Source organism: Diceros bicornis, chromosome 7 (assembly GCF_020826845.1).
Source record: "Diceros bicornis minor isolate mBicDic1 chromosome 7, mDicBic1.mat.cur, whole genome shotgun sequence".
In the NCBI taxonomy this organism is placed as follows: Eukaryota; Metazoa; Chordata; class Mammalia; order Perissodactyla; family Rhinocerotidae; genus Diceros; species Diceros bicornis.
In genome coordinates this window covers 5,792,526-5,897,462 of record NC_080746.1, presented here as the reverse complement: position 1 = coordinate 5,897,462, position 104,937 = coordinate 5,792,526, and the positions used below count along the sequence as shown (strand labels likewise).

General features: G+C 39.4%; 1 protein-coding gene across 5 annotated transcripts; it reads right to left on the bottom strand.

The window, feature by feature from the left end:
- Positions 1-19,290: 19,290 nt before the first annotated feature.
- On the bottom strand, positions 19,291-104,091 carry ZBTB44 (zinc finger and BTB domain containing 44). Of its 5 annotated transcripts, none has more exons than XM_058544799.1 (6): positions 103,876-104,091; positions 44,859-45,932; positions 28,566-28,650; positions 25,709-25,872; positions 23,761-24,061; positions 19,291-21,079 (listed from the first exon to the last, which is right to left on the bottom strand). In XM_058544799.1, exons 2-6 carry the CDS (start codon positions 45,874-45,876, stop codon positions 20,797-20,799), a joined length of 1,851 nt encoding a protein of 616 aa, XP_058400782.1. In that variant the 5' UTR covers positions 45,877-45,932; positions 103,876-104,091; the 3' UTR covers positions 19,291-20,796. The 5 variants fall into 5 exon arrangements, with proteins under 5 accessions (XP_058400782.1, XP_058400781.1, XP_058400783.1 ...); XM_058544798.1 differs by lacking the exon at positions 103,876-104,091 and adding an exon at positions 101,532-101,602; XM_058544800.1 differs by lacking the exon at positions 103,876-104,091 and adding an exon at positions 75,757-75,892.
- Positions 104,092-104,937: the final 846 nt, after the last annotated feature.

Below are 104,937 nucleotides of genomic sequence, written 5' to 3'. Positions count from 1 at the left end.
GCTCTAGCTCGCCACCCTGAGGCTCGGCACTGACAGCGCTAATGAAGACAGAGGCGCTGGCACAGTCTGAGTTGACAGTGGGAGTGACGCCCAGCCTGTGTCCACTCCTCCCTGCTGAGGACAGCAGCACAGGCCTGCAGTGGTGGCACAGGCACAGCCACTGCCCTGGCTCCCCCAGCTGCTGGCATGCCTTTCCTTCACCCAGGGGACGGCTGGTGGGGGGCTAATGACCAAAATGGTTTTGCATGTATTTGCATTTTCAGTTCAAGATCTCCAGCTCCAAGTGTGTGACAGGAAATTCAGTTTAATGAGTGCAGGATGCTGTGGGTGTAGCCCAGTCCACAGTGCAGGGCATCAGATGAGCAATGCGTTCCATTCATGGAGTTGCACCCTGGAGTAAAGGAGCTGAGTGCAAGGTGGTACCCCTCATCCCACCCCAGAAGCTGCTCAGGGCTGTCACCTGGGCAGTCGCACAGGGTCCTGCTCAGAAGGGCCCTGCACTTGGTTTCATGCTCTGTGTTGCCTTCTTTAAATTCTTTTTTTCCTCCTTTATTTTCTAGGTAATATTGGTTTGTAACATTATATAAATTTCAGGTGTACGTCATTAAGTTCTTAATAATTTTTTAACAAGAGGCCCTGCATTTTCATTTCGTACTGGGCCCCACAAATTATGTAGCTAGTCCTGTAGCCTTTTGTGCATGGCCATTCTTGGGCATCACAGGTAGTTACGGGGTGTGAACTGGGTGGGGAGCAGGGGCTGAGGAGGCTCTGAGGTGGGTGGAGCGAGGCGTGGAGTCTGCCTGCAGGTGGAATGCCAACCCCCTAGCTGCTGCCCTGTTGTGTGGGCTCTGGGGGTCTGCAGGCCTCTTCAGCAAACCTGGTGAGGGGGACCCTATGATCCTCTGCAGGTGTGGGACCCCACTGCAACTCAGGTGTAGCTGAGGTCTGCAGAGTGAGAGGAGGAGGTGGCAGGGCGAGGCTGAGGGGGTGGGATTCCTGTTCACACCAGCGCCCATATCCCGTGCACCGCGACTCCAGGCTTCCAGGGGAAGGGCCCAGTGCTCTAGGTTGGGTCCCCCTACTGCTCAATGAAACACCCTGGGTTCTTTTCCTGACTGACTAGCCTTGTTTCTTTAGCTTTGTTTCTGTTCTGTTGTTTCTGTTGCTAGGATCTCAAAACGATCTATATCTTTTTAGTCCCCCCAAACTACCTTCTATGTCATTTGTTTTAGCCACCGATCAGAAATATTTAAATTAAAGTTTAGTGAATGTTTAATCCTATTGCGTGGACAGGGAGTCTAACCCAGACTAGATTCTGCAGAAGTAACAGTGAAATTTGGATTAGTTAGGATGGACTTTATAGACAAGGCAAGAGCCCAGTTTGGAAGTCTCCAGAGACCCAGAGCCAGAGAACCCGAAGGGCTGGGAGGCAAGTTGTTCAACCACTGTGGGGCGTCACAGGATTTCCCTTCCAGACTGCCAGCCATGTGGTGGTGATGCTGCCCTCTCACAGGGGAGAGGGGCTGCTCACTGCCTTCTGGGTGTGGGCTGTGGGTAGGGTGGTGAGCTGGGATGGAGAAGCAGCCCAGTTCCAACCGTTCTCGGGAGGCTGGCTTCTGCTGCTTTTCAGCCACTTGTTGTGCAGTAAAACTGGTGCCCTCTCTCAGGGTGGGCATGCCAGACGCCCCAGCACGAAGCCCATCCTGGTCAGTCCTTCGGCGCCTTTAGTGCCCCCCACCCCCCAGCCTCCAGTCTGCAGTCAGGACCTGCTGGCCCTCAGACACTGGGGCCTGGAGAACACACATCCCCAGGTCAGGGTCAAAAGATGGCTTTTGAGGTTGAAGAGAACAGAGAGGTGACCTGTGGGCAGGAGGTGGGTGTGATCTCTGAGTGTAGCAAGTGTGAAACGTCATCCCATTAAACACAGTTGGCAGACAGCTGCAGCACACAGGCATGTGTGTTCTTACACACACCTGCACAGACAGACACTGGGGTGGGGGAGCGGGGGGTGTGTTTTAGGGATGACTCCTGGTCCTGGGCATAAACTGATGGGAACATGCCACAGGAACATGACCTGGCTGTTACCCAGGGCACCTCTCCCTCCCCAGGGGACCTGAGGTACCTACAGAGTCTAATTCAGGGAGACTCAACCCTTTGTGATGAAATGATGCTTTTCCAGGCTTGGAATCATGGGTGTGTGTGGGGGGGTGTGTTTTGCATACCTGCAACCAAATGTAAGGGAAATTGGACCTTTAAGCCAGTGGTTCTCAGACAGTTGAATTTCTTGGAGCTGTGAAATTATAAGAGAACGTGGGTCCAACATATCTAACATTTAATGAAGACACCTCCCAAGTGTTCTAAGTGCTTTACATGTCTTATTTTATTTCAATCCCTCAGCAGCTCTATGGTCATTGCCATTTACAGAGAGAAAACCGAGGCACCAAGAGTTGATGCAACTGCCCAAGGTCCCTCATTTAGGAATACCGGATCTAGGATTCGAGTGCTGGTCGTCTGGCTCCAGAGCCAGCACTCTTCGGCACTGTCCCACCCTACACTATATATTATTCATATACCATCGTCTCAGAGAGAAAGGAACTGTAACACGTAGAATGAAGGTGAGCCAGGTTCTTAGAAAACGTGTGGACCAGCGTTTGGGAGCTGTTCTCTAAGCACGGGTCCCACTTTCTTTTGGGACTTCTGAGAAACCTTCTGGCCACAAGACCTTCCTGCCATGAGACCCATCATCCAGGCTGTGGGGGTGCCCTAGGCTGGTAACGCACTTGTCTTCCATCTGCTTTGCCAGCCTGGGTGGAATGTCTGCTCATTGAGCCCGTGACCTGAGGTGCACCCGGCCAGAGGGAGGGTGATTTCCGTGAGGCCATTTCAGTTTGCCTAGCGAGGATGGTTGGTTGATGGAGGGGCAGGAGGAGAAGAGTGTTTGTTGGAAGGAGGTGGGGATAACCACTATCTCAGGTCAGGTCCCTGGGCTGGGATTCCTGAGGGTGACAATCAGGAAGGGAGTTTAGAAAGCCACCAAATAAGACAGAGAATGATGAGACCAAACTCCAAAGCAGGAGTGTGAATATTTATACCTGCCTTATATTTGGGGATTACCTAGAAGATGGTTCACACTGTTCTTCCACAAGATGACAGACAGGTATTGACAACAGGGAGGGAAGGTGTTGGAGAGGTTTTGAGCAGGTGGCCATTTCCTCTGGGCCTATGGGTGGCACAGGCTCCCAGAATCCAGCTGGCGGCCTTGGGGGCCTGGCCTGGTCTCTTCTGGGATGAGCCCTTCTGAGCTCGGGGCAGAGACGGAGAGGGGGGGAGCTGCACCGCATGTCAGGAAAAGCAGGAGTGAGCAGGACCTGGGCGAGGGCTGAACATAAAGGGGAAGCCTGTGTCTGTCTTTATGTTCGGGCTGTTCCCTGCCCCCCGAAGAGAGAACAGCTTTGATTCTCAGGTCAGTGCTGGCGTGTCGCACAGATTGCTTTTGTGGTCTGATATGCCTACGTATTTTGAAGAAATCCTAACTGTTAGGATTTCGCTTAGTTTATTACTCTTTTCCTGGTTGCCTCCTTTTTTCTCGTGGGGTGTATCCTCCCAGGTTCTGTCACCCCGTGTCTGCAGCTTGGAGACCGTGTGTTTATTCTGTGCTTTCCCCGCACCTCCAATTGTTTCCTAAAGGGCACTGTCCAGCCTTGTTCCAGGCGGAGGTGGAATCAATCCCATTGTCTGTCTGTTCCATTGTCTCAGAATCTTCCAGCGAGAGGGATGTGTGTATTTTCCTGGGATGTAAACCTAACTTTCCCTTCGCCTTGGCTCTCTGCTCTCTCTCCACCGCCCGCTTCCTTCACCTGGGAGGTTATCAGAGTTTCCCTTGCCCACACCCCTGTGATCAGGATAACTCGGTCTCTGCCAGACCTCTCCTCTGGAACTTCATATGGACTTGCTTAACTCGAAAAGGAAATTCTTCCATCCTGAGCCTGTGTGCTTTTTCCAAAGAGCCACAAGGACATGGGGTGTGTGTAGGGAGGGGGCGGGGAGAGGGAGGCTGGGGGACACCAGGTCCGGTAGAGAAGGGTAGAGAAGCCTCTCTCAGTCTTGCTCTCCTTCATCTCCACGCAGAAGTACGTTCGGAGAACATTTCCCTAAATAAATAGGGCATCGGATACCTCTTTGAATTTCATAATCTAAGTACTGTCCAAATATCTAATCGGCCAGGAAAAATGTATACAAACAGACTAGAAAAAATTGAAGGGTATGTTTGAAACATATATATGACTGTTGCAAAAAATGGTAACAAGCTTATAGATTATAAGCCAGAGGAAAAGATGAGGAAAGAAGTCATTCGTTAATTCAACAAGCTTTTGTGTCATCTGTGTCATTTGTGATTGGGGAAAAGGGCGGTTGATATAAGATGTGGGGCTGCGATGCAGATGTAGGCTGATGTAAGATGTAGGCTCCTCAGGCCCTGGCCTAGGCGGACACTTAGGAAGCGGGTCCTGAGCATATCCAGGGCCCGGCGGAGTAGGCGTGAGGTCAGGGTCTGGCTACCTGGCTGGGCCCGTGCAGGGGAAAGGTGCCTATGCCTGGAGCCTTTTCAGGTTCTGCCGGACTTTTCCATGATCCTCCAGTTGCTCAGTGGGAAGTATTTCCTGGGATAACAAGTGCCTGAGGGACCCTTTTAGAACTAGAAAGAATACCACCATCAGCATAGTTGGAGAGAACCTGAAAGGTCATGTAAGCCAGCCCATAGGCGAAGACTCTGCATCCCCTCCTTCATGGTGTGAGAGCACAGACAGGCTCCTGGTGACGAGGACCTCGCTGCACCTCCACGCATCTATGTACACCCGCCCTGCTGAGTGGTATTACAGTTACCTTGACATCTGTGTCTCTCCTACTGGATGTCTGCACTGGATGGGATCTGCCAGATCATCTGCTCCAGTAATTAAAAGAAGTGTCAGTAACAACCAGCAGCATGTGCTAATGCCTTATTTACATCATCTCATTGTATCTTCATCAATTTTATCATTCCCATTTACATGAGAGAAGCTGAGGCCTGAGATGGTGCTGTGTTTTGCTCAGGGTTCCTCAGTAAGAGAAGAGGGAAGATGCAAACCCAGCTGCTGGGCTCCAAAGCCTGTGCAGCTGGTCCTGTACTGACTTCTGGGAGCAAGGTGCTCTCCACCTGAAGCTTTGAGGTGCTGGATCCAGGACCTCTCTTGCCAGGTAATAAACTCACTGGCTTAGTGGAAATGGCCATGTGTGGAAAAGGCCAAAAGGAACTTTGATGAGCTGGGCTCTGAAATGGCTCCTTCAGCATTTCAAAACCTTTCCTAGTCCCATTTCCTTGGCTACCCCCAGCAGCCCCTGGGCATTTCCCTCTCTTGGGGGCCAAACCATCTGCTTCCTCTTATTCCTCTGCCCTGGGCCAGTGTGGAGTGGAGGGAGAAAATGTTTCCTTGAGGTCTTGGCTGTGGGCAGCAGAACAATGTGTTCTGACTTGTGATTGAGAAGGATCAAGCTCTGCCCCTCGTCTTTCTCCCCTGAGCCATTCATTTCTGCTGAATGCTGTTTGGCCTTGGGAGAAGCTTAAGCAAAGGGAACAGGCCAAAAGTGTTGGGGGTACCGCAGCCTGGAGCGCTGACTGGAAGAGGAGGATTGATAACCATTCTGCTGGGACCATGGAGCGTGTACTGGGTCCTGATGACCCCAAGGAAACCCCCGTTGCTCAGATTTTCCAGTCTCAAAGAAGACCCACAAATTGAGCCTGTGTGGGGCACAGAAATACTTCTGGGTCACCACTGACAAAGATTTTCACTGGGACCAGGGAGAAGGCAGCAACCAGAGCTGAAAAGACAATTCCATTTTGTTCTAGTTTCAATGGCTTTTGAAAAATAAATGGATGGTTAACAGTTTGAACTGTTTCCTTGGTATTTATTTTAGACAAAAGCCTTTTAATTTGGTTTAAAAAAATATTTTGTAAGTTTGGGTTAAGAGCAAAGAAAGATGATTTTGAGTCCTTGCCCTGGGGCTCATGCTAGGTGAGAGCAGTAGGGGGCGCTCACACACTGTTTCATCAGTCCCATGGCTCAGTCCAGAAGGAAGTTTTGGGCAGCTGACTTCTCTCCACAGCCCCTTCCTATCCAATTTATGGGGGGTCTTGGCGAAGCATAGCTGTAGAGCCCCTGTGTTCCCATGTGGGGCAACACTAGGTCTGGCTGCATTGTGAAGGCGGCTTGCCAGTGGCTGTGCTGCCTTACCTCTTCCTAACCCTCACCCCAAGGTGTGAATACTCTAGGCAATGGCAGGTTGCCAGTTGTTTTCGGCACACCATGGGAGAACTCGCTGTACTGTGGAGAAGCTGGCAGGCACTTTTAAGTCCCACAAGTATTTCCTGAGCTCCTGAACCGGATGGCTGATCTCGGTACGTGGAGTAGGCCACATTTACGTGACCGTGGAGTGTGTTAAGGGTTGGAATCATGCAGGAGTCCTTGGCAGATTCCTAGGCTGGAGCAGGTTTATGGGGGGCCAAGGGAATGTGGGATCATGGTCACTGCCATTGGGAACTGAGCATTTTCTCTCTCTTCTTAGGGGTTTAGAGGGCCCCAAGAAGCGCTTCACATCACCTTTTCCAGAGCTGGGATTTCGTCCCGTTTATTGTCTCTGGAAACATTTTGCATCTCTAAGGCTTCTTCCCCAAGGTTAAATCATGTTCGCCCCATTAGGCTTTCTTCACCGCTGCGACGTTCTAGCTTTTCAGTCATGTTCACATTGAGTATGAGGGAAGCTGATGAACAGCTGGCCTTCTCCACTAACAGCTCAGCGTTAGGTGTCTCTTTGTTATTGAGAGGGAGCATGACAGAGGTAGGAAGTGTGTTGAGGCTTATATTATATTTGTTGTTTTTTTAATTAACTGTAACCTGATAGACTGCCATTACTCTGGACCCGTCTCCAGTGTGTACACTCACCCCTCGTTTATCCACTCGAAGGATACAGACTGACTTCTTACTATGTGCCGGGCCTGTCCTAGGCACTAGGGGTACAGTGATGATCCCAAACAACTCAGGAGGAAAGCCAGGGTTGGCAGGGGGCGGGGCGGGTGGCACAACTCACTCACATGCCGGACTCCGAGTTTCCTGACTACACACAGTGCTCTCCCGGCCCGGGCCGTCTACCACGGGAGGGAAGAAAAGAACCTTAAAAAGGCAGGGAGCACAACTGTTGCATAAGAACTTCACCAATGCCCAGCTACTAAAAGATGAGTATTGGCTCTGGAAACAAGTCTGTTACCACACGTACCTGTCATCTGAGATCAGTGTTCTCTTAGACTGAGTCTGAACTACAGTCAGCCTTGACTTCCCCAGACACTTTGATTCTCCTTAGGATCAGTGAACCTCTTCTACTTTGTACTTACTCATGGGACTGCATTATAGATAACTTCTGGGAAGTGAGAACCAAACTTTCCTGTCTACACTGAAAGCAGGTTATACAACTTCTTAACACAGAGATGGCCTCTTGGAATGATGTGTGGGGAGAAGCGGGGAGGAGGCCCACGTGCCAAGGTTTAGGAACTCAGGTGCTGAGCGTTGTGCTGTTGGCTGGGCCCAGATGAGGCATCTGGTTCTCATTGGAGACTGGGGGTTGCCGGGCAAGACTGAGCTGCTCGGTTTTTCCTTTGCTCTTGGCTCTGCTCATCCCCTCCACCCTGACTCCCAACCTACACTTCATGGTGAGAGAGGACCTGGAAAGTCCACTGATGCACATAAAAGCTGGGATAAACCAATGACTGCGAGTGAAAGGGTCCCGGTGGGAAGGGTATCAGCAAATTGGGAAAAAACCTTCCACACCTGGTGCCTGTAAATAGAGGCAAATACGGGGCTAGAATTTTTGTTTGGCTCTGGAATGGTGCTTGCTGCTGACAGCAAGGAGTGTGAGAAGGGGAGTGTCAGGCTCAGCTGGGAGCACACTCATTTTCACTGAACAGGAAAGGGCTTTTGGTCCCATGTGCTTCAGCTGTGGACGCTCTGGGCCCCACAGCCCCACGAGAGAGGGTCTGGGACAGTCCTGGGAAGTGGGCACTTGGGCAGGCATGACCAATGGTTACAGTAGCACTCCAATGACATGGGGACGAGTGGAGCTATAAATGTACCCTCTAATTGAAATAGGCCCTCCTTTCATCAGTTATTCCTACTTGTCATTGAGAGAGGTTATATATATACATATATGCGTGTGTGTGTGTGTGTGTGTGTGTGTGTGTGTGTGTCTGTATGTTCTGGGGCACTTACAATATGCAAGGCAAAATTAGGACTAAGTTTTCCCTGAAGCTGATCTGTGCCAATCTCTTTCTCCTAGGACCATATGGAAATCCCTGCCATGTCTGACAGTAGATTTGAATTCTCATGGGTATCACACATTGGTACGTGGGAGGCCTGGGATGCTGTGGACCCCAGCTCTGGATAGAAATTATGCACAAATGTACGTGGCACATCTTGGGGACCGTTGGATGAGTCAGTGCTTCGTTTTTCCATGTACACACACATTTTCCCATTTAAATCTCACCCTTTTCACAGGCCTTCCTTGCTGCACCTCTTTAAAAGGCACATCATACCGTATTCCAGGGCAGTTATACATATCTCCTCACCTGTCAGGAAGTTCCTGGGGGAAGAGGAGTTGTCTTACAGAAACCACTTCGTGTTTCCTGGCGACTGCAGAGTACCTGCTCTCAGAGGTCGCCTGCCTGTGCACGCACTTCTAGGCTTTGTCTGTCTGGAGCATGTGTGGTCAGTCCCCCGTGTAGAAAAGGAGGTGTCCGGGCATTTGACACAGGCAGAGATCTGTAAATGGCATCTTAAATTCATACAGAAGCTGAAAATGAGAATGAGCTCAGCTATATAAAAAATGTCAGACCTACGACTGCTGCCAGTGCCTGGCCCTTAAGCTGTTTCTAACTCAGAGCAACCTGCTCCTTGGCCTGTGTTGGGTAAATAGACTTCCTCTGAGTTTGTCCAGGAAAAGACAGATATTACACCTGGAAACAAACCTCCTCCATGCTCAGTTTCTCTGTTTCCGTTTTTTTTTTCCACAGGGAAATATTTGCCCTGAGTTAATATCTATTGCCAGTCTTCCTCTCTCTCTCTTTTTCCCCCCTCCCCAAAGCCCCAGTACAGGGTTATATAGTCTAGTTCTTTCTAATTCTTCTATGTGAGCCGCTGCCACAGCATGGCTACTGACAGACGCATGGTATGGTTCCACACCCGGGAACCAAATCTGGGCCACCAAAGCAGAGCACACCGAACTTGAACCATTAGGCCATCAGGGATGGCTCATCGGTTTCACTTTTAAATCTCTCTGGCATTGCCTGTTCTGCTTTGTCTTCTTCCCACAGAGACCTCAAAACAAAATACTTCTGGGTGGGGGTCCTGGCTCCTGACTGTTGAACACGCCAGGCAGGCATAGCCTCCTCAGGGCCCTTGCACTTGCTGTGCCCTCTGTGGACAGCACTCTTCTCACCTCCTTGGGACCTTTGTCATTCTCTCACTTTGGCCATCCTACCTACAATCACTCATCTGCCCACTAACACTCTATTTATCTTGCTTATTGTTGGTCATACCCCTGCCCTAATTAGGACATGAGAAATGTCTTTGGAATTTTCAACCCCACCAATCTGGTTTAGTAGAAGCTCAGTTCTGCTAGAAAGGGCCACCCAGCTAAATAGTTTCATTTGCATGACTATTCCTAGGGGAAAAAACTCTCTCCTCAGCCTAAATCTGAGCTCAACTCTGAAACCTGGCTCAGAACTTTGGCTAATTCTTACCCTATTTTCTGTAGAACACAGAATTCCCCCTCAAAAACAAAGGGAGGTTGCCTAAGAATCTTGAGGAGGTCAAACAAGTAGTACCCCTAGGCCTTGGAATAGAGCAGATGGCGCCCACTGTTCAGAGATGAGCCGTGGTCTTCAGATCACATGCCCGCCTCTCACCAAGTCCCCTCCCCAACCCCCACACAGGCCCCTCCTGTGTCCCCACTCCCGTTACCTGCTTTTGGGCTCTTCCCTGAACTATTGAAGTAATTCCTGAGTGATCTAAGTCTGTATGCCTTCCCTCTCATCTACTTTATGCTTGTTCTTAATCTTTCTAGAGCAAGTTCTGATTAAGTTGTTCAGCTACCTGAAAATGTGTGATGGTTCTCTATTCCTTACCAAATTCAGATCATATTCTTAAGGTCTCTGATCTGGTCCACTTTATAACATTTTCTTCCATTCTTCTCCTTCAGGGATCCTGTAATGCGCAGCAAATTAAACTACTTTCGTCTCCTGGACCTACCTCTTAGTGTCAGTGTTGTTTCCTGGGTTGGTCTCCCTCTGTCTCATTTCTGCCTGTACAAATCCTAGACCTCTTTTCCAGGAAGATCCAGCTCAAATGTTGCCTCCTCCAGGTACCTTACCTGTTCCCTCCAGCCAGGTCTCTCCCTCCTTTAAATTTCCAAGGCACATTATTTGGTGTTTCTCTCGTGGCAATCAGTTATTTCCATATTAGTTTTATTTCTATAATTCTTTTTTACTTCAAAAACCATAATCTCCTAAGGTCAGAGACTTCATTCATTCAACCAACCCTGGGCCTGGGACACCTTGGTGCAAGAGACAGATGTGGTCTTTGTCCTAATGGAACTTAATCCAACGGAGTTTAGTCCAACTGACTGTAAATAATCAATTACCACTGTCATAAAAGTATAGGATGTTATGTGAGCATAACAGAAGTCCCAACCCAGTGTGGGAGGCTCTAGGAAAGCATCTTTAAGAAGTGATACTTAAGTATGGACTTGATGGAAGAGTAAACCAGACGAAGACAGGAAAATGGCAAAACCAGTGTTCTAGAAAACAATTTGGGGAAATTTTGGCCAGGCTGATGGCAGTTGTTCTGAGGATTAGATTTAAAGTTAATCCTCATAATCCCATATAGCCTTACATTTCAGACCCTAAATTAAAAATGAGTAAGATTCTGATATTTATGGTGAAGTAAGAGTTGAGGCAAATCATAAGGTCACATGATGAAAATAATTCTAGGTGTTCTGCCCAGAACTTCCGTGATAAGTACCTCTGAGCATTCTGGTAAAGAGAGCTTATGACCATCTCTCGGCAACACTCATTTACTCGTTCAACATTTTTTGAGTTCTATTATGTGTCAGGCACTATAGGGGATACACAAATAAAAGACACAGTCCCTGACGTCAAGAACTCAGTCAGGTAAGGGAGACACACTAGTAATAAGACTTATCAAGTGGTTACTATACACTAGGTTAACCTCTGACTCTCCTTTAAGAGAACTAGGTCCTGGCATAAAAGACAAAAACACTCATGTGCATAATTTAATTCACATGTCCCATCAGCATTACCCTCCCTTAAGGGTGTCCCAAAATGCTGGTGCCCACCCAAAAAGAATCATAATTGCTAGAACTGGCAGGATAAAAGTTCCTGGCTTCTCTTACAGTCTGTGTACAGAGGCCACACAGATATAGGCTCTACCCATTCAAGACCTCTGAGGTTGCAGCCCTGTTAGTGGTCTGGAGATTTCAGAGTAGATCTAACGCCTTCCTGTAATTGGTAGGAAGGGCACTATCTATCTACGGGGACTATAGATTTATTACTTTCCCTGCTTATCTCACTGGGTTCTTAAAGACCAAATCACTAAAAGTACTAGCATTTTCAAATATACTGAAAAGGAATTTTTACTAATCTTGTAGACTCATTTGCATTCAATAAAGAATTCTGTTCCTGGACAAAAGTTATCATGTACAGGTCCTACCATATGTACTATTGATGCCTGGATTGCCAAAGAGAACATATCTGCCTCAGCCCCTAATTTAAAATGGACTACAGGAATTTTGTTTGGTTGTGATCTTTTTTTCTTATGTTCTAACTCAACTTTCCCCACAGAGGGTCTCTAGACAGCAAGAATCATCAGAGGCAATTCATTAGAGGCTGGCCCTTTACCGGGGGTGTGTGTGTATGTGGTGCTAAGCCTGTCTAACTTTTCAGGTCTCTGTTCAATGAGACTTACTCATTCATTAAATGACTTTCATCCAAGGCAGGCAGAAATGTCAGCTGTGGAAAAAATTAGGCAGGGATAGAAGGAAGGGTGTGGGGATTACGTATGGAAGTCCTGCAAAGTGATTCTAATGCCAGCTCTGCCCATAGCCTCTGCAATGACCTGTCTACTTGTCTATTAAGTGGGTAATACAGAAATTTCAAATTTTTTGTAGGAAAATTCAAGTAAACCAATCAGAGTTTACAAAAACAACAAACAGCTTTCCCTTTGTCTCCAAGGCTGTTCAAACTCTAGTTCTAAATCAGTTTGCTGATGAGGAATTTCTTTCTAGACTGAATATGCCCTACTTTATCAGTTTTTCCATCTGTATAAACGTTTACCCATATAAAAAATAATTTACATTAAAACTTTGGGAATTGATGTTTACGAGCAAGTTTCCCCCACTTAAACTCTTGGTATGTTTGTGGATTTTGTTAACTTTCTCAGTTTAGTGCTTAGAGCAAACATTCCTGTTCAAAAGGGAACGCCCAAACTACTCATTTCAACTGTCAGTTGAGGAGATACACACCTTTGGTTAATAACTCTAGTATCATTTTTCTGAAAGGATTTTTTCTGGTATGTAGTTCACATACAGATCAAACTGTAGGATATAATTATCTTAAATTCTATATTCTGCATTTATATATATCATCTGTGGCTGAGGCTACTAAGGACCCAACCCAGTTTGCTGACTTTGAATGGTTTGGTAAACCATTGTTAAATCCACTCAACACACTCACTGAATGAAAGAGGATGCTTCTTAAAATTTACTGTCTTCCTCTCTGAACTTAATTCTAGTGATCCTGGTAGCTTGGGGTCAATGAAATAATTTTCTTTGCCTGTTACTCTCATTCTACAGACTAGTTATTGTTAAAATCCACATCAAGATGAATCTAAAGTTAGAAAGCCCTTCCTTTAGGTTCTCACAGGCTCATTACCTATGCAATAAGCTGCTTTCCCCCAGTATGTATCTATTTTCTACTCCCTGGTTGTAAGATATTATTGAAATGTGACCAATAGCTCTCTAATCAATAAAGTATAACTTCAGGAAGATTCAGAGCAACTTCTAAGGATGCAACTCACCACTCAGGAAGTAGCTTTGCACAGGAACCTGGTTCAACAGCTCTAGGATTTGACTTGCTCTAACCAGCCTCCTTTAGATCCCTTTCAATCTTAGGGATGGCGTTTGTGGAATCTTTGCACTCTCAGCTCTCTTTGTACTTGCCCAGGAAGCTCACACATGCTGTCTAATGTAACACTCTCTAGTTTGGACACACTCAATGGAGGTTTACTTAAGTAATGCGTTATTCTGATGACTTTTCTTATCCACTTGACCTCAACCAATATCACTAATTTTTCCTTCCAGCCAACAATAAATAACAACAGCAGGAAGTTTTATTCCACAAAGCATTAATAAGATATTTTAATGAGGAAAAAAACCCAAATCTTAGTCTTAGTTTCTATTCAAAGACACTCAAAACTAGTTTTTCCCTGCCCATCCCTTCTAACTGCAACTTTATTTGTGACCATGTAATGAAGGCCAGTGTAAAGATTTTTTTTAAAAAAGTTTAAACCTTTTTTAAAAAGATTAAACAACCAGGCTAGCAAAAAGGTACTCAATACATACTTTCCTTATATCAAACAAGCTAATATTTCAGTACAATGTAACTATACAGAATATATACAATACACATATGTTCACAAAGCAAACACTATAGGCTCAGAACAGATTTGAAAAACCATGATATTCACATTGATTACAATAACTCTAAAAATGATTGTAACGTTGAAACGGCACTTAGTTTACAAAAAAGTCACAAAAATATATAGATATATATATATGTAGTCACCAAGAACTATGGTTCCTGTAAAATACTAATAGCCAGATACTAGTATATAAAATCTGAAGTTCTGACATTGTATAACATTTTTAGGAAATAAAACAAAATCCAAAACCATTTTTGTTATTGTTGAAAGTCAAACATGCCAAGTAACTTAGCTATGGCCACTGTCACCAGGTAAAGCCATACTTGAATGAGACGACAACTGGATACAAAGCTGGTGAACTGGTGGCTGGCACGGTTAAGAGTTGTACTGGTTCCAGGAGAGGGGCAGAGGACACAGAAACACTCATCTACAAATTTAATTCACATTTCTTCCCCAGCATTACCCTCCCACAAGGGTTTCACAAAATGCCAGTGCCCACAAAGAATCATCAAGCTATAACTAGTAAGTTAAAAAAGTTGCCCCCAAACTTCCTTGATGTTGGGCTATAGGCAAATAGTACAGCATGCATCAGCTAAACAAAGCAGTCATTACCCATCTGGAGGACTGTGCTGCACAGCTTCCTCCTAGGCTGGTGGTGTTAGAAAATACTCCAGTTTTTAAATGGAGCCTGATTTGTATGTTAGCTCTGTAAAATACTGAGCTACTGTAGCAGCAAATATGAAATAACAGAAACAAAAACATTTAAAAATTCATTGCTGTTACATCAAAACAATTTTTTTCCTTCACAGATATCTGTCTCCTTTAACCAGACATCAATTTCTTCTATTAATGAAATATGGTCTGTTATCTCAATCTGACTTTCTCATTATGCTGCTGTGGAAAAAGACAAGTCCTAATCCTGGAAAGTTTAAATTTACTCTTAAAAATGGGAATATAGGAATTTTAAAGTAAAAAAAAAAAAGTCTGTTCTAAAAGTATCTCTCACAAATATATATATTTAAATATTAAAATAGGCTACCTAGGATTTTTATAAAATGGCTTTTGAAAAGATAGTAGAGGCACAAAGAAGCCAGATACTATCCTCCAATTAGACATAAGGTGCCACAGGGGTGCCCTACAAAGAGGCAGGGAATCTCTATCTGATGCAATAGGAGGCATCAGCAACAACAGAAAAATCAAATATATTATTGGGACATGGATCAAAACCAAATTTTATTCTATTAGGGATTGTTATTTTTTAAAAAATATCTTGAAATATAAGCATTAGAAGCCATCACTTTGTAGAAGGAAGAAAATGAATAAAGTTTATGATCTTATTCCTTCCAAATACCTGATAGCATTCATTTCAGGCACCTGAAAGATGAAAAGCAGTGCAACTTGCAATAATTTAATGGACTTCTCTCAGTATGAGAGACTTGACATAGCATCTTGTCAACTTGAAAATTAAATTGATAACTGAAATAAAAGAAAGCTTTTAGGGGAAAAAAAAAAAAAACCACTTATCACCTAATCAAAGAAAAGGTTCTCTCTAGAAAATATGAGTGTCTAGGAACTGCATGAAAGGCTTCCCATCTTTAAATGAACACAGTGTCCACTAACACCAAGAGAAAACCAAGAGAAACGCCGTGTGTTACGAGGAGATGACCCGCTTCCTCCTAACTGGAAGGGAAGACTTATGCTTCCTCAGCAGGAGATGTACTTTGGTAACCTGAACGTTCATTTACAGGATGATCTTTTAACTTATTTAATTGAATAATGAAATCTGGATATGGTTAGACCAGCATTTGAAAACAAGGACAATTTAATAAAAGTCATGACACTGTAGCCCCTCAAACCATCAAGCATCGATTTTATCAAAAAATCATCACAATTGAGCCCAGGGCTTTAAGCTTAATCAGCAAACTAGTCAATTTAATAGAGAAAGGCAATAATCACAGAATTTTGATTGTATAAACCAGGCACTTCAAACTGAAATAAAAAATTAAGTTTTTTTTTTTTATTTTTAAAAAAATGTTTTGTTTTCAATCAATGGTCTGAACTCTTAAATTCTTTGTAAACTTGTATGTACACAGGAACCTTGGCATTGGTTGGAACTGGCCTGGGTCCTACACAGAGGGAGCTTACTTAACTGAAGTAGCACTAACACTTTAAGGCAGTTTCATTTTTGGATACTGCCACACTGAGATTCCAATAACACTGCCTGACGTCTCTGCAGAGACTACTTGTAAAGACATGGAACTATTTTTTTTGGTCATAGAAATATAATCACTACAATGTAGTAGAAACATCTAACTGTATTAGTTTAGTATGAATTTCAACTCTGATGTCACTAATAGTCTTCACCCATAATCTGACATAGGCTTAACTCCTTATTAATAAATCTCAACATATTTATAATCTAAGAATGAAATATCCACAGAGTGTCTGTCCCTTAGTTGAACCTGGAAATTGGTTCAATTCCACTTCACTGTTTAACCTGAACCATTATTGCTTTTGGCAAATTTGTGTTGCTGAGGACTTCCCAAATAAAAATACCCTAGGTCACCATATAACCATCAAGCAAAAATGACACTGAAAGATAAAAACGGGTATAGGCAAAATAAAGAATAACAATTTAAATTTTGACGATTTTAGCTTAAAGCCTGTAGGAGTATGCTTAACTAAATATTCCTCATAGATGTGTTTACTATAATAGAGCTTCCCTCTCAATTTTGTTCCACTGACTCAGAAAAGGAAATCTAGTTTCTATACATTCTTCTCTCAGTAACTTTTAAAATAGAAACATAAGTGTCCTATGTCAATAACTTACAGTGAAAACCACATTTATTACCTTTTAGCAACTTTGAGTCGCTTCCAAACGCGAACTTGACTAATTTTTTTCCCTCCAATGAATATTACTATCTAGAAAACTATTCTTCCTCACTTGGATGTATATTTCAGAGTTATAACTTCACATTTTGCAGACGAGTGAAAATAGAGTATGTGCCACATGCAAGTTTCTAATTCTCTTCTTCATGAATTCTCTAACTCCTTTCAGTTAAAATATCACTTTAGGATTATTTATTCATCAAGTAATAAGAATAATTCTCTCCATGTGGTATACTCATACAGTATTGCCACTACATTATACAGTAATGTATTTTTCAGGGACTACAAAGCTGGGACTAAAACATGATCTGAGAATCTTCAAAATCAAAGCTACTAAAATAGATAATTGGCCTCCATTTAGATTAAGATAAAGACAGAATAAAATAATAAGAAGAGCGAGCCTGAAAGAGTTAATACAGCTTCCAAAGGCTCCCAGGGAACCACTTATACACAGGAGAGTCTGGCTCAGTAGTTAGAAGGTAACCGAGTCATCAACAATAAGTATATGAGATGTGCTGACTAGTCCATTTCATTCAGTAAAATATTTTAACAAAATGGAAGTTTTTTTTTTTTTTTTTTTTTAAACCAAAGGGCATGTGTCATAACACGGAACCAAATTACTGTAAGCCAGAATGATTGCTGAAATGTTAGAATGTAAGACTGAATGAGGCTATTGAAACATTTTGGTATACTTTGTCTCACTGGAATTGAGAACTTTAAAAACTGGCAATGTAACTAAATGTGTAACTAATTATATGAAATAAAAATTAAAAAGATTACTTGAAATTCAAATTAAGAAAAATCCATTCAAATATATTTGTGAGTGATAACCTCCATCCACATCCATTTATAGAAAACTTAAAATGCAAAAAAGTAAAAACCAATATTAATCCCTTTGTTTCTGAAATAGTATAATCATTGACATGCTAGATACTTCCACCATTAGACTACACCTGTAAAAATGGAGAAATGACTGCAGGAGCTGTACCATCCAGTACCATGGCGAACATCTTTGCTCATTTCTAAAGTATGTCCCACCTGTTTGGTAGCTTAAAAACTGAAAATAAATGCTTTTCTTGTATAAAATACTTGGTTTTAAAAGGCAATTTATCCTTCATCCTAAAATTTAAGCCCTTTAAATATCATAAAGTTACCCTCTTGGGCCTTAAGAAAGACAGCTATACTTAAGTATTCTAAACTGGCAATTTTTATGTTCAGTTATACTGGTAATTTCTAATGGATGGGATACTGTAACTGGCTTTCATCTCTTTGCAATGTTTTCCATATACTCTGGTAAAAATTATATATCCAGGCATCCTTCTCTTAAATCAATTTTAAATAAACCTAAATAACACTATATACAATTATCTCTTGCAGCTCAGTTTCCTAAAGCAGATCCATAAGCTAAATATCCTTAAACTGTGTATCAACAAAAATGTAGAGCCTCACTGAAAGAGAAAAAGAAGGCCTTTGTTTATATCATTTTATGTTAAATACTAGTTACCTGTATTGATCAGATTTGGGGAACAGATAAGTAACCAACTATGCATTTTCACAGTACATTCCAATTTTTCATAAAACTCGCAAAACTTTCAAAAACTTGTAATTACCAATGAAAATCTAAAGTTTCCATTTCAAACAATAGCCAGTGGTGGTAATTCTACATTCTGAGAACACAGAATACCTTAGAGCTGCCAAAACTGTGCAGGCTCTCTTCACGTCGAGTTCTCAAGACAGGGGATATGCTAAAACACTTTCAACCAACAAATCCCCAAATGATTCTTATACATTTCTTTTCTTTAACCCTATTTCTTTCCTTCTTTTCTTCCTTCCTTTTTAAAAAATAACTCTTAGGGGGCCGGCCTGGTGGCGCAAGCGGTTAAGTGCGCGCGCTCCGCTGCGGCGGCCCGGGGTTCGCTGGTTCGGATCCCGGGCGCGCACCGACGCACTGCTTGGTGAGCCATGCTGTGGCGGCGTCCCATATAAAGTGGAGGAAGATAGGCACAGATGTTAGCCCAGGGCCGTCTTCCTCAGCGAAAAAAGAGGAGGATTGGCGGATGTTAGCTCAGGGCTGATCTCCTCACAAAAAAAAAAAAAAAAAAAAAAAAATAACTCTTAGAACTGAGGGCAACAATGATTTCTGGTTGTAATTTTACCTATTCTTTGTCTTGCTCATATAAGATTTTAACATTAACTTTGACATTTATCTACCGGTAGGCATAACAGTTTTCAAAGAACATATATATGACATCAAAAATAAAATTTTCTCATCTTTCCAGTTGAGACACAGAAGTACTGTTACTAATAAGAATCAGTCTGTTGCAGAAAGTAATTCAACCCTATTAGTAAGGAAGCATAAACAATGGAAGCCCATCATAACCTGGATATGTTGATTTTTCTGAAGGTAATACACCTATGTTTGAGAGCAAAGGGGGAAAAACAGGTTCATGAGTGAGACAGGAGATGGAAACAAGTTCAAGACAGAAAGAACTTTAGCCTAAAAAAAATCTTCAGTGAGTTTACTTTCCCTTCTCTGGTGGGTTGGGGGAGCAGGAATCAATTATAGAATTAGCCAATTAAAAAAAAAATGAAACAATTAAATCACTACAATTTAAAAATTATTTTATTATTAAGATCTAGCACCCAGACAAAATTCAGATCTGTGTTTTGAATAAGAGATCGCACTTCGTTTCTTTTTTCTAATCTAATCAGGTGCTTTCATAATTACTAAACTTTGGGTATATACATATAAAGTAAGTTACTCAAAAGTTCATTGTTCATGGACTCATGAATATTTAAGATCAAGGTCGGTGATGCTTTAATGGCACCAGATGAAAAGTATACTCCAGTTTAGAGTATCATGTAAATTTCAACTTATACATAAACGAGGAAGTTTCATTTTTTTAGCAGCAAAAGAGGTGATATTCATTAATTTAAGATTTTTAGCTTTTTTGTCTTTTTTTCCAAAACAAATTTGAGTCATAGATCATCATTTTATAGCCTCTTCTTAGCTTTTAAATTATTGCTTCCATTGTGTAAAAACTATACTAACTTAGCAATGTCTAAAAATATTTTGGAACATGGACAACTCCAATGTCATATGGAATCTTGTAAACAATCTTAGTTGGGTTAAGAACGTAGCCTTAACAGAGAATTCTTTATTTTGTCCAAAACAGTACAATAAAAACATCCCCAACAATACATAAACCTATATATAAAATATATAATATCTCCAATATTTTTCCTTTATATGGTATCACGCAGTATATGCAAGAGAAAGACTGCTGATGGGGCAAGAGGAAAACTGATTTCTACAATGACCTAATTAGCCAGGCATTAACATTCAAAGACCAGGTAAACAATTTTACTCAGAAAAGCAGTATTATAGAGTTTCTATGAAGCTGGGATTTACATACTACACTCTCTATTCCTGGTCATTTCATGCACAGCTTGACTATTCTCAATCATAGTTCTTTGTCTTCTTTCATAGAAGACAGAAAGATTATTTGGAGGAGCGGTATTATAAAGGTACAGGGAACGCCTATCCCAATAACAAATTTTCACCATGAAAAATCATAATAGAAATGACAAAGCTTAAAAATAAAGAGTATGTTGGATTTCAGAAGTATTTACCCAATAAATTTTAAGAAAGCTTACCATAAATACTTCCAAAAACAACAGGCTTTACAAAATATTGTACACTGTCCTGTGTATAGGAGTAAACATCTATTCAGGCCATTTGTCAAATTCTGCTTAATAATTTGTCTCTGGTGTACCCTTTCACCTCAGGAAGGTCAATAATCATCTGATTTCTTTTTTACCTAATGATGTGCTGTTAGCCTATTTTCAACAGTGGAAGAAGAAACTGATCCATGTTTTAAGTCAACTGGTTCTCCTTAAGTCTCATAGTTTCTATAGTATTTCAGCATCATGTTATTGTGCACTTACAGAAGCAACCTCTCAGTCATGAAAAAATAAAACAGTTGCAGGGCTTACAAAGTAAAAAGAGAAATTCTTTCCCAAACTCTTTTTTGTTTAAAAAATTAAATTAAATGTACAAGACCAAGCACAGGCACTTTCCAAAAACCAAAAATGAAGCCAAACCACAAAATTACTCAATAGTTATAGAAGACAGCTCTGATTTTGGGGGGTCATCTCGGGTTGGCTCAGCACAAGTACTGGTCTTTGGCTGCTCTGGCATGTCTTCCTCTTTTTCTGCCAGCCCACCAAGAGACCCCAAAGGAAAGGAGCTTTCGCAATTCTGGGTCGAGGAGACCTGTGAAATTACAGGCATTTGAACAGAGGAGTTGCTTTCAAAACTGTGTTCTCCAAGATCATACTGAACAAGGGTCTCTTCTTGCTCCTGGTTTAAGTAGTCCGGTACTAGGAAATCACTAGATAAGAGGCAAAGGATGAAAAAGGGAGTTAATTTTCAAACGAGTAATAAATAAGACATAATAAAACAACATGATTTGTAAAATAAGATCGGGATTTTTCGTTTCTCTAATTCTTGAATGAAGACTTTTGAATGAAGAGTATAAAAGGAATTTTCAACTTCTAAACTTTCCTAAAAATGAACCAAAGGCATCCATCAGAACCAAAGTATATCAACTCTCCCTACCACTAACTGATAAGATTATCACCTTCAGTGTCACTTTGGATACCTAAACAGCCTTTCTCGTTCTATGTAGAAGAGTTTCTGTATACAAAACAAATGCAATTGGCATGCCCACTTAAGGAAAGATCATTTGAATAACTTATGCTTAACCTTTCTTGGATTATACACTAATTAAGAGGTATATAAACCTAGCTTTTTATTACTTCTTGAATATAAGAAAATAAATCCTTATGCATAAATGACCTTATACAGAATCTACTACACAGAGGAATGTAAAAAAATAATTTGTGCGTATCCTATTAGACTTGGTATTCGAAAACAGTTAATAAATTACCTTGAATCAGAATTTGGAAATGAATGCCATGAGATTGGTTACATGTTAGTTCCTCAGAAAGTATTTAATTTATTGATATTGGAAGTATTTATTATTCTATTGATACAATAATAAAGTATTTAATTATTGGACGTGGACAATAAAATACACCAAAATTTTAACAACAGTGGATATTATCTCTGAGTGGTGAGATCAAGAAAGATTTTTAATTTCTTACATTTTATACTTTTCTATATTTACTAAATTTTAAACTATAAGCATTTTTTGTAGTTAAAACAATAAGCATTACGAAATAAGTCTTAGATGCTTTAACTCATCGTCTTTTTTTTTTTTTTGTGAGGAAGATTGGCCCTGAGCTAACAACTGACAATCCTCCTCTTTTTGCTGAGGAAGATTGGCCCTGGGTTGACATCCATGCCCATCTTCCTCCGCTTTATATGGGACGCTGCCACAGCATGGCTTGACAAGGGGTGCGTCAGTGCCCGCCCAGGATCCGAACCAGCGAACCCTGGGCTGCCGCAGTGGAGCGCGTGCACTTAACCGCTTGTGCCACCGGGCTGGCCCCGTAGATGCTTTAACTCTTGATTGCTAAACTAAAAAAGTTCATTACACTAGGAAATGTCAATAACTAATACACTTAATATGGTTATTTTTTAATTTGATTGTCCAGTATTAATAAAAAAAATGAAAATCTGCCCATCTGCAAGCAATTTAAAATGTCCTATGTTATATTTTCTAAAGTCTTCAGGTGTTAGACAAGAGGAGTGGAGGATAGAGGGCTCCATACAGGGAAGATACAGACAACAGGAGTGGTTAACTGGGACACTTTTTTAGTCTGGAACAATGTTTGATGTGATGTGTATAATCTAGGTTTAGTGATATGACAACCAGACACTCAGAGCTAGAAATGATTAAACAAAACGAATGTCTGGTCTGAAGAGAAAAACAAAATATATGCAGAGATAATTTGAATTTTTTTTTTGGGGGCAGGGAAAGATTTGCCCTGAGCTAACTAACATCTGTTGCCAATCATCCTCGTTTTTTTTTTCCTCCCCAAAGCCCCAGTGCATGGTTGTATATCCTAGTTGTAAGTCCTTCTAGTTCTTCTCTGTGAGCCACTGCCACAGCATGGCAACTGACAGATGGGTGGTGTGGTTCTGCGACCACGAAATGAACCCAGGCTGCCAAAGCGGTGAGAGCGCTGAACTTTAACCATTAGGCCATCAGGGGTGGCTCAGGAATGATTTGAAATTTATTGAAAAATAAGATTTTAAAAATAAAGGTGGTTTAGAATGCAAAAGTTTAGAAAGACTTCATTTTATAAGAAACTAAGGATTCCTACACATGTACAATTCTGATCAAGTATTAAAAAAAGACAAGAGAATTTTTTTATCTAGAGGAGACCTTAGAAATCATCTTTAAAGCTTACATTTGATCTATCTCTAAGTTTTAAGCTTCTTCATCTGTAAAGTGACATGTGCAATCATAATAGCAGTTACTGGCTGAGCTAGAACTAGAACCTGATTTCTCTGGATATCCTATAAATCAGAAAGGTAACTCTATTACAAATCACTAATATTAAAAGCATTGAGCTCTAAACTGAAAGAAAAAAAGAAAACCTCATTTGATCTAAATAATCATATCCATAATAGTTGCTACTGAAGTTTCTCTCTTATTGGTAAATGTGTATTTCTTTATATAGAATTAAAAAAAAGAGAGAGAGAAGTGGTCAAGAATTTTATTAATATCCAAAGAGTCTGAAGTAATCTAATATCACTAAGTATCATCTGGTATGGTAAACTTTCCAAAAAGGTCTATTTAAGATCCACTACAGAATTAATTTAACCTTATATTATTAAAATAAACAAACAAGAGGATAAATAGTCTACTTCTGTAGAAAAAGATTACTAATACCAATTATAAAAATATTTATAATTGTATATACTTAGAAGATTCAACAAAATTTTATTAGATCAGGAAATCAGAGTATGGATAGTGGGAATTTAAAACGAATGTGATTGATTAGCTGGCAACCTGATAAAAAACACAGCAGGTGCCCTAAAAGCAGGAAAAGAGAGTTTAGAAAGCAGTTTTCCTGGTTTGGTTTTCGTTGTGCACCTCACCTGCTCTGGAAGTAGTTTGCTAGCTCTGACGCTTCATGGTTCAGACTCCTCAGGTGCACGATTAAATTCCCAGAGTTGGTGAACATGGCGCCACATGTTTTGCACTCGTAAATCCGAGGCTTGCGGATAATGTGCCGGGAAACCCTCATGTGGTGTTTATATTCCCCGAAGGAAGTGAAAGTGGCACTACATATCTGGCACCGGAAACAGCGTTTACCTTCGTGCTTTAGGCGATGCATCTTTAGCGAGTAAGCCCTGGTGAACTTTTTCCCACAGCGGTCACACTGAAATGGTTTAATTCCTGTAAAATAAAGCAAAAAAAAAATATTATCTAAAAACAAAATAAACTAAAAGGTCATAAACTACACACATTTCTGAACTATAATTTTGTAGCGATAGATAATTTGAAAAGATAAAAATCACCAGCAAAAATGAATTCCAATTCAATCTCAGAAAAGGTACAGAACATCTGAAAAGTCACTAGTGCCTTAAAAAAAGAAAGGCATGAGGGGGAGGGGCAAACTAGGTTATATATACATAAGTTGATTTTTGAATACTCTTCTAAATCATCTATTTTACAGACTTCAAAACACAATTAATCACAGTATTTAAACAGAACCCAAATCCCCATATAACAAAACTTATTGGGGGCCAGCCTGGTGGCGCAAGCGGTTAAGTGCGCACGATCTGCTGCGGTGCCTGAGGTTCGCCAGTTCGGATCCTGGGCGCACACCAATGCACCGCTTGGCAAGCCATGCTGTGGCGGTGTCCCATATAAAGTGGAGGAAGATGGGCAGGGAAGATGTTAGCCCAGGGCCAGTCTTCCTCGGCAAAAAGAGGAGGATTGTGAGATGTTAGCTCAGGGCCCATCTTCCTCACAAAAAACAAAAAACTTATTATTTCATTTCATTAAAGCAGTGAGGTTTATATTAAAAAGATGTGAAAATGATTAGTACCTATTCTTCATTCCCTATCTCAGAGAGAAATGAGAAGAAACAAGGAAAACACTAACATTTCTAAACATAATTAATGATCATGATAGAATTAGTACTTTATGGATTGATTGGGTTTTTGGGTATTTAATGTAGTAGTGATAGAAAAAAATATGTAGAAAGTAATATGTGAATTATAAAGTATATTACTGGTTTCCTCCAATTCATTATCATAGCTTTGGTAAAAAAAAAAATTAAAAACCTTTAAAACACAATCTGTTGATTTAACAAAGTCGCAGGGAACTGGTGTTTAGTAGCACAGGGACTCTCAGACCTATCTACAGAAGAGGAAAGGGAGATGATTACAGCTGAGAACAGTAGCAAAGACTTCCTATTCATCAGAGGTCAGTGTTTTACCTGCAAGAATTTTGTTGTCTTTATGTGATCACTGAACTTAAGTTTCAAATCTGTTTTACACATCATTTACCCTAAATCTCTTTTATACTAAAAAAAATACTACAAAGCTGACTAATCAGGGCACAGAGAAATTTAGGATTGCAGAATTAAAATTAACTTATTGCTATTAAGTTTTTAAAAGTACTTGTTATTCAGAAATAATTTCAAACTTACAGAGAAGTTACAAGAATAGTAGAAAGACCACCAATATATGCCCTTTTAACCCCAATTGCTTTACCATCTGTATTCATGCTTTTCTACCTCACATATATACACACACCTAATATAGCCAATATCTTCTTAATTTCCATATTTTACACACACACTCCCCTCTAATTTTTAATCAGAATACTTATGCCAGTGGCAAATGTACTAAGCAAATAGCTTTCTGCTACTGCACCATTTCAGCAACAGATCTAGGCTTAGCTGTTCGCATTTGACTTCCCAGAGATACTTTTTCTTTTAAACTCAAAAACACCTGTTTACTATTTTTAACTGGGATTCCAAAATAAAATGTTTTAGAGTACTCATTTATGCAGCAATAGGAAAGACGACATTACCTGAGTGGATGAGCATGTGCTGTTTTAGGTTCTGAATACGGGTGAATCGCACCCCACAAGTTGGACACTGAAAAGGTCTATCTGGACCATTTGGACTTGGTCGTTCTGTACTGCTGGTAGAAGGAGCAATGTAGAGTTGATAGGGATACTGAACATTTTCCAATCTAAAAAACAGATCAAAGAAGGCAACCAGGCTCTGATTTTTAAGTTGAATAAACATTTCTGCACAACTTGAAACAAACAAGAAAAAACACTTAAAGACTTCTTGCAACAGTTTAACTGTTATATTACAAGTTTCATATATAGCTGTACGAAAAATAATGTTACTGCCCAGAATGGCTAGCATCTTAAGTTAAGAAAGGACATATGGCCACAGAACATATAAACGATTTTACATCAGGTCTCCTTAATCTCTCTAACCCTTTCCTTCCTACCACTGCTTTAATTTAGGCCCTCATCAATACAAGGCTGAATTAATAACTCCCTGTTTAGCCCCACATCCTTCCAATCCATCCTTCTCACGGTTTCACAGTGATCTCTCTGATTAAATCAGCCTGCGGTTTAAAATCCTGCAACAGTTCACTGTTATCTTTATAGAATAAAGTCTAAACCCCTTTGCAAGGCGTACAAGACTCCTCGTGATCTGGGTTCTATGTACTTCACTGCCTCATTTCTTGTCATACTCCCCAAACATATCCTATACCAAGGAGTTCCTAATAGTTCTCTCTCAATGCTATGCTTTTGCACATTTAACTCGGCTACCTTCTTTGCCTAGATAATGCCTACTCATTTTATGAAATGTAGCTAAGAAGTCACCTCCTCCTCCTGGAAGCCTTCTTTGATTTATCAGTGGCTTAGGTAGGTAGCCTCCTATGCAGAGCAACAGAACCCTCTGCAGATCACTCACAATTATCTGTTTACGAGTCTGTGTTCAACCTCTCTCCCTCCCCCCAAATTGGTTTGATCTCTCTGAGGGCAAGAGCTACACATTTCATCTCTATATCCCCAACATTTAGCACAGTATCAATGTTTGAAATTAAGGAATCTAGGCACATTTCTGTTTGTTTATACCTTCATTAACTTATTTTTAAATGACTCTGGTTCATAACCTGCTCTACCAGGTTTAGCTATTCAAGAACAATAAAGTTTAAGTTCTCTGAATCCTTCAAGTTTTCAATAAACATAGTGTGTTTTTTTGTGTGTGTGTGTGAGGAAGATCGGCCCTGAGCTAACATCCGATGCCAATCCTCCTCTTTTTGCTGAGGAAGATTGGCCCTGGACTAACATCCGTGCCCATCTTCCTCTACTTTATATGGGACGCCGCCACAGCATGGCTTGATGAGCAGTGCATCAGTGCGTGCCCGGGATCTGAAACTGCGAACCCCAGGCTGCCAAAGCAGAGCATGCGCACTTAACTGCTTGCGCCACCGGGCAGGCCCCTCAACAAACATAGTTTTTAAGTCTGTCCTGGACACTCTATGAGGAGGAGTTCATTCAGTGGAGTCTATATTCAACGTTCAGAGATAGAAAATAAATACTCAAGAAAATTATCAGAACAGAGACTTAAAATAGGGTGATCCAACTAGTGCTGTTTTATTTTAGACTGGTGATCAGGAAAAGTTTCTTTGAGAATTGACATTTAGACAGTGATCTGAAGGTCAAGAAGGAAGATGTGAAAATGGAGAGAAAGCATTTCAGGCAGAATAAAGGCTCTTAAGTGGCAGAAAGGCTCAAAAGCAGGAACAAATATGGAATACTCCAGGAACTAAAAGAAGGTCAATATGGCTAGAATGTAGTATGCAAGAAGGAAATGTCTGAAGGGAGGTAGGCAGAAGTCATATCATTCAGGGCTTTAAAATGCATAGCAAGGAGTTTAGATTTTAAGTATGAATCTATTGGAGAATTTTAAGAATCTATTGCTTTAAACAGCAACATGATCTGACTTAATTAAAAAAATAAAAAAAAGATCATTCTGGCTGCTATGTGGTGAATGACTGGAGGAGCGGGAAAATGAAATCAGAGGGCAGTTGAAGGCTACTGCAGTAGTCAAGGCAAAAGATGGTGGTGACCTGAGCTAGGGTGACTGTAGTAGAGATGGAGGGGAAGCAGACTGATAAGGGGTATGTTTTGGAGGTAGAGTTGACAGAACTTGCTTAAGCAGTAAATATGGGGAAGGGGAATGCAGAGTGGTAAGGGAAAGAAGGATCAAGAATAATTCCCAGAGATATTGCTCGAGAAATTGGGGGGATGATGATGCTGTTTACTGAGATGGGAAAGACTGGAAGAACAGGCTTTGAAGGGAGTTAGAAGTCTAAAATTCTGTCTTGGCCATGTGTAGTCTGAAATGCCCCTTATACATCTATGTGGAAGTATCAAGCAGGAAGGGTCAATCTGACCATAATGACTTGGGAATTACGGGTATACAGATGAGGGTTTGGCAAACTTTTTCTGTAGCAGATCAGACAGTAAATATTTTTGGCTTTGCACACCACATGATCTCTGATTCAACCACTCAGCTCTGCCATCCACAGGCAATACGTAAACATGTGAGCACGGCTGTGTTCCAATAAAACTTAATTTACAAATAAAGGTAGTGAACTGGAACTGGCCTGCAGTGCAGTTTGTCAACCCCTGATACAGACACTATTAAAGTGATGGACTGGGTAGTTTTGGAAATGCCAATAAACATTGTATGTGGTCTAATTTATGATGTGATGATGCTATCTCATTACTCCGAAAAAATATACTAAAGTAAGGTCCCAATAAACTTCTTATATAATTCCCAGGTAAAATGCTTGAATTTAGAGTTGCAAGCACAGCCCTTACAAGGAAAACTACATCTTACGTTAATACTAACCGATCATCATCATCCGCATGAGGATTAGTGCTAGAAGTGCTTTGAAGTGTAGGTAACCCTTCGGTGACGCCTTCATCTACTGAGCCTGTGAATAAAAGAAAGAGAAGAGGACAGCTGTTAATACTTTAGTACAAATAAGCCGAGATATAAGTTGCAAGCTGTATTTCCAAGCCTCTAAACACAGATTATCTAATTACTGAATTACTAATCAAAAGTAGTAGTATTCTATTTTACTTTTACTTTAATTGAATGTTTATGTGATTTAAAAAGGAATCATATGTAAGACAACAGCCTTATATTACTATTTGAATTCCTTTAGGAGTATTTCTTTGATATAAATTTCAGAAACAAGCAGAGCAATTCAAACGTAAACTAAACAAAAATCCACATAAAATTAAACATATAACAACCATTTAAGGAAGCAGTGACAATTTTTATTTTTCAAAATTTATTTGTGACATACAATTAACTTACTGTATAGATAATATTTAATTTTACGTAAAATTAAAAAGATAGCTATAAAGTGAACACATGTGCAACCTCCACACAAGTCCTACTAAAACACTGCCAGCATTCTAGAAGGCTCCATTTACTCTTCCCTGATCACAAACCTCTCCTTCCAAGAGGTACCCATTCTCCTGTCATTCATGGTTATCATTTCCTTCCTTTTTTTCCCTTACCCTCCCTTTAAAAGTAATTTTATCTCAAATACATATACCCATAAACTAGGGATTGGTTCTTGCTGGAACACAGCCACATACCATCTAGGGCTGCTGTCACACTACAGTGGCAAAGTGGAGTAGTTGTGGTTGTGACAGAGACCATGTGGCAGTTAAGTCTAAAATATTTACTATTATACATGCCCTTTAAGGAAAAGTCTGTACGCTGACCATAAACAATACGGTTTAGTGTTCTCTGGTTGTAAACTTTATATAAGTTGAATCACCGTGTATGTATTCTTGTGTCTTCCTTCTTTCCTTCAATATTGTGGACTCATCTATGTTGCTTCATGTGAGCGAAGTTTAAGTATTGTTGCGTAATATTCATGATCTATCCATTTTACTCTTGATGAACAGTTTCAGGCTTTTATAAAGAATGCTGCTGTGAATATTCTTGTACAATTAACGCATACATGCATGCTTTTTTCTAGGGTATCTATACTTAGAATTGCTGAGTCATAGTATATGTGTATCTTTGACTTTATTAGAAAATGCTAAACTCTTTTCCAAGCTGATTGTACTAAATTCACATTACTACCCGCAATGTATGAGTTATGTTGCTCCACAGCCTCACCAACACTTGGTATTGTTGGATTTTTAAAATTTTACCAATATGGTGGGTGTGTAGCAATATTTCATTGTGGTTTGAGTTTCATTTCCCTTATTACTAACGAGATTGAGCATCTTTTCATTATTTATTGAATGCCCTCTGTTGTGAAATGCCAGTTTAAGTCTTGTTATTGAGTTATCTGCTTTCTACTATGAGTTCTTTTCATATTTTGAATATTTATTTGTGTGTGTGTGTGTGTGTGTGTGTGTGTGTGTGTGTGAGGACGATTAGCCCTGAGCTAACATCTGTTGCCAATTCTCCTCTTTTTTGCTGAGGAAGATTGGCCCTGGGCTAACATCCGTGCCCATCTTCCTCTACTTTGTATGTGGGACACCGCCACAGTATGGCTTGATGAGCAGTGCATACGTCCACGCCCGGGATCCGAACCTGCAAACCCCAGGCTGCCAAAGCAGAGCACATGAACTTAACCTCTAACCACTAGCCCACTGGGCCGGCCCCTCTTTTCATATTTTGGATACAAGCCCTTTGTCAGTGATACATGTTACAAATATTTTTCCCTCTTCCATGGCTTGTCTTTTTACTCTCTTAATGGTTTCTTTTGATGACCAAAAGTTTTAATTTTAATTTAATTGAATTTATTAATCCTTTCCTTTATGATTATGGCTTTTTGGTCTTGTTTTAACAAATCTTTCTCCACCTCAAATTATCTTGTAGGAAGATTTATGTTTTGCCTTTGACATTTAGGCCGTTTCTTTAATCTACTTGGAGTTGATTTTGTGACTGAACACAATTATTGAAAGTCTGTCTTTTCTTCTCTCCTCTGCAGTGCCACCTCTGTCATATCAAGTGTACATCAAGGCGTGGGTTTGTTTGCAGGTTCTCTACTGGTTCCATCTGGCTGTCTGTTCTTGGATTAATGCCAATCTTTAGTTACCACAGCTTTATGATCTTGATATCAGGTAGAGCAAGTCCTCACACCTTGTTCATTTGCTTCCTGAACATCTTAGCTATTCTTGGCCCTTTGCATTTCTCTATACATTTTACAATCAGCTTGTTGAATATAAGTGATAACAATCATTCCATTCTCCTCCCACCTCCCTATTAGTTTGGAAATTACATGATCTTTTCCTATTCTTTTTTACTGTTTACTTTAGAAATTAGATACATACTTACCTTATCCAAGTCTAAAGTAAAACAAAACCATTACTTCCTCCTGGATAATATAAGGATCTTAGAGCACTTGAACTCCATTTCCCACACTCTCATTCTGCAACTTACAGATTATTATTGTCTGATATTTTACTTCTTTGTTTTGATAAAGCCCTACAAGACACTCATCTTTTATACAGTGTTCATTTACATTTGTTCACATATTTACCTTTCTTGTTCATTCCTTCTTATATATTAGACCTTCCATCTGTGCTCACTTTACTTCTGCCTGAAGTCCAATTTTAAGAATTTTCTTTAGCAATGATGTATCATGTTTTTGTTTCTCTGAAAATGCCTTTATTTCACCTTCATTCTTGAAAGATATTTTCATTGTGTGTGGATATGTAGATTGGCAGTTATTTTCTTTCAGAACATTGAGGATATCATTCTACTGGTTTCTGATGTTATTAAAATGTCAGATATACTTCTGAAAGTAATGTAATTTTTTCCCCCTGAGTTTTCTTTATAATGTGTCTAGGTTTGTGTTTCTTTTTATTATTCCTATTTGGGATTTGCTGGCCTCTAATCTATAGACTGGTGTCTTTCCTCAATTCTGGAAAATTCTCGGCCATTTGCTCTTCTCCTTTTAGGACTTCCACCAAAACCTATGTTTGTATCCTCCATAACCCTTATCCTTTTCTCCACTGTAGTCTCTACCTGTCTCTGTAATGGTTAATTTTGTGTGTCAACTTGGCTGGGCTAAAGGATGCCCATTATTTCTGAGTGTGTCTGTGAGGGTGTTTCTGTGAGGAAGAGATTAGCATTTGAATCGGTAGACTGAGTAAAGAGTAAAGAAGATCATCCTCACCAATGCAGGTGGGTATCACCCACTCCGTTGAAGGCCGGAATAGAATAAAAAGGTGGAAGAAAGGCGAATTTACTCTCTCTGTTTGAGCTGGGAATCCATCTTCTCCCGCCCTTGGACATCAGTGCTCCCAATTCTCGGGCCTTTGGACTTGGCCTTATACCATCAGCTCCCCAAGTTCTCAGGCCTTCAGGTTTGGACTGAACTACCACCCACCGCTTTCCTAGGCCTCCAGCTGGCAGATGGCAGATTGTGGAACTTCTTAACCTCCATAATTGTGTGAGTGATTCCCTTCTAATAAATCTCTGTGTATAGATATCCTATTGATTCCATTTCTCAGGAGAATCCTAACTAATATGGTCTCTCTCTGTGCAGCATTCAGGTGATTTCTTCTAAATTATCTTCTGATTCATCAATTCTCTCTTCTGCTAAGTCCTATCTGCTGCCAAAATGTTGACTGAGTTTTTAAATTTTGGTTATTTTTCTCTTTTTTAGAAGTCCTATTTGTTTTTTCCTCAAATCTGCTACATCACTTTTTACACTTGACTACTCTCTGCAATTATTGTTCAAGCTTATTTCATTAATCACAGTAAGCATATTTGTTTTATATCTGTGTGTGAAAACTATGCCAATTGGTTATACCAATTTATTTCTGCTGTTTTTTATCCCCCCTGTTGGTTCTCTCTCTGCTGTGTTTCCTTGTGTGCCCTAGTTGTTTCTGACAGTGGTTATTGCCCTTGAAAATGATTTGTAGGGTATTGTTTTGCTGAGGTTAGGATGAATATGCCCTCTTCCAAAGAAGCTTTATGTTTGTTTCTGCTAGGTTCCTGGAGGGCATTACCTAAACCATATTCACTGTTTGAGACTCCTTGGCCTACTGTGCAAGGAATAATCAGGATGTAAATCTGCAAGAGGGTTGGTCGGTACGCACAACTTCTCAGGGATGTGTTTTTTCCCCTTTTTCCTTTTCATCTTCTAGTCTGCTCCCTGCCAAGGCAGCTGTTTCTACAGCTGGAGTCTGGAGGAAGGGGAGCAGGTTTAGTTCTGGTGGTATAGTCCTTTGAGGGCCCCACTTAACGTGTGGACCAACTTCTCTAAGCCTTCATAACTTTCACATGCTCTGGGCCTTGACTTGCGTTTCCCTTGCTCTTTGACCTGATGAACCCAAAGCTTATTTGTGTTTCAGAAAACGTCTTAGGGAAAAAGTGGTTTTAGTGCTCTGGTATCTACTTACCTCTCTGTGTGAAGCTTCCCCCCTAAATTTAACATGGCAGTTCCCTGACCATCTTTTCAAATACTTTTAAGGTGGCTTTTTACAAATCGTACTGTTGTTTTAGCAGGCAGGTAGAGCCAAACAATCTAGCCTATTCTCATTAGGTACTGAACTTTGCCAATGTCTTTACCATATGCAAATCAGCTGTGCTGCATCAAATGAACAAATCTGAGCCACTTAAGTTGTTAATAGCAAGCAAGCTTTTGGCTGCAATATTTTATTAAAAGCTAAAATGTACTAATTCTAACAGTTTTTACAACACCATATACACCTGAACATTTAATAAATATCATGTTAATAGACCCATAGGATGAAATTTCCTCCTGACGAAAATTTAGTATCCAATACTTCAGTTTTCCCCTTTGGAACACTTGAATTAGCCGACATTATTAGGAAACGAATGTATTTTCCACTTAAGTAAAATTTTCCAAAAACTAACCTAATCCCTTTTAAGGCATCCGAACTCATTTTATTAAATCATTTGTGCTAGAAAATTTGTGACAAGGTTACATTTTGCCTTAATTTCTTAACTAAGAAATATTAATTTTTTTCTTGTTTCTTGATGACTCATGGCATCATCAAGAACGCCAATTATTATAGTATGTTCTAATAGACTTACAGAGGTTTTTGAAAGGAGACAGGAATATGTTTGTTTATATTCACCTCCAATTGCACCCTCATTCTTCCTGGTCCCTCATCTCACCCTTTCTGGTGTATATTTAGCATTTCTGTATATGCCTTTTCTTTTTCTCCTTCCCTTACTATCAAAAGACATTTATGCTTGTCCCCTATGCCTATTTATCCAACTTACTCCTGATCCTTCTGCTTTGTTTTTAATCTATACGTGGGCTGTGAGACCAGATAATGCTGCATTTTGTTTAAGAAAGAATTGTTCACTTGTCAATATCTACCCATTCTCCCTTTTTTCCTTAAAGAAAGGGAAATAAACACTAACATTTCAATCTGTCCTAGGATAAAAACTGAAAAAGTCCCAATATTTGGACCTGGTCACTATGGACACACAAAAAAATCTACTTTATAGCAGTATTCTGCACTTATTCAGAACGCAAGCCATATTAAAACTTATAGGCAAAGACTTGCAAAAAAGGCCTGGAGGTGTGATTAGGGCAGGCCAGGAAGACTGATTTCACTGACATTTGCTCCTCACCATCAGGCAAGCTATACTACTTCTAGGAGGGGGTGGGGTCTTGCTGTGGTGGAAATAAAAACCACTCTGCTTCTGATTGATTCTAGTATTATCAAGAATTTGTTTAAAAAGACAGCAAATAAAAAGTGTTGGCGAGGATGTGGAGAAAAGGGAACCCTTGTGCACTGTTGGTAGGAATGTAAATTGGTGCAGCCACTATAGAAAATACTATGGAGGTTCCTCAAAAAATTAAAAATAGAACTACCGGGCTGGCCCGGTGGCTTAGTAGCAGTTAAGTGCACATGCTCCACTACTGGAGGCCCGGGTTTGGATCCCGGGTGCGCACCGACGTACCGCTTCTCCGGCCATGCTGAGGCAGCGTCCCACATACAGCAACTAGAAGGATGTGCAACTATGATGTACAACTATCTACTGGGGCTTTGGGGAAGGAAAAAAAGGAGGAGGATTGGCAATAGATGTTAGCTCAGAGACGGTCTTCCTCAGCAAAAAGAGGAGGATTAGCACGGATGTTAGCTCAGGGCTGATCTCCCTCACAAAAAAAAAAAAAAAAAAAAAGAACTACCATATAAGCCAGCAATTCCACTTCCCAGTATCTACCCAAAGAAAACAAAAAACACTAACTCGAAAAGACATATGCACTCCTATGTTCACTGCAGCATTATTTACAACAGCCAAGATATGGAAGCAACATGTGTCCACTAACAGATGAATCAATAAAGACGTAGTGTGTATATATATATATGTATATACACACACAATGGAATATTACCGAGCCATAAAAAAGACAGAAATCTCCCCAATTGCATTAACACAGATGGACCTGACCTAGACAGCATTATGCTAAGTGAAGTAAGTCAGACAGAGAAAGACAAATACTGTACGACTTCACTTACATGTGGAATCTAAAAAAAACAAATGAACAAACCAAACAGAAACAGACTGACAGATACAGAGAATAAACTGGTGGTCACCAGAGGGGAGGTGAGTGTGGGCTGGGCGAAATAGGTGAAGAGGATTAAGAGGTACAAACTTCCAGTTATAAAATAAATAAGTCATGGGAATGTAATATACAGCATAGGGAATAAAGTCAATAATATTCTAATAACTTTGTATGGTGACAGAGGGTTACTAGACTTTTCGTGGTGATCATTTTGTAATGTATATAAATGTCAAATCACTATGTCTTACATCTGAAACTAACATAATACTGTATGTTAACTGTACTTCAATTAAAAAAACCTGATATATTGGGGCTGGCCCGCTGGTGCAGTGGTTAAGTGCGTGCGCTCCACTGCGGCGGCCCGGAGTTCACAGGTTCGGATCCCGGATGCGCACGGATGCACCGCTTGTCAAACCATGTTGTGGCAGCGTCCCATATAAAGTAGAGGAAGATGGGCATGGATGTTAGCCCAGGGCCAATCTTCCTCAGCAAAAAGAGGAGGATTGGCATCGGATGTTAGCTCAGGGCTGATTTTCCTCACCAAAAAAAAAAATAATAATAATAATAAAACAAAATAAATAAAAATCATGATTTAAAAAAAAAACCCAGATATAAAATAATTAAAGCAGACTTAATCAAAAGCTGGTCAAAAAGAACTAAAACGGAGTACAAGAAACATCTAGTATATGGTCCCTCTTAAAACAAATCCATTTCCACATTCTAAAATATCATATAATCCTTGGTCTCTAGATCCCTAATTTGATGGATAGTGAGCATGGAAGGTAAAGTAAAGGGCACTCTCCTCTTGTTCATGGCTATTTTAACTGCACCAAAAGCTAAAAATAAAAACCACTCCAAGCTAAATTAAGAGTTAAATTTTAGAATTCTATCCATACTGTGGACATTATAACATAGTGTTGTATCACTTATGTAACTATCAGCAAAAATAAATTCTAAAGTCTTTTTCCTGAGATGATGGTTTTTGCCAATGATAACACAAGTAATCATATGAATTGCAATTTTAATTGAACTGATTTAATAGCAAGATATACAAGCAATATTAATTTTCTGAGGTGACAGTGATGTTTCTTAAATTATCAAAATGAAGTTTCCTTTCTACACTATAGGGATTCTGCTCTCAGTGGTAATGTGGGCTAAGAATTCAAAACAGAACTCTCTCACCTTATGAAAACAGCAAAGCTGATATTTAGAGACAATCAGCTTTTTATGGTAAGGGCTATCTTATCAAGAGAGTCTACTCTCTTCCACCAATAAGGAGTGCTGTAGGATAGCTTCTGTTGCATCAAACTGACTCCTGTTTTCTGCTGCTAACCATTGTTTAAGTCCTCAAAACACAAAAACCCTTCTGGTGGTGAAAAATAATTATAGTAGCCATCTACTACTGAGCATTTAGCACGTGCCAGCCACTGTTCTAAAGGTTTTAAATACAGCATCTCATTTCATACTTAAAAGAAAAGCAGCCCCTACCATTTAGGAACTGGCCTGACACTGACGTGTAGGAGCGGGCCTGGTGTTCACAGCTAGGCCCTGGTGTTTTCCTGTTGGACATAAACAATCTCACAGAATACCAACATCAGGTCACACTGGTCTGGGACAAAACACATAGCTTTGTTTAAAAGCACTTACAAAAACAAGGTCACTGCACAACCACAAAAATACCAAATATCCCCCTCTCTAGGTAATGTAAATCACTGCTGCTTTAGGGTCACTTCAGTCTTCATCCCTAGATATTTGTTAAGATACTCAATCACATTATCTCTGCTTTCTGACATCATCAGTCTTAAGCAAACCACATTTCCTTGAATTCCCTCTAACACAAGCCCAAATCCTCTCCTAAGTCCTAATACCCTCTTACTGAGAAGCCCTAAAGACCCCATGGTGTATGATCTCCCATGTTGCAAACAAGCAATGAACTCAACTTGTTTAATTATAGGTATGCTCCTGGTGGTCTCTGGGAACAGGGCGTTGGCAAAAATGGAGGACCACTGAGATTCAGCTGAAGTTCTTTTCCTTGCACTGGCAACCCTGATAAGAGTATACATCTAAAATCCCTTTTGAGGTGCAACCTGCCCTTGGTTGGGAGGTAAGTTCATGCTGAATTGGGCTCAAATATTTCACTGAAGCCCCTCAGTGTTAGGTTAGTTTTCCTAGAAAAAGGTCTTTTGGGAATACTTTGGTTATCCAATGAGATTTGTCATTGTTCCCTGGTGAAACTGTTTTCTAGCCTTCTAACACCTGCTCCTATGATCTGTCTGTCTAGTGTGCTGACTCTTGTATACAAGAGGACTAGACAGACTATAATGAGAGTATGGTCATCTGAACTGACCCTAGAGGCTGAGTTCAGAAGATCTCTGACTGGCAAAAATATTTCAAAATTTTACAAGGTATGACATAGATAAACGTTGAAAATATTATGGAAAGTGACAGAAGCCAGTCAGAAAGACCACATATTGCATGATCCCCTTTACATGAAATATCCAGAATAGGCAAATCTATAGGGACAGTACATTAGTGGTTGCCCAGGGCTAGGGCTGAGACTAGGAGGGAACAGGGAGTCACTGCTAAAGGGTACAAGTGTTCTTTTTGGGGTGATGAAAATGGTATAAACTTAGATTATGCGGATGGTTGCGAATATACTAAAAACCACTGAAGTATACACTTTAAATGGGTGAATTTTATGATATATAAGTTGTATTTCAATGAAGATGTTTTAAAAAAACCTTATAGGGACTTTGTCAATTTCGTCCTTGTGTCCCTAAGAACTGCTTTACTTAGTTTCACAGGCCCAGAATCAGGAGCTTTCGTCTGTTACCTGACTGATGACAACTGGCCTCTAGCCAAGCCCTGGAAATAAAATTACACACACAGTATTCTTATGGACTGTTGCAGTTTTCGTGGCTTGTCTCAATCTAAAGTTACGCCTCTTTCAGGCCAAACATTTGCTTCCTTCATATTTTCTTTTTCTTTCTTTCTTTTTGGCAGGGAAGGATTTGCCCTAAGCTAACATCTGTTGCCAATCTTCCTCTTTTTTTTTTCCCTCCCCAAAGCCCCAGTGCATGGCTGTGTATCCTAGTTGTAAGTCCTTCTAGTTCTTCCATGTGAGCCACTGCCACAGCATGGCTACTGACAGATGGATGGGGTGGTTCCACGACTGGGAATTGAACCTGGCCGCCGAAGCAGTGAGAGCGCTGAACTTTAACCACTAGGCCATAAGGGTGGGCTCTTCCTTCATGTTTTCTTACTGTAACACTAACTAATACACTTATCTCTTAAGTGACTCAATTTCACCAAGGACAATTTGGCCATTTGCCAATTTGCAAATGGCCAATTTGGGGGGTAGCTTCTGACACGAGCAAGATCATTCATTTGAGATGCATCAACACTGTACTAATGTTGGAGTGGGGACTTTAAGAGGTACTGCCATGGATCTTCCCAATGTGTGGCCTTCCTGTCAATGACATAATCTTGGTAAGACAAGGACAGAAAGCAAGCACTGAAGTACACCTCCAAATGAGCTATGAGTTTGTTTGATTATTGTTTACTTTTAGGGTGGACTGAGGCTTTCTCATGCTAAGGAGCTGTGCTGTAATTGTGGAAAAAAAATTCTTCGATTCTGTATTCCTGACTAGGGAAATCCCAATTTATTTATTAACAGGACCACATTATACTAATACTCTAATATTGTTATTAAAGGACTCTGTAAGCTTTATCTTTTACTCTACTTATCTATTTACTCTATCTTATCCTTAACAGACTCTACGCTGTCCTTGTCATCCACAAACTTCAAGAAAAACGAAGAGAACAACAAATGGAATTCTAAAAGTATAATAATCAAGGTGCTTAAAAACCCTCAAATTTCCTCAGCCTCAAGTACTGCTAAAGGCCTTGATGGCAATAACATAAATCCTTTCTAGGACCCAGAAGTTAACTCCTTATGAGCTAATAATGGGCTGCCTTTTAAAAGTGGGGATCTTAGTTTAAATTTTAAGTTCTACCCTATTACCAGCTGATATGATTGAATACTACAAGAGATTCATATAATCCTCCAGATTTATCACAAACAGGTTATTAGCTGCATTTTGAAAATATTCACCAAAGCAGCTTCTGAATGATCTAAAATCTGGAGTTTTGGTCTTCTGGAAAACATGCCACCAAAGAAAACTTACCATTGCATATTAATGGAAAGGAACTGACCAGATAGTGTTAACAACTGACTCAGCAGTAAAACTTCAAGGTGGTGTTCACTGGATTCATGTTTCCCAACTTAAAAGACATACATCACAATCTTCTGACTACTGCACATCCATTTCTTCTGAGGGATTCTCCAGAAGATACTGACATCAAAAGTGGACAGCTCCTACCCAAGATGACGAAATCACATTGGTTTTCTGATGCTTCAGCACTCATTTCTGTCCCTTTACTTTACCACTAATCACGCTAATTTTGCCTATTACAATTAATATGATCTCTCATCTTCATCCTATTGTTTTAGACTCTCTAAGATCTCCTTCTGCCACTTAGGAAAAACAAAACTCTTCTACGTTTTTTTCCAGACCGTAGCTACTACTCTGAATTTAACAGATCACAGGATCTATTATCCTCCATCTGAGCTGGCTGACAAAAATTTACTATCTTTTCCTTTACACACTTTAGAAGTAGATTACCTTTTATAGGTCCCTCATCATAACATATCTCAGCCCTCAGCCTTGGTAAAAAAAAAAAAAAAAAAAAAAAGGACCTTGACCTCACATCATCAAAATGCTTCTGCTGAAGTCATTACAATCCTATCAGCAAGGCCTATTCAATCAGAAAGACACTAATAGGGCCGGCCTCGTGGCTTAGCGGTTAAGTGCGCGCGCTCCGCTGCTGGCGGCCTGGGTTCAGATCCCGGGTGCGCACCGACGCACCGCTTCTCAGGCCATGCTGAGGCCAAGTACCACATACAGCAACTAGAAGGATGTGCAACTATAACATACAGCTATCTACTGGGGCTTTGGGGGCAAAAATAAATAAAGTGAAAAAAAAAAAAAGAGGTAGCTTCTTAAAAAAAAAAAAAAAAAAGAAAGAAAGACACTAATAGAGCCAGCCCCGACGGCCTAGTGGTTGGAAGTTCAGCGCGCTCAGCTTCGGCAGCCCAGGTTCAGTTCCCAGTAGTGGAACCACACCACTTGTCTGTCAGTTGCCATGCTGTGAGTGACAGCAGCTCACATAGAAGAACTAGAAAGACTTACAACTAGGATACAAAACCACGCACTGGGGCTTTGGGGAGGGAAAAAAAAAAGACACCAATACTGAGGCTATCCTGATTATGAGTCAGTTTGTTCTCTTCAGAGACACTTCAGCCTGGTTTACAGGAACTGTTTAACTCTGCTCAAGGAATGTGTTCATTTTAAAGGACACAAGATTGGCTCACTTCTGTTGTAATGAATGATACTTACATTCCCAATATTCTCACCACTACGATATTACTACTTATGTGGACATAGGGTTTACACATGCCTGCTGCACACTAACTTATCCTGTGTACCTGAGGTAACTGTAGGAGATTTTCAGATAGTAAAACTACCATCCCATTTGTCCAACCTGGAGGGCACTGACATACTTAATAGATAGCTATTACGATCCTTACTTTATGGTTTTGGAAACTCAGTGAGGTTAAGTGACTTGCTCAAAGTCACACATCTATTAAAGGGCTGAAACTGGTAGCAGAATCTAGATTTGTCTGACTCCAAGTCCTGAACTTGTAACCATTATGCTATATAGCTTTTCCATATGATAAACGTGGCAATTCCATCATTATTCTAGCTGCTCACACCTCGACAAGTTTATCTATTCATTACTGCTACTGAGAAAACTGCTAAATTATTTCTTAATATCTTAACCAAACCCCAGAGCAATCACTTTTCATTTAATGGCAGATTTTAGAGTCTATAGAAAAAACTGAATTCCTTTGTTAATATAGTAAACTAATAGTTATCTAGAACTATTTATATTTGTCTTTGGTGCATACAAATAACTGAATATTTCAAGATAAATAATGAAGCCATATCATAAAGTCCTTCTCACTTATAAAATTTTCCCTTAAACTATACCAGATATTGATGGTCTTCTTTTTGAGTAACAAAACTCAATCTAAACTTAGCAGTCTTTTTTTCTCTTTTAAATTTGCTGCATTTATTGCTTCTATTTGCCCTAAGTTGAGGGTGTCAGATTTGACAACCTTTTCCTAGGCAACTGGCAATGAAGGGAACTTAAAAGAACAGGTAAAATCCTATTTGAATTAATTTTCATGGATAATCAAGTTATTATTTTAGAATTTCATAATAAGGAATATATTAAATATATTCTCAGTCCATAAAATGACAAACTACCTCTTAGATATCTTAATAAATTAGTAAGTAAAATTAATTACTCTTATGAAGTATTCTTAGGAAATACAAAAAAAAAAAGGTACTATCCACATCTTCCCTTTCTCCTTCCCACCTTTTTTGACTGCTTACTATACTCCAGGAATTTAACTTTTTTCTGTAAGGCTTTAGTGTATAGATTTTGAGTTAAGATAGGTTAGTTGAGAGTGATAAGTATGTTTGCTATGAAAGCAAGGAAAAAACATTTGGATTATTTGATTACATGATATTGAGATTAGAGTTGTTCATGTCTGCTTTATAATAGAATCCACATTTATAATAGTATATATTGGAAATAAATTATACAACTCAAAGGTTTATTTTACTTATGTCCCTAACTTCACTATTTAATCATATTAATATGATAGTAAAGGCAAAATCTGAACTGATTAGATACACCTGAGTGGTAAAATAAGACTATTTCACATATCTAGTTAGTAAGATATTCAGTTAGATTAACATTTGGTTTCTAAGTTTTCGAAAAAAATGATTAAAACAGTAATTATGCAGTAAACAGTTCATTATTCAGAAGGTACCAAGGTGTTTTCAGGATTAAAGACTCTAGTAGTTTAACAAAAACTCGGTCATATAACAAATAACTATAATCTCCTGCCACCAAATATCTTACTGGATGTATGTTCACTTGAATTCTTCAAAAGTATCTTGACCCACATTCAGGAATACGGCCTTTAGTTGGTGTTGTGGGCAGAACTGTGTCCCCTCAAAAGATATATTCGAGTCTTAACTCCAGGCACCTGAGAATGTGATCTTATTTGGAAATAGGGTCTTTGCAGATGTAATCATGTTAGATGAAGTCATACTGGAGCAGACTGGGACCTAATCCAATGACTGGTGTCCTTATAGAGGGAGATTTGGAGCCGGAGCCGAGACACAGGGAGGCCACATAAACACCGAGGTAGAGATTGGAGGGATGATGCTACAAGTCAAGGAAGGTCAAAGAGTGTTAGTAACTGGCAGAAGCTAAGAAGAGACAAGGAAGGATCCTCCCCGACAGGATTCAAAGGGAGCAAGGCGGGGCTGACACCTTGATTTCAGATTTCCAGCCTCCAGAATGGTGAGAGAATAAATTTTTGTTGTTTTAAATCACCCAGTTTGTGGTACTCTGTTGTAGCAGCACTGGGACTCTTACAGTGGGTCAAGATTCAAGAAATTAACAAAGTTAATATGGCCTTCCTGGTTTTCCAATCTTTTGGATAAATCCTCTTTATTACTGTTAGCTTTTCTTCTCTCCCCGAATATAGATATTTCTCAAGGATCAGTCCTTTGGTTTTGGTTCTTTTATATATATTTTCCTGTTGAGATTCAATCTGTCACTGCTAAAAGAAAAGCCCTCCATTGGTAATCTAATCTTCAGTCTTGATTTCACCAATCCTGCCTTTTTAACTGCTTTGTGGCATGATATTGCTTGGTGATCACTCAAGCATAATTCACACAGAACTGACTTTGTTGACTTACTCCTAAAACTGGGTTCCCACCTCCTTCCACTAATTTTCATATTGTAGTTATTACTGCATTTAATAGACTCTCATCCATTACATGTTTACCATTATTTTTTGTACCATTAAGAAACAAAAAGTAACTGTAAAAGATTATTAATAAGACACATCTGGATTCAGAGATGATAAAATGTGAAAAAGTGTGACTTCGAATCAAGGATTAAAAAATGTTATCCTATTTTTCCAGTCATCCAGAGTATTCTGACCCCTCCTATTCCTTCAATCCACATATTCAATATCATCAGGTAGTAATGATTCTTCCTTTACCAAGTCTCTTAATATCCATTTTCTTTATTGTTTTACTCTAAGCATTCATACAAAGCCAGCTGTACTGTAACTGGCTTCTGAGACTGTCTCTGCCCAGTCAAATCCCCTGCATACCAATGCCAAATTAATTTTCCTAAAATACCTGTAAATGTTTTATTTTTTTTTTACTTTAAGGTAGACTCCTTATCACCACTAGAATAAAATCCAGCTTACTTGGCCTAGCTGTGACAGACATTGCCAGTTGCATACAATATCCAGTCTCCTCTAATTTTGTTTGAGGTAGTTACATACCCAACTAATATACATGTCTTCTCAGATTCCCTTGCAGCTAGGAAAGACCATGTGACAATCTGGCAGAAGTTTTTTAGGGATTTTTGGGAACATCTGTACTTTCCTGATACAAGCACTGCCCCTTTCTAGAATATGAGGCTAAAGATGAAGCAAGCATCTTGTAACTATGAAGCAATAAACACACGGATAAAACTGACAAACTAAGGACAACAGATTATAAACATACAAGGGGCCTAGGCCACTAATTACATTGTAGAGCCACTGTACCCGTCCTGAACTTCCTATTTCTGAACACTTTATGTGATAAAAATAAAATCCTGTTTGGTTTAAGCCACTTTGAAGGGATTTATATGCAGTTGGATGTGATCCTAACTGAAACTAGTGTTCAAAGCTCTTCACAACATGCTCTCAACCACTCATTTTGTCTTACCTCCCACTATTTCCCATACTTGCAGGCTTCCCTGCTTTATTCACATCATTTTACACTGAATTTGCTGTTTACCAAACATGCGATGCTCTTCCACACCTCTGTGCTTTATACCTTTTCAAACAAACGTCATTCTCTCGCCTGGGCAATCAAACTCCTCCTTATTGAGTAAGGTTCGGCTCAAATATAACTTGTTCTTTCCTTTGTGAACCCGTAACGTTTTGTACCTCTAGCTTAGTGCTAATCGTTGACTGACACATCTGATTCCTCAATTAGACTATTAACTCCTCAGATGCAGGGACTATGTCTTTTTCATCATGTATCCCAAATGTTTGGCACATGGTAAATTTTCAATAACTATTTTAATAAAGAATAAAACACTAACTGGATTTTTTAAAACTGGTGTTTTTTGCATTGAAAGTAATGCACAATTTATATATATATATATATATCTGCCTTTGTCCCATAAGATATTGTTTAACTATTTTCTTTCTTCCCCAGTGCGTAACTTGTAAAAAAAAAAAAAAATTACAGTATAATAGCATCTAAAAAAATCCAGTTATCATGTTTTATTCTTCTTAATATTTCCTAAAGGACTCAGCACAAAATTATCTAATAGGCACTTGAAATGCTTGAATTGACTTTACAGCATCATGAAAAACACAGAAGACATTATACCTATAGAGGAAGACTGTGGACTAATCAGAAGGTCCTCTTGGACTTGTTCACTTCCTGGCACTGTCTGCTGATCACTCAGTGAACTCTGAGAAGCACTGACAGGCTGGGACACTTCCTCATGGACCTCCTCATCACTTAACCTTTCTACTTTGACCCGGACATCTTCTTCAGTACTCAGAGGCAAGGTAGCTTTCGTGCTCTCACAAGTCACATAATCAGCCATTCTTCTACCTGTCTCAGATGGGCCAGGTAATTCTAAAGTCCGGGTAGTTTCTGCCTGCTTAACCTTATCAGGCTGAATCCTTCGATCAATTCCAAAAGGAAAAGTCCAAGGAAAAGCTAAAGAAGAGTCAACTGGTTGATTTCTATTTTCTGAGTAGGAAGCTGAAGAATTCAATACCTGGGGAGAACTTGTTTGTGTGCTACACTTTACAGGACTTTCAGGAGACATAACAATGTAGCTTTTGCGTTTTCTCCGGGATTCTCGGCAGACAGGAGTGGTTCTTTCTACTACACTGCACTCTGAAGACACCGGAGAGATGCTTCCATCTCGAGAAGTAAAATTGCAGTTAGAGTTATTTTCTTGTCCAGCATCCAGACCCTTTTCTGGTTGGCTGTTGGGTGTATTCCATAATATGCTTGATTTCATGAACTCTGAGCAGGTGCTGGCAACACTAAACATCTGCATATAGCTGGCTGCAGCTAGAACATCAATGATATTTTCTGTGTTAATTGACAGAGTGGCTGTGTAAGCATATTCTAAAAGGGGTATAAAGCCAGTCACTGTAACATGATGCAAATCCAACACATTCTTGTTCTCATCCTCTGCTTGGCCTACAAGTTTGGTGCGAAAGAAATCACTGCAAGCTGCTAGTACCACCTTATGTGCCCGGAATATTTTGTCCTGGACACGAATAGTGATATCACAAAAATGTCCATCATTTCGCAGCATATTTAGCTTTCCAAGCATTTCCTGGCTGTGGGAAGAGGAGCTATGAGTAAATGTTTTCACTCCCATCTTTTCTTTCCTCTTCTACAGATGCTCTTCAAGGATGCAAATGAATCAGAAATGTCCTAAAAAATACATAAAATAAGCATTAATTGACGGTTTAGTAGTTGAAATAGAAGGTGATTTAGATCACTTTCATGTGGTCCCTGTGCTACAGAAAAAAGCTGAAAGATGGTAGTGAGAAAGAAAGTTTAAGGCAGGGAACATAATAAAATAAATTCCCCCTAGGCTGGGGGGTGGGCACAAGGGGTGAAGGGACGCATTTATATGGTGACTGACAAACAATAACGTACAACTAAAAGTTCACAATGTTATAAACTATTATGACATCAATAAAAAAAAAATTCCCCCTACTTGTCTCCTAAACTGTCTAATCAGTGGAGTCTGTGAGTTAATGTTTTAATGAACTGCATAGTTTTATTTTTATTTTTATTTATTTATCTCTGCCCCCCAAAGCCCCAGTAGATAGTTGTATGTCATAGCTGCACATCCTTCTAGTTGCTGTATGTGGGACGCGGCCTCAGCATGGCCGGAAAAGTGGTGCGTCGGTGCGCCCCCGGGATCCGAACCCGGGCCGCCAGCAGCAGAGCACGCACAAGTGGTGCGTCGGTGCGCGCCCGGGATCCGAACCCGGGCCGCCAGCAGCAGAGCGCGCACACTTAACCGCTAAGCCAGGGGGCCGGCCCTGAACTGCATAGTTTTAAATAATATAGTTCGTAAATAATGACAATTGTAGAGTGCCTGCTATGTGCCAGACACTTTTCCAAATGTTCCACATTTGGTAATTTATTTGATTGTCATGATATCTGTGTCAGTAGGTACTTTATTATCTCTGAAAACAGAAAAGGGTTAACTACCTTGCTGAAGTCAAAAAATTATTGTGTGGCAGACCCAGGGTTCCAACCCAGGCAGGCTGACTCCAGACCTTGTACTCTTAACATTAGTGCTATACACTGCCTCTTGAAGATATAAAGTGAGCAAATATACGTGGTTAAGAGTTCAAGTTTTAGAATGTGATAGGCCTGGATTCTTTGCTCAACAATTCTTCCAAGGTTGTCATAAGGACTAAATGAAACAATATATGTAGTAAATACTTAGCACAATATTTGGCACTTTGTGAAAGAAAGCAGTTGTTGTTGTTTATATTACTGATACAATAAAACAATCTTTTGGGAAGTAAATTTATAATAACGTTTAGTAATCGATCAACTGAATTTTCCCTTTAAAAAAAGATAGTTGGTTTGCTTTTATCAGATTTCACTTTTATTTACTAAAAATATAAAAAACGGACATTTTCAAATACTTTTAATTTAGCAAGTCTAATAATGCTTCTGTTTTTACAGTACTTTTCCCCTGATCTCTTTTTACACCCTTGATGTGAAGTCAGGGAGGCTTATATTAGCCCCTTGATAAAGATAAGAAAAACTAATGCTCAGAGAAGTGACTAACCAATGACAACCAAAGCCAGGATCTGGGTCTTCTAACTCAGATCACAGTACTTTCCCAATGCAAAAACACACATCTCTGTACATCAATTATTTCATCTAAGATAAATAACTTTTTCTATAGTTACTACTGAAACGCAAAACAAAGCAAATTTGGGGAAATACTTTTTGTAAATTATCTCTAGATAAAAACAATTTCAAATGCCTCAAAAATACAGCTGTCAATTAAAGATGTTAGAGATGATGAATATTTAATAGCCCTGAAAAAATGTCTGGTTCTGAATATTAAATGAATGCACAAGTACTGACATACAGTGAACACTCAATAGTCGTAGTTATTTTTTGAAAAAATGTGATGAAAGAGTATACAGACTACGATCCCATCTTTGTGAACTATATATATGTCTCTGTGTATGTGTATATATTTTGTATATACACCAGACAGAGCAAGAGAACATGGCTCTTGCTTTTAACCAGAGATTCATGAACTCCCTGAGGAAGCCAAGATCCTTCTAAAACTGCACAGAGAATGATGTCTGTATGTATATATAACAGCTTTCATTATATTCAAGGGAATCATTGGTAAGAGCATGGGTGTTTATTTTCTTCTTTTTGCTTTTTTTTTTTCATTTTTAAAAAACAGCAAACTGCTGCAAAACTCTGGGGTTTCAGGTGCTCTTGGTTCAAACTCTAATCATACAGAGCAGGTCTACTTTTTTCCCCCGTGAAAAAGCCTTCAAAAACTGAAGGTGGTGATCACATACCACTCCTCCCTAAGGTTTCTCTTCTTTAAACTAAACATCTCTAGTCCCTTTAGGTACTCCTTAAAATCTGATTAATATCCTTGCTATCCAGATTGCTCTATTCTGAACAAGCTCCACTTCTCAATGTTCCTTTAAGACTGGTTCCCAGAATCACACAATATGATAGGTATGGTAAGATAGTAACTGAGCATAACTTGGCTATTTTTACCTCCCTTGCTCTGGACACAAATATTAGTAAGACTAAATCAGGTATTCTGACAGTTTCATACCACTGACTGATTTTGTTTACATTACCAAAAACTTACTAATTGACTTACATTGCCTCACATCTGTGAGGCACTTTATTATGTGAATGGAGAAACACAAGTTCAAATAAAACATTGTCCTTGACCTCACTAAACTTACAGTCCTTATGAAAGAAGATATATGTACCTAACTAAGACCATAAGAGGTGTGCTGCAGTGTTACGTGAAAACAAAGAACGGAATACTTAATTCTGAATGTGCAAGGTGGGAGAGGCATCTCAGAGGACAGGGCCTAATCAAACTAGAATTTTGCCAAGTGATTAAGCAGAAGGGAGTTACGGGCTATCGTGGGATCACACACAATCTCAGTGAGTGTTCACCATCCTGATGTGTCTCCCTGTACAATGTGTGTGCTGTATTGGTAAATTGTTGTTAACGATCACTGTTAAGATATTCTAAATATGAGCATGCAGAGGGCAATGTCAGTTCAAACATCAAACAATCCATTACATAAACATCCCTCTGAATGTTCTATGCAGGAAAATGTATACTTGAAGGGAGGAAAAAAAAAAAAACAACAAAAAAATCCCCCACAAAACCTGAAGATTTCCAGCTGAACAAACACAAAAAGGTCACTGAATATTCTAACATGGGAAGACAAAATGATCAATATGGGACTGTTCCCTGTTTGATAACATGATAGAAAGGATAAAAGGCACAAAGCCCTGTGCCAAGACAGCCAGGTAAGGCCACTGAAATAATTATCTTGATCATAATCAGAGGTAACGGTTCAAATATAAACCTGTTCCACATCCTCTTCCCAATGACGAGTAATCACAGTAAGACCAGGCAGCTAGGACTAGTCTAAGCAAACCATCTAACATATTTGCTGATTTTCTCTTTCATAGGAATGACATAGAGAGGAAGAAAATGGGAGGGCTATACATCAAGTTTTTTGTCCATTTGCTGCACTCCAGTAAACTGGCTTCTTCTTGAAAAGCCTGGCCATCAGAAATGCTTAGTTTGATTAGGATCATGTGGTTCAGGGAGGCAACATGCCTTCAGAGCAAGTGACACAGTCTTAATCCAAGGACCATCTGCATGAACACAGGTATGAAGGCAAGAAATTAAACAGCATATTTGGAGACCATGTGCAACTGGGTGTTAAAATGAAACTATTTCAATCTTGTTTTGGGTGGAGACCCTAAACAACAGATACTACATTCCAAAGTGAGGTAGGTGCAAGGCCACCTATGCAAGGAAGTAGTGAAAAACTATTTTTCAACCTTCAGTTACATCTACCTTTAATGTTCAGAGTTAAACAATAGAAAAGGACTTTTTCGGAGAGTGATCACTGTTGTAAGTTCCAAATCCTATCCCACTCCTTCCTACTTCCCTGCAAAGAAAAGGGTTGAGGCTTGTTTGCCCTTTGTCTCAGGTCTACGGAAAACGTACATCACACTTGATAAAATCCAAAGAGTACTACGAATCTGATTTAAACTCTGGCCAAGACTAGGAAGTATGTCTATCATCTCCCAACAGTATACAAAGGCAATACAGTGAAGTGGTTTTACTATAATACTAATAAGGTTTTAATTATGCTAAAACTGAATTGAGATCATTTCATTCCTACCCTATATTCTAATTAAAACCAATCAAGGACAGAAAAGAAGGTTAAGGAGAGGGACATATTGAGTTTAACATGCCTCTAAGAGGAATATCTAGGTGGAAATTTATACATGAAGCTATCTGTACTAGTTGACTCTAGTGTGTAGCAGATGTAACAACACTAGGAGCTTTACGTGCTATCGCACATGAGGTAAAATGATGATATCCTGATTTTACAGAGGAAATTGAGACTTGGAATATTACTTTGTTTCAAGGCCACTTATGCTTATGCCATGCTAAGGACCCAGGACCTTATTCAGTAGGTACGGGTAGCTACTAGGAAGCTGTACAGTCATATCCACAGTTTTAAAAGATTATCCTGGTGGCAATACAGAGGGTAGATCTGAAGGTGGCTATTACAACAGTACAAGCATATGATAAAATAAAACGGAACTAAGACAGTGGCAGTGAGGATGGAGAAAATACATCTAAGAAAATTCAGGAGGTAAAACCACCTGGGCATGATTTTGTCTTCAGGATGGAGTAGGGGAGTAGCTAGGAGAGAAGAATCTGATCCACTTGGATGACTGAGTAGATGGTGTTTTCACCAAACAAGACAGAGAATGAAAGAGGAAGAGCTGGGTTTGGTAGGGGTTAATGCTGAACGGAAAGAAATATTTTGGTTTTAGGCATCCTGAATTCAAAATACTTCTGAGAGGAATCTCCAAGTGTAAATTTATATATGTAGCTGCCCATTCTGGGCTGGAGTCCAAGGGAGAGGTCACAGCTGGACCTAAGTACTGGGTTTTACATAAGTCACTGATAAATTGCACTCTGTTGATTTGTTAGAGGTGAAGATATCTAAAGAATGAGTGGGGAAGAGGGGCAGAAAGGCAAGTTGTGAGAAGCTAGGAGCAGGCAGAGGAAAAGGATTCAATAAAAACATTTTATGGTGTCTAATTTATCTTTTGATCCTGTCCAGTATTTAGCATAATACACACAAAAACAGGCAGTGAAATATGTGAATGGATAAATATATGTCATGATAGTTCTATTTCTGGTTTGGTTATATAACATGTCTATATCTATTCATTAAGAGTGGTTAAAAGGTGAAGAAAAGTTGCAATTTGAATTTACAGTCTTAAATTTGAATTAAAAGCATCAGTATGAACTCATAGTGTAGTTAATCTTCAGCAATGACTATCCCTGGCACCCAGACTGGCTTCCAAATTCCATTTCCCACTAAAACGGACCACAGCTCCTTAGAAAAATGGCTGATTGCACTTCTTGGGGCAGTAAGTGTCCATCTGGAACATCTTGCCAGATAGTAAGAAAGCTATCAAAGATTATTAGGCGTGTGTCAAAACAAGTCAATTTGAGGAGGTTCCCAATGGTCAAAAATGGAATAAACTGAAATACATGAAATACTTTTAAATTCATGAGTTCATATGACACTAGAAACAAAAACGAAGCTAAGTGATCACCTTTAAAAGATGCTACTAAGCCAACTGATTATTTTGAAAAGTGATTTTAAAAAGGGGAAAGAATAAGCATTTATCCTCCCTTTCCAAAACAAATGGTTATTTTTGGGTCAAACAGAATATGGAAGTTTCTCTTTATAAAAATATTCCAGGTAATAAATGAAGCTGGAATATGAGAATTAGAAGATCACCATTTTGCACTCCCCCCTCAATGAAGAGGCATTGATCATCAATGGTTTACAACTTCACAAAAAGAAAGCAATAAGACATTGCAAAAAAGACTGAACAGAATCTGATCAAGTTTCTAGATCCAGCTACCAATTCACAGGAAATACAAAGGTGACAGAAATACGTCAAGCTAACCACTGTGATGCAAACAGCAAAATCTAGACTGTGAGAAACTCCACAGGACAAAAGACTTAAGTTTTTTCAACGAATAAATGGCAAGGGGGAAAAAAGAGAGATAAAGGGGGAACTAAAATGGGGAACTTACAGGTTAAAAGAAACTTAAAAGATTTTATGAACCAATCACACTGTGTGCCTATCTTGTTTGAAACAAATTAACATATAAAAATAAATTTATGAGACAATTGGAAATTTGTTTTTATTGGCTATTTGATAATGTCAAGAAATTATTGTCAATTTTTAATGTGATAACATCACTATATATTTTATAAAACAGCTTTATTGAGATATAATTCACATCCCATGCAGTTCACCTCTTAAAAGGGTACACTTCAAAGATTTTTAGTATTTTCACAGATATGTACTAGTATTTTCACAGATATGTACAACAATCACCACAGAGTCCATTTTAGGACATTTTCATCACCTCAAAAAGAAACTCTGTATACATTAGCTATCACCCTCCACCCCTCTGTCAGCCCTAAGCAACCACTAATCTACTTTCTGTCTCTATAAATTTCCCTATACAGGACCTTCCTGTGAATGGAATCATACAATTTGTGAATTTCTGTGGCGGGCTTCATTCACTTAGTATAATGTTTCCAAGGTTCATCCAAGTTGTAGCATGTATCAGTGCTTCATTAATCTTTCTGGCCAAATAATATTCCACTGTATGGATATAGCACCTTTTGTTTATTCAATCATCAGTTGATGGACATTTGTGTTGTTTCCACTTTATGGCTATTATGAATAATGCTGCTGTAAGCATTCATGTACAAGTTTTTGTGTGGACATATGTTTTCAGTGTCCTTGAGTATACACCTAGGAGTGGAATTGAGTTCCATGGTAACTGTTTGTGAAACTGCCAGACTGTTTTCCAAAGCGGCTGTACCTTCACACTCCCCTGAACAGTGTATGAGGGTTCTGATGTCTCCACATCCTCACCAACACTTTTTATCATCTGACTTTTTGATCCTAAGCCATCCTAGCGTGTGTGAAGTGGTATCTCCTTGTGGTTTTGATTTGCATTTCCCTGATAACTAATGATGTCCAGCATCTTTTCATGTGCTTATTGGCTATTTGTGTACCATCCCAGGAGACATATCTATTCAGACGCTCTGGACATTTTTTAACTGGGTTATTCATCTTTTTTATTATTGAACTGTAAAAGTTCTTTATATACAGTTTACAAATATTTTCTCCCATTCTACAGGTTATCATTTCACTTCTTGATGGTATTCTTTGAAGCACAAAAGTTTTTGATTTTGATTAATTCTAACCTATTTTTTTGTTGTTGTTGCTTGTGCTTTTGGTGTCATATCTAATAATTCTTTGCCAAATCCAACTTCATGTGGATTTACCCCTGTTTTCTTCTAGAGGTTTTATAGTTTTAGTTCTTACATTTAGGTCTTTGATTCACTTTGAATTATTTTTTATATATAATGTGAGGTTTTTAAAGGTCCAATCTCATTCTCTTGCATGTGGCTTTCCAGTTATTCCAGCACTATTTGTTGAAAAGTCTGTTCTTCCCCAATTGACTGGTCTTGGCATCCCTGTTGGAAATCAATTAAGCTTAGATGTATGGGTATATATATCTGGACTCTCCATTCTATTCCATTGTTCTATATGTCTATCCTTATGCCAGTACCACAATGCCTTGATTACTGCTGCTATGTAGTAAGTTTGAAATCAGTTAGTACGAGTCCTCCAAATTTGTCCTATTTCAGTATTGTTTTGGCTATTCTGCGTTCCTTGCAACTCCATATAAATATTAGAATCAGACTGTCAATCTCTGCAAAAAGTCAGTTGGGATCTTGACAGGGATTGTGCTCAATTTGTAGATTAGTTCGGGGAGTGCTGCCATCCTCACAACATAAGAGTCTTCCAGTCTTCCAATCCATGAATATGTGGTGTTTTTCTATTTATTTAGACCATCTTTAATTTCCTTCAACATGTTTTGTAGTGTTAAGAGTACAAGTTTTGTACTTCCTTTGTTAAATTTATTCCTAAATATTTTATTCTTTTTGATGCTACTGTGAATAAAACTGTATTCTTAATTTCACTTTTGATGTTTCATTGCTCATAGTATTCCTTTACAGTCCTTATCATTTCCTTCCTCTGCTTGCTTTAGGTTTAGTTTGCTCTTCTTGTTCCAGTGTCTTGAAGGTTGGTTATTAATTTGAGATCTTTTTTCTTTCTTAATATAGGCACTTAACAGCTATAAATTCCATCTAAGCACTGCTATAGCTGCATACCATAATTTTAGTATGTTATATCTTCATTTTCGTTTACCTCAGAATGTTTTCTGATTTCCTGTTTGATTTCTTCTTTAACCCATTGGTTATGAAGGAGTGTGTTGTTTTACTTTCACACTCATGAGTTTCCCAAACTTTTTCCTGCTTTTGAGTTCTAATTGCATTCCATTATGGTCTCAGAACACACTTTGCATTACGTCAACCTTTTAAAATTTATTGAAGTTTGTTTTATGGCCTAGCATATGGTCTACACTGGAGAATGTTCCATGTACACTTGAGAATGTATATTCTATTGTTTTTGTTGGATGTTCTATAAATGTTCTATAGATGTCTGCTAGGTCTAGCTGGTTTATACTGTCTATTTCCTGTTGATTTTCTGACTAGCTATTCTTTACATTATTGAAAGTGGTGTAGTGAAGTCTCCAACTACTAAATGTTGAATTGTCTATTTCTGCCTTCATTTCTGTCCATTTCTGTTTCATGTATTTTGGTACTCCATTTATTAAGTGCATAAATATTTATAATTGGTATATCTTCTTGATGAAATGACCCTTTTATCACTATAAAATGTCTCTAGGAAGATTTTTTGTTCAAGTCTATTTTGTATGCTTTTAGTACAACCACTTTGGCTTTCCTGTAATTGCTGTTTGCATGATAAATTTTTTTCTATCCTTTCAATTTCAATCTGTGTCTATCTTTGAATCTAAAGTATGTCTCCTGTAGACAGCATATAGCTACATCATGTTTTTTTAGCCCAGATTGAGAATTTCTGCCTTTTGATTGTTTAATCCATTCACATTTAATGTTATTATTGATATAGTTGGATTTATGCCTGCCATTCTACTTTGTTTCTGTATGTCTCATGTCTTTTTTGTTCCTCTATTCTTCCTGTAGTGCCTTCTTTTGGATTAAGGGAATATTTTCTAATATAGCATTTTAATTTCTTTAATGATTTTTCCACTATTTTTTTGAGTTATATTTTCAGTGATTGTTCAAGAGTTTATCATATAAATATTATCAGAATCAGCTTCAGATTTTCACTAGCTTAATATCAGTGTTAAACAGAAACATTACTCCTATACAACTCTATTCCTTCCCCCTTTTATAGTATTATTACACATATTATATTTGTTATAACAATAATACATTATTACCATCTGTAGTCATTTCTGTAGCTCAATACAGCTTTGCTCCCACCTACCATTTTTGTGCTGTTACTGGCAAATATATTACACATTCCTTACATATGTTATAGGCCCAACATTACATTGTATACACATTTTATAACTTGCTTTTTAAATTAGTTATGAGAAGAAAGTAGAAAGAGATACTCATTTCTACTATTTTTTATCAGTTACACATTTAAATATACCAGTGCTCTCTGTTTTTCTGTATGTGTGTTCAAATTACCATCTGGGGTCATTTGCTTTCAGTCTTAAGAACTTCTTTAAGTATTTCTTGTAAGGTGGGTCTGCTAGCAAGAAATTCAGTTTTGTTGACCTGGGAAAGTATTTTGCTTTCATTTTATAAAGACAGTAAAGGATTTTTGGTTGACAATTTTTTTTCTTTGAGCATTTTGAATGTTATCATACAGCTTTCTGGGCTCCAGTATTTCTGATAGGAAATCAGCTGTTAATCTTATGGGTGGGGGTGGGGGGGGTTTCCATTGTAAGTGATGAGTTTTTCTCTTGCTGCTTTCAAGATTTTCCCTTTGACTTTTAGCTTTTTTTTATTTTTGTGAGGAAGATCAGCCCTGAGCTAACATCTGATGCCAATCCTCCTCTTTTTGCTGAGGAAGACTGGCCCTGGGCTAACATGTGCCCATCTTCCTCTACTTTATATGGGACACCGCCACAGCATGGCTTGACAAGTGGTGCGTCAAGCATCTGGACCTGTGAACCCCGGGCCGCTGAAGTGGAGGAGCACGCACACTTAACTGCTGCACCACCGGGCCGGTCCCGACTTTCAGCATTTTTATTATGATGTGTCTGTTTGTAGATCTCTGCATTTTTCTTATTTGGAGTCCACAGAACTCACTGGATGTACAGGTTATTGGCCTTCAATAAATTTGAGAAGTTTCCAGCCATTATTTCTTCAAATATTGTTTCTACTCCTCTCTGTTCTCCTTCTGGTATTCCCATTACACACATTAGTGTGCTGGATGGTGTCCCACATTTTTCTGAGAGGCCGTTCATTTTTATTTATCCTTTTTCCTCTCTGTTCTTTGGTGTGCATAATCTCTACTAAGCTGTGTTCAAGTTCAGTAACTCGTTCTTCTGCCTGGTCTAACCCACCCTCGAGCTCCTCTAGTGAATTTTTTATTTCTGTCATTGTAGTATTCAACTGTAGAATTTTCATTTGGTTCTTTCTGACAATTTCTATTTACTAGTATTAGTCTCTATTTTACTCAAAATTGTCATTATACCTTCCTTTACTTCTTTAATCACACTTTCCTTCAATTCTGTGACAAAATTATAATGGCTACTTTGACGACTTTTTCTGTTAAATTTGACATCTGGTCTCTCTCACAGGCAATTTTTGTGTTGCCTGCTTTTTTTCTGGTGTATGGCTCATACTTTCTTGTTTCTCTATACGCTTCATAATTTTTTGTTGGAAATTTGACATATTTGATAATATATTGCAGCAATTCCAGTTACTGTCCCCAAGCCCCACTTCTTGGTATTTGTTACTGACATTTGTTTGTTTACTTTTTAGTGACTACCCGAATTATTTTAAGTGAAGTCTATTATGCCACCCCAATCCCCACAATGTTGTCTCTGATATTACTCCTTAAGGAGGTGAATCTTTGGGTTGCCCACAGTTACCCTTACCATACTAGGTGTTAAATATCACTAATTGCTCTACAATTGTTTTTGTTTACAAACAAGCTAATTGTTTTTCAACAATGCTTTGGGTCATACATTGCTCTACAAATTAATCCAAACAAATTGTGGTTCCTTTGAAGGACAAGTTTCTGAGATCCCTGTTTGATATTTCTTCTGATCACAGGAGATCTCCTCCCAGCTGGTTCTCTGATGTAAATTAGCCAGCATACAATCTAGGCTGTATATTCATCAAATCCACAATCTTCTCCCAATTGCCTTTCAACACAACTACCACTGTTCTTGAGAGCACCTGTAGCTTTAAAGTTCTACCGGCTGTGTTGCAAATGAATTCAGTTGTTTTGGGAAGAGATTAGGAGTTATCTGTTTTATAGTCTGCTTCTCCCCCCAGGAAGAATGTCTGAGACAGAGCTCTGGAGCTCGGGGCAGAGATAATGGCAAGCTTTGCAATGAGTGACACCCCTGCTTTAGGATCTTAGTGCTTGGTGGAGGTGAGACAGCAGCCGGATGTCCTCTAGGCTTGACTTGTCTAGCACGGAACCACCACTTCACGAGATGGGGCAAGGATGATTGGGGTTCCTGTATTCTCAGTGTGTTGTGCCCAAGGTTCCATAAGTGGAGGATGTTGTGAAAGAAGGAGGCCCCACCTCTCAACTGCACTCATTGTTATATTCAATGTCAATGGCCTAATCACACCAATTAAGAGAAACTGTCAGGGTGGATTAAAAAAAGAGAAAAAGAAAAAAACCATGATCCAAATACATTATGCCTACAAGGAACTCACTTCATATATATCTCAAGTGGGTTAAAAGGAAAAGGCTGGAAAAAACATACACCATTCAAACGCCAATCAAAAGAAAGCTGGAGTTGGTCAATTCATTCAGAAGTAAAACAATTCTAAATGTGTATACACCTTAAAAGAGAGCTTCAAAACACACGAAGCAAAAACTGACAGAAATGAAAGGAAAAATAGACAAGTCCCCAGTTGTATTTGGAGACTTAAATACTCCTGTCTCAGCCATTAACGGAACTAGCAGACAGAAACTTAGGAAAGATATAACAATGGAATTCACGTTGTTTCCAACGTATGTTCTCTGATCCTAATGGAATTAAAAAAAAACAAAAACCCAATAACAGAAAGATTTAAAAAATCCCCAAACAGCTGGAAATTAAACAACATACGTCTAAATAATCCATGAATCAAAGAGCAAGACTTAAGGGAAGTTAGACACTGTGTTGAACTGAACATATCAAAATTTATGAGATGCAGCTAAAATAGAGTTTAAAGGTGTGATACTGTGATTTAGAATAAAAAATATATATTTGGTCTTTTTTTTAATTTTTTGTTTATTGCAGTAACATTGGTTTATAACATTGTAAAAATTTCAGGTGTACATCAAAGTGAAATAAGTCAGAGGGAGAAGGTCAAATACCGCATGATTTCCTTCATTAAGTAGTAGATAATATATTTGGTCTTAAGCCTCCTATTCGGCACAGAGTTTTAAAACCCTTGCAATTTCCTAGGTGATCAGAGCAGCAAAGGTATCTCTTGTTATGTTAATGAGTCGACTTTTGGAATGTACCTAAGGATAGTGTCTGGTTGCCAGGAAAACTAACCATGTGATTAGAGGCTTGAGACTTTCAGTCCTAACCCCTGTGACCGCCAGGGAAGGGAGAGGGGCCGGAGGTTGAATCAATCACGGCTATGTACCTAAGCCTCCAGACAGGGCTCAAGAGCTTCTGGACTGCTGAACAGGTGGAGATTTAGGGAGAGTGGTAAGCTCGGAGAGGGCATGGAAGCTCTGTGCCCTTTCCCGATACCCTGTTCTACACAGCTCTTCCATCTAGCTATTCCTGAGTTATATCCTTTTATGATAAACTGATAAATGTAAGTAAATGTTTGAGTCCTGTGAGCCACTTTAGTCAGTTAACTGAACCCAAAAAGGGGGCTGCTGGAAGTTCCAATCTATAGCTGGTTGGTCAGAAGCCAAGTCATAACCTGGGCTTGTGACTGGGGCATGAAGTGGAGTGGCGCAGGGCAGCAGTCTTATAGGACTGATTCCTTAACTGGTGGGATCTGACACTATCTCTGGATAAATAGTGTCAGAATTGAGTTAAATTGTAGGACACTCAGCTGGTGTCAGATCATTGCTTATCGGTATGGAGACACCCCCGCCCCGCACATTGGAATGGGGTGCAGAATCCCCTAAGAGGGAAATTTATACCATTAAGAGCTTATATCAGAAAATGTGTAAGGCGGCCTGTTGGCGTAGTGGTTAAGCTAATGAGCTCCACTTTGGCAGCCCGGGGGTTTGCAGGTTCGGATCCCAGGCGTGGACCTACGCACCACTTATCAAGCCATGCTGTGGCAGGTGTCCCACATATAAAGCAGAGGAAGATGGGCACAGATGTTAGCCCAGGGCCAATCTTCCTCAGCAAAAAAAAACAGGAGGATTGGCAACAGATGTTAGCTCAGGGGTAATCTTTCTCACCAAAAAAAAAGAAAAGAAAGAAATAAAGAAAGAAAGAAAACGAGCAAGGTCTCAAATCAGTAATCTAGAGCTTCTACCTTAAGAAGCTAGAAAATAACAAAATAAAACCAAAGCAAGTAGAAGTAATTAATAAAGAGCAGAAATCAATAAAATTGAAAAGAAAAAGAAAAATCAACAAAACCAAATGCTTGTTCTTTAAAAAGATCAATAAAATTGATAAAGCTCTAGCAAGACAAAAAAAAAAAAAAAAGAAGAAACAAATCACCAATATCAGAAACAAAAGAGGGGATATCAATTGTTAAAGTGTCCAGACTAGGCCCAAGATGGAGTTGCTTATGCTACGCCCCACGTCAGCAAAGTGGAATTTAACTAAGTTTCTGTGCTTGGTTCTTCCAGAAAAGGCAAGCCTAGGTCAACCAATCAGGGCGTGCCTGCTCAGCACAAGTTACCTAACCCAGCTCCAAGACTTCCCTTTGCGCCATATAAGGAAAGTAACCCTGCTTTAACCGATCAGCAAATGCCCAGTATAACTTCCTTGTTCCTACTCACTTTGGTCTATAAAACCCTCTTGCTTTGGTACAACTCTTTGGAGCTCCAGTCTCTAGACTGGATGCTGCCCTATTCATGAATTGCTGAATAAGGCCAACCATATCTTTCAAAATTTATGATTGTTGAATTTTTCCTTCAACACACTACAGATATAAAAAGGATAGTAAAAGAACACCACAAACAACCGTACACACATAAATTTGACAACAAAGATAAAATGGACCAATTCCTGAGATAACTACACATAAAATTCAACCAAGATGAAATAGATAACCTGAATAATCTTATAACTATTACAGAAATTGAATTCAAAATTAAAATCCTTCTAAAGAAGAAATCCCTAGGCCCAGATGGTTTCACTAGAGACGTCTATCAAACATTTAAAGAAGTAACACCAATCATGCAATCTCTTCCCGAAAATGAGAGAACACTTATTTTATGAAGCCAGTATTACTCTGATACCAAAGACAGTTAAAGTCAGTACAAAACAGAAAACTACAGAACAATATATTTCGTGAACATAGATGTAAAATTCTTCAACAAAATACTAGCAAATCAAATTTAGCAATACAAAAAAAAAAAAAAAAAGAAAGAAAAAGAATAATACCACAATCAAGTGGAGTTTATCCTGGGATTATAAGGCTGGTCAATATTTAAAAAATGAGTCAATTTAATCCACCATATTCACAGTTTAAAGAAGAAATACCACAGGAGAATTTCAATTGATGCAGAAAAAGCATTTGAAAAAACTCAATATCTCTTCATGATAAACTCTTAGCAAACAAGTAATAGAAGGGAACTTCTTCAACCTGACAAAGGGCAATTACAAAAAACCTACAGGTAACATCATACTTACTGGTTAAAGGCTAGATGCTTTCTCCCTAAGATCAGGAAAAAAGCAAGGAAAAGAATCAAAAAGTATACATATATTGGAAAGAAAAAAAAAATAAAACTGTTTCTATTCAGACATGATTATCTACACCCAAGGAATATTAAGACAAAAAGGCCTCCTAGAACTAATAAGTGACAGGATACAAGGTCAACATAAAGAAATCAACTGTATTTTTATATAACAAAAAATAGGAAATCTAAATTAAAAAAAAAACTCAACATCATTACAGCAGCTCCAGAAAAAAACCTAAATACTTAAATATAAATCTAACAAAACATGGATAGGATCTACATGTTGAAAAGCACAAAACACAGATAAAAGAAATCAAGGAAGACCTACATAAATGGAGAGACATACTACATTAGTGGATTGGAAGACAACATAGTAAAGCTGTCAGTTCTTCTCAAACTGATCCACAGCTTTAACAAGATTACAGTAACAGCAGAAGTTTTCTTTTTTGTAGATGCAGATGAGCTGATTCGAAAATTTATGTAGAAAGGCAAAGAAACTAGAATGGACAAAACAATTTTGAAAAAGAAAAAGAGCAATCACACTGACTAAGTTAAACACTTGCTATACAGTTACAGTAATCCAGACAGAGTGATATTGGCCAAAGGACAGACACAGAGATCAACGGAACAGAATCGAGTCCAAAAATATATCCACACAAGCATGGCTGATTTTTGATAAAGGTGCAAAAGCAATTCAATGGAGTAAAGAAAGTCATAAATGTTGTTGCAACAACTGAATATCCATATATAAAAAATTAATAAATGAACCCTGACTGAAACCTCACACCTTATCCAAAAATTAACTCAAAATGGGTCATAGATCCAAAGCTAAAACTGTAAGACATTTATAAGCTAGGAGCAAATCTTAAAGATGAGGGTTTAGGAAAAGAGTTCTCAGATGTTAAACCAAAAGCACAATCAAAGAAAAAAAAATGATAAACTGGACTTGATCAAAATCAAAAACTTGCTGTGTGAAAAACACTACATTAAGGGAATGAAAGGACAAGCTATAGCCTGGGAGAAATTATTTGCAAATCACACATCTGTCAAAGAACTTGTATGCAGAATATATAAAGAACTCTTACAACTCAACAGTAAGAAAACAAACCAATGACAAAATGGGCAAGAGACTCGACTTCTGATTCTGGCCAAGATGAAATAGACACACATCTTCCTATTCCTTCCACTTAGCACAGTTAAGCAGTGCTTAAGAAAACTTTGAAAGGTGGAAACAAAGTAGACTAGCTAGAGACTTTGAGACCCAAGCAATGACAGTGGTGAGTTCCCTGAGTTTTCTATTTGCCTGATATATCCAGGACTAGGTGACAGAGAAGCCAGCAAACCAAACAATGCCAGTGGGTGCAGATAAAAAAACGTCCCATGAAAAGCCTGCTCTTCATAGTCAAGGGACCAGGCAAGGGGCAGCCTAGTAAGAAAGAAAATGTTTAAGACAATAATTGCTCCACTCAGCCAAACACCACAGAAAAAACTGCGCCCCATCCCCAACAACACCAACAAAGGCCAAGTGAGGAGCTGAGATCTCCACCTTTCCCCAGCTGTAATGAGGTGCTCCTGCCCCCTGCTGGTGTGTGTCAGAAAAGGCCAAGTGGGGAGCTGGAACTTTTATCGCTGCCTAGAAACAAAGAGGATCCTCTCACAGCCATTGGAGGCCACATGGGGAGAGGAAACAAGGTGTTCCCCCTCTTTCGCCAGGGTGGTTCAACAAGAGGCCTAGTGGGGAACCTGAACTTCCAACTCCGACCAGCAGTAACAAGGCACTCCTTTCCCCAGCAGCGTGTCAAGAGAGACCATGAGAGGAACCTGGATTTTCCCCCTTCCTGGTAATAATGAGGCAGTGCTCCCCATCCTTTGCTGGAGTTGTGTCTGAGGAGGCCTACTAAAATTGAAGATTTAAATAAGATTCAGAGTCTCATAACATGAATCCAAAAATGCCCAGAATACAATACAAAATCACTGTCATAGAAACAACCAGGAAAATCTCAACTTGAATAAGAAAAGATAGTCTGCAGATATCATCAATGAGATGACAGAGATGTTATAATTACTGGACAAGGGTTTTTTTTTTTTTTTTTAAAGGCATCTTCTTTATTTTATTATGTATGTACTTTACTGAGCTGAAAGTCTGTCTGCAACTGTTACCAGACAGAAAGGAAAATGAACACATTTAACAGTAACTAGGCATAGGGGAAACAACAGGCAATAGAAAAAGTATAATAAATTAGGACAAGGAACAGAGTTGTTGCTTGTTAACATTGACAATGGGAGAATATATATCCAAAACTAAAAAATGAAATCCAGAAATAAAACACAGTTAATGAGTATATTACCCCCCACACCCAATGATGCCAAGAATTGTTTTTACAACCTTTGTTTCAAGTTCTAAGAAATGAGGGTGCTACATATGTTTTGTGAGAGAGATATAAACATCTTTGTGAAGCACAAGCCTTATATAAAGACCTGACCACCTTCCTAGGAGGTAATACAGGGTGTATATGGTAAAGATCGAGAAATTTAAGGTACAGAGTGAAAAAACCAGGAAACAAGGCAGGGGTACATTTTCCAAGGCCATCATGCCTAACAGGTATTGGATGCTACAGTCCGTCCTTCAGCTGTATGTATACATCAGACCTTGAAGATGGTCTATCTGGAAGTGGTCCATGCTTCTCTCCCCGTGGCTAATCCCATCTGTCTCTGTTGGTAGAGAGTCTGCAGGACTGGTAGCTGGAAACCAGAAAGGCTCTCTGGTGTGGTTCTCATCTCCCTCTGACCTGAATTGTTGGGGGTGAGGACTCTTGTGTGGCCTGAATCCCCACCATTTAGGGATGGTCTGAAAGGAAAGAGCCCTTGTCCAGAGGAGGCAGATGAAGGTCTGTAAGACAGGCTGTGAATGGAAGCTGGTGAAGGGGTTTCGGTATAATAGTCTCTGGGAGTGCTTCTTCCCTGCAAGCCTCTGGCTCCTTGGACAAGGGTTTTTAAAGCAGCCATCACAAAAATGCTTCAAGAAACAATTATGAACATGCCTGAAACATGAAAAAATAGTCTCAGTAAAAAAAAGATAAATACAATAACTGCAATAAGATACCACTTCATGCCCAAAAGGATGGCTAGAATATAAAAAAGACAGAAAACAAGTGTTGGTGAGGATACAGAGAAACAGAAAACTTCATACACTGCTGGTGGGAATATAAAATGGCACAGCCATTTGGAAAACAGTCTTGGAAGTTTCTCAAAAGGTTATACATAGAGTTACCATATGATCCAGCAACTCTCCCTATAGGTACATGCCCAAGAGAATTGAAAACATGTCAACACAGAAACATGTACAACACAGCAACATTATTCCTAACATTCAAAAAGTGGAAACAACCCAAACGTCCATAAGTAATGAATGGACAAATAAAACGTGGTATACCCATAAAATGGAGTATTATTTGGCAATAAAAAGGAAATTAAATATTGATACATGCCACAACATGGATGAAATTTGAAAGAATTATGCTAAGTGGAAAACTCAGTTACAAAGGACCACTTATCGTATGATTCCATTTATACGAAATGTCCAGAATAGGCAAATCTATAGAGACAGAAAGTAGATTAGTGATTACCTAGGGTTGGGGAAAGGGGGAAATTTGGGGGTGACAGCTAAGGGGTTGAGGGTTTTTTGGGGTAATAAAAATGTTCTAAAATTGATTGTAGTAATAAACGCACAAATTTGTGAATACAGTAAAAGCCACTGAACTACACACTTTAAATGGATGAACGCTCTGTATGGTATGCTAATTTTAAAGCTGTTATAAAATATAACTGAAAATAAAAAACTCAAGACTAAGGGACACCAGCATGATGACAGAATGAGTTACTCCCGTTGTCTCAACCCTCTAAGTTATAACTAAACAGACATTCATTAACCAACAGAGGATTCCCTACACAGCACAAGAGGACACCTGCGAGATCCATGCAGCCATACATCTGAAGGTGGGTGGGCTGGACACAAGGGAAGCAGCGGAACTAGGTGAGCAGATCCCTCTCCTTCCTCCCTCTCCAGCAGCAGCAATCCAGGTCACAGGATCCTCATACAGCGGCCGGCATGACTGTAAGTGGAGGCAGGGGCAGCCCCGCTCATGTGCAAGTGCTTTCGAAGTGGTAGCCTGGCCCGTGGGAGCACCCACCATGCCGTGGCGGGCCCGCAGGCTCCGTGAAGGCACACCACACACAAAGTGTAGCAGCTCAGCCAGTTACCTGCTGAGAACAGAGGCCCCATGTGCAAAACCCACCCACTGAGTGCAGAGGCCCCGCCTGCATGTGCACAACCTGCCTGCTGAGCACAGAGGCCCTGGCCACGTGAATGCAACCTGCCGAGCGGCTGTGGCCAGCCCACACAAATGCAGAGCGGCCCCACGGCACCAACTACCAGCAGACAGGGTGGGATCAGAAAACACAGCTCCTGCCCCCATCCTAGCGGTGGCAAGTGGAATTTCCGACTTGATACTACCGCAAATACGTCGGCAAAGGATCAATTCATCAAACACCATGAAGAACTACAGTAACACATCAGAACACAAAGAAAATGACAAACCTTCAGAAACCAATCCCAAAGTGACAGAAGTTTACAATCTAAATGACAGAGAATTCCTTACAGTTGTCATAAGGGCCAGCCCTGCGGCATAGCGGTTAAATGTGCGCCCTCCGCTGCTGGCGGCCTGGGTTTGGATCCCGGGCGCGCACCGATGCACTGCTTGTTAGGCCATGCTGTGATGGCGTCCCATATAAAGTAGAAGACAGGCACAGATGTTAGCTCAGAGCCAGTCTTCCTCAACAAGAAGAGGAGGATTGGCATGGATGTTAGCTCAAGGCTGATCTTCCTCACACACACACAAAAAAATAGGTGTCATAAAGAAACTCACCCAGTTACAAGAAAACTCAGAAAGACAGTTCAGTGAGCTCAGGAATAAAATTAATGAGCAGAAGAAATACTTCGCCAAAGAGACTGAAACCCTGAAAAAAAAACATACACAAATTCTTAATATGAAGAACACAATAAAATAAAAAATAATCCAGAAACCATGAGAAACAGAGCTGATCTTATGCAGGACAAAATTAGTGACCTGCAAGATAGAAATCTAGAAATGGCCCAGGTGGAGGAGGAGCAAGAACTAACATTTTTAAAAAGTGAAGAAATTCTTCAAGAACTATCTGACCCAACTAGGAAAAGCAATACAAAGATTATAAGATTCCAGAGGGAGAAGTGAGGGAGAACGGAGCAAAGACCTTCTTCAAAGAAATAATACCTGAGAACTTCCCAAAAGTGGGGAAGGAACTGGACTGACAAGTACCTGAAGCCAATAGAACTCCTAATTAATCAATGCAGAAAGACTTTCTCCAAGGCATATAATATGAAAACTGGCAAAAGTCAATGACAAAGAAAATATATTAAGGGCAGCAAGGCAGAAGAAAACAACCTACAAAAAGAACCCCTATTAGGCTTTCAGCAGATTTCTCAGCAAAAACCTTACAAGCTAGGAGAAAATGGAATGATATATTCAAAATACTGAAACACAAAAACTTTTAGCCAATACTCTATCCAGCAAAACTATCCTTCACATACAATGGAGAAATAAGAGCTGTCCCAGATAAACAGAAGCTAAGGGAGTTCATTGCCACTAGATCTGCCTTCAAGAAATGAGGAAGGATGCCCTCCTACCTGAAACAAAAGGCAAAGGTTTACAAAGCTTTGAACAAAGAGACAGAGACAAAAAAATGAGAAAATTGCAGTTCTTCTATCAGAACAGATTAGAAAACAATTACAACATAAAAAATAAAGGGAAACAAAGCATAAAAAATAAACACTTCAATTAAGTCACAAATTCACAGCACACACACAAAAATAATTTGTGACAAAAATAACTCAGAAGGAGAAGAGAGAAGGGATGGAAACTGCTTAGCCTAATGGAGATAAGAGGCCATCAGAAAATGGACTATCTCATCTATGAGGTCTTTTATACAAACCCCATGGTAACCACTAAACAAAAAATCAGAGCAGAGATACAAATCATAAATAAAAAGAAAACTGAGAGACCCATCACAGAAAACCACCAAACTGAAATGGCAGTCAGAAATACAATGGAAGAGGGGCCGGCCCCGTGGCTTAGCGGTTAAGTGTGTGTGCTCCGCTACTGGCGGCCTGGGTTCGGATCCTGGGTGTGCACCGCCGCACCACTTCTCCGGCCATGCTGAGGCTGCGTCCCACATACAGCAACTAGAAGGATGTGCAACGATGACATACAACTATCTACTGGGGCTTTGGGGGGAAAAAAAAAAGGAGCAGGATTGGCAATAGATGTTAGCTCAGAGCCAGTCTTCCTCAGCAAAAAGAGGAGGATTAGCATGGATGTTAGCTTAGGGCTGATCTTCCTCACACACACACACACACACACACACACACACACAAAAAAAATAGAAATACAATGGAAGATAAACAATGGAAACACAGAACAACAGAAAACGAGAGATAAAATGACATTAAGCCCTCATATATCAATAACCACTCTAAATGTAAATGGATTGAATTCTCCAATCAAAAGACACAAAGTAGATGGATGGTTTAAAAAACAAGACTGAGGGCTGGACCTATGGTGCAGCGGTTAAGTTCAGTTTGCTCTGCTTCGGCGGCCCGGGTTGGGATCCTGGGCATGGACCTACACCACTTGTCAGCCATGTTGTGGCAGCAACCCACATACAAAATAAAGGAAGATTGGCACAGCTGTTAGCTCAGGGTGAATCTTCCTCAAGCACAAAAAAAAAAAAAAAAAAAAAGGACCCAACAATGTGCTGCCTCCAGGAAACACATCTCAGCTCTAAAGACAAACATAGGCTCAGGGTGAAGGGATGGAAGACAATACTCCAAGCAAATGGTAAGCAAAAGAAAGCAGGTGTTGCCATACTTATATCAGACAAAGCAGGCTTCAAGATAATAAAGACAATGAAAGACAAGGAAGGGCAGTATATAATGATAAAAAGGAATTCCACCAAGAGAACATAACACTTATGAATATATAAGCACCTAACACAGGAGCACCAAAGTATATAAAGCAACTGTTAACAGACCTAAAGAGAGAAATTGACAGCAATGCAGTAATAGCAGGGGACTTCAACACCCCACTTACATCAATGGATAGATCATCAAGACAGAAAGTCCACAAGGAAACACTGGCCTTAAATGAAACACTAGACCAGATGGATTTAATAGAGATATATATATAGAACATTCCATAGAAAAACAGCAGAGCACACATTCTTTTCAAGTGCACATGAAGATTCTCAAAAATAGACCGTATGTTGGGAAACAAGACAAGTCTCAATAAATCTAAGAAAACTGAAATCATAGTAAACATCTTCTCTGACCACATCGCTATGAAACTAGAAATCAACTACAAGAAAAAAGCTGGGAAAGTGACAAACATGTGGAGACTAAACAACATGCTACTGAACAACCAATGGATCAAAAAAGAAATCAAAGGGGAAATCAAAAAATACCTGGAGACAAATGGAAACAAAAACACAACATACCAAAACTTATGAGATGCAGCAAGAGTGCTACTAAGAGGGAAATTTAAAGCAATACAGGTCTACCTCAGCAAACAAGAAAAATCTCAAATAGGTAATCTTAAACTACACCAAACAGAACTAGAAAAAGAAGAACAAAGCCCAAAGTCAGCAGAAGGAGGAAAATAATGAAAATCAGAGCACAAATAAATGAAATAGACATTAAAAAAACAACACAAAGGATCAATGAAACTAAGCGCAGGTTCTTTGAGAAGATAAACAAAATTGACAAACTTTTAGCCAGACTCACTAAGAAAAAAAAGAGAGAAGGCTGAAATAAATAAAGTCAGAAATGAGAGAGGAGAAATTACAATGAACACCACAGAAATACAAAGGATTATAAGAGAATACTGTGAAAAACTATACGCTAACAAACTGGATAACCTAGAAGAAATGGGTAAATCCTTAGACTCATACAACCTCCCAAAACTGAATCTAGAAGAAATAGAGAATCTGAATAGACCAATCACAAATAAAGAGATTGAAACAGTAATTGAAAACCTCCACCAAAACAAAAATCCAGGACCAAATGGCTTCTCTGGAGAATTCTACCAAACATTCAAAGATTTAATGCTTATCCTTCTTAAACTATTCTGAAAAATTGAAGAAGATGGAACTTCCTAACTCATTCTATGAGGCCAATGTTAACGCTAATACCAAAACCAGACAAGGCCAACACTGAGAAGGAAAATCATAGGCCAATATTGCTGATGAACACAGATGCAAAAATCCTCAACAGAATATTGGCAAAATGATTACAGCACTACATTAAAAGGATCATACAACATGATCAAGTGGGATTTATACCAGGGATGCAGGGATGGTTCAACATCTGCAAATAATCAATGTGATACACCACATTAACAACATGAGGAATAAAAACCACATGATCATCTAAGATGCAGAGAAAGCATTTGATAAGCTCCAACATCCATTTATGATAAAAACTCAATAAAATGGGTATAGAAGGAAAGTAGCTCAACATAACAAAAACCATATATGACAAATCCACAGCCAACATACTCAATGGGGAAAAACTGAAAGCCATCCCTCTGAGAGCAGGAACAAGACAACAGTGCCTACTTTCACCACTCCTATTCAACACAGTACTGGAGGTTTTGGCCAGAGCAATTAGGCAAGAAAAAGAAATAAAAGGGATCCAAAGTGGAAAGGAAGAAGTGAAACTCTTGCTGTTTGCGGATGACATGATTCTATACATAGAAAACCCTGAAGTATCCATCAGAAAACCATTAGAAATAATCAACAACTACAGCAAAGTTGCAGGGCACAAAATCAACTTACAAAAATCAGTTGCATTTCTATACACTAATAGTGAACTAGCAGAAAGAGAAGTTAAAATACAATCCCATTTACAATCGCGACAAAAAGAATAAAACACGTAGGAATAAATTTAACCAAGGAGGTGAAAAACCTATATATACTGAAAACTATAAAACGTTACTGAAAGAAATCAAAGATGACATAAAGAAATGGAAACATAGTCCATGCTCATGGACTGGAAGAATCAACATAGTTAAAATGCCCATATTACCTAAAGTAATCTACAGATTCAATCCAATCCCAATCAGAATTCTTCACAGAAATAGAACAAAGAATCCTAAAATTCATATGGAACAACAAAAGACCCTGAATAGCTAAAGCAATCTTGAGTAAAAGGAACAAAGCTGGAGGTATCACAATCTCTGACTTCAAAATACACTACTATAAGCTATAGCAATCAAAGCAGCACGGTACTGGCACAAAAACAGACACACAGATCAATGGAATAGAATTGAAAGCCCAGAAATAAAATTACACATATATGGACAGCTAAACTTTGACAAAGGAGCCAAGCACATACAATGAAGAAAAGAAAGTCTGTTCAATAAATGGTGTTGGGACAACTGGACAGCCACATGCAAAAGAATGAAAGTAGACCATTATCTTACACCATACACAAAAAATAACTCAAAATGGATTTAAGACTTGAATGTAAGTCCTGAAACTATAAAACCTCTAGAAAAAAAAATATAGGCAGTACACTCTCTGACACTCTCTTAGCAGTATCTTTTTGAATACCATGTCCACTCAGGCAAGGGAAACAAAAGAAAACCTAAACAAGTAGGACTACAGCAGACTTAAAACTTCCGCAAGGCAAAGGAAACCATGAACAAAATGAAAAGACAATCCACCACTGGGAGAAAATATTTGCAAATCATGTATCTGACAAGGGGTTAATTTCCAAAATCTAAAAAGAACTCATACAACTCAAAAACAAACAACCCAATCAAAAAATGGGCAGAGGAGGGGCAAGCCCAGTGGCGTAGTGGTTAAGTTTGTGTGCTCTGCTTTGGCAGCCTGGGGTTTACAGGTTTGGATCCCAGGGGGCAGACCTACGCTCACCACTTATCAAACCATCCTGTGGCAGGTGTACCGCATATAAAGTAGAGGAAGATGGGCATGGATGTTAGCCCAGGGCCAATCTTCCTCAGCAAAAAGAGGAGGACTGGCAACAGATAGCAGCTCAGGGCTAATCTTCCTCACCAAAAAACAAACAAAAAAAAAGGGCAGAGGATATGAACAGTTTTCCAACTAAGATATACACATGGCCAACAGCCACAGGAAAAGATGTTCAACATCACTAATCATTAGGGAAATGCAAATGAAAACTACAATGAGATATCACCTTACATCTGTCACAATGGCTATAATTAACAAGACAAAAAAATAACACTTGTTGGAGAGGATACAGAGAAAAGGGAACCCTCGTTCACTGCTGTTCGGAATGCAAACTGGTGCAGCCACTATGGAAAACAGCATGGAGATTTCTCAAAAAATTAAAAATAAAAATACCATACGACCCAGCTATCCCACTACTGAATATTTATCCAAAAAACATGAAATCAACAATACAAAGAGATTTATGCACCCCTATGTTCACTGCAACATTATTCACAATAGCCAAGACGTGGAAGCAACCCAAGTGCCTATCAATGGATGAAAAGATAAAGAAGATGTGTGTGTGTGTGTATGTATCTATGTGTGTGTGTGTGTGTGTGTGATGGAATACTACTGAACCATAAAAAAAAACCAGAATCATGCCCTTTTCAACAATATGGATGGACCTTGAGAGTATTATGTTAAGCAAAATAAGCCAAACAGAGACAGATAAAACACCATATGATTTCACTCATATGTGGGGGATAAAGAAACACATGGATAAGAAGAACAGATTAGTGGTTATTAGAGGGGATGGGGGTGCGGGGCTGGCGAAAGGCGTAAAGGGGCACATATGTAAGGCGACAGATAAAAACTAGACTATTGGTAATGAGCATGAACCAGTCCATACAGAAACTGATATATAATGTACACCTGAAATTACATAATATTATAAACCAATATGACCTCAATAAGATAATTAAAAAACAAAAACTCAAGAGACGAGTTCATCTGGAGAATGGAGAAGACAGGGGAAAGTCAATTTGATGATAAAACACTAGAAATTACTCAATTTGAACAAAAGAGGGAGAACAGACTGAAAAAAGGTAAGTCAAGCCTCAAGGGCCTAAGAAGAACTACAAAAAAGATCTAACATTCATATCTTCAAAGTCCTGAAAGGAGAAGAGAGAGAAGGTGGGGTTGAAAAGGTATCCCCCCAAAAAAAGATTGAAAACTCCCCAATTTGGCAAAAAACCTAAACCTAGAAATTTGAAAAGCTCAGCAAATCTGAATAGGATAAATCGAAAGAAATTCATGCCGAGACACATCATAATCAAACTTTTGGAAACTAAAGACAAGGGAAACATCTTGAAAGCAGCAAGAGAGGAAAGACTCCTTACTTATAAGGGGGAAATCAATTCAAATAACAGGATTTCTCATCAGAAACCATGAGGCCAGAAGGAAGTGGCACAACACTTTTTAAGCACTCAAAGAAGAGAACTGTCAACCAAGAATTGTATATCCAGTGAAAATATCTTTAAGGGTTAAAGGGGAAATTAAAACACCCTGAGATAATGAAAACTAGAGAATCTGTTCCCAGCAGATCCACCCAAAAAGAATGGTCATGGATATAATTCTTAAAATGGAAGAAAGAACAATGGAAAAAATAAAAACATAGGCAATAGTCTTGCCTTCTCCTCTGACTTTTCTAAATTATATTTGACATAATCAAAGCAAAAATTATAACAGTTTGATGTAGTTTTCAAAGTAAGTAGAGCAAATATTTAAGACAAGTATATCATAAACAGCGGAGGGTAAAAGGACTTTAATGGAAGGTCAGTCTTCTATACTGCACTCAAACTGATAAAATATTGACATCAGTAGACTGTGATAAGTTATGTATAATGTAATAACTTGAGCAAATTCAAAATAACCTATACAAAGAGATACTATCAAAACACTATGGATAAATAAAAATGGAATTCTCAGAAAGGTACAAGTAACACAGAGGAAGGGGGGAAAAGAAAACAGAAACAAACAATAGAGGGAAGAAACAAAAACAAAAAATAAAGTCTCAACATATCAATTTCACTGAATGTAAATAGTCCAAACAAAACCAATTAAAAGACATAGATTGACAGAGTGGATATAAAAAAAATAAGCCACTACATATATCCATAAGAAACTCACTTCAGGCCGGCCCGGTGGCTTGGTGGTTAAGTGCGCACGCTCCGCTACTGGCGGCCTGGGTTTGGATCCCGGGCGCACACCGACGCACCGCTTCTCTGGCCATGCTGAGGCCGCGTCCCACATACAGCAACTAGAAGGATGTGCAACTATGACATACAACTATCTACTGGGGCTTTGGGGAAGAAAAAAAAGGAGGAGGATTGGCAATAGATGTTAGCTCAGAGCTGGTCTTCCTCAGCAAAAAGAGGAGGATTAGCACAGATGTTAGCTCAGGGCTGATCTCCCTCATGAAAAAAAAAAAAAAGAAACTCACTTCAAATATAATGATACAGGTAGGTTCAAAGTAAAAAAAATGAAAAAAATACAGAACTATACTGTTCAATGAAGTAGTTACTAGTCATGTGGTTATTTCAATTTAAATTAATTAAAATTACATAAAACTAAAAATTCAGTTCCTCAGTTGCACTAGCATCATTTCAAGTAGTACACCAAAAAGCAGTCTTACTGTACTGGTAATGTGCCCATATCACTTTATTAAAAAAAAGTTCTCCAAAACTCTATTATATAAATTAAAATGCCTGTATCATCTAAGTTAATTAACACCAATTGAGATTTTTTTTATTTGGTAAAATATATATAACATAAAATTTACCATTTTAACCATTTTTAAGTAAACAGTTCAGTGGCATTAAGTATGTTCACACTGTTGTATAACCATCATCACTACCCACCTCCAGAACTTTTTCATCATCCCATACTGAAACTCAGTATCCATTAAACAATAACTCATCTCCCCCCACCCTCAAGCCCCTGGTAAGCACCCTTTTACTGTCTATGAATTTTACTACTCTAGGTACCTCATATAAGTGGAATCATTCAATATTTCTCTTTTTGTGACTGGTTTCTTTTACTTAGCATAATGTCTTCAAGGTTCTGCCCTGTTGTAGCATGTATCAGAATTTCCTTCCTTTTTAAAGGCTGCATAATATTCTATTGTATGTATATACCACATTCTGTTTATCTATTCATCTATTGATAGACATTTGGGTTTCCATAAGTTTTAAATCCCCTATTTAACTAATGAAAGCAAGGTTTATTCACAAATTCAAAGAATTTCCAGGTAGAGAGGAATCTTGGAGGTCATCTAGTTCCATAGCCTTCTAATTCTTAAGTCATTTGATGGAAGTTATTGCAATCATAAATTTCTGGTATTTCGCAGTATCATCTGGAGTGAGGTGGCTACCACTTTAAATTGTTCACGTTTCTCTTTTCCAAGCTGGCAATTATCATCAGTATTTTAATTAATTTATGTAGCCATAACACATGACAGATGATGTCCATATGTGATACACCTCCATGGGCAAGGCCAGACTTTTAAAAAATTGTATAAAATATATATAACATAAAATTTCCCATTCTAACCATTTCTAGGTGTACAGTTCAGTGGCATTAACTATATTCATACTGTTGTGGAACCAGCACAATTATCTATTTCCAAAACTTTTTCATTGGCAAGGCCAGTTTTTGACAACACTCGAACTACAGAAAACAAAAGTAAGTAGCATCACAGACTTTATTTTGGCATGATATTCCCAAAAGGATTTTACAAAGTGTGAAAGAAATAAGTTCACCTATTTAAATATGTCAACTATTTCATTTTTATATAAAGAAAATAAATGAATACGTTCAATCTCATCTTTAAAAATTAAGCTTTACTGGGACTGGCCTGGTGGTGTAGTGGCTAAGTTCGCACACTCCACTTCGGTGGCCCAGATCCTGGGCGCAGACCTACACACTGCTCATCAAGCCATGCTGTGGCAGGCGTCCCACGTATGAAGTAGAGGAAGATGGGCAAAGATGTTAGCCCAGGGCCAATCTTCCTCAGCAAAAAAAAAAAAAAAAGAAGATTGGCAACAGATGTTAGCTCATGGCTACTCTTCCTCACTGCCCATCACAAACACTTCAATAACTCATAATTGCCACAACTATGAATGGTAGTGTACATTAGTAATGGTTCTTTACAATAGGTTGTGGCCATTAAGCTATGGAAGCACCACTCCTTAGGCTCTAGCTTTAACTCACAACTGATAAAGAGATAGCAATTACAAAACCTCTGATAAGATCTGCTCCTTTGAGGACCATGACTAAAGTGGGTCAAGAACAGGACTTCCTATAGCAACTTTGGTAATTACCTGTCTTTGTAGATACAGACAACTACAGAAGAATATTGTTTTGAAACAGTCACTACTATATTAAGTGTCTCCAAGGGAACCATATGCCAGAGTGTGAGGTATGACTCCAGGACTGATAGTTTTCATTCTCTTTAATACTATAAATATTACTATGCATGGCTTGAACATTACCTTAGAAATTAAAGAGATAAAGGATGGCGAAATAGATTGAAAAGAGGCAATTTTTCACCCCTCAGCTGGAAAAAACACTCAGAAATAGAATAAATTTTGAATAGAATAGAAAGCAACTTGAATTTTGAAGCTGAAAGGGATATTAGAAGATTATCTTATAGTTTAAGAAAAGAAATTAAGTTTATTTCAACAAACATTATCAGGTACTAGATAGTGTGCTAAAAAGCCCAGAAAGGTTAACAAGTCAGGAACTCAATGGAAGATGGGAATGGAGCCCAGCTTACTTGATTCTTAGAGTCCACTGCTTTGTACACAAATCACAGTTAAAAACAGGACCTGGAGGAGGGAGGTTACATCAGCAACATGGCAGAGTAAGCTGTTCCCCGTGTCTCTCCCTCTTCGAACTACAACTAAAAGGACATTCATTGATCAGCAGAAGATACCCACACAGCACACCAGGACGCCTGAGAGACCCGAGCAGCTATACATCTGAAGGTGGATGGACTACCCCCCGAGGAGGTGGTGGAAATAGGTGAGCACCCTCTGGACCCCAGGCAGCCCAGCACACGTGTGCGACTACTGTCCCGCTGCAGCCATCATAGCACCACTATGGCCCTGAGGGTGGGAGCGTACCTCAGTGTGACTGTGGAAACAGGTGACAGCAGCCGAGCCCCCTATGTGATCGCTTCCCCGTGTAGTGGAGAGCCTTCAGGGCCACGCAGCCCACAGAGAGCAGCGCAGGCTTGGGCCTAGTGGGGAAGCCCTGCCCACTAAGCACAAAGGCTGGTGTGACCTAGGAGCAGAGGGTGGCTGAGCTGCCACCCAGGTGAACAAGCTCCCGGCTGCCATGAACACCCATAGTGCTGCTGCAGCCCTGGGGGGGGCGGGATCCGTGCCTTGGCGGGACTGTGGAAGCAGGCGGCAGTACCACTGAGCCCCTGTGTGATCCCCTCTCGTCTGGTGGGGAAACCACAATCCCACTGCAGTCCCAGGGAGTGGCTTTGACCCAGTCCCAGAAGGGAGGTCCCGCCCACCAAGCCACTGGCTGGTACGACCTAGGAGCAGGCAGCAGCTGAGCTCCGAGTCAGGGCGAACCAAATGAGCTTCCAGCTGCCGTGAATATGCATAACACTGCTGTGGCCCCAAAGCGGGGAAGCATGTCTTGGCGGGACTGTGAGAGCAGGCAGCAGTAGCCCAGAGCCCCCGTGTGATCACTCTCTCTCGTCTGGTGGGAGAATCCACAATCCCACCCAGTCCCAGGGAGTGGCTTTGGCTCAGTCCCAGAAAGGAAGTCCCACTCACCAAGCACAATGGTTGGTGTGACCTAGGAACAGAGGGCGGCTGAGCTCCAAGTCCAGGCAAACAAGCTCCCGGCTGCCGTGAACGCCCATAGTACTGCTGAGGCCTCGAAGAGGGGAGCACAACTCCGTGAGCCTGTGGGAGCAGGCAGCAGTAGCCCTGAGCCCCCCACGTGACTACTTTCCCACTCGGTGGGAGACCCCACAGGGCCACTGCAATCCCAAGCAGGAGTGACCCAGGATCAGACAGCCACACCTGGCAGGGATTGTGGCAGTGGGCTCAGATTACACAGCTCCTGCCCGTCCCCCTCCCCCGCAAGCGGCGGCAGGTGGAACCTGCATCCAGAAACTATCACTATGTGCCGGCACAAATCCACTCCATCAAATGGTATAAAGAAATATATTAATACTCCAGACCAGAAGGAAAAAGACAAACATCCAGAAACCAATCCTGAAGGCATGGAAATCTACGATCTAAATGACAAAGAATTCAAGACAGCCATCATAAGAAAACTCAACAAGCTACAAGAGAATTCTGAAACACAATCCAATGAAATCAGGAACCAAATTACAGAACAGGGAATTCTTCACAAAAGAGATCAAAACTATAAAGAAAAACCAAACAGAATTGTTAGAGATAAAAAACAACGGATGATAGGCCGGCCCCGTGGCTTAGCAGTTAAGAGCGCGTGCTCCGCTGCTGGCGGCCCGGGGTTCGGATCCCGGGCGTGCACCGACGTACCGCTTCTCCGGCCATGCTGAGGCCGCATCCCACATACAGCAACTAGAAAGATGTGCAACTATGACATACAACTATCTACTGGGGCTTTGGGGGAAAAATAAATAAATAAAATTATTAAAAAAAACCAAGGGCCGGCCCCGTGGCTTAGCGGTTGAGTGCGCGTGCACCGCTGTTGGCCGCCTGGGTTCAGATCCCAGGCGCGCACCCACGCACCGCTTCTCCGGCCATGCTGAGGCCGCGTCCCACATACAGCAACTAGAAGGATGTGCAACTATGATGTACAACAATCTACTGGGGCTTTGGGGAGAAAAAATAAATAAATAAAATCTTTAAAAAAAAAAAAAACAAAAACAACGGATGAGATAAAGAAAAATCTAGACTCCTTAAACAACAGAATTGACAATATGGAAAAGAGAACTAGCAATCTGGAGGATAGGAACACAGAAATGCTTCAGATGGAGGAGGAGAGAGAACTTAGCCTAAAAACAAATGCAGAAATTCTCCGAGAAATATCTGACTCAACTAGAAAATGCAACATAAGAATTATAGGTATTCCAGAGGGAGAAGAGAGGGAAAAGGGAGCACAGTGCTTGTTCAAAGAAATAACTGAGAACTTCCCAAACCTGGCGAAGGAGCTGGAATTACATGTAAAAGAAGCGAACAGGACTCCAAATTACGTCAATGTAAAAAAACCTTCTCCAAGGCATATATTAGCAAAGCTGGCAAAAGTCGACAATAATGAAAAAATATTAAAGGCAGCAACGCAGAAAAGAATAACCTAGAAAGGAAGCCCTATCAGGCTTTCAGTGGATTTTTCAGCAGAAACCTTACAGGCTAGGAGACAGTGGAATGATATATTCAAAATTTTGAAAGACAAAAACTTTCAGCCAAGAATACTATATCCAGTGAAAAAATCCTTCAAATATGATGGAGAAATAAAAACCTTCCCAGAAAAACAAAAGCTGAGGGAGTTCATTGCCACAAGACTCCCCCCACAAGATTTGATCAAGAAAGCCTTCATACCTGAAAAAAAAAAAAAGAAAGCGTTTACAAAGCCTTGAGCAAGCAGATAAGCAGGCAGACAAAAATCAGAAAATTGCAACTCCCTATCAGAGCACATTAGCAAACAATTATAACTCTGAAGATAAAGGAAAGGAAAACATTGAAAATAAATATTATTACTTCATTTTAATGACAAATTCACAACACATAATGGAATAACTTGTGACAACAACAACTTAGAATAGGAAGAGGAAAGGGATGAAACCTGCTTTGACTAAGGGAACAAGAGGCTATCAGGGAACGGGCTATCACATCTATGAGCTCTTTTATACAAACCGCATGGTAACCACTAAACAAAAAATCCAAACCAAGACACAAATGATAAATAAAGAGAAAACTAAGAAAACCATCATAGAGAGCCACCAAACTGAATTAGCATTCCAAAATACATGGGACGAGAAACAAGGGAAATACATAACTGAAAGACAAGAGATAAAATGGCAGCATTAAGCCCTCATATATCAATAATCACTCTAAATGTGAATGGATTGAATTTCCCAATCAAAAGACATAGAGTCGGGGCTGGCCCCATGGCGAAGCAGTTAAGTGCGCACACTCCACTGCCGGCAGCCCAGGTTTGATCCCGGGCGCTCACCAACGCACTGCCTGTCAGGCCACGCTGTGGTGGCGTCCCATATAAAGTGGAGGAAGATAGGCACAGATGTTAGCCCAGGGCCAGTCTTCCTCAGCAAAAAGAGGAGGATTGGCATGGATGTTAGCTCAGGGCTGATCTTCCTCAAAAAAAAAAAGACAGAGAGTGGCTGGATGGATTAGAAAACAAGACCCAACAACTCGCTACCTCCAGGAAACACATCTCAGCTTTAAAGACAAATACAAGCTCAGAGTGAAGGGATGGAAGATGATACTCCATGCTAATGGCAAGCTAAAGAAAGCATGTGTTGCCATACTTATATCAAAGTAGACTTCAAGATAAAAAAGGCAATGAAAAACAAAGAGGAGCAGTATATAATGATAAAAGGGACACTGCATCAAGAAGACATAACACTTATAAACATACACGCACCCAACACAGAAGCACCAAAGTATATAAAACAACTATTAGCAAACCTAAAAGGAGATATCAACAACACCACAATAATAGTAGGGGACCTTAACACCCACTTACATCAATGGATAGATCACCAAGACAGAAAGACAATAAGGAAATAGTGAACTTAAATGAAAAACTAGACCAGATGGACTTAATAGATATATATAGAGCACTCCATCTACAAAGAGCAGATTACACATTCTTCTCAAGCATGCATGGAACATTCTCAAAGATAGACCATATGTTGGGAAACAAGGCAAAACCTATAAGAATTTAAGAAGACTAAAATCATAACAAGCATCTTTACTGACGATAATGCTATGAAACTAGAAATCAACTACAAGAAACAGGCTGGGAAAGTAACAAAGATGTGGAGACTAAACAACATGCTACTGAACAACCAACAGATCACTGAAGAAATTAAAGGAGAAATCAAAGACTAACTGGCAACAAATGAAAACGAAAATACACCATACTCACTCATATGGGATGCAGCAAAAGCAGTCCTGAGAGGGAAATTCATAGCAATAAAGGCCCATCTTAACAAACAAGAAAAATCCCAAATAAACAATCTTAAACTACACCTAACAGAATTAGAAAAGAACAACCAAAGCCCAAACTCAGCAGAATGAGGGAAATAATAAAAATTAGAGCAGAAATAAATGAAATTGAAAGCAAAAAAACAGTAGAAAGGATCAATGAAACAAAAAGCTGGTTCTTCGAGAAGATAAACAAAATTGACAAATCCTTAGCCAGACTCACCAAGAAAAAAAGAGAGAAGGCTCAAATAAATAAAATTAGAAAGAGGAGACTCACAATGGATACCACAGAAATACAAAAGATTATAAGAGAATACTATGAAAAACTATATGCCAACAAATCGGACAATCTAGAAGAAATGGATAAATTCTTAGACTCATACAACCTCCCAAAACTGAATCTAGAAGAAATAGAGAATGTGAATAGACCAATCACAAGCAATGAGATTGAAACAGTAATCAAAAACCTCCCCAAAAATAAAAGTCCAGATGGCTTCTCTGGAGAATTTTACCAAACATTCAAAGAAGATTTCATACCTATCCTTCTCAAACTATTTCAAAAAAATAGAGGAAGATGGAACACTTCCTAACCATTCTATGAGGCCAATATCACCCTGATACCAAAGCCAGACAAGGACAATACAAAGAAGGAAAATTACAGGCCAATATCACTGATGAACATAGATGAAAAAACTGTCAACAGAATATTGGCAAACTGAATACAACAATACATTAGAAAGATAATATACCATGATCAAGTGGGATTTATACCAGGGACACAGGGATGGTTCAACATCCACAAATCAATCAATGTGATATACCACATTAACAAAATGAGGAATAAAAACCACATGATCATCTCAATAGAAGCAGAGAAAGCATTTGACAAGATCCAACATCCATTTATGATAAAAACTCCCAACAAAATGAGTATAGACGAAAAATACCGCAACATGATAAAGGCCATATATGACAAACCCACAGCCAACATCATACTCAATGGGGAAAAACTGAAAGCCATCCCTCTGAGAGCAGGAACAAGACAAGGGTGCCCATTCTTGCCACTCTTATTTAACATAGTACTGAAGTTCTGGCCAGAGCAATTAGGCAAGAAAAAGGAATAACAGGAATTCAAACAGGCAATGAAAACGTGAAACTCTTGCTGCTTGCAGATGACATGATTTTATATACAGAAAATCCTAAAGAATCCATTACAAAACTACTAGAAATAATCAACAACTACAGCAAAGTTACAGGGTACAAAATCAACTTACAAAAATCAGTTGCATTTCTATACTCTAACAAGGAACTAACAGAAACAGAATTCAAGAATACAATCCCATTTACGATTGCAACACAAAGAATAAAATATCTAGGAATAAATTTAACCAAGGAGGTGAAAGACCTATACAATGAAAAGTATAAGACATTATTGAAAGAAATCGATGATGAAATAAAGAAATGGAAAGATATCCCATGCACATGGATTGGAAGAATAAACATAGTTAAAATGTCCATACTACCTAAAACAATCTACAGATTCAATGCAATCTCAATCAGAATCGCAACAACATTCTTCACAGACATAAAACAAAGAATCCTAAAATTCATATGGGGCAACAAAAGACCCCAAATAGCTAAAGCAATCATGAGAATAAAGAACGAAGCTGGAGCCATCACAATCCCTGACTTAAAAATATACTACAAAGCTATAATAATCAAAACAGCATGGTACTGGTAGAAAAACAGACATACAAATCAACAGAACACAACTGAAAATTCGGAAATAATACCACATGTATATGGACAGCTAATCTTCGACAAAAGAGCTAAGAACATAGAATAGAGAAAGGAAAGGCTCTTCAATAAATGGTGCTAGGAAAACTGGACAGCCACATGCAAAAGAATGAAAGTAGACCATTACCTTTCGCCATACACAAAAATTAACTCAAAATGGATCAAACACTTGAAGGTAAGACCTGAAACTATAAAACTCTTAAAAGAAAATATAGGCAGAACACTCTTTGACATGGGTCTTAGAGGGATCTTTTCAAATCCCACGTCTACTCAGATAAGGGAAACAAAAGAAAAAATAAACAAGTGGGACTTCATCAGACTAAAAAGCTTCTGCAAGGCAAACGAAACCAGGATCAAAATGAAAAGACAACCCACCAGCTGGGAGAAAATATTTGCAAATCATATATCCAACAAGGGGTTAATCTCCAACTCACACAACTGAACAACAAAAAAACAAATAACCCAATCAAAAAACGGGCAGAGGATATGAACAGACATTTTCCCAAGGAAGATATACAGATGGCCAATAGGCATTCGAAAAGATGTTCAACATCACTACTCATCAGGGAAATGCAAATCAAAACTACACTAAGATATCACCTTACACCCATGAGAATGGCTATAATCACCAAGACAAAAAATAACAGATGTTGGAGAGGATGTGGAGAAAAGGGAACCCTCATTCACTGCTGGTGGGAATGCAAACTGGTGCAGCCTCTATGGAAAATGGTATGGAAACTCCTCAAAAAATTAAAAATAGAAATACCTTATGATCCAGGTATCCCACTTCTGGATATTTAGCCAAAGAACTTGAAATCAACAATCCAAAGAGGCTTATGCACCCCTACGTGCATTGCAGCATTATTCACCATAGCCAAGAAGTGGAAGCAACCCAAGTGTCCATTGACAGATGATTGGATAAAGAAGATGTGGTATATATATACAATGGAATACTACTCAGCCACAAAAAAAAAAGACAAAATCGTCCCATTTGCAACAACACAGATGGACCTGGAGGGTATTACGTTAAGTGAAATAAGCCAGACAGAGAAAGACAAACACCGTATGACTTCACTCATATGCGGAATATAAACTAACACACGGACAGAGAGAACAGTTTGGTGGTTACCAGGGGGAAAGGAGTTGGGGGGTGGACACAACAGGTGAAGGGGTGCATTTATATGGTGACTGACAAATAATAATGTACAACTGGAATCTCACAATGTTACAAACTATTATGATATCAATTTAAAAAAATAAAAAAAACAGGACTTGGAGCCAGTACTTCTAAATTACAAGTACTCTCTCTGTTGATTTGATAATAAATAATTCTGTTTCTATACAGGAACAATTGTTCTCATTAGAACAAAATTTTTATCTTATTACTTCTAGAACTCATATTCAATCTGTTCAAACTAGTAATCAACTATCCTGAAAGTGACAAACTGCTTTTATACAATTAAAACCTGAGTGGGGTGGTCTGAAGAAGTTAAGGTTCGTTACAGTAAATACCTTTCTAAACTGTCAAACTGATAGAAAGGCAAATTCTATAACAAAACGATGTTAGGAAAAAAAGAAAGAAATTGCTACTGGGTCAGAATTTTAAAAGTTGAGTCTCAGTTGTAGTCTTCGCTGAAAAACAACTTGAAAAGAAAAAAAGCAATTGTGAAAATACCAAACATTAGCCTTTTCTAATTATCCAAATGTCTCAGAAAAATGAATGTTTATAATTACAACTTTTCAACCTATAAATATAAAAATCTATAGTAAAAAAAAATCTTTTAAAAACACCTATTAATTTGCATTTTCTTAGAAACTTACTACCTGAAATCTTCCCAATCAATTACATATATCTCACATCATAACTCCTCAGTTCTTAAACCTTAATAGGGTTTTTAATTCTAGATATGCCATAGATACTCTTGGTATCCCTGTCCCTTTGAACCACAGAAGATTGCTATAAAGATAAATACACTAAGTCTTTTGACACAGTACTATTCATTAATGAAAAGATTTATATAGTCTTTTCATATTAACCAAACCAAATAACAGATTTCTCCACCTCATATACAATTAAGCTTTATTTATTTCACATACTTAGCTCAATTATCAATTAATATATTAATGTTGCCCAGAGACAGCATGTATACTAGAGAGAGCAATGGCTTTGTAGTTCAGACAGACCTAGATCTTAATCATGGCTATATCCACTGAACTTGCTGGATGACCTTAAACAAGTTTAGTGTTGTAGGGGTTAAATGAGATTAAATGAATATATGCAAAGCACTCAGTGCCTAGCACATAGTATATATACAAGAATATGATACTGCACTGAGTAACAGATGAGGTATACTTATTGATAGATCTCTGACTCTTACACCTCTGGCTAAATTAACCTCAAGTCTCTAACCCCATCATCCTTTCTGACCTTCAACTCTGGGCCTTAATGACCAGCTAGAGTGCTAGACAATTCCATCTGAATGTGTTGGCCATCTTTCAAATTTACCATCTGAAACTGAACTCAAATTCTTTCTCCTCAACTGATACTCCACTGCAGAATTTCTAATCTGTTAATGATGGATGCTTTCAATTGCCCAGTCACCCAGAGCTTAAAATCTAGTACTCATTTTTGATTCACCACCTTGCACGCCCACCTCCTGACAAAACCTGGAAATCTTCCCTCAGCTACTCTCCCTTCACAGGCAAATTCAGAAAAATTACAGATACTCTCCTACTTATGAATGTTTATTGACAAATCAAAATCATTCTCTAGAGCAAGAGTGTTATCCATGCCCACTCCCAAGAGATGATAATAATGATCATTTAAGTCTTTGCTCTCTAGTCTTCATTAGTTTGCTCTCTCTCTGCTTAGTTTTGCAGTAATTATGGATATTTTTAAGTCCAGCATGGTCAATAAGCAGAAAAACTGTAACAATGCTTAAAGAGTTAATAAACAAGGGTATGTGATTATAGTGGAAATAAAATGCAAAGCTAAACATATCAATAAAGAGTGAGAAAGCATGCTGCCCCCCGTGAATGGGATAAATTATTGAATATTATAAATGATTCTGAAGTACTCACAACAAATCCTGCAACATATACAGATGCCAGCTATATACATGTGATAACTGATAATAATTAGCAAGGGACAAAGAAAAATTATTGGAGAAATGGAAAAAATTTGGAGTATGTGGTTAGAGTAGCATCAACACTAGATGGTAAGATTTCAAACTCTTCATAAAGTCTCAGGACCCCTTTACACTCTTAACATTTATTGAGAATTCCAAAGAGCTTTTGTTTATGTGAACTATATCTACTAACATTTATCATATTATAAACTAAAAATTAGAAATATAAAAAAATAATTGATTCGTTTAAAAATAAAAGCCCATTACATGTTAACACTACATATTTTTCAAAAAACTACATTTTCTCAGACCAAAAAAGAAAAAGCAAGAGTGGCAATGATTTTTGCATATCTCTTAAAGTCTGGTTTATTAAATCAGCTAAATTCTCATAAGTGCGTCTGCATTTAGTCTGTTGTGATATCACATTTCCAGTAGCCTCTGGAAAACTTCACTGTATATGGTGAGAATACGAATGAAAACAACAAACAATATTATAATACTGTTATGAAACTGTTTTCACCTTGTGGACCTTCTGAAAGGTTCTGGGGATCCCCACGAGAGTCCTCACATCACACAAACCACTGCCTTAATGTTTAATGTTAAATCAGGAGATGGTTAGGAATTTGTAGATGAGAACTTAAAGGCTAAGCAAGGTGAATGGGGCTGCTGTTGAAACTTCTGACCCAAGTTAAGAGGAAGATGGTTCCTTTCTTCCAATATGCACAACAAAGAGTAGTAAAATCCACTTGTCACTTAAGATAGTCATAAATGAGGAGTGCCCTGTGCGTGCATGTGTGTGTGGGGGGTACCGACCTCAACAAATTTGCAATATACATGTAACAGGTCTATTTAGGTGAAAAGATAGTCAAGAAAATGTTGAAAATGTTTATCTGGCTAAGAGGAATAGAGCCTGCTAGGGGAGCTTCCGGGGTTAGGTTAGGTCTCCTTGCTGATAAAAACAACAACAACAAAAACAAAAAACAAAAACCACACAGAACAAGCCAGCTAGGTGTTTTTATCCCTGGATTTAAGGCCTAGAATTGTGGGGGCCATCTTGTAAACCACAAGGACAGCTGGCCTAAGGATGGTAAAGCAAAAAATTGAGAACTTAGGTCTTTGATAATGTCACTGAGGTTGCTGAATAACCAACTCTGAAGCTGCCTTACTCCAGGATTTGTTTTGTTTTTGTTTGAAACAATAAATGTCCTTAGTGTTTAAGCCACTTGATTCAAGGTTTTCTAATACACAACACAAGTATCCACATACAGATGTCCGATAGGAACTTCAACAGGTCCAAGTGAATTCATCATCATTTCTCACAAATGTACTCTTCCTCTTGAAATTCTCCAGCCAATACCACCATTCCAAAAAGCAAAAAACCTGGGAGTCATCTTTGACTTCTGTGGTAGACTAAAGAAGGTTGCTCCCTCAAAATATGTCCATGTCCTCATCCCTGAAATTTGCAAATGCTATTTTTATGGCAAAGACTTTGCAGGTGTAATTAAATTAAATATCTGGCGATAGGGAGAGTAGCCTGGATTGTCCAGGTGGGCCCTAAATACAATCAACAGCATCCTTATGAGAGAGAGGTAGAAGATTCGACACATATCAAAGAGGGTGATGTGAAGACAGGCAAAAATTGGAGTGATGTGGCCACAGTCACAGAATGCCTACAGCCACCAGAAATTGGAAGAGGCAAGAAGTGAATTCTCCCCTAGTGCCTCCCAAGGGCCAACACCTTGATTTCAACCCAGTGATACCGACTTTGAACTTCTGGCCTCCAAAATTGTGAGAATAAATTTGTTGGTTTAAGCCATCCATTTTGTGATAATTTATTACAACAGCCACAGCAAACTAATACAACTTCTATCTTTCCCTTTTCCTCCCAACACAGACTTGGTCACTAAGACCTGTCTCAAATCCATCCGTTCCTTTCTCCATTAGCCACTGCCTTGGACTACAGTCACGTGTCTCTTAACAACAGGGATACATTCTGAAAAATGGTTGTTAGGTGATTTCATTGTTGTGTGAACATCAGCGTGTACTTATACAAACCTAGATGGTATAGCCTACTACACATTTAGGATATATGCTGCTAATCTTACGGGACTACTGTCATATATGTGGTCAGTCATTGACCAAAACGTCATTATACGGTGCATGACTGTACTTAAACAGCATCCTGATTGGTCTCCTTGCCTTTAGTCTCACCAACCTTGAATCGATCCTCCACCACTATTCAAATATTCTCTACAACACAATCATTTGAGTCCAGCACTTATTACCTCATGCCTTAGTTATCACACCGGACAACTCTTAACAGCATTTTGTTTTCAGCACTTTCATATACATTTGATACAGACTGATTTCAATATATAAAATCCTTGAGATAAAGCAAACTATTATGCTCCCATTATATTGATGAGGAAATTGGAATTCCAAGAATAAATGACTTATCTAAGGTCACAAGGCTAGTAAACAGCAATTTACATCCTGATCCTAAGCTTTCTCACCATATATCTTATATTCTCTCTGCTCTATTATGCTTTTAGGTGCTTCAGGCTGCTATCTTTCTCTTCCTTATCTCCAATATGAACTCTGCTCCGAACTGATTTGACTCATTCTTCAAATCTATCATACATATTTCTGCTTCCTCACCTCTTGTCCTTTTGGAACTCCTTCTTTATTGCTCTCAACAGGTCAAAAGCTACTCGATTTTGTTCTTCTTTCCACTCTAGATGTCAGCAATACCTTCCATTTGTATGTCTCTTTTCAGATTACAATGTGTTTTTAAATATATTTTCTTTAGCTCTTAAAAATCTTATGAAGTAGATGAGGAAACTTTTTAAAGATCTATGAAAACAAGGACCAGAGAAAATAAGTGGCCTAAAAGGGGCTCAAAATCAGGAACTTTAATGAAATCCTGTCCTCATTTTATTATTAAACTATGCTGCCTTTCCCTCTACTGAACTCTTACAGTATCTTCTGTCTTGACCATTGATCTGGCATTTGATATAACAGCAATTCAGGTAACCAAGTTATATGCCCTGTTTCTCCAAGGATAATTCCAATATATTTATGGAATTAATCATATCTATTTTCTTTAAAAATCATTTTATAGGGGCCGACCCGGTGGCGCAAGCAGTTAAGTGCACGCGCTCTGCTGCGGTGGCCCGGGGTTCACCGGTTTGGATTCCAGGCGCACACCGACGCACTGCTTGGTAAGCTATGCTGTGGCGGTGTCCCATATAAAGTAGAGGAAGATGGGCAAAGATGTTAGCCCAGGGCCAGTCTTCCTCAGCTAAAAAGAGGAGGATGGGCATTGAATGTTAGCTCAGGGCTGGTCCTCCTCACCAAAAACAAAACAAAAAAAAATCATTTTATAATTGCTTGAGATATAATTGACATACATAAAGTGTACCATTTGATCAATTTTGACATATATATCATCACCATGATCAAGATAAGGAATATTTTCACAACCCCTATAAGTTTGTCTTTTTGTGTGTGTGTGAGGAAGATCAGCTCTGAGCTAACATCTGCCAATCCTCCTCTTTTTTTGCTGAGGAAGACTGGCCCTGAGCTAACATCTGTGCCCATCATCCTCCACTTTATATGGGATGCCGCCACACCATGGCCTGACAAGCGGTGCGTCGGTGCGCACCTGGGATCCGACCCAGCGAACCCAGTGCCACCGCAGGACAGCACGCGCACTTAACCGCTTACGCCACCAGGCAGCCCCCCCTGTAAATTTCTTTGTGCCTTTTCACAATCTCTTCCCTCCTGTTCCTTCCTAGGAACCACTGATTTGCTTTTCATTTTAGATTAGCTCCATTTTCTAGAATTTTATATAAGTGGAATCATATAGTACATACTTTCTTACTCACTTGGCTTCTTTCTCTGGATATAATTATTTTGAGATTCATCTATGTTGGGTTCAAGAATTTTTTGTTCCTTTTTATTGCTGAGTACTATTCTATTGTATGGACCTACGACAATCTGTTTATCATTTAACTGTTGATAGACTTTATGTTGTTTCCAGTTTGGGGTTATTACGAATAAAGCTGCTATAAACATTTGTGTACAAGTCTTCATGTGGACACACCAGCAGAGGTTCTTAATCATTTCTATTTCTACACCATTTACACGTGTTATACTCTTACCAATAACATTGCTTATTATAGTGCAGTAATTTTCAACTGGGCATCCCTTTATGGCCACAAAAGGATCACTGTTCTATTACTCAGAAGAGTAGTTTATGTATAATAGGTAATCAACTACTAGTTGTTTACAGATCTTGCTCTCCTATAGATCCATATGCTACTATGAGGGAACAGGCTGAGGCTGTGTGTATTCTTTAATAGCTTAACACAGAGGGCATTTAAAAAATGTTGAATAAATGTAGTTTGTGGTGCTTATTTTTGGAATAAGCATATTCTTTATGTTGAATCACATTATTAATAAAAGTATAATTGCAAATGATGAACTAAAATAAAACTTGAGATAAAATATATGAAATAAATATTCCTAAAGAGTTTAACATATACAATATACAAACATTTTACAGAAAACCTGTTAATACAGCTGGTTTAAGAATAGAAGGGCTGTAACTCAAAAGTAAAAACTTCATGCTAAAATTACACATAAAATTTATAAGTGAACTAGTGAAAATTACAACTCAACTACTTCCTTCTCCAGAAAGTTAAGTTAAAATGAGACGTTTTTCACTATTATTTTCTTTAGAATCAAGTTTTTACTTTACAAATATTACAGTATCTCATATTTTAAATTTTGTTCTAAGAAAACTTGTCACTCTGTTGTCAATCTAAGCAAAAACAAATATCTGTCTTTTTCCATGAAAGGAGCCACACTTTTTAGAATGGACTCACATGAGTACTCATATTTGAGAACATGCTTTCACTTTCTCTGAATAAATACACTAATAAAAGTGTATGCGATCTTTATTTGATGATAGTTTATTTCCCAAAGGTCTTCCTTAAGTGTTTATTAAGTTTTCAGGAAGAATTCCAAATGGATTATTGTATCACAGTTACAAAAAAAAAATCATTTAACTTTTATAACTAGCCATTTTTTAATCACCTAAAGATTTCAATCATTTTACTAAATAAAGAAGTCCTTTCTAGAGCCAGCCCTGATGGCCTAGTGATTAAAGTTCAGCACTTTCACCGCTTCGGCGGCCCGGGTTCGTTTCCTGATCACAAAACCACACCACCCATCTGTCGGTCACCATGCTGTGGTGGCGGCTCACACAGAAGAACTAAAAGGACTTACCACTAGGATATACAACGATGTACTGGGGCTTTGGGGAGGGAAAAAAAAAAGAGAAAGATTGGCAACAGATGTTAGCTCAGGGCAAATCTTTCCCTGCAAAACAAAAGAAAATAGAAGTCTTTTCTAGTTCAGAGCTTTCAGAAGACAAAAATTGATATTTACCTGGCGTTAAACAATAAATCAATTAAACCAGTAACATTAAACTATTAGAATTTCCTCTCAAGGCTGGTAGCTACAGAGTCATGCTGATTATTAATTTCTGTAAAGGGAAGATAAGTTAATACATATTGAGTAACGCCCACTAAGTGTCTTTATCTCATTCTAGACTCACAATTCTGGGAAAAGGATTTTTAAAATCCAGTTATAAATGAGGAAAAGACAAGGTTACTTGCCCAGAGTCCTATAAATACTAAGTATTAAAACCAGGATTTGAACAGGTCTGTCTGACTGAAAAATTCAAATTCCCAGTCCCTTCTCCCCACCCCACCCTGTTGCCATTTACAAGAATTCAATCATAGTACTTAAGGTATATCAGCTATTAACATCAAATCATTATTACTAGAAAGAAAGCTTGAAGAAAGGGTATATCTTATTCACTCTTTTGGATCCTTACATGAGCAAGTCAAATTCAAGTTAGTTTTATTCAATCAGCATTTAAGATTTTATTTATTTATTTTATTTCCCCCCAAAGCCCCAGTATATAGTTGTATGTCATAGCTGCACATCCTTCTAGTTGCTGTATGTGGGACGCGGCCTCAGCATGGCCGGAGAAGTGGTGCGTCGGTGCGCGCCCAGGATCCAAACCCAGGCCGCCAGCAGCGGAGCGCGCACACTTAACCGCTAAGCCACGGGGCCGGCCCCCAATCAGCATTTAAAAAGCTCTTTTTTTCCCTGAAGAGTTTTTAAGTGTTCACATCAAATACTCAAGAGTTCCACTGCATATATTTTAAAACACATACACAAATACAGCGGCATTACCTGACATGCCTTTGACTGTTGCCAATCTTAAATATGTCTCGTTATGCACTGAACCAGGGCCCCCCCCCGCACCCCTCAAAATACGTTGCAGTTCTAACCACCAGTACCTGAGAATGTTACCTTATTTGAAGGCAGGCTATTTACAAAAGTAATCAATTAGGATGTCCCTATATAAAGAGAAAATCCGAAGACAGACACTTAACAGAGGGAGAATGCCACATGAAGACTGGAGTTATGCTGCCACAAACCAAGGGACTACCAGAAGCGAACAGAGAGGCCTAGAACAGATCCTTCCCTCACAGGTTCCTTCACTCAGAAGGAACCAACTCTGCCAACACCCTTATTTCAGACTCCTAGCCTCCAGAACTGTCAGACAAAAAATTTCTCTTTAAGTCACGAAGTTTGTGGTACTTTGTTACAGCAGCCCTAGCAAACTAATACATGTCTACTTCCAAAATAATGTAAAATGTAACTACATTAAATTTTAACGGACTAAAGATTCAACTAAAAGGCAGCGACTGGGATTAAAAAAGCAAGCCCAACTAAATGCTCTTTACAAGAAACCCACTTTAAATAAAAAGACATAGATATGTTAAAAGATATACCACGCAAACAATAAATATAAGGCAGGAGTTTTCTACTTTTAATATCAGATAAAGCAGACTTCAAGACAAAAAAATATTATGAGAGATACACAGTTGTATAACAATAAAAAATGTGTATGCACCTAATAACAATGCTTCAAAATACAAGATGCAAACACTGACAGAATTAAGGAGAAAGACAATCCACAATAATAGTTGGAAATTTTTAAACCCTTCTCAGTAATTGATAGAACTGGGCAAAAATAAATAAAAAATCAGTGAAGACATAAAATATCTGAACAATACCATCAACCACTTTGACCTAATTGATATTTATAGCGCAGAATACACATTCTTTTCAAGTGCAACACAGTATGTTCATCAAGACAGACCATATGGTGGGCCATAAGACAAAACTGAATAAATTTTAAAGGGATGAATGCACAAAGAGTTAATTCAGCACACTAAAAAAAATTACAAATCAATGGGTTACCAAGAAAACCCCAAATATTTGGAAATAACACATTTCTAAATAATTCACAGGTTGATGAAGGAATCACTGAGGGAAACTGGAAAGTATTTAACTGAGTAATACTGAAAACACAACATTATCAACATTTGTGGGATACAGCTAACGCAGTGTTTAAGAGTAAAATTTATAGCTTTAAACACATATAGTAGAAAAGAAGGTCTAAAAATCAACGGCCTGCCACCACACACCCTACCACCTCACATCCATTTGGATAGCTACTAGTAAAAAAAAAAACAGAAAATTGGGGCTGGTATGGTGGCATAGTGGTTAAGTTTGTGCACTCTGCTTTGGCAGCCCAGGGTTCACAGGTTCGGATCCCGGGTGTGGACCTACACACTGCTCATCAAGCCATGCTGTGGCGCGTCCCACATACAAAACAGAGGACTGGCATGGATGTTAGCTCAGGGCCAATCTTCCTCAAGCGAAAAGAGGAGGATTGGCAACAGATGTTAGCTCAGGGCCATTTAGCTCAGGGCCAATCTTCCTCAACAAAAACCCCCAGAAAATAATAAGTGTTGACAAGGATATGCAGAAATGGAACCCTTCTGCACTGTTGGTAGGAATGTAAGTGTAGCCATTGTGGAAAACAGTATGGTTGTTCCCCCAAAACTAAAAATAGATTAAATATAATCCAGCAGTTCTACTTTTGGGTATATACCCAAAAGAACTGAAAGCAGGGATATGAACATATATTTGTACACAAATGTTCATTGGAGCATTATTTTCAATAGCCAAATGTCCATCAACAGATCAATGGATAAACAAAATGTGGTATATACATACAACAGAATATTATTTAGCCTTAAAAGGGAAAGAAATTCTGATAATTGCTAAAAAATTCTGATACATCTATTCATATGGACGAATCTTGAGTACATCATGCTAAGTGAAATAAACCAGTCACAAAAGGATAAACATTGTCTGGTTCCAATTATATGAGGTCCCTAGAGTAGTCAAATTCGTAGAGACAGAAAGTAGAAGGGTGGGGCCAGCCCCGTGGCTTAGCGGTTAAGTGAGCGCGCTCTGCTGCTGGAGGCCCAGGTTCGGACCCCGGACAGCACCGACGCACCGCTTCTCCGGCCATGCTGCGGCCGCGTCCCACACACAGCAACTAGAAGGATGTGCAGCTATAACATACAACTATCGACTGGGGCTTTGGGGGAAAAATAAATAAATAAAATTATAAAAAAAAAAAAAAAGAAAGAAAGTAGAAGGGTGGTTGCCAGGGGCCAGGGGGAGAGGGGAATTGGAAGTTACTATTTAATGGGTATAGAGTTACAGTTCTGCAAGTTTGAAAAAAGTTCTGGAGATGGATGGTGGTGATGGTTGCATAATGGTTACTTTACACCATTGAACTGTATGCTTAAAAATGGTCAAGGTGGTAAACTTTTTACATATATTTCATTATAATTAAAAAAATTCAATGGCCTAGGCTTCTATATTGAAGCTAGAGAGTAAGACAAACCCAAAATAAACAGAAGGAAATAAAGCAGACATAAAAGAAATAGAAAACAGATAAACCATTAAAAAAATTAAAGCCCAAACTTGGTTCTCTGAAGAGATAAGCAAAATTGATAAACTTTTAGTGAGACTCATCAAGGAAAAAAAGGAGGAAAAAGAAGGGAGCAGCAGAAGGAAAACCTGGGAAAGAAATACATAGAATGACCAGGACAGCAGAATGTTCCAGAAACCAAAGGTGCAGACTATTTCAAGGAGGAGTGGTTGACAGTGTCAAATGCTGCTGACAGGCCAAATAAAATACAGACCAAAGTCTACTCAATTTAGCCACAAGGAGTCACTGATGATCTTATAACAGCACATAAGGAAGAGGCAGTAGAGTTAGCCGTTAGATTGCAATAGACAAAGATAAAGATTATACAAGAATGAGGAAGTGAAAACTGTTGAGTATAGACAATTCAACCTGAAGAAGTTTGGTTCTAAAGATAGAGCAAGGGGGTTAGCTGGAGGGAAATAAGGGCTCAAGGGAGGATACAGGCCTTTTTATAGAATGTGAGAAACTAGAGAATGTTTTTTCCCCCACATATATATTTCTTTATTGTGGTAAAATACATACAGAATGTTTGTTGTTAGAAAAGACTCAGAGAAGAAGGAAAAGTTAAAGATACAGGAAAACAGGTGATAACAGATAGTGTAAGTTCCCTGAATAGGTAGAAAGAAATTGGATTCAGTCCATGAGTAAAAGAATTAGCTTAAATAGGACACCCAGTTATAGGAAAAAATGGAAAGCAAGGGTGCAGTTACAGTTACATTTATAGGTGGGTGGTGAGAAGTAGGGGGAGTTCCTGTCTAACAGCTTTGGTTTTTATTTCTCTTTGCAGTTACAGGTAGACTGCTGAGAAGAGAGGAGATACAGTAGAATTCTGAGGAAAATGAAATACGAGAAATGTGTAGGGAAAACAAAACAGAAGGATGGCTAGGAGGTACTGAAGACTCAATTGAAATTGGAGCCCACAAATTTGTAGTGGCAATAATTCATGGGTTTTGAGTTATATCTCAATAACTGTTAAAAATAATCAATGGAGTTTTTCAAAAAATAATTTTTTATTTTAATCATTAGTTAATACTTACATAGTACTCAATATGTACCAGGCATTGTTCTAAGTTTTACATATTAAATAATCTAATTTTCAGACAACTTTTTGAGATAGGTATCACTTGGTATCTCCATTTTACCAATAAGGAAAATAAAGCACAGAGAAATTAAGGAACTAGCCCAAGGCCACACAACTAGTGAGTATCAAGAGACAAGATTTGAACCTGTGAGGTATGCTCAGTTTGTGCTCTTTAACACCATGCTGTACTGCCTCTCAAAGTAAAGCTAAGTAAACCTGGTTGAAGAAAGTAGAAAGAAATGAGGAAGAAACAGTATCAGGTGGGCCAAAAAACAAAGAGGCAGTGATTCCTGTAAATAGAAATAATTATCACAGAAGTATGGCTTGTATGGTTTTATATGGCACGTAAAAGGAACCAAAGATAAAAAAAACTGTCTTCATACACTAAGGAAAAGCCACAAAAAGGAAATGGCCAGTGTTGGAAGATCCAAAGCAGAAAGGAAGAAAAGCAAAGAGCCAAGGAAAAAGTAAAACCCAGGTAGTCAAAACGTGAAAAGGTGAAAAAGGTTAATGTGGAAGAAACACATAGACAGATGCATGCAGATGGGCACACGCACACACACGTACACAACACGAGTAAAAGAGAAAAACGAAATGGAAGCAAAGCAAGTATGTCTGAATCTCTAAAAACTCATATTTTATTTTCTTTCTTGGACCAAATAGTTTCCCTTTTATTAAGGAGCACAAATAAAATATTTAATAGAGGGTAGTACTGAGTATGCTTGCTTGCTAAAAGTAGACAACGAACAGATACTTAGCAGGTTCAGATCTGACTTACGAGGAAATCATTTAAAAAAGGAATTATCTAAAGTTGTTTCAGAAACCTGAGGGTAGTAGTTCCAAAAAATCCTGATCCCAGAGATTCATAGTCTTGGTTATATGCTACCCCAAGATGTCTGTATACTTATGCCGAATGCATCAAAAAGTTTTAAAGCCAAATGAACAGCAAATCACATAACATAAAGAAATAAATACATTTAATACCTATAGAAGGATAGCAATAGAAAATACTGAAATTGCAAATCAACTGGGTACCAAACACTTGTAATTTTAAGTTTTTTTAAACAGCTATACAAGAAAATTATTAAAACAGAAGAACATTCAATGTGAAGACAAAGAGGATGATGTTCTCCAAGAGTGAGACATTAATAATAAGTTTCATCCACCAATTCTCACTCTAAGACAGAGTTATCAATGTGAAATACCAAGATGATATAAGTCAGTGATTTACTTCAGGATCAGTTATGTAAAAATGAGCTGGCTAAAGGCACCCTTGGGACTAATAATAATGTTAGTAAAGAAATTAACATAATACTCAATGTGCCCTTCAAGAAGAAGTGTAATATAAATCTAATGCATCTTCATATTTTTAAAAGCACATATACAATCATTATTTTAGATCCTGTGACTAAGAATCTAGAGATTTCCAGGTCATTGCCTAAAACGGGGTGAAGTATTTCTAATACTAAAAAACAAAAACTAATGCGGCCTACAGCTTAACAGGAGAAATTTCAAGCAATCATTCTGAGGTACATGGAGAACTGCCTGTTTCAGTCGTGAATGTGGTGGCATTTAAAGTAAAAACACCCCATAAAGTCAAGGGAGTATGCTCAATAGCAGTCTACAAATATCAGGAAACAGGAAAAAAACCCATATTCAATATATGTAATATTTACCAAGATATTAAAAAATCATAGTTAGAAGGAGCCTAATTAATTAGGAGCCCCCTAATAAAGGAAATCCCTTTACAACAGTCTTTGAATCTTGACCATTTTTAGTGACAAGTGTTTTATCCCTTACAAGGCTAGGAAGACTTCCTAAAAGCTTAAGAGGACACTGTAGACACAGAGGATATAGCATATTACTGGTTTTTATACAGCTGTCAACAATGTTTTATAATAAGAATATATTTTTAATCATTCTCTCCAACACTGTATTATGAAAAACTTCAAATATAGCAAAATTCAAAAAATTTTACAGGTGAATGCCTAAACAGCCATACCTGGATTCTGCCATTAACATTCTACTACACTTGTTTTATCACATATCTCTCCATCCATCAATCCATCTTGATTTTTGAAGCTCTACAATTTAAATGCCTATTAAAATATCTAAATGTAGTTTCTGAAGCAAGGTCTGACATATACTAAGGATGTATAACAGACATGACAAGCACATGGGGCTCTTGGCAAGCAATCTTCAGTGTTGCTATAGCACAAACATCAGTTGCATAGTTCCTTTAATTCAAGGTGATTGAAAATATATTCAGTTTTATTACGTTATATTTAGTTGCGAGGTGTAGCAAAGTAGTTAAATACTAACTCTGAAGACAGACCTGAGTTTGAAACCTGGATATCAGTTTCCTTACTTGCAAAATAAGATACTAGCAGCTATATCAAAGGGTTAATGTGAGATTTAAATGAGATGATATATAAATGTTTAGCACAGTGCTGGCTTTTTGAAAGGGCTCAACAAATGTTAGCAATTATCATCATCACTGTATTGGTCCACTCAGCCTACCACAATAGGCTCTAGCTGCTATGTGGTTACACACACCTAAGCTACTGTTGGTGGCATTTTTTCCATCAGTTTGTGTTCTAATAATCTCAGGCAGTCTATTTTACCAAGATTAAAGACAGAATGAAGGCAAACGGGTCCAAAGCATATGCATTCTCCATTTTCCCACTCTACTCCCTGAAAAAAATAGACGTTCGCTGTGTTACCCAAATCAACAATGGTGGTGTAAGCTGAGGAAAACATATTGTGGCCACATCTTTTGCTTTTGAGCACGTGGGTGATAGGCGGCTGATAAACTGCCTAACTGCTCTTCCTACTTTTAGACAACCATTGCTCCCTCTTAAACCCTCATTTGAACACACAATTATCATTTCTACCAAATTTTGCCCACTCCAAACAAAATGTGCTGGCTTCCCTGATCACATGTCCAAATGTCTTTTATATTTGCAGATGGCGTATGTATGTCAGTTTTGTTGTGTGGCATGTAAGTAGATGGATTCACAAAACTTCTAACTGCTGCTTTAACGACGTGATTTTCAAGTAAAACCTGCAAAAGCAAGCTTGAAATCTACTTCTCTGCTAACCTCTAAAGATTAGTCTTAGTGCTTTCTCTTTGCCAGAGGAATCAGAACCTAATTGCACAATTTAAAAGTACTCCTCTATTGCTTCAAGTAAGTAACATACTTTGTTTAACTGCTAATCCTTCCGCAGTTAAGATATATAAGAATATCTTAGATATTAAAAGGTATGGCAAAGGTAAAAAATACCTCATCGTAAAAACTAACTTGGGTGAGTCTTCTTTAAGCATACTTTTAAAACATTTTGACTTTTGAACCATGTATATATTTTACATATTCAAAAAATAAAATTAAAAAAAAACCCTAAAATAAAAAATGAAACCAATGAACCATATCAAATTGGTAGCATAACCAAACACAGAAAAGTATTTCAAGTGACTTTTCAACACAGTAAGTACTCTGATTATACATCCTTCATATAATATACTCTAAGGAGGAAAATAAATGCAAAAAAATCTTAAACTTTACTCAGAAGTTAATGATAGTAGTAATATTGGTACGGTAATTTTGAAACAATTTTATGTATACATAGTAGGATAAAGCAAGTATGTTAATTTTATTAGGGACCAAGATTTTCATTTAAGAGACAAATACAGAATCAAAGAAGTTAAGGCCAAGTCTACTATGTTAAATTTGAATTGGATATATCACCATAAACTTATGATTAAGCGAACAAGCAAAAAACCATTTTTTAGTTCTCTCTTCGGAAAGGGCCTAGAGCAGCGATCAATATGCCAAACACGCAGATCATGGTTTCTATATATAATTTCTCATTATAAAATAACCAAGGCTCCTTGGATAAACAGCCCATTCCAGATCTGGAGCGAAGAAAGTAACAAGGCAAGCCTGGGATATCTTGTGCCAGAAAGTACTCCAAGACTAATGGTGAGCAGGAGTGTTCAAGACACAGAAGCCAGCTTGAAAGGGTTCCTACTGTCCAAATTTGGGACAGTTTCACTGTTAAAAAACCCCCGACTGTAATGGTTATTAAAAAAAAATGAATAAATAAATTCAAACCCATGAGTCCACAGTGGTATCCCCACAAAAAAGAAAAAAAAATCTCATTTGCCACCATTGGGGGTGACTATTTCCCCAGCTCTTTACTCTGAATATTGGTAATTAAAGGGAAGAAATTAAGCATTTACCCTGCATTTTTAGAATAAACTTTAGTTCACCCTAGCTAATGAAGGAAATGTTCCTTACAGAAAATCTCTAATAAACTAACTGATTTAAGCAAGAGTCATCAATGGGTGCTAAAATCACTAAGCAAAACGTAGTCAGAAACAGGATATTTGCTTGGTGTCAAAGTACTACCCCCAGATTACATACAAATCACAAACAGGCAAACCACACCTTTATAATAGATTTGGTAGTCACCACTTGAATCAAATGGTCACATCTAGCATCATTAACAGTGTGGCAGTCTGACATTACGTACCTCCTATATGATGCAATATGAAATACATAGCATCACCTATTAAATATTTTTGCCAAAGAAAGTTGTACTGTAAGCTAATCAAGCGTTTCTTTAGACCTAACTTCCACTAACAGGAAATTCAGGGAGATAGAGGAATAAATTAAATGACACTATGAGGAAACAGATATAAGTCCAGAATGTGGGAGCATTCTATAAGACTGGTTTGGTCAATTAAGCAACAGAAAAAAAGGAGATGGGTACTATTCTTTTTAAAAAGGGACTAAAGGCATAATCACCAAACACAATGCACGAATTCTGATTGAATACAGCTAGGGGCAAAAATTTCCCAAAGAGACTTTAGAATACTGAGGAAATCTGCATATGAATTACTTTAGAAAGGTGTTGATAATGATCCTGGGGTTAGAGAATGTCCTTATTTTTAGGAAATGCATGCAGAAATATTTGAGCGTCATGTTTGCATCTTACTTTCAAATGGTTACACACAGGGTGCCACAAACAGAAAGGGGAGAAGGGAGGGGGACAATAAATGTTAATCACCAAATCCAAGTAGTGAAGTATTCATTGTATTTTCTTCTATCTTCCATAAGACTGAAATTTTTCGTAATAAAGTTAAAAAAAGTGTACCTGTACTGAGAGGTACAGTAGAAAATACACCTAGGTTGGAATTATATCTGGGTAGAAACCTTACCTCTATTACTTACTAGTTGTGCGGCCTAAGGCAAGTTACTTAACATCGTTAAGTTTCTGTTTCATCTATAAAATTCAAGTAATAATATCTAAGGCATTAGGTTTTTCTAAGAATTAAATAAGATCACATATGTAAAATGCCTAGCAGTGCTACACAAAACAAGTAAGTCTGGTTTTCATAATAAACGTAATCATCCTAAAATATAAAACTATAGGAAAACATTCCTTTCATTATTTTCACATTTCATGATAAGGAAACTACATTAGGTAAAATTAAATATTATTAATTCATCGGCAGTCAACGTGAAGTAATGGGGGAAGTGAAGATTTACATAATATTTTCTTAAATTCAATAATTCCAACTGAAATCTTAGGCAAAAGGAAATCATAAAAATCTTTACCTATCCAAACTATTTGCCATCTATCAAATTGTGAAGTTTGCTTTGGTATTAGCCTATGTCCGAATAAAACAGTAAGAAAATAAGAGAAAGTCAAAGAGAATTTTTTCCTGACCTCCACAGATAATCTACTTATATGTTGAAAAGAATTTAAGTTTTGGTCTTCATTTCTGTAAGTAAGTTCCAATAAAGTACACAATTATTGGGCTTTATTCTAAATCCTGGTTAAGCTTCATAGAACTCACAAGGATGCAATTTCCTTTCACGAGTTCTAACGTACTTGTCATTACACCTGCCGGTAACCCCTTTTTCTGGTTAGGCCAGCAGAAAAGACTAGATGCAGAATGAGCCTCAGGTAGGGAAAAAAAAAGGTGTTTTTGTTTTTTAAAGTAGTGCCTTCCTTTTCTTTCCAGCACCAAAAAAACCAGCAGGGGAGAGGACGGAAAGCTCAGGTCGCGGGCTCCCCGGCTCGCCCAGGTGAGAGGAGGGAATGCCTCGCCCCCTTGGGTGAAGGTGTTGGGCAGATGCGCGTGCAAACGACAGGGAGCACCCTCGAAGACGGGGCTAATTTCTCCTGAACTGCGGGGCCCAAAGCCAGTCTCCTCCCTGATGGATTAAGCGCCACTGAGGAGACCCTGTGGGGTGTCTCCCGGAGCGGCTGGGGGTGACACGACCAGGCTCTCCTTCCCGTCCAGTGCCCAGATGGGGGACGCGTGGTGCCAACCCCGCGGCGGGCGCACCCCGAGGGCACGGGCGGCGAGGAGGGGCTGGCCGCCCGCTGGCCCTGCCCTCCCCTCCCCATTACCTGCGGGCGGCGGTGCCGGGGCCCGGAGGCCTGGTGCTCCTCCTCCTCCTCCCCGCCAGGCTGAGGCGGCGAGGTGGCGGCGGCGGCGGCGACAGCCCGGGGGGAGGGGGCGGAGCGCGCGGCCCGCCGCCTCTCTCCTCCCCCGGGAGGCTGGGGGCCCCTATCTCGGGCCGCCGCGCCTAGGCCCGTGGACAGCCCGCGGTCGGGGCATGGCGGCACAGCCAGCGGCGTGCCCGCGAGGCGGGGGAGGGCGAAGCGGCGGGAGGGAAGCCCCCGCGGCGCTCGGAGCTGCCTGAGGGGAGGAGCGAGGGGGCCGGGGAGCCGCGCGCGGGCGGCCGTTGGGGGCGGTTGGCCGAAAGCAGGCAGCGGTTTGGGGAGCGCGGCGACGGCTCGCGTTTTCCCGGCGGGGCGGGGTGGGGAAGGGGAAGGGGAGTGAGGGGAGGGGAGGGGGAGGTTGGGAGGGAGCCGCCGCCGCGCGCGTGCGAGCCGGCGCCGCCGCCGTTGCCGCTCCGCTCACTCCTGCGTGTTTGGGGGGCACTTTGTTTGTGTCCCACAATGCTCTGCGCGGGCGGCCGGACTGGGGAAGGGGAGGGAAAGTGGGCGGGGCGGAGCGAGCTCGGGGGCGGGGCGCGAACGGGAGGGGGGAAGATATGGTTATTGCGCAAGCGCAGAAGAGTCAGCTCCAGGTAGTACCGAACTGTGGGCGACTCGGTCTCCACGCACCGTGGGTTTTGACGCTGTCTGTGCATCTCTGCGTGTGTGCACACGTGCAGATTTACATTCATAGGCTGCATAAGCTCTGGCCAACTTGTCCTTCCTCTAGCCGTTGTCTCAGCCAGCTCCCCACTTACACTGACAAAAGCCTTTCTGGGCATGGTTCACGCTTCTTGCATTTTTTTTTCCTTTGAACCAAAAACGAAAGAAAGTCCTCTGTTTTCTCAAGTGGTTTCTTAGCGGCGCTGAACCGGAACACCCCAGCCCCTTCTTCTCGGTGAGGGAGTTTAGCTGTAGTCCGCCCATTTTTCGCACTTGGAGGTTGAGGCCTGCCACTGAGGCCTGCGCCGCCACCCCGGACCAGTGACCAACGCGGAGAACCCGGCGAGCTTCGCGCTCGCTTCCTCTGCAGACAGTCAACCTTCGGTCGGGTATCCCCGATTCCGTACCGCCTTTGCACCCCCTGGCATCCTCTCAGTGCCCTAAGATTGTTCTAGCATTTCCCTGGACGACCTGGTGGGACATGCGGTTCCGAAACCACTGGAGAAATCAACACCCCAGTCGGTCTCATTCCCCCAGCAGGGGAGCACCTATAGCTGTTCCCTAAGAATAGGCTTATTCCTTCCACAACCTCCAATGACATTTTTAAAATATTTTTATTTTTGTGAGGAAGATTAGCCCTGAGCTAACATCTGTGGCCAATCCTCCTCTTTTTGCTGAGGAAGATTGGCCCTGAGCTAACATCCCTGCCCATCTTCCTCCGCTTTATATGGGACCTGCCACAGCATGGCCTGACAAGCTGTGCCTGGGTCTGCGCCTGGATCGGAACACGTGAACCCTGGGCCACGGAAGCAGAGCGCGGCGCACTTAACCGCTACACCACTGGGCTGGCCCTCCAATGACATTTTATGACACCATCAGTAGCCCTGCCTTGCCATGCAGGGAGTGTGCAGCGCCCCGAAGTGCCCAGTACTGCCTAGGGGGATTTAGAGTTCTTGGTCAACAGCAAAATCGTGTAAAGTGTTAAGCTCTCAGGACCCTAAATCGCAGCTTCCCCAGGCCTGGCGGGCGTGCGCTCGGACCGAGAGCGGCCGTTGGGAGGCGCGCCCCAGGTGAAGGCCGTCTGCCAGTGCGTGGTGGTGTGAGGGGAGAGGGCTTGGAGGCCCAGGGCGCGTCTGGCGCTCTGTATTTGCAATACTTTGTTTTCCCACGCCTCCAGCTTTTAAACCGTAAGACTTCTCTCCAAAGGGCTTTATGCAAGGTAGGTTGACATCCCGCTTGAAGCAGAGTGGATTTTTCTTCTGAAACACTTGGCAACATCTTACATTAACCCTCTCCCTGAGAGACAAGCAGCCGAGCACCCAAATTCTAACAATTGAAATCTGCTTTAGAAATAACAGCAAAAAAAATAACGCCTAATTTTCTAGTCCTTTGCAATTTCCAGCAAATTTTCAACTATGCACGACGTTTAATCCTCATAGCAATTGTAATACATAGGTTTTACTATTATTCCCACCATCATTTTTATTATTCCCGTTTCAGAGATGAGGAAAATAAAAAAGATGTGAATTAGGCCCAGAAAGTTTGTGCTGAGATTTGAAGGAGAATAAAAAGAAGGCGGAATGCTTACCCTAGGAGACCAACGGCAGGACAGAGCAAGGCTCAGAAAGGGGCAGAGGCTTGAAGTCCTGGTGGGGTGTGTGTCCAAGTGTCTGTACAAGATAAGAACTGGAGTAGAATCAGGGTGGGAATTACGCAGACAAATCCGGTCTACCTCTCCTAGGGCATTTAAAAGGACAATCAAAGCTCATGAGGCAAGTCTGTACTAAATGTTTCTCAGGGGACTGAGGTGGCAGCTCCCATCCATCGCCAGGCTAGCAGTGCTGGCACAAAATATGGCTTTCCTTAGATTATTCTCTTGTCCCCTCTCCCTTTCTTTTCCCTTTGTGCTTTTCTATTTTTCACTTTACGTTTTAAAATTTTATCATCTTCTCACCCCACCCCCACCCCAGGTCTGGAGGATCAATTAACCAACAAATGGCTGTTGGGCCCTAAGGGCACAGTGCTAGATACTTGGTTAGGGTGTGAGAAGAAAACACAAAGATCAACTTTGTAGGAGCCCTCTTCTCTGTTTTGGCTTTGGGCAAGGTCAGTTTCTGTGGCTTCTGCAGCCACCCACCTCTTTCCTCCTGGGCTAGCAGAGACTTGCCTTGGGGTTGGTGGAATACATATACCTTTCTTTGAGACCAGGTTAAATAATACTGCTGGGAGGATTTTATGAAACTAGAATCCTGCACACAGGTGAAACAAACAAACGTAGACAGTATGGGGAAGCTTTAATTATTAACCTGGTGTGGATGATTCTGAGGAATTCCAATTCCAGGCCAACAGGGTTTCATTTCAGCCATGAGCTGTTCGGGGGGCCAAATTCTGGCAAAAATGGCATTTTCTTGTGGTAGACCATTAGAGCTGAGTGGGAACTTAGTTATTTAGTTGACAACTTATTTCAGAACAGGAATACCTCATACTCAGCAGAAAGCTCTCTAGTCTGACTTGAATAATTCCAATGGAGGAGAACTTGCTCCTGCACAAATCATCCTTGCTCCCTTATTAGATCCTTCCAACTATATTAAAAAAAAATTAGTTTCGCTCCCCTACCCTGAAACTTGCACCTCGTCTAGCATTCTCATTT

Excerpts from the sequence above, each read along its gene's own strand:
- ZBTB44 (XM_058544799.1), bottom strand. The coding sequence starts at position 45,876 with ATGGGAGTGAAAACATTTACTCATAGCTCCTCTTCCCACAGCCAGGAA. Across the intron at positions 28,651-44,858 it reads TCCACAGTCTTCCTCTATAG|GCTCAGTAGATGAAGGCGTC; the intron begins GTATAATGTCTT and ends TTTTATTCACAG. Across the intron at positions 24,062-25,708 it reads GCACATGCTCATCCACTCAG|GAATTAAACCATTTCAGTGT; the intron begins GTAATGTCGTCT and ends TTTATTTTACAG.